Genomic DNA, 144,179 nt, shown 5'->3' on the forward strand with positions numbered 1-144,179 from the left:
GCATAGCTTGGTTGAGAAAATACATTTGTTAGCTGAGAGGGGGGAAAAAGTCTTTAAAAGTTATTATTATTATTATTATTAGAAAAGTAAGATTGTCCCTCTTACTATGAGGGTTTTCTATTCACACAGACCAATATTTACCGTCATATTTGTATACTATATGCTACTTTACTATCAGCTCTAACTGCAGTACTCACAGTCACCTCTAGGCAGTGCCAAAGACGAAACAATTCAACATAAATGTTACAACTATCTTATCGTGATTAGCATTGGAATTCTATAACACTGTCAAACAGGTAGAGAACTCTTTCAGTACTCATCTTTAACTGGGATCCCTCCTTTTCAGAAAATTAGAAACACTTGTTAATACTATTAACCCCACAACAGCCTCAAAAATGACTGCAAATTTGAATCAAAATATCTGACAATATAAACAAAGACCTAACAAGGTAGGATTTATTTTAGGGCTGTTGAAATGATAGCATTAGATGGTACTGTACAGGTGTACCTAATAAACTGACAGGGAAAGTGTATTACGCAATTTGCATCTATACCATACAATGTTAGTTTGTACTGCATCAAACATTTTAGCCTCTGAGCTGAAGCTGAAAAGACATTCTGCATTTCATTTCCACAAGTTCTTCTCCAAAAAGAATGTCTTTTTTTACTGCAATACTGAAAAAGAGTAAGAAAACAGTCGAGCAGTCTTCCACCATTTCAGGTTCCTCATCAAAACACAAGGAACTTTGTCCTTCGTTCCTGAAAATAACATTTGGCTCTGTCTGTTCTGGAAGGGCTCAGCATAAAAACCACAAGAGCCACATGGTAGTCTTGATGAATTTTAATTACATCAAATGGATTCATGTAAAAAGTGGAAAAGGAGGAAAAACACTGGGTTTCATCACCACCACCATCATCATGTTCAACACAGCAACAGAACTCTGCATGTACTGGGTAGGTCACAGGTCACCTATACCGAGGGCTTGTCAGGAAGTAGAAACACGATACTGAGAAAGTCTGAAGTGGACTGGAGGTGTGCTTCTACCGTTATCTCACTCTTCAGAGCAGGATGGGAAGCAACAAATGAGATGTCAATGATATAGGATTTAAGCTACTATGATCAGTGTGTAGGGTTTGTTTCTGAGTGTGTGTGTGTGTGTGTGTGTGTGCGTGTGTGTGGCATTAGCCATGGCCGCCAACTATAGGTGACCTGGAACACTCCCTTAATTAGTGTCTCTCTCAGATCACACGACCTTCACTCATGATTGGCAGGCAACAGAGGCCAATCACGCGGCCGTCATGGCTTCATGTCCAAGTCCATTTGGAAAATCCCCACTGAACGCCGTCCTCCTCTCTGATTGGACAAAAGAAGTGGGCTGATTGGCTGATTGATTGCTCCATGCAGATTGAGATTTCTTCAGTCCAAAAAGCAGGTCGACTAGGAAATGTTTGTTGATGACATGCATTGAAAATGTTTTTGTACGAGGCGTGACTGAATGTCGTCTTTGCTTGTCCATGCTGCCCATTCACAGAAAAAAAAAAAAAAAAAAAGACTTCTTATGATCATGGCGTTGGGCAGGAAGAAGAAGGTCCGGCTGAGTGTGAAGTTGCACAGAAGATCCAAAATGGAGTCATCGGTCTGTTTTTTGTTTTTTTGCCCTTATGGCTGATGTGTGAACGTTGGCACTATATCTTAGTCCGTAGAGACCAGTGCACATCTAGCAGTCTGTCACACTGAAGGACACGTGGCAGTGCAATCTGCCACAGCTTTAGTCTTTATAGAAAACAAAAACTGTCACAGCAACATCTTCTAGTATTTTTCTGTTTTCCTTGATTCAAGGAAGAAAAAACAAAACAGAGAAGGAAGCCACTTTTCTCTACTGAAGTGTCCTGGGGTTTAAAAAAAAAAAAAAAAAAAAAAAAAAAGAGGGGGAAGAAAGAAGGAAACTGGGATATACAATCTTTTCTCACTGTAGACGGTCTCAGCAGATGAACTCTACTAGGCTTCAGACACACAGCTCCAAGGCCACCTTTCTCTCTGATTCCCAGGCAAGCAAAGAGGAGTGGAAAGAGTAGAAAGAGAAAAAAATAGACAGATTAGAAAGTAAAGAAGAAAAGTTGAAAGAAACAAAAAAAAGAACACAACACAGAAGGAAATTGAAGATTTAAAGTCAGAAATTGTATCAGTGGACAGTGATATAGCAGAGGAGACGGAGGGAAGCAGCCTGGATCTACATGCATCGTCAAGGGAACAACAATGGGGAAGGATTTCAGCGCTACACCGAAGCCATGCAGCAACAACAAGCAGCCTGACAACAGCAAAGGGCCATTTCTTTTTCACGAGGGGGGGGGAACACTCATCAGTCACTTTCACCAACAACACGAGGAGCATCATGGAGGAGGGATACGGTGAGGTACTGGAGTCACACAACTCCTCTTGTTCGGGGGGGGGAGATTCAGGGACACAAACAGGCAAGGGTTCATCCACTGAGAGCAACATGGCTCAACATCCCATATGCCATGCAGACCAGAGTCCCATCAGGCTCTGTGAACAGGCGTTTGGCACCGCGGGGACGGGACAGTGACGGGGACGGGGGCGGGGGGCAGGACTGGGCCTACAGAAGCAGGGGAAGCAAGTGCATGGCAGGATGGACGACATCTGTTACACCATGTTTGAGGTTCCCATGGAGACAAGACCGAACCCCCCCCCCTCCCACCCCGACCCCAAACCCTATTCCTCCCGCTCGAGCAGCACTCACTCACCACGCGCTCGCAGCATGGTAGCAGACGGACGAGGGGGGGGGGGAGGGGGCGGGGCTTAGCAGCTTTGCTGCGGCTCCCCGCTCCTGCTTTTAGACTTTCTGCCCTCCACATCTGTAGGACAAAGGCAATGTTTATGTTACATCTGTAGACAGTGACAGGAAATCTACCTTATACCTGCATATAGACATATAAATACATTAAAGCAACTTCAAACCAGAAGGTACAGAGAACAAAAGCAGAAATAAATAAGGATGGAGAGGCAGACAGTTCTACTAGCATTGGCACATAAAGCAGTGCTCGTCTTCGATTATAACTTAATGATTACGACAATCAGTACAAGATCTCAATATGTGGTGCGTCAGAATGAGTAAACAAAAGTGTCCAGATACCAAAAGTAATGATGTGAGCTTCATTCACAAAACAATCTGACCGCTGAAAACTATTCTTACTGTTCTGACTTCCTGTTTTAATAACTCCATAAAGGGCTGACTAAAACTAAAATATTATCATCACCCAGGTTACCTTCACTACCAACTTCCACTTAACCAACTATGTCATCCCTCAGATTATTTTAGGAATGAAGCTTCATCATTTTGTCACCAGCCCGAGATGTCGGTTAAGACCCACCGGAGCAAAAACCTGCAGAGCAAAGGCTCCGCATCATTAATAATATTAAATAAAACAAAATACAGAAAAGGTGTCCAATGTACAGAAACAAACCATACACACCAAAAAGAATATAAACATGACAACCATTTTGATCACAGCAATCAAAATGAGCGTTACGGGTCGGAAAGAACAAAGCCATGCAATTTAGTGGATGATGCAACGAGTTAGAAAGCAGTGATAAAAAAAACAAAAAAACACTCAAGTCACCCATAAACCATCAAGACATCATCATGAACAGAAAGTGGAAAGTGAATCTATTATCTGACACATTGAAAAATCTTAGTTTGGATTTGTAATGAAGACTTTGCAGCTATGAGATCTGTCCCACAATGCTTTGCTCTCTATCAGAGACAAATGTTTCTGACATTAAAATGTTTTGTTATTTGTTTTAATGGACCCTTGTGACAAGTTCGCTGAATCTCCATTATTTCTACTCACTGTTAACATAACATTCAAGCTATAAACAGAAATGCTCAGCCTCAACTGTGATAGAATGACCCCTAAACGGCAGATAATAGTGTAGTGTTAGAGACAGATCTGATCAGGAAACAGTTATATGGCTGTTGGATGAAAGAACATTCATCAAAGTCCCACCTCAGAGAAAAACAGGGCAGAAAACAAGAGGTGACGAAAAAAATTATAAAATATATCAATTCACCAATCGGCACCATGGCAAACAGAAAAGACCAAAACAAAAACACCACATAGAGATAGTGCTCCAATAAATACATGCATTTTCCCCTCTTTACATCGAGTTTTGTAGAAAGATCAGCAAACCACAACCTCCCCGTCATTCACACACACCCGTACTCGTACCACAGGGACTGTTTGTCCTCTGGGCTCAGTGACTCGTCAGGATTATTCACACAGCTTGGATCAACGCTCTCGTTATTCTCTTTAAGGCTGGCTGGGCTGGACTGCATCTGGCCATTTGATTGGCCGTGAGCAGCCTGGTTTTGGGTGGAAATAGTGTTGGGGATAGGAGGAGGGTTTGTTTTATTTGTAACAGGAGGCCCACTGATGTTGCTGACAAGGGTGGGGTTTAGAGACAGGAAGGGGAGGTTTTTGCCCACCGACTCACTAAAGATGGAGTCCATGAACACCGACTCTACAGTGAAGGACGGGCCGAGGAAAGACTCGAGGGTGGAGAGGTCGGGGTCCTCCAAGCTATGGCAAGGTAAGCTGAGTGACTTGGGCAGAGGGGTGGCGGTGGTGAGGGGTCCCTTTAGGTTGGTGCTGTTGGGGTGGTACTCACTGGGTGTGGGCTGGGAGCGTACCCCAGCCTTGGGGGCAGCAGGAGGAGTAATGTCGACGGATACCGGCTGCCGGTTGTCCTTGGAGAGCAGGTCGTGGATGCTGGTGCGGCGCGTGGTGCCCTCGGCGGTGGAGATGACTCTGCTGGCCCGAGGCAGCGTGGAGGAGGCCAGGTCCAGGCGTCCGGACACAGACGTGGCTTTGCTCTGCGTCGAGAGGCTGGAGCGGACCGGGACGGAGCCTCTCACACGGGTGCTCTCCGCCTTACGGAGGGTGGGGCGACCCGGTTGTCCGGCGGCTCTCGGTGGGCGGTCGGAGGTGACCGGCGCTGCTTTCCCACTGGATGAGCGCAGTATGCCTCGGCTCTTTGTGGAAGGGAGTTCCTTCTGCACATGCTCAGAACAGGTGGAGAGGCGAGGAGAGTCGACAGTGAGGTTCTCCTGACTGCCAGACTGAGGAAGACAAATAAACAGCATCAAGATCAGCCCAGCATCGACACCATCTTTAAGTACAGAGCCCGTTTAGTTTAGCATGCTTTGTGGGTCAAACATTTTTGACATGTCATCACCAATCATATCTATACAACCAGTGTTTATGAATTAATTGTTTACAAAAGCACAACATTGTTTATCTAGTCTCATTTTGCTCTCAAAGTGGACCATAATGATGCATTTACCTTTAATAAGCACTTTAGCTTGCAGATTTTTTTTTTTTAAATGATGCATTTACCTTTAATAAGCACTTTAGCTTGCAGATTTTTTTTAAATGTCAGAGCAATAACATGTAGCCCTAGTGAAATACCATGCAATCCTTTCATGATATGGCATTTTTATCCTTTCTTTATGATTTATCAGCATGGTATTTAAAAAACGGTTATAGTCACAGTAATTTGTTAAAAACTAAAATTGCCAAACATTTTCAGGTTCTACAATTTAAGGAATGCTGTGCTTCTCTGTCAAATGAGGTAGAAAACCAAATATCTTTGGGCTTGGCCAGACAGAATGAGAAAGTTGAAGATGGAAAATAATAATGTGAATACATTATGGCAAAAATAATCAGCAGATTAATTGTAAACAAAATTTTACCATAAATTCCAGCTCTGAATTGATCCCTCATAGGACTGAATGAATCCATCATGGTTAGAACTGAGAACATATTTCACTTTTGTTTCCATAAAAGTTTGATCTACTTCATCTGGACGTATTTTAAACGAACAAAATCCTAACAGCAACATTCCAATATTCCACATCCGTTATAACCGAGTTAGAGGCCTCACCTCTGCAGGATCAATACCCTCATCCAGGAACTGCTGCAGGGAAAGCACCTCCTTGGCTGGGGATCCCATCTTCGTGACCTGGGGGCTGCCTGCGGCGGTGGGCGGGTCGAGCGACCTGCGCAGCTGCAGGGGGCTCTGGTGGGAGGAGCGCGAGGAGCTGGGCTGCTGGATGGGGCTGCTGCCGCTGCTGGACCAGACCTCCTGGTCCAAACTCAGGCTGAACTCTCCGCTGCTCTCACTGTGAGGCCGGCTGAGGCTGCCGTTCAACGTGCCTGTGGGAGGAACAGTGATTAGACAAAGGGAAAGTAACCTATAACCTTTATTATTCACTATCAGAAACTGCATCAGTATCACTCTTCTCCTACACTGCTTCTATTTTCACATCATGTAGTAATGATAGTAGTCATTTCAAAGCTAAATGTTAAATGTGTAACACTGTAATTAACTGATTGAAAATCAAATATATCCATGGTGCAGTAACCGTGCACCTGCCACCCATTTGGATATGCTAAATGAATAAAGACTAAATGTAGCTTCCAGCCAGGCTCTGGATAATCCTGATATATTGATTTTGAATAAGAGAATTCATTATTTTCCTATAGTGGAGAGAAAAAAGTAACCCTTCACTTTTAAAATCAGCTTAAAACCGACTCCACAGGAGGACACTTTGAAGAAGGTTTGAGTAAAAGGCATGCAGGAAAAAGATAAAGGGAGCAAAGGAGGAGGAGAATGGTTAGTTGAGAGGAGAAAAAAGGAGGAGTAAGGGAAGGAGGAGCATACCTTTGCCCTCCAGAGGAGAAGCGAGGTGGGAGTTATTGTTACTATTACTACTGATGGTCCTTTTGCTATGGAGACTGGTGGGTCTGCAGGCTGGGTAAGGGACAAGAGGGAACACAGACAAACACAGACAAACACACACACACACACACACACACACACACACACACACACACACACACACACACACACACACACACACACACACACACACACACAGTTAGAATATATATATATATACACTTACATGAATCCACACAAACATGCACTAACACAAAGAGTAACACGTAGGTGTACGCTGACAGTTTGACGGAACGTCTCCTGCTGGGGCAGCAGATGGCTCATGCCAGGCAGAGGGACAGGAAGGGTGGCTGAGTGCCAGGCTGCAGCACCAATATGTCCAGTCGGTAAACAAAGAAACTACTGACGGAGAGGACAGGGACGCCTGAATCCAAGGACCAACCCGCCTTAGTGGGAAATGGGAACGGATAGAGATAATACGGAATAACAGAGGACGAGAGTGGAAGATTAGTAATAAACAGAATAAATGGGTGTCTATGTGAAACTGAGGAGGAGGAATTGAGAAGGAAGAAAGGAAAGAAAAGAAGTGCTGACATTGTGACCTTGCTCTTCGCTGTGTTTGGTAGGGACGGTATCAGCTGGAAACCAAGCACCGTGAAATCACCATCGAACTGGTTTTCAGGACACGGCTGACACCAAATTAGCATTGTAAATGAACGACTGCATTACTGATCATTGTCCAGGCTCTTATCATGTCTAGGAAACCAGCCCGTTGTGGCCCAGAGTGGGATTCAGTGCCGAGACGTGGTCACTTACAACAGATGCTACAGGGCACTCTGCACATAACGCTCAGCTCAACAGCAGAAAGACACAGAGCACTGCTATACACCTGCAGGCCTGATAAAACACACACACACAAAAATCAATAGGAATGTGAAACTAGATGACTTTAAACCTCATAACATCTCCAGAAGATGACCTAACGGCTGATGCATTATAAGCAATGTCCGGTGTGTGAGTGAGCGTTTCCTGGAGCCATTAGAGGAGTACATATACCAGTATCCTTATATACAGTCTATGAGACGTACTGGGAAATGGGTCTGACAATAATAACCTGGAGTGCATTCTTGGAACTCATCAGCTAAGTAGAGTCCAGTCTAGACAATAATGCTTTGCCAATGTCCTGGAAATAAATGTCCTGTACACACAGTATTTTGATGCAAAGGGGTATTAAGGGTACAGTGTGATGGATAAGGTGGCATCTAGTGATGTGGTTTGAAGACTGCAACCCACTGAATACCCCTTTCATTTACACGTCTCTCTCCAAGACCTGGATAACCTGTCTGCAGAGTGCAAAACTGTGTAACGGGCATCGTTAATAACATTACTTCTGGAGCAGGGCGAAGTCAGACAGCAACAGGCGGTACCGCGGTTTTGCACTCTGCAGTTTCATACACACACGTGTTGCAGAACTACGGTGGCCTTCAGGTAATGTAAAAACCAGAAAGTCTCTCGCTAGTGCCAGTATTTGGTTTGTCCTTTCTAGGCTACTGTAGACACATGGCTGTCCAACACAGCTGAACCCGCTCCCTTTGTAGATATGAAGGGTTCATTCTAAGCCAACAAAAACACAACAATTCTTAGTTTTAGGTGATTATACACTAACTGAAAACAGAATTATGAATATTAAATTGCATTTCTTGCTGGTAGAAAGTCTGGCAAAGACATAGAGGCAGACTAAAGGTGTACAATGCATTGAAACTAATAAAACAAGCATTTTATGAGAGAATGAACTGATGGCAATGTGTGTAAGTAGTTTAACAACTGGGTCATCTTCATTAGAGCGGCACAGAACTGATGAATAGTTGCTTGGCGGCAGATTAACCGCCCTGGATAACGTCCTAAAGCCTGAATTAGAGTCAATCCTACTTTCAATTGAGGCTGATCTCTCTCTCTCTCTCTCTCTCTCTCTCTCCAATAAAATCGCTTTCCCAATCGAGGTGCAGGAAGGCAGCCCAAAGATTAGCAGTGGGACGGCTGATGACATGACCTGCTTTTTTTTGTGTATAGTCAGTCTTTTCTCAGTCCTTGTTTGCAATTACCCATCCTTTTTCTTCTCATATTTCAAATCTTACCTTGACTCTTGGGGTCATCGATGGTGCCAGCAACATCTTCACAGGAGGCTATATCTGTTGAGACACAGCAGAGTGATGCTACAGCTGCTTTTTTCCCCACTTGGATGTAACAACATTCATATGAATAGTCCAGTCTAATAATAAGGGAATAATAGGCATATAAAACATATCTGCTGATCCATTCTCATACCTGAAATGTGTACAGTAAACACCAAAAAAAGGAAAGTGTCAGTTTCATAATAGGCCTGTGTCTCCCTTCCCTCCCACAATTAAACCAGGATCCTGACCTTTGACCTGAAGCCGGTGCTTGGCCCTGCTACGCCCGGCAGAAGGCAGGGTGAGAGCGGCACAGTCGATGGCGTTGGTGGAAAAGGCGAGCTCCTTCATGCGCTGCCCGCTGCGGCCCCGGCTCCCCGCCATGCCGGCATCTCCGACCTCATCGCCGTCGAGGTTATCAATGCTGCTCGCCCACTGAGCTCCGGGGCCGCCCGCCACCGCCATGGTCTGCAGCAGGTCATTCATGGCTGAATGGACGAACGGAGGGATGGAAATTAGGCCATGACAGAAACATTAGCTATCCACCTCAAGTCAGGCTTGTCCTGCTTTTTGTATCCAAAAAGGTGTTAACTGAATGTGATAGAGACATTTGTGTCTCTTTAAAGATAATCAGTTGGGGCTATAAAATGTCTCAGGTTAAAGAAACGGTTTCATAAGAAGCACTCATTTGGATACAGGCTACTTTATGAGTAGCTTCCACTCCAAAAGTATATAGAAAGATCTATATAAAATACCAAAATTATTATATGGTTGTTTGAATATTGAGTGAAAAAAATATTTTGTAGAATACAATAAGATCAAGTCGAGCATTTTTGGAAATCAAGGCACGTGCAGGCATAAAGTATTAAAAAAATGATTACAAAAATATCACCCAAAGTGCATAAAGATGGCAGCTGCATTGTCATCCTTAAGATTATTTTTTTGAAAAGGTGATGCATCATCTTAGCAGGCCGCTGTCTTTATGCACTGTGTTTACGGAGCCGTATGCGACGGTGGAGAAGCATGAAGGCATGCAGAGTCAGAACGAGGCAAGTCCATGTCAGCAGAACAAGATCTGAAATGCAGCACACCGACGGAGGGAGAGATAGAGAGAGAGATACAGAGAGAGTAGAGGCTCCATTTCAAGTCCTCCATGGTGAGTGCGAGTTGAGGCGATCAGGCGGTTGGTGATTTATTTGTTTTTTCAAGTCATGCTGTAATCAAAGATGGAGGCAAACACACCACCGGCACATGAAAGGCAAACCCGCAGTCTCTTTCACCTGACCACACACACTGACATATACATAAAAAACACACACACAAACACACACATAGAGCCTTTCATACGGTTTACACATACAAAATGAAACAACAAAGCACATGACAAAGCTGCCCGATAGGTTGCCTGTAGCATAATGATTCCCACAGTGACCAAACTGAAAGATAAGGCTTTCAGTAGATGACACAACAAGAGACACATCTACAGAAAGAGGAAATTCTTACTGTCACATCAGTTTTTTTGCACTATTGCTTTTCTGAAGTTAGCCCTATTTTTTTTTCTGTCACCAATACATTCATTTTTCTTTTGTGCATCTTCGCTTTAAGACAAAGTAAGTAAAGTTTGGGTTTTCATTCATCTGCTAATAGTGAGAACAGAGTGACACTACACTGGTGAAAGCAGATACTCTACAGGAGGTGGAGGGGAGGTGGCAGACGCACGGCGGAGGAGGTGACGGAGGGGTGGGTGTTACTAGACAAAAATTAGAAAGGACAAGTCACTGAGGTCACAGGATGGAGCAGCATGGGGGAACAGTGACTATGTATCACATTTTAAACTTGAATCTTTGGTGGATCATTTGCAGATGTCTGTTAAATATATCAGATTACATCACCACTGTGTAAAACTCTGTCTTAAATATTAAAATATTAAAAGGAATGTTAATGACTGCAGGCCTGAGTAGGTTTAACAGCTGTGACTGAAACCTAAGACGACCATATTGTCACTGTCTCGCCCCATCACACTGCAGCCGCCATGAAATCAGTGACTGATCCTTCTCCTTTCTCCTAGTGTGGAGATGAGAGGGAGAGGAGGCGGAGGAAGGCTAGCGTGGCGGCTAACGGGAGGTCTTACACATGGAGCGCCGGTAGATGGCCTTGGCCTTGTCTTTGTCCTTGGATCTGTTCCTCATGAAAGGCAACCTTTTTATAGCTGTCGAGAGCGCAGCCAGAGACAGACGGACGGACAGCCAAGGGAGAGAGAGAGCGATAGAACAAGCCAAAGGGAGGTGGAGGAAAGAAAACAAAAGAAAAAAAAAGGAGGAGGGTAGAACAGAGGGATGTGGTTAATGTTTTTTACAAAAAGAGCCAGGGGAGAGATGCAGAGAGAGAGAGTTTAACCCCTGGACACTCAACTGGACAATAGACAAACAATGCAATAGACACAACCAATACAATATGACTTAACAATTGGGGTGGATCGTATTATAACAAAGCATATTTGATTTATCATTAACGTGATTTAATCCATACAATTACACCTCCTTCTTGGTATTTCATAGAACTACCGTTTATAAAATAAATCAGCAATGCTAGATAAATGTAGTGGACTTGAAATCAATTTCTCTATAAAAACAAATAGAGGTTTGTGTTTTACGAGCATTATTAATAAATTATAATTTATATTCCACTTCCAATATTTAAATGCTAGTATAAGAGCTTTTTGGATGGACTAAAATGCCTCCCACACACTTCTTTAAAGCCTGAATGAATACTTTAAAGGGCAGACTTCTGTACAGACACGTAATGCAAACAAACACTAAAATGTATACACATTATTCAAATACACAAACACACTTAGGCACATTGTATCTGAAAACGACTGCACACACAAGCACTCTCTCATGTTAATGGTCATGAGTGTTGTAATCTGCATTACCGCCTGCATTACAAACTGTACACAACAACACAACTGTCAACACATTACCACCTAGATGAAAACACAGTGGATGAGGAATATTAAATGGTGCAATCAGGAGAATGAAAAGGTCAGAGGGCAGCATCAGGGAGGACCTGAGTGTTTCCATAGACATAACTAAGTATATTATTGCATATCTGACTGTAATGTTGTTTGTACGTGTCTTAATGTTTTATTCAAATGCATTTAGTTGTAATTCATTTGACTACATGGTTACTAAAAGCCTATTTTTCTTTCTCTTAAAGAGTTTACAGCTTTCTACCAATTAGAATAAAAACTACTTCATATACTTAAACGTGTGTGTTAGAGTTGACTCACATATTCTAGATTTTTTTGTAAAGGCTTTAGCTTTTTGATTTTACACAACACATATATTTCCACTTTACACAAGTTTAAAGTTGAAAAAGTCAGCAAACTGACCTACTTAATTATTCGATGATGTAAACCTAGTAGCCCGTGAACAACCTTTATACTGTATTGCATATCTTCTACCAAATCCAGACAACCGGGATTTTGACATGCATTGACTGAAAGTCAGCCACAATGCATTGCACCTTTTAATAGCTTGGATGCTACGTTAGAGGTTGTTTCTTTGTTATTTACAGGTGAACTGCACAGATCATGAGGTTGACCTTGTGTAACTGCGAGCTAAAGAGCCTTAGACCTGTTGGGGAGAACTAAAGAGTGAACGAGAGCCGGGACTAAAAAAGTGTTTTTCCAATATTTGAACAACTTGAGAAGTGCTTGATTCTTGAAAACTAAATACTGTTTAAAGAGTACTCCATTGATTTAGCATTGCGCTCCACCTGTTCTACTTCCCTGCCAAACCTGGCCACTACATTACCCACAATGCAAATCAATTGCAGACAGGTTGAAGATTCAGGTTTGTTATATGAGAAGCCGCCAGTGTAGCCTCGAGCTGCTAGCCTCAAGCTGAAATGAGGAGCGTCTAAAGGGTTCAGTATGAACTCCCCATAACCGCATTTTCTTTCATTTTCAAACTTGAAGTCATCTGCCCGAAACAATGTTGACTCAAGTGACATATGTTGAGGCAATTCATCAGATTTTGCAGGTTTTTTCCACTTATGCAGCGGTACTCCCCAAGACCTGCAAACAGACCTTGATGTGTTAAATTGTTGGAGTTCCATTTTAAAATGTAGTGTCACTAAACAAGACAACTATTCTTAAGACTAAAATAAAGTGTTTCATGGTCATGTTACATCATTTACTAAGGTTACAGAAATCAAGCACGCCCACTGTTCAAACACAGGAAATGCATCCACTTCTCGAACCCCAGGTCAGAGATTGAGAGTCAACCTTGTGGTGCTGCACAGCTCAACCGTAACCTCTAGGACAGCCGAGTGAAACAGACAATGGACTCACGAAGACATGCCCTAAGAAACGTGACAGTCGGGTCACAAGCCCCGCCCACCCTCCCCATCCGCACCATACCATTGGTGGAACCCTGCACCTGGGCAGGGGGCTGCTGCCCTCTCCTCCCTTTGCAGAGAGAGATAGAGAAGCAAAGGAGCAGTTAGGGGAGGAAAGACCCATTCAACCACTCAACCATTACACAATCGTACAAATACACACACACACACACACCAAGTAGCAGTGTGTTTTGTGTCTTATTATAATGTGTCAGTGAAAGACTATTCAGCATTTATGAAACTAGCTGTCAATTTTTTTGCTCACTGTTTGTTTAGCATGTAAATTTGTGTATTAATATTATGGGAGTAATTGATGAGTGGTAGTATTACGGTGAATTGTTTGGTAGGGTAAGTACATGTTTCTGCAGGTTATTATCTCATGGTTCAAAGTGTAACTGCTCTGATATTGATTCTTGGGTCTATATCCTTGTGTATGTGTGTTTTTCTTTGTACTCACTGCTCCTCTTTTGTGTGAGCGTGTCATCCAGCGAGTTGGAGCCGGAGCCAATGGACGAGCTGTCCTGGCTGTCCTGGGGAAACATCAGGAAACCGTCGCCGGACTCTGAGCGAGAGGGGGTCAGCGTTAGAGAGCGCATCCTCTCTCTGCTCTTCGGCTTGATCAACTTCTTCATCTTCAAAGTGATCCAGTTGCCACGCCTACAAAAGAGAGACAAGGCAGTGAGTGAGACAGAGAGACCATCAGGAACACGAGGAGAAAAAGAAACTGGAATATACAAAGTCAATGTTTAATGACATGAAAAGAGTATGAAGGCTGGATTTTAATTGGTTCCATGTGTGTACTCAGCCTCTAAATCTTCACATGAATGTTTGCGGTATACAGCTGTTAAAAGCTCTGCAGACCATAAATATTTGATGCAGCTTTTCCTGAGGCTGCAGTGGGAGTGTTTTCTGCCATTCCCCCGCCTCAAAGATACGAGTCAAAATTCATGCATGAGCCATTTTTACATTGATATGTTACACTAGTCACGATCATGAAATTTACAAAACAGCGTATCAAATCTCTTGATGTTTTTTCTTGTTTTTTTTGTAACTGATGCAACTAGATGAAGCTGTTTTTCTACCTGCGTGGAGGTGAGGGGTCGTAGAACTTGTACTGGTCCATGATCTTCTCCTCCAGCTTCTCTTTCTGTCTCCTCAGCTCATTCAGCTTGTCTCTGATGGGAGGAAAACATTCGAGATGATCCAACAAGACAGAGAAATGCGAAAAAGCATACAAACCAATTATAAATGCAACCAATTTGTTTCGAATATCCCATAATCAAAAGTAAATAATTGCAGACAGGGACATGTTTGCTGTCTGTTTTAAGAGAAACTGATCGTCGGGGGTTTACATGTATTGTCTTTGCTCTACATGGTACAGGTCCTTGCTCTCCATGGTCTGCTCCAGCAGAGTGCGATTCTGTAACATCAGAGTCTGGATCTGGTCCAACAGGTGGCGATTCTCCTCCTCCAGGTTTCCTTTTAGCTGGCTCAACAACTAACACACATATAGATAGATATATTAAAGGGATGCTAAGACACATGGCTTAAGAACCAATATGATTCATCAAAAGGGGGTAAACCATCAGCAACACAGCTGGCTTAAGAAGTCGTCTCTACAAATATGACACATTAAAAGAGGTTAAACCGCCAAAAGACAGCTGGACTTCAAAGAAGCACACAAACGCGTAGCGGGAAATTACAGGGAAGAGATGATGAATGTGTGTCTCCTCACCTCACACTGATTGGTGAGCTTGGTGGAGGTGATGTCCAGCTGCTGGTACTGCTCCTTCAGTTTAGAGAACTCGGCCTCGAGCTTGGTCTGGTCCAGCTTGGCGCTGTTCAGCTGGCTCTTCACGCTCTTATGATCCAGCTGGAGATTCTCATTGTCCTTCACCAGCTGACGATAGGTATTATTCAGCCTGAGGAGAGAGCGGAAAATATAAGGTGTTATTTAAGAAAAATTTCAATTAAAAAATGTCACTTTGTTAACATGTTCTTCATACTCTTGTGTTTATGTGTAAAAATGATTGATACAGGCTGAACTAACCTATCATTATCTTCTTTGAGCAGTTTGTACTGGTCAGCTGTGGATTGGTGCGTTTGATTCTCCAGCGCCATTTTTTCCCTCTGCTCCTTCAGATTTTTCTCCAGATCCTCCAGGTCTCCCTTCCTCTGTAAGAGCTGCTTGTACCTGCACACATAAATTCCCACACACACACATTGAAATATTTTCAATCAGTTACATAACGAAAAATAGACAAATAAGAGAAGAAAGAATACAAAGCACATGTATTTTTATAATCCAAAGAGTTTCCTCTAGTTGCTCAGCCTGGTTGTTTTATGACTGTTTAATGTTGCCCTCATTACAATGTACAAAAGAAGGTCAAAGTAGTATAAAGTCATGAGTGTGACTTGAAAGGTTAAAGGACGTGAACAAGTGTCCATCCCGTGCTCCTAAACCCGGCCTCACCTGTCCTCCAGGTCCCTGTGCTGCTGCTCCAGGCTCTTGTGGGAGCTCTTCAGGCCCCCGTGCTTTCCGATCAGGGCTTCATACTCGGATGCCTGTCTCTCGTGGAGCGCCGCCAGCTTCTCGTGATCGCGGAGGAGCAGCTCGTAGGTGGACCTCAGCTCCTCCTTGTCCTTCAGAGCCCCCTCGCGCTCGCCCTCCACGCTGCTCTGCTGGCTCTGCAACTGGGCGTTCTGGGCCATGAGGGCCGCACTCTTCGAGCTAAGGGTGGAGTTCTCCACCTAAAAGGACAGGGCAAAGACAGAGATATTAGATTAAGATAAGGAGGTGCAGAGTGTTGGGATGAGGAAGGGGAGGAAACACAGGGATGGAGGTGAAAACAATAACGGAGCTAGAGGAAAAGAGGAAAGGAAGAAAAAAAAAATCACATCTAGGTTAATGGGAGAATTGGGGAGCGATAAAGGTGGAGTGGAGGAGGGAACATGAGAGCAGTTTAAAATACAGATTCTCCCACCAATATCTTGTCATCTGTTTATACTCAAAAGATCATTTTATTTTGATCTGTGAGGAGTACTGGGCTCTACAAATCAAACATCAGAGGACATAAATGTAATGTGAGTAGAGGTAGTTGCTGTTTTTGTCTACAGGGGGCACTGTGTCTCTGCTCAGTTTGTTTCTCCCCTTTGCTTTAAACTCCATCTATAGATCATCAGCAGGAAAACTGTTTCTTTTTCATGATTCCTTTGTGGTAACGGCGGTTTCCTGGTCTCAAATCCCTCTTCAATCATGACTAGCGTTTGTATTCACTCACACTCACACACACACACACACACACACACACACACACACACACACACACACACACATATATATTATGTCCAGGTGCTGACACACTTTTAAACAGACACAGCTTTTCACCGCCAGTACACACACACACCTGCTCTAACATACACATCAAGAGACACAGACCCACAGAGACAGCTAGACGCTACTGTATGGTCAGTTTAAATCCTGTCGCCCATAAGCAGTGTTTGAATTGCTGCCAAACAGGGAGCACAAGTCTAAATCCATACCAGGAGCTAAGCAGCCTAGCAAGGCAACTGCACAAACAGAGAGATGTTGAAAGAAGGATGAATAGCTTCTCTGTTGATTCCAATGAAATATATTGTTCTAAATATTTCAGATAATAAAATATACATCATATAATGACTACTATCTGTTTCTACTTGTAACAATCATGATCCTTGTATAATCATATATTTGTTATACATTTTATGTATTTATCATAATAATATCATTTGTACATGGAGTTGCGTCACAAAGGGCAACCGGTGTAAAACCCACGCCAAATCAAACATGCAGATCATAAAATCTGATTTCCATACTGGATCAGTCGACGCCCTGGTTACCAACCAGACAGACGCATATGATCCGCTGTTGAGATCCCCTAATGGGAGCAGCCGAAAGTAGAACAAATCACATGCACCAATATAAGTCTATGTTGTTAACATAAAGGGTATATTTTTTTGGGAAGTTCGTCCTCATCAGAATCAAGTGTTTTATGCAGTAAATGTTAAAAGCCTTTTGAGAACAGCTGGTTGTTTCCAAGGTCACAGCAATAAATTTAAACCTCAAATTTGAAGCCAACATAGACAAGAACTTCTTAAAGTGATCAGAGAAAATAGAAATGTGAAAACCTACAATACAATACAAAGATTGAAGGGACCTCGAGGTGACATTATTCTTTCAAAATACAAACACTTTAAGATGGTAAATCAGGTAATTTGTAGTGAAATAATTCATGCTAGTGAGTGATATCTTGATATAAAATCTTCACGTCCGTTATTAATTTCTGTATCAACTGAATGTTTCTACCAAAGATTGTAATCTATAGTGTCTTGTGAGTGTGAGGCAGATTATTTTAACAATAATACTAATTTGTTGCAGTCTGCTCACATTTGTGTATTTTAGTTAAATACAAATCTATATTAATTACATGTGTGAATTATGTGTTTTCCACATGTGTAGCATATTCCTCTGTCATAAAGCAGTCCTCCATTGCCTTATGGACACTACATTGTGTAGGATGTGACAGTGTGCAGGATGTGTGGGGGATTACCTGCAGCTTGGCGTTCTGCGTTTGTAGTGTCGTATTGTTCTCCTGTAAAGAAGCAGTCTGTCGCTGCACGGCCACAATCTGAGCCTGCAGGTTGGAGCTTTGAGTTTCCAGTTGTTTGAGCTGGCACCTCAGTGCAGCCTTCTCAGCCTGCAGCGTTGCATTCTGGGGAAAAATGGACACATAATATAAAGATATCGGATAAACAAGAGAAAAACCCACAACCCAAATACATGTGTTCACCATTTATTTTGAAAAAAATCACAAAAGCCATCCTGATATTGTGCTGACTTACATTCCTCTCCACCTCAATGAGTCTGTCTTTGACTTTCAGCAGTTCTCTGGTGGCTTCATGACTCTCTTTCTCCCATTTAATGACAGCCTGAGGGTCCTCTACCCCTCTAGGGGGCGAGCTCTGCACCATCCTCTCCTCCTCCTCCCTCTGACGCAGCGCCTCGTAGTTTTTCTTCACCTGGAGAGAGACATGAGTTTCAACACATAACTAGTGTTAGTTTTTTGTGCTCCCTCAGTACAACGAAACAAATCCCTCCAACATAAATATCATGTGAATCAAAGACAGCTGAAAAAATGAAATCCAGGCTCGACAGTAAATTACTAAATGATAAAAGGAGACTACGTTAGAAGAACATGACTTGAGTAATGGTGCAATACAGTAGCAGACAGGATCCATTATAGTTTCAAAGCTGAAACCCCGAGGTCATCTACAGAGGCCTTAACCTCTCCACTCAGACCTTTAGTTTTTTGATCTGATTTGTGTCAGGGAGTTCAAAACACATACGCCTCTTTAAAGGAAAGCAGACATCCTCCACTCCACTCCTTCTCTTTCAAAGACTCCTGCCGCCTCATGAATAGATAAACTGGCTGTAGAAGTGGAAGAGTGGATGAATAAATAATGCATCAACCTTGAGAAGCCCTCAGTGTTTTCAGTGTTTTCAGTGGAAAGATTTGGGCGTTTTGGCTTTGTGGGAGGAACATGTTTTCTTCTGTGGCCTCTGTACAGTGGTTGAGCTTCTGAATGCATCACATCCAACGTATTTCTAGTTTAAAAGTATGGATCTGTGTTTGTGTTACTGACCGTCTTGAGCTCCTGGCGTAGTTGCTGGTTGAGGTTGGAGGACTCCTGCAGTCTGGCCTCTAGGGCGGCGATCTTCTCCTCTTTAATCTCCAAAGATGATTTCAGAGACGACTCCAGTTGGGTTTCCAGGAGCTTAAACCTGAAAATAAATACCCAAGTCAGCTCTGTGTGTGTATATTTGTGTCTTCAGTCTAGAGAGTGATAACATATTTGTAATCCGTAACACAGATAATGCATTATCGTCATGGCCACAGCATAGCAAGGGTGTAGCAGGTGGGGCAGATATTGGCTCAGAGAACTCCCACAGGATGATTCTTCAATAGAGTCAGATTAAAGAAAACTTCAGAACCTGGTTTAAAATGGGCCACACTGCTGAATAATTCGGACTGTACTGGTCACTTTTAATCATTCTGATCACATGAGGAATTGACTAAGTTCTTATTTTAGTCCTGAGTTCTCCGTTCTAAGAGCCATCACAGAAAAGTGTGTGCCTTTGTGAAATGATACCTGTCGCTGGAGCCCTCGTCATGCAGCAGCCTTTCTTTGTTCAGTCCAATCTTCTCCAACTCATGGGTCAGTTTGTCCAGATCGTTATTCATCTGCTGAGTCCGCAGCTTCTCACTCACAAGCTCCTAAACACGAACAAAAACACACATTTATTCATCAATAATTAGTAATAAAGATGCATGATTTTAATGGAAGACACTTTTATTCGTCAGTCTCTAGGGTTATAAATAAATGACAATCAATTCCCATCAATATTTGTCCATGTTCTGTGTTTTCGAGGTGTGATCCGCTTCAGCATTAATAAGTAGAGTAATAGAAAAGATATTGTCTACTTCTTCAAGTGCCTTTTCATCTTTTAAATAAATATTGTTTGACACTTCTTGCATCAACAAAGGATTATTACAGATAAATCTGGAAGCATATGAAGCTCAGTCTCAAGACATACCTACTATTTGCAGACCTCTATTCTTACCTCTCTGAGTGTGTTGAGGGTCTTCTTATCGATGGTGCTCAGTTTGACCAGCTCCTTGTTCTCTCTCTCCAGGTCTTTGACTCTGGTGCAGGAGTCCCTGAAGAAGATCATCTCCTTGCCCATGGTCCGATTCTCCTTCTCCAAGGTGGAGATCCGCTGGTTGTTGTCGTCCAGCTTGGAGTCTCGGATCTCGGCCTGCTGCCTCAGCCGCTTGTTCTCCTTCTCCAGGTGTTTCTTGTCTTTCTCCAGCTGGGAGCTTTCCTGCTCCAGAATCTTGTTCTGTGGGTTAACAGGACGTAATGCAAAGCAGACGGATTAAACACCATTTGATGGAGTTTACCTTTAGTCTAAATGCCTTGTAAATACATGTTTGGCCAAAAGTGGACACAGATTAATTTAAAATTTTGACAAATAATCTGGGATAATCCAACTCTGCTGGGAAACGCACTGTAGTTTTATCAGAAGGAACTAAATGAGTGGCAGTGCTGCTCAAGCGCCAAATAACACATTTACATATTATTCATTTTAACATATAGTATTCTGTAGACTGCTGCATCAAAAAGACTCTCTTCTGTTGGCCTCAATTTTGGGCCAATCTGATTGACCTCATTCTGCCAGGCAGAATCAGTCCATCCCAAAACAAGTCACTGAAGCTGTTTCAGTAAAACACGTACAGCTACCCAACTTGTTGTTGTTCCTGTTCTGCTACAGAGAAGTGCGGTCCAAAAATAATGTCATTTTTGAACACTGACTCAAAATGGTGTTTGTGTTTTCCAGGCTACCATTTCCCACATTTTAGCATTTATTGCTACCTAATCTTTTGTTTTGTTTTGCCTACCTCCTGCTCCAGCTGCTCCAGGCGTTTACTGGAGATCTTGAGCTCCTCCAGGTTGCGTTGGAGGGTTTGATTCTCAGTCTCCACCTCTTGCAGCTCAACCTCCAACTGTTGAATCTTCTTGCTGCTGTTCTCTAACGCCTTCTGCAGCCGCTGGTTCTCCGTATCTAGGCCCTGGTAACTCATCTGGGAGAAGAAAAGCCAGATTAGGATATTAAAAGCATCCATGAACTAGTTGCGCTGCTCCCTGATGCCGTCATATGCCAGATCCCCTGCAACTTACCTGCAAAAATATTCATTAATGATAATAAAGGTGCCGTTACCTCTACAGCTGTTCTGCACAACCTTGTGTTAAGTCACAAGTTGTCTCTGTTAAGGACCAGTTAACGCATGCATAAGCACCACTGGTGCCGATTAAACACTGTAACTAGCAGTAGTCTGATTTTTAATTCTCAAAGAAAGCTTCTTGCCGTACATGGTTACATTTTAGCTGCGTCTACTGCTCTCCATTAACAGGAGTAGTTGCTTTATGAGTTTTACCTCTAATCTCTCTGTCTTTTTGGACGAGGCTTTGAGCAGTTCCAGGCTGCGCTTCAACTGGCTCCTCTCGCTCTCCAGCTCCCTGTTCTCGGCTTCCAGCTGAGCGGCCTTAGCGCCCGCTGAACGCAGACTCTCAGCCGAGCGCCGAAGTTCCAGGTTTTCATGCTCCAGCTGGGAGTTCTCCTTTTCCAGAGCCTCCAGCTGGAAGGCCATGTTCTTCAGAGTGTCCAGCTTCTTCTTCAGACGACGGCCTTCTGCTTCCAGATCCATGTTCTCCTTCTCCAAAGAAGACACCTACACATACAGAATGGATGATTAAAGATGAGGAGTTAAGTGTTTCTGTCTGACAACAACAAGTTAATCCTGATAGTGTTGGGTTATGGCAGCCCAAAACTCACTGCTTTATTTTATGTTTACTTTACTAGATTTGAAGCTGTTCTTTATGGCACAGCTTCAAATGTATTAAAAAAATAATACCTAAAAGTTTAGTATAAAGGCATTACATATTTTGTAATCTTGCATCCAACTCCAAATTGTTACTATGCAGTACATGAGTAACACATATAGTGAGGGAGACAGAGAGACAAAAGACAACATATGTCAAAAATTGGATCATAGTCTTGAAATCATCAAAAAACTAAAATACTTAAAATGTAGCCGCAAAGGCCGCTAATTCTTGCCAATTTTGGGGAAGCAACTCAACTCTTAACAGTGTTTAACTAAGATGCACAAGAGCCAAATACAATGATTCATTACTCATGTCACAGCTACATTAAATTAACTGATTTGGAGAGTAAGTAATCTAATTTGATAACATGGAACAAGGCTATTGAAGTTGAACCATGTGGGGAAACTTGCACTGACTGACTTACAAACATACATACACACTGTCGTCTCAAACTACAAAACAGGGAGAAATCTAAATGCACCAGACCTTTTCACAGGTGATTCCCAGACTGGCTACTTTCTTCTGCAGACTCTCGTTGTCCCTTTCCAGCTTCTGCATCAGAACCTCCAACTCTTCAGCTCGCTCACCTTTCTCCTTCACCACTTCAAGCTCCTTACCTACATTATAAAAAAAAAGAAGGAACAACCAAAATGTTAATGCTGTGAATTCAAAATGAAGAAAAAAAACAAGGATCTTGACATAGAAAAGGAAACTGTCTGCAATGAACCACAAAAGAGTTAAAAAGAATGTCTCTTACGTAGCTGCTTCCTTTCAAACTCAATCTTATTGAGTTTGGCGGTTGTTTCGCAGATGGACTCGTGGAGAACGCGGTTCTCTTTCTCCACATCCTTGACCCGGGCCTCAGCACCAACCTGGCAGCGCTGGCGCAGAGACGACACCGTCTGGCTCAGGTGCTTGTTCTCCTGCTCCAGACCCTTCAGCTGGAGAACAGACATAAGAGATGAATGAGAGCTTCACCACGTCATGTTTAAATTGATTGAAATGAGTGAAACATATTTTAGGCTTCACATATTTCAGAATATGTTTTGTGACTTTATTTGAAAGGAATTTAGCTGTAATGATGACTTAAGAAGTATCTGCTTTATAGAGAAGCACAAAACAGCTTATAAGTATTCTATGAATTATACAGTTAATTTGAATATTATGTGTTTTGGAACCACACTGCTTTAGTTACATCTTTTCATGTTTATAACTAACTGGATGAAATTGACCACAATAATATGCGAGTTCAGCTTTTAATGTTTTCTCTGCCTCATCAAAGGCAGATTTTACAAATTTAGACAGTTAAACTAATTAAAAGTTGTCAGATTTGGGTCCAACAGCTACAAAGTCCCTGCAGACACACAGCGAGCGACCGCATCTGGGCCACAGAGTACCAGAAAGCTGTGTAGTCAATAAAACATGGCGGTAGTTCCACTTAATAGTGATCGGAGCCAAATGCAAATCAATTGCACAAAGATTTCTCTCAGAAGAACTCTGTTAAGACTTAAGTAAATTACACAACTTAGTCATTTTCTTGGAGCTTCCTGGACCGAGGATCAATGATGGTTTTGTAGAGAGAGCAGCATCTATGACGCACAGCCTCAAAGCTCTGTTTGTCTGACTGTGTTGGTGCATCAGACCATATGCTTCTCAAGTATACAAACCGCATCATTAACTATATTCCAAAGCACATGAATACTTGATGTGATTACAGTCCCTCTCAGAAAAGTCTGTCTCTATAACATATAAGGTTAGGGGCACTAACTTGTTCTGCTATCTCGAACACATCCAAGCCTTATCAGTTGATAGTTATTCAACAAAAATGGGACATTCAGGAAAAATGTCATTCAAGTAATTATCAATAAGAAGATTTAATACACCTACACAGGTTTGTGAATCTTTCACAAACTAAAACGATTCTCGATTCAGTACATAGAGGTGATCATTTCAGGATCTACGCCAGTCTGCTGTGTGCAACAAAGGCAGTTTGGTAAATTAAAAGGTTAGGTGTGTATAAGATTGTTTTATTTATGATTTATATATGAAAAAGTAGTATAAACGATTAGCAATAATGTAAACGCACACAAAGGCAAAATTAAATATTTATTCATGCTAAACTTGGTAGGTACGTTGTTTATTTTACATGACGCAACATAGCGCTGGGCACAGTGTTACTCTTTCTGCAGCCCAGTTATTTGCCATCATTACGGTTGTTGATGAATTACTCCTCATTCAGTTAGACGATGTTTCATTTTCAATTAATGACAGAATGTTGTGTGAATCCTGTAATGCGGTGGATTTCTTTTTTCAATCAATTTTCATATTCTATGCAACATCTTAGTTCTTAATTAAAATCAATTTTTGAACGTTGTGAATCGATTCAGAATTGGATGAGATTTTCCCCCACCCCTGCATACTTTCTAGAAACAAAAGAATAAGTGACGTTTTTTGTTTTTTTTAAATGATGACCATCTGGTTTTGGGATATACGTCCCAAATTAAATCTGTGTTGTTGAGTGTGTGTGTCTACCTGTCTCTCAGAGTTTTCTCTGAGTGTTTCCAGAGTCTTCTCCAGTAAAGCCTTCTCCTTCATCAGGTCAGTACTGAGGGATTCAGCGCTGCGGAGCGCCTCTCTGTCTGCTGTCAGTTCACTCCCCAAATGCTCCAACTGTAAACAATGTTGAAGAAAATTTGAAGAAAACACACTATCTAGATTGGGTTTTAATGTTGTGGGTTGTGGGTTGTGTTTGTGACGGTTACTGATGGTGGCTCAGTAATGATTCCCCGTCACAAAGAAGCCGGTGCAATTATTAGTCCATGATAGAAATATATAATACATCCGCTCATTCTGTCACAGCTCTGCACAGCAGTTAATGCATGGACACACTCAGAGAGATAAGCATTAAATGAAACCATTTCTGTTGTTTACGTCGACCAGGAGCTGCATTCACATTTGAATGTGTTTTGGCTCTAGACCTCAAGTCACTCGGAAATAAATGTCCCACTCTGGATTTTCCCCTTTGTGAGAGAGAAACACAATTTCATGCTTTTTTATTCAGAGTGCACAGAGAGAGGCTTATGTTTCTGAAAATAGCTGAGACACTTCTCTTAGCGAGGGGCGTTTGGGTGTCAAGGACTTGAAAGAAAAGGCAAAGCAGGGCTGCCTGGATTTACAGCTTTGCTTTCATCCTCCTATCCACCCCTCTCTCTATACTCTCTCCTTCCTCCTCTTTCTATTTTCCTCTATCGCTGTGTGAAAAGGCCTAAAGCCAAGTGTTAGGGTGATGTATTATGGATGAGTGCTGGTCCAATATGCTAATCTTGGTAGTGACCGTAATGAGGGGCAAAAATGTAAACTGCATTTCCATCTGATGCCATAAAGTGAAAAACAGGAAATAACTTAGAACTTTCACCCTAACCCTTACACAACCACAGAAAAAAACACTTGAATACACAGTCCAGCTTACTTTCTGGTTCAGTCTCTGGTTTTCCTGGTTGACTTTTGTCAGTTTGGTCACAGTGTCCTGACTGGCTGCTCCTCTGAGCTCCTCCACGGTCTTCAGCAGGGTCTGGTTGTCTTTCTCCAGCTTCAACAGACGGCTGGAGGTCAGCTCATTCACCTCCTCACCCAGAGACTTCTGAGGGGCTGAGTCAATGACAACAAGAAAATGTGGATTATACATCAATGATTAAACAAATTCGGTTTAGATTTTTGGTGTTTGAAGTCAATACATCAGTCCATCAAATAATAAATAAATACAAGGCCCTTGGGACTGACTTCAGGGGTCTTAAAGCTTTTAAAGTGCCATTTTAACAAACACACAACACAAAGTCTTTATCCAGATCCCTGGCTGGTTAAACCTCTTAACAGCGTTTATAATCCAAACGCACAGATTATCCTCCAAGAGCTACTGAATATTAATTACAGGTCCTAATCAAGTGGAAAGAAAACCCAGTGGAGGCTGGCAAATGCAGAAGGGCCGTGGGGATGACGCCAGGGCCAAGAGCCAATGAGCAAAGCCTGGCCTGTTGGCCTTCTGAAGCCTTGAAGCTGGTGAAATCAGGTGACTGTCAGCTCCATAACACTTTCACTCAACATCACATTCTTTGCTTTCCTTTCCTTAACACTCCTCTTTGTTTAACTTTCAGTCAACATAATCTGGTTTTAAAAAGTAGTTGACTCCATCTTCTTCTTACCTTCCGTCAGTTCTGGTGTCTTGGATAGTTGCTCCAGTTCCCAGCCGAGGTGCAGGGACTCGTCCATGCTCTGTTTCTGGGCCATCTCAAGCACAAGGTTCTCCTCCATCAGCTCCTCCATACGTTTACGGTCCATGTCTCGCTCCTGGAGATAATAGAGAGATAGAAGGTGTGTTGGGGATAAACAAACGCTTAACACTTGCCTGCTGAAATGCCCATGTGCATTTTACTCAGATTTGAACCCCAGCTTGTCTAGCTCTAAGACTCATCACAGTTATCTATAAATCATCTCACCATCTCCAGGTCATGGATCTTGGATTTGATCTGCAGACTCTCTTTCTCCAGGAGGTGCAGTTTGTCGGAGCGGGTCCGGCTCGCATCCAGCTGCTCCTCCAACATGCTCTTAGTCTCCAACAGGACCTGGTTGTCCTCCTTCAACTCCTACAGAAACCACCACATTAATAGAGAATAAAGGTTAAACAACAAAACAAAAACGAACAACGAAAAATGTTTGTCCTCTTCAGAAAACATATGTTGTTACTTTTAATATCAGTATTATTATTATAATCAGATGTAACAGTAGTAATAGTAACATCATGAGCAAAAATGGAAATAAGTTTTACGTTTGTAAAAGATTGGCACCAAAGACATAAAGGGATGTCTTAAATAATGTATTTAGTTCAATATGCAAATATTCAGTTGATATTAAAATAGTGTAGATACTACAGTCTACAAATTGCAAATACCTAAATACCTAAATACCTAAACTACTATTGAAAAACACTTGCATCATGAGATCATGCAGCATTGACAGTCGTTGGGGCCTTGTATATGGGTCACATGTTGCTTGCAGGCCGTTCACAACATGACCAGTTTGAACTAAAATGATTGAGACTTGTGTTTGTTTCAAGCAATAACTAGTTCCTTAAATGTCAGTAACACAATGCCTGAGTTGTCCTTTGACAAACACATGACATCATGGCTTGAAGTAACGCTCAGGGTGTGCAGTCGTGTACCTCGACTCTGGCCTTGTAGAACTCGATGTCGTGGAGTCTCTCCTTGTATCGGCTCAGCTCGCTCTCCAGTTTGTCCACGCGGATCGCTTTCTCTCTGAGTGCGTCCAGCTCGTCACGGTAGGCCCTCGCCGATCGAGCGTCCGACACCAACTGGTAGCTCTGCAGGAGTTGACAGCCAAATATAGGAGCATGAATATGTGGATATGCCCATCTCATAATGAGGAATCACACGAACAAAGATGTGAACAGATACACAATCATGAATCTAAAGCTACAGTTGTTTTAACAAGGCAGTGGACTGTTATCTTTGTGTTATTTATTCACAGATAATCTACCACAGTCTTGTGTGTTACATAAACCGATAAAGAACAGAACAAACTCTACACACTATCAATTACCACCAGCACGCTTACACATACACGTCTTACATGCCCTGAACTCATCCACCTTGTTTACAGCATCTAGTTTGTCAGCCTGCCACCCACTTTCAAAATCAAAAGCCATGTGAGGCTGTTGCTAGACTAAAGATAGCTCTAATAGCCTTTAATGAGCTTTAATGGGGGGTGAAGTCATATGAATGTTTGTGTGAATGAAGGTGGATGTGTGTGAGGATCACTGTGATTAAGTTGCATTACCTCTTGCTGAAGCCTCTTCAGCTCCACTTCCATGTTCTCAAGCTCCTGCCTGGTGTCCAAAAGCTGCTCACTCTTTTCCTCTCTGAAAAAAGAGAGCGGGAGGAAGAGGAGTTAGACAAGGAGGAAATGGAAAAAAAAGGTTTGAGGATGTAACCTAGAAAGAGGAAGGATGGAAAGATTTTTTTGTCTTTGCTCCTGGGATAAAGATTAAACCATACACTGAGAATAAGGGGCCAAGTTTTTTTTGTGTGTATTTGTGCATGTCTGCGTACCAAATCAGAGCATTAACAAGGACAGTCCTTCAGGGCTGTTTCCATTTCACAGTTTGCAGCCTAATCGTTTAATGGTAGCAGCCTATTGACATAGTTACACACAAAAAAAAATACATTTCACATAATTTGCCAGAAAAGCTTCACTATCTTAACTTTACTTTTAAGTTGTTCATTTTCTGTATGTAGGCAGTTTGACATTAAATTGGGTTGTTTCCGGAAATAATTGCTATTAATAATGCAAGACTATAGAGTTTAAGCTTCATTTTCAACTGAGATACATTTTAGGACTGAAGAGTGAACTAAACACTCAATTAAAAATAAAAACAATCCGACTTGAGTCTGTATATTTCATAAGATGAGAGATCAATTTAATGTACTATTTTCATTCTAAATTTCATAAGATTAAGTATTGAGGCTTTTTAAATCAAAAACTAATTATAGCATTACAACATAGCTTACGCATAGCTTGCCCGTCAGGCATAATAGGCCTTTATTGAAAGACAAAAATATGCAATACACATCAATAAACCCAATAACCCATTCTCTTGTGTAAAAATAGACTATTGTATCCTGTGTGTTTGGACTGTGATGGTCATGACACAAAGTCTTTCCTGTGTCCTGCCTTGAATTCAACTACTAATAAACATCCACGCAGCATAACACACAATAACAAACAGTGAGGGGAAAGACAACAATAAAGAAACTGAAGAAAAGTCACCCAAATCACAAACACCTGTCAACTCTAGCATGGCAGATTAGCTCTGGGCTCACATTAAGGATGCAGCTGGCTCTGCTACTTATGTTAATAGTTTAACACATGCTGCATCTGCGCAAGCACAGACAAACACTTGTACGCACTGCTGTATTTGAAAAGCCAAAAAAACAAAGGTAACCTTTTCCAGGCAACTACATGTCTAACTGGTAGACTTCCTCACCCTAATCTCCATATTTCCATAACCCTACATCTTGGCTCTATTGATATATGACATATCACTGTCTTTCTTTAAACCTACAGAAAAGCATTTTAAATACTTTCAATTTTTGAAGTTCCAACAAAAAATGATGTTGTGGGCTATTGAATATCACCTCAGGAGCAAATACATTTGACCTGGAAGTGTCTCACTTTTTTCACACAAACCACACACACCCAAACACCCACGCTGTATATATAAACACAGCTTTTGTGATAAACATTACCAAACATTTCCTCTACAATATTTTTGAACAGTGTCTTAACTATAATATCTTGCCAAGGAACAGGGGGATGTACCTGTACACAGTAGAGAAAATAAAAAAAAAATGACCAAGCATTAAAAAAAGATTTTTTTTTTAAATTAGAAATCAACCCTGACATTCAATATTCAATTCTAATATAAACACATTATGTAGTCAATGAATTAGTCCTGTAGGAACATGGTAAGTTAAACAAGGATTACAACACAGCTGACTGGTTTAGAACACTACCTTTAGAGGAAAATGAATGGAAGCAGTAGGAAATACATTTTGGGCCTGGGAACACTCACGCTGAGGAATAGCATCTCTAAATATGACCCTAACTGTGCTTCATACTGTAGCTATAAACTGAGTGTGTCTGAGCTTGAACAGGAGGAGGGACAGCAGCCAGAAAGCAGCAGCTTTAACAGACATTTTAACAAACCGACCACTGTGAGAACACTGAACCATACATCCCCCCTGGCTCTAACCCGCTCTCCTTCTGACACACAAACACAAGCCTCAACAGTGGACACACACATCTCCATTTGTATGCAGAGAGACAACATTTGTGCATGTGCATGCACCCAGACACAATAAACAAACCCGTTCTCTGCCTGAGAGAGGAAACTGCATCATGTGACCAGACTGCATCAGCACAGACTGACTTTAAGCCATTTTTGTCCCTTGTCGGGCATATCGCAGCAACAAGAAAACAATACCATGGCAACCAGCAAACAAAATACCTCATTGGCTTGTCGGGTGATGTTCTACAGCCCTATTTAGGTCTACTGAAGAAATCATCATAATAAAAAGGTCAAGAATGTATAAGGGAGATGTCTACTGTGATGAATGTCAGACTTTTCCAGCACAACAACCCCTTTGGATGAGTTAAGGCTCAAGAGATGATGCTTTTTAGTGTTCATGTGACCAAGCAGCCATTGACCTGCCCTCCATTCTGAGTTACAACCAATTGTAGAGCCATAAAGTTTGTCAAATAGACATGAGATGACCGTGGGTTAAAGGCAAAAAAAAAAAAGATATCCTGCAAAATACAGGGGCAGAATGATACAGCATTGAAATATGATCAAAGGCCTTTGCCAAATCATTAGGATCGCTAGGAGATAAAATGAGCAAGATAACTTGTTTAAATACCCTTTCAACTTGCTAAAGTGATAAACATTCTTCTACCCTGGCAGTCAGATCCACTCAAGCATGCAAATTAATTCTCTTGAAGTAGGAACGACGCATTATCTGACATGACACAGTCATTGAATTCTAATCCACGATTAGTTTTAGTGGGGATTTAATCTTGAAAACAAAGGATAGATACAATACCTCAGGTTTCTGTCAAAGCATTCAATATCAAAACAGACCTGATGCCGGCAAGTCTGATGTTTGTGTAACATTTAAATACTTCCCCTTGTCAGAAGGTGTTGGTCCGTTTTGACCATTAAGCCTTTGTCTGGCAAGGGATTATAGCACTTTAGAAAGGAAGCTCTATTATTCATAGGCAGAATTTAAAAGGACTCAACAAGGTTTGTGAGTGTGTGCGTGTCTGTGTGTGTTGCAGTATGACATCATAGCAGCCTGGTCTTATGTGAGTAATGGAGATGTAAGGGAGGAAATGGTCTGCTGGTCTCCATGACTAGTCTCTCTGCATTGTCACAGTCTTAAAGCCTCATGTTTAAGGCTTGGAGGAAGTCATTAAAACTCCCAAAAACCACTAGGAGAATACACTCAGTGCATTCCCATCAGGAACGTGATGAAGAATCCCATTCTTCTAAAATTATAGCCTTTCCATGACCTAAAAGTTTTATAACTTCCTGCTTTGTCAGTATTGTATAATTAGAGGATGTAACCAGTCAGTTCTCCAAACTGAAAAAAAAACACCATCCAACGCAATAACTATGACGTCCCATATCATATTGAAACATATGAGAGGAAAATAAGCAAAAATGGGAACTACAGTAGCAAACAAGATTAGGGTAAATAGTTAGGGTCTAATTCTAGAAAATAACCATTTTGTATGTAGGTCTTGAGTTTGTCTCTTTCAAGTAAGGAGGTATTTAGTTTTTCTGTAATTTATCCCCTTTTCCGAATTTTTTGTGTTATATCTTTTCACTCACAGTTCCTGTCGAAGTCGTCTGATCTTGGCCTTGGCATCAGCCAACTCCACAGAGAGATGCTGTCGGCTTTCGGTCCTCCTCATACTGGGGGAGTCACCGGGAGACTGGGTCGGACAGGGAGCCAGTGGAGACAGCTGCACACAGTCTCTCTCCTGGGTTAACTCCACGATAGTCTGCATGGAAAGAGGGGGAAAAGAATGGACATAGTGAGATTTATAGATGTGTAGATGAGTACATGAGCCCATTAATAGAAGTAAGTTTAACTCCTGTAAACCAGACTCAATAAGAGAGTATACTACAAATAGTGTTAACACAGAAATATAGTTTTGAATTTGTATTTAGGGTAATTTAGCATCATTGCCATTTCCTGCAACAATTCAACTATTGGACTGGCATGGACTGCATGAGAGTTGATCCATGGATTCACCCAAAGCAGCCCCACAACCCTAAACTAGAACATAGGCACAAGGGCAAAAAGTGCACCCAAAGTCCCACACACAGCCTATTTTGATCTATTACCCCAGAAAGGAAATGGGATTTTAATTGACAGCGGCTGGACTACACAGTGATAATCTGGAGGCTATTAGAGCCCCCGACACACACACAAACACACACAAAGATCGGCTATCATCTGCACCCTATGGGTTGGAAACTCATTTAGTGACGCATATACTCGAAGTAAAAAGCACACGCACACACACACACCCACACACACACGCACACACACGCACGCACACACACACACACACACACACACTGCATCCACACGACAGTTAACAGTTTCAACCGTTCCTTCCTGAGGCTGCTCTTTTGTGGTAATCTTAAAAAAAAGGGAAAAGTTTCCACATAACCCCGATTTGAAATAGCCCATAATTTTCTTTAGCAAAGTTCTGTTCAAAGAACTGTAACAAACATCCAGAAAAACTGCACACAAACTCCCCCCCACACACGCATAGAATAAGAATATAAACAACACACAAACCCACTCTTTGTACCTGTTTATTGCTGGTGGGCTTATGTGGCTTTAGTGATAAAAGGAACTTCAACACTGCTTAATAAAGCTCTATGAGCATACCCACACACACTAAAACGTTATATATATACGTATGTTATTACCTCCAGCTGTGTGTCCCTGTCATCTACCAGCCGTTTGAGGTGGAAAGCCAGGTTTCTGGAGAGGCTGTCCAGGTCCTCAGGAGGCATTTCCCCACTTTCCAACCACTGCAGGTCCACTACGTTCTCCTGATTATGAGTCACCTAAAACCACAAACATCATATCATCAATAACATTCTGATTTAGTCCGTTGTTGTGGAGAAGTTGCATTCAGGACACTTTGTCAAAATTTTAAGTTTAAAAAATGAACTATTCCACTATGGGCACAATGTACATTAGAGGAGTGGAAACAAAGCTAAATGAAGACTAGGAGGTGAAATATCTTAATCTTTTCCATTTTTGTTTTCTATGGAGGAAAAATACCTCTTGGATGTGGGATGCTATGGCAGCTTTGGTGTCAAAGTCCAGAGTCTGGATACACTCAATGTACTCTTCCTTCTTCTCGCACTGTAAACAGAGGAAGGAGTGGGGAAGAAGAGAAGGAGAAAGACATTTGAAATGTTACAGTGTAAGGTGGGTTGGGGGTCAACTGGAGGTTAGTGGAGCTACATTACAGATACAGGCGAGACGCTTTTCTGATAAACACGTTTCCAGGAAGTTGTTTTGAGGAAAGAAATCTAGTTTTCAAACGTGACTTATATTACGTTAAGATCATTTTCCCTTTCTTGTTGGCAAAGGGTTAGATGAGAACAAAAGTAAGCACTAGAGATATAAGCTCTTGTTCACTGTGTGCTAATTTAAAAGTAGACAGAATATTAAGTCAGAATTACACGCATGAATGCAACTATAGTGTCTTTTTGCTAAAACAATAGAGCTGGTGAAAGGTCAATGCCCCTTTTTGAAATACGAGAGCTGAATGGGGCTTTGTCTCAAGACAGGAAATACATTTTTTTTACAAAGCATTAGCTTTTCAAAAGAGTTAGAGTCAAATCATTTTATCACCCAGTTAAGTGGACTAAACTGGGCTCTTACCTGGACTGCGCAGCCTAGTAGCAGCAGCAACATTTTTTTCATCTCCTCCAGACCTTGTTCTAAAGAAAGAAAAACAAAGATAAAGAGCATTATGACTACAGCCAAACCACTTAAAGTATGTCTGCATGAGCGCCAAACAACAACAAACCAACATTTCTGTCTCGTTTCTATTTGGTCTTGTCTGACATTCTGTTCGATCAGCTTTTGCGGTTTTAAAAAGGAGCAGGCCTCCAACACACAGAGGTTAGTGAATACATTCTACTAATAGATGTTTGATTGATAGAGGTCGAAACCTTTGCCTACAGCACTTCCTGGCAAAATGTGAGATCTGGCGATTGATGGAGGGTGTTAACAGACATGTTTATATTTGTAAAAGCCTTTCTTTACAATGTTGTCTTACAAAGTGCTTCATTTTTTTTTTCAATTAGAGCTATAAAGTTATCTAGGTCATAGCAGGTGTTTCTTAGACAGATGGGGTCTTACTCATCTGCCTACTTTGGCACATGTTCAAATGTATTTTCTTATAAAAAATAAATAAAAAAATCAAGATATAGTTTGGAAAATTGGTCCATATATCCCACATTTACTAGGACACACCAATTAACTAAAGTCTTAGTTTGTTTCAATTTCCCTCCCTAATAAAACCCTTCTCTAGTAACAGTGCCACAATGTTTTCCACAGTGTGTTGCACTGACAGGATGATCTTCCAGTCCTCTTCCACATGTCAGGACATATTGTCAGAAACGGTTGAAACCCACAAACAGCTGCTCAACAGGCCTGAGCTCATCTGAGGGATTTGCTCCTGAACAACCAGGTGGTGTGTGTGTGTGTGTTACACTGACTGAGTGCTGTTGTATATAAATGTAAGTGTGTGTGTGTGTGTGTGTGTGTGTGTGTGTGTGTGTGTGTGTGTGTGTGTGTGTGTGTGTGTGTGTGTGTGTGTGTGTGTGTGTGTGTGTGTGTGTGTGTGTGTGTGTGTGTGTGTGTGTGTGATAAGCCAGCTCATCATGTGGCCCAATGGGTAGTGAGTGCACTGGTTTAATAACAATAAATCCAGATTAGTGACAGCATGTTTTTTTGTGTAGGATGGCCTGTTTGCCTCTCTGTTTAATGGGCCAATCATCAGCTAAATGGCAGACATACAGGAAGACAATGTTGATCTATGACTTCACAATATGTGGGACTTTCCAAATGATTTGACTGAAAATCAAATAAGATGAATACAGAGACTGAGATTGTTTGTGTAAAGCACCAATTTAGAGAGCGGCAAACAGACAACCCAGCAGTTCCTTTGGGAGAGCTCAGTATGCCAAAACAGAGAATCTATCCATCCATTTGACAGAATCCTCCTGACTAACAAATCAATCTCCCTTCTCTCAATCTACTTGAATCAATAGAGACAGACAAGGCAATGTGTTACTGAGCAATCGAGACCTTCATGTGGTCATGATGTGGCAGAATAAATGGTCATCTTTTAAATGTGAAACCAATATTATCCTCATGACAATTAATCCCTGATCATAGGCCCAAACTAGGAGTTTAAAGGACAAACCCACACTGATAAGAGAAAGAAACCTGCTGCGCTGCACTCTAGTCTGAAACTTTGTACTTTTGGCCATGGCCCAAATCGGTGATGTCACGGCAGGTTATTTTGCATTACAGCCGACTAAAACTGAAGCTTTGCAGCGGCCTTTTCCCTCTGTATGCAATTTCACTGTTGATTTACCTATTAAGACTGGAAAATGTTTGGATGTGTCCATCGGGATATGGAAATTCAGCTGTAATTACATTTGTTCTGTACTGAGGCCAAGGAAACACGGTGGATTTTGTTTTTCTATGTCTAGGGGGAACTTTCCAGCTTTGGGTAGGACATTACAGCTAAAGAAAACATGTTCTAGTCTGGTTGAGTGCTATATAGCATTGTGTACAGGTAATGGCGTCAGTATACTCCAAGAGAAGAGCTTGCCAGATGGTCGAACAACATCTGAAACCACCTCTCCTCACGCCTTTTGGACGTCAGGGTTGTGTCTGGCAATCTGAAACTTTATACATGTTTACAATCATACATCACTTTTGTTATTCTTTACACATCTACCTCTGTCATCTTTTGTGTGTACAACCAAGTGCAACACTATGCATGGCTGAATCTAAAACCATTAACCCCAATTCTAAAAAGTGATCACGTCTCATTCCTCTCTATGGCAGCAGGTTTTTCACCCTACCTTTGACGTCTGACCAGGAAAAAGTGTTTGTTGTTGTTCCAAACAGCCAAACTCAAACTAGTTATTTCGTAGCATACCTGCGCCTTCTGCTGCAGACATAACCGATTTGATTAAATAACTGCAGCTGCAGAGGACTGATTGTACCAAGTAGCACTCAGACATAAATGACACGGCATTATGGGTGTTAACTGGGACACTGATGGAAAAGCTCAAATGAAGACTCAAGTTTCTTGCTATCAATCCACTTCGGAAAAACCTCATTTTCCATTCCTGCTATTATGATGGTGTGCTATCAGCCGACAGGATGTCACCGTTTTATGCTTAGTCAGTACAAGAAAACTCTTAATCAGCACCTGCATTCAGGATGTGAGAAGAAATATTGAAGAGAATAAGAGCAAATTTGAACTTAATTCTCAAAGCTGCAGGGCTTAACGGTGCACTATTAGAGCTATAGGAACCTATTCTAGTCGGGGGAATGGATTTAGCTCAGCAAATCTACTGAGGCAACATAGGAAAGATAAGGACCATCATAGGATAAATAATTTATACAGCTAGAGAGGGGGAACAAGAGGGAGAAATGGTAAGTGGTAGAGATGAAAGGAAAAGAGACAAAAGAGGGGAAAGAACCACAGAGCACAAGAAACAAACACAACAGAGAGATATCGAAATAGAGACAGTGAGAGAGAGAAAGAGAGAGCAGGAGGAAGGATGAGGCAGGGTTGAAAATAGAAAACAGAAATCTCCCTCCAGCAGCAGCAGCAAGGAGGAGCTACCATCACTCTGCTAGCCTCCTCTTTTCTCCTTCCCTCTCTCCCTCCCTTCTTCCATCCATTAATTCTCTGCAACACACATCCACCCATCCTTCCTTCCTTCCTTCCTTCCTTCCTTTAACATTGTTACAAATCATCTGTACCTCCCGAGTGTTTGCATTCACTCATCGAGGCTTCTCTTTTTCACCTCCTCTCCTTCCTCCCTGCTTTATCCTCCGAGCAGGAGACATGAGGTCAGACGGACAGTGACTAACCTTTCTTCCTGCACCGCCATTGTTAATCTGGCGTGTGAGGATGTGAGTGATTAAGAGTGAGAACAAAAGTGTGGCTGAGTGCATGTGCGATCAACGGCTACAACCCTCTCTTCTGCCATGATGAATAGAGTCATTCAGGACCCCGATGACTCGCATGTCAGTGGTGAAACTGGTAAAAGCAATCTGATATTGGTTTGACAGCATGCCAGAGTATATTCAGCCCATCTCACTGGAGCAGAAGATGGAGCTGGCTGGACCTCATTTTCACATTATTTCAGGGGCATATGTGTTTTATAAGACAAGATAGAGTGTGACATAAGCAACCATGTCTGAACAACCTGGTCTGCTTTTACACAAGAAGCGTTGACCCAGCTTAAAATAATCATAAAAGAAAAATCATAAGATACAAAAAAAACATACTGGTCAAATGAGCTTTTTCTTCTGTTTTTCTTCATTCTCATAGCTTTCTCAGTCCTACACACACAAAAACAAATCAGTCTATTCTATTCTTTCCTTTGGAGACAGTAAACACCACAACACTGTGGAAACAGACTGCGTAAACACACCAAATATTCGCCTACACACATGGAACACTGTCTAGTACAGAAAAAACAGTCAGGCCCGTTATTTTTGCTGGAAAAGCTACTCATTTGCACACACACACAACTGTCAGGCCACTCGGTTAATGCTTTCTGTCAGCTGTCAACAGTTGTCTTTGCTGTTGTTGCTACTGTTCTGCTCATTGAGAGGAGCTTTCAGCTAAAACCATGTTTTGCTCCATCGACATGTTTGGCCATATTTATGCTCAAAGTAGTGGAAAGAGGATATTATGTTTATGTCGTCAGTTACTGTTGCAGACTGACTTTATGAAATAATGATAACATAGATGACTTTAGTGGAACGGGTACCAGCATCAGACATTTTGGGGTGACGGAGTAAGAACACTGATAGTCCCAAATATATTTTGAGGGGAAACAATTTAGTGTTCAGAAGATCAGACCAGATCGCTGCTGAAAATGCATAGGCTTCAACAAAGAAGGCACTGTGTGTGTGTGTTAGTGTGTCTGTGCGTGCGTGCATACTCACTAAACTCTGCTTGCATGCACAAGGGAGCGTGTGTCTGTGCATCTCGCTGTGCGTGTATATACAAGGCAGACCAAGGTAAACCAGAGCCTGGGGGGTACCACAGTTCATTCCCACTGTTCACAGTTTTGAACACACCCCTCCCCCACCCACCAACTTACACACACACACACACACACACACACACACACACACACACACACACACACACACACACACACACACACACACACACACACACACACACACACACACACACACACACACACACACACACACACACACACACACACACACACACACACACACACACACACACACGTCCCCTGCCCCCTAATGAGAGCATAATAAAAGCCACATGGCCAAATGACTTTCAGCTGGCAGAGGCTGAGCCAGAGCGTCAGACTCCACAGCCAGCGCTGGTCTTACTGACTGACTGACTGACTGATTATCTGACAAGCTAGAGGGTAAAGGGCAGAAGAAACCCCGAGGAATGCAGTCTAATGCTTTCTGTCTGCTCTGGTCCACTTGCTCGGAGCTGCCCTCCGCTCTCATCTGAGTTATGTCGTCTTGAGCATTCACTTAATATTCGCTTCAGTCATTTGTAAGGCTGCTGTGTGAGGCTGCAGATCGGGTTGTTCAAGCTGTTGGACATATAGTAGCTGTTCAGAAATGTACTGCTGTGAAATTCAAACAGTTGACATTATTTTAGGAGTTCTGTTCATGAAAGGATCGTACTTGGCTTCACGATGCTAATGGTTTTACGTTTAATAACCTGTTGAAAAAATACTTCGGAAAACTTGTTTTTTAGCAGGGCATTGGTAGATGTTTTACCTCTAAAGGTAATAAACAACAAAGTTATCCATGCATGAAACAGAAGCGCAGTCAAACACGACGAACACACACCTACGTGTGTGTACTCACTGTGGCCTCTTATTGTTAGTTTATTTACCCTTCATGCTTGTGGGGGCGTATGAAAATTAAAGAGGCAACTGTGACCATGGAAAAAGTGATGAAAAGCCCCAAAATAGAAGCAAAGGCTGTGGTGAAAGTGTGACAAAAGCAGCTGAAGGAGGACAGGGATTAAGAAGCCATTTCATCTGCATAAAAAACAGGTATGGATATCCTTCAACACGCCTTGGCAGCTGAGCCTGGAAACAATTGACATCCCAGAGATGTAGACAAAAGGCTATGCAGCTTTGTGTGGACACACTTTTCCCCCCCAAAAAAACAAATCCGATGACCTTGTATTTTTTGGAGCTGAAGTTTTCCAGTGTGGCCACGTGCCTATAATTTATCTTCGCATCGAAGCATTTTTTTCCATCACATAGTTCTCCTTTTATCCAAGAAAATCCTTTTATTTCCACAGCCAGCAGACCATGATCTAAAATTATGGCCTGCTATTACTTATCTTATCCCTTACCTCAAAGGCTCCATCTGGGTCACGTTGGGATATCAAGTAGCATTTGGGGCTGCAGAGGTCAAGCTGCTCGAAAAATGTTTTCGCAAAATAAAAACACTTAACCCTGCACTACTGTTGCTTTAAAGCTGCTCAGACATATCAAATGTCTGGGTTCAGTTAGTCTAAGCTTCTGCTGCTAAACTGTTAATTAATTAATTTAGCCCTTCAGGTGATGGATGTGCACAGAGTAAGCCTACCTTCTGTTATCCCTCATCTTAGATCATCATTAACCACAACGTTTCAGGTTGTGGTTTACTTTTACTTGTTCTCATAAAAGACAGTGACGTAAACAAGCCCCGTCAACAGTGTTTTTATAGCCAGAAGTATAATTATGTTTCTGAGTCGTAGAAATTAACTTTGTAATACTGCTTTTTCCTTCTTATATCCTTAGATCAACCATGTCTCAGAGAAACACATGCAGTCAAGGTTAGAATCTATCATCAAATGCTCCAAATGTGCCTTTTTAAAAACAATACTTTATAAAAAATAATGCTAAAGTTACCACATAAAAGTCTGTTGGCTTAGAATGTGGGTCCCAAAGCATTTTAGCATTAAAAAAAACTTTAATTTGCCTTTGTTTTAAAAGACTAGTGTTAATGTGTCCTTGAAACCAACCCATTAATCTGTCCATTTCCCATCACCTCAACAATAAAATCAGCACTGTTCACTGTCTTCGGATGAGTCCCTTCTAATTTTGCCATCAAGTCCATCTTTTTAAATAGCGTGGGGTTATGAATGACGGCCAAATTGGCAGCTCATTATCGAGTTAATGGAGAAACAAAGAAAGAAAGTAGCTGGAAAATGAAATCTACAGCCAGAGAGAAAGTCACTTAAATCATCAAAGCAATGGATAATTAAAAGAAGTCTATTTTTGCATTCTAATAAGTCATCTGCAAAATCACATTTGTCCTCCTTGTGAACTATACACATGCTTGCTGCTCAAGTGATTCAACTACAGGAATGTAAAACCGGCACAACATTGGTCAGAGTCTTAGTCTGTATAATATTGTGGTTGTATTGTTAAGCACACTGACACTTACCAGACAGAGGGTTGCGGCCCAGTATCAGCACGTTTGGTAAAGGCATCATCACCAGCTGCTGGAGGGTCTCCTGTAACACAAAAAAATTAAAAGGAAGTCAGGAAGAGAGATCACCATTGAGCATTAAAAAAAATAATTACAGATATGAAAATAGAGAGACACTTTGCATGACCCAAAGCTAGCCCAAATAACTTCAATCGATCTAATTCTAATTGTTTTTAAGACATTTTAAGTATCAGATTATGTCAAAAGGAGTGTGCTTGAATTTTTAATTGACATATTGACCAAACACTTAAAGTATAGTTTATGTTTGACTGTTGAAATTATTGTAATTCCATTAGTGTTAGTCCAAATAAAAGCTCACGATGAAAAAACAATTAAAACAGCTTTCCACATGTGTCCTTGTAATCTAAGAGAACATAGGTTATTAGTGCACATCCCCATTTGAGACAAGTTTCGGCACTACATTAAGAATATACAACCCTAACATAATAATGATGATGATCCTCTGGGCTTTGACAGTGTGAAGGGCTGCAGCTATTTGACTGTAAAAACCTCTCAGATCAAACACAGTAATAGTGAGTGGCAATCCTGGAGTTTAAGGTGAAACAGTGTTACAATGTGGGCGACCTGTAGACTTCAAAAGACTCTCCTATAGTGGACAGAGTGATGGTGTCATGTGCACTAGTGTAGTGTGTGTGTGTGTGTGTGTGTGTGTGTGTGTGTGTGTGTGTGTGTGTGTGTGTGTGTGTGTGTGAGATGATGGAAGTGACAGTGTTATTTATGTGGGTTAAATTGCTGGTGCGGGTTTTGCTGCAGGGCCCCCTCTGTTCACATGTCAATCATGTAAACCAAAATGAAACTTTGAGCTGCAGTTTACAGCCCTCATGCAGACACGTGCACCAATGTGTACACACACACATACAGTCACACATATGGTAAGGGTTGGTTGGGTACTTAATGGGAATGTTTGGGTTTAAGTGAAGTAAATCATAAAATTATGGTCACTGCAATGGTGCACAAACAAGCTACTAGCAACAACAAATTACTGACATTCATGTCTTTACATATTTATATTGACTTATCTCTGTGATCTCTCATGATGCAAAGTGTATTGCAATTTGTTATGATGCTACATTAGAAAATCGTGGATGGAGCGGATCACTCATCAGCAGCCTGACAAAATAGTTTTGCAGTCCTGACCTTAGGAGCAGTACAAACAAAGTCCAAACCACAGTTCTGTTGAAAAGAAAGGCCGGTTTCTTTACGGACATGAAGGTCACCTAACAATAAATATTTCATGTCTGCTCTTTGCCATCAGGTGGAAAGAACTCATTAGAGCCGACAGTTTGACTATTCTATGCAGGTTTCTGCTGATGTCTTGACAAAGAGGCTTATATAAGTAAGGGTCATTGGCGAAACCCCCCCTCCCCCCTCCCGTCATAACCATCTGCCCTATACATATTGCATTACCTCAATGTTGAGGTAAAAGCTGGGCAGGAAAGCTGACATCATTTGGTGGTTTCTATTGGTTAAAAATAGAGCCAGAACTGTGATCATTTTGAGAATGATTGAAAGCAGCAACAAACTAAGCTGTATACCCAAAAAATCTTCCACACATTGAATCTACCTAAAAATGATCCTTTTAGTAGCAGAAATGTTGCAGGGATAGAAAAAAGGTAAACCACTGCTACTTGCCATGGCTAATGCCAAGTCAAAGACACCTTACTTAATAGGATATTATTTACTGTCATAGACTTCTACAAACAATATTTATATATTTTTTCTAATCTGGGGAAAGATGAAGAGCTGTTTTGAGATTGACCACCTCACCTTAAATTAATGAGTAGGTTTACGAGCCCCTAACATGATAAATACAACATATAGTCAATATTACCATATTCATGTTTTTACTGTTCAGCAATAAAGATGTGTAGAAGCAAAATAAATTTGAATAGTATAAATTGCAAACTCCTTGGCGTTGGTTTTAATAAAATTTTAAATTTGCAGCCTTTCTTCCAAGGTTTTTTTAACACCATGTCTCAGTTCCTCTTTTCTCACATAAAAATGTGTTCGTACATAATGTGCTTGTTGATTCTCGAACCTAAATGCGTCATCGGTTCTCCATGTCAAGGCAAATGTATTCAGTACAGTCGCAAACACAACTTCAGATTTAAATCCTCCTTATCAGAGCTTGCAGCGGAGCCGACTGACACCTGTGGTCGTCTGAACCTTTTGTCGGCTGTTTGATTTGACGCAGAGACAGAAAACCAATGGTTTATAGAGGAAGAGGTGAAGAATGGGGGGGCAGATTTCCACTATATCACTCACATCTGGTTTCAAGCAGATAGTAGCACAGAGTGACAAATAAAAAAAGGAACTGCTACAACATGTTATGTACAATACTGTACTTTGTAAGTGTTATGTGTGTATTTTTGCCCATCCCCTTGTTGATGACTGTGGGTAAGGTTTTCCAGTTAACTCATAAAATGTGTGTGGTAAAAAAGAACTCATACAGTACCACATTTTGATTTGAGAAAAAAGGTAAATGAATGTATTCTCACATGTAAAAAAACAAATTGTCTGCAGTTCAGTACATGCCCACTGAATGTATTCAAAAGAAGCTTTCATGACCTGAGGTGAAGATCAAAGTTTGGGTTGCACTGATCGTCAGTCACAGTTGTTAAATTAGGAGCGTGGTTGTCACGGTTTTCTGTCATGGTGATATCAGCACTGACCTCATTTGCCCCATCTGTCCATCTCTGTTTACCCCAGTGTATGGGGTCAAACAGGGTCGTTGACAAAAAAAAAAAAAGCCAGTTATTTCCAAACCAGTCAACAGAACATAAATGAGACTATTCCCTTTTCCAGATATGCGATTAATATCTTCTAGAGCGAATTACCGGTATGTTGGTCTTGTAAATAGACTCAGCCTGTTATCATCTGTTCTACCAGTAATGGAAAAAAACAATCAAATGTTTTATAAATGCATAGACAACGACAAATACAGTGAAACAGAAAAAATAATCCACCCTGATACTAATGATGAGTGATACTGTAGCGGACAGTTCCAGTCAGAAACGTCCAAACAGTCTTTCTGTCCGATGACTGAGACAGATTGACTCAACAAGCGTCAGACAGAATAATCAGCGGAGCTCAGACAGCCACAGTTGGTGTCTCACAGAGAAGCATTTGGTGTGCCTGAAAGCCAATCCACCATGAAGAACTCATGACAGCCGCTGTGGGCAGAATCTGCCAAGACACTAAAAATCTGCATCATCAATGGAAACCATGGAGCCTGGAGTCACCCTGATATCTTTATTTTGCCGAGTAGTTTCCTTCATCAGTTTTGGAGAGGAAGAGATGTGAAGATGACAACTAAGAGATTAAACAGTTTTTACATTTCTTGTTCTCCTGTAAACTGCAAATACTACTTTTAGCTTTGTAGAAAATGATGAGTCACCACAGAGAAGAAAGACACACACACACACACAGCTTTCTCTCCTTCTCCACAAGCACCTGTCTCACTTCTGACCACTGCCTCCCATCAACACATGCTCACACCTGCCCCCTTTAATGGCACCATGTGTTTGCTGTGCAAGCACGACATTTCAGGCCAGGGCTTCTTTTCTGTCAATCCTTTTCTCTTTAAAAGACCACCAAAATAGTCACTCTCACTTCATCACTACAGGTTCACACAGCTAGAAATTTGAAGAATTTATCTTTTACTGAACACAAGTGTCTTGAGTTTGCAATGGTATGATCTGTACTGTGCGGAGTCGTGAGCTTAAGGCACCACTTTGTCTATTCAGTTCCACTTGTCTTCCCTTTTCTTCCTTTCTCAAGGATCTATTGAACTGCTCTTACAGTCTGTAGTCCTCTGATCTGCCTGGGTGTTAGCTTAGAGCTTTCTGGAAAAAAAATAACAGCATCTGATGTTTTTTTTCCTCTCATTTTTAATCGGTATTCTATATCTGACTTTATAACAGTACAAAAGACAGATTGTAGCACTACAGGACTAATGCAGACTAGATGATTTATCGATTTCCAGAGTGCTAACACCACTGAGTCTTTCCTGCAGAGCAAAGCACCGTCTCTGCTTTAGCTCTCCCACCTAATGTGCAGATTAATGTGCAGCACAATGTCTATATGTTATGCTTTTATTGGTAACCTCTTTGTTTGGGCTAACAAAAGGCACGCAAGACCAGCCAACGTTATTTGTATGGTATTAATGAAATTGATTGATGGATGAACTGATGGACGCACTTCTAACACCTTAAGTATTTTATCAGTCAAATAGTGTATGTACATAAAGGGCTGTATTTTTGAAAGATGTGAGTTATAACATGCTATGAGGATTAGCTGCAGGCTAATAAAGCTAAACTACAGTAGACCAATATGCCTCTCGGATTAGCTTGCAAAAGGCTTAGCTCTCATACATAAAACATGATGGACACTGCAGGAGGGAGACCAGCCAGCACACTGATCATGTCACGGTGACGGGCTACACACACACACACACACACACACACACACACACACACACACACACACACACACACACACACACACACACACACACACACACACACACACACACACACACACACACACACACACACACACACACACACACACACACACACACACACTTTCAAATGTAAGAGCTTGACTGTAGCTGTGGCAGCAGAAACGTCCTTTGCTCAGTCACTATGTCACTCTCCAATATACACGCTATCTAATCATATCCAATACACACATAGGGGAATAGGGAAGAGTCAATCATTTAAATTTAAATAAAGCCATTATTCACATAGTGAGGAGGAGGGAGGGATGGTCGTGAATAAAAGAGAAATGGAGTGGGGAAGGGACGACTGAGAGAAGGAGAGAGATGCAGCTTTGATTCCAACACTTCTCACTCCAGGCACGCAAGGCTGAGCTGCCTCCTCTTCTCACCATCTTTCATTTCCTTTCCCCCCCCATCCCCCCTCCCCCTATCCCGACACTATATTGCTGTATTATTGATTCCAGCAGGATTCACAGCTCCTCTTCCATCCCACGGAGACATTTAGACAGACTGATAGAATGAGGCGTTGGTTAAAAGGAGAGAGCTTGTCCAACACAATGGGATTTGCTCGTTCAATATATTTGGTGCACAGAGAAGTGGTAGTGGGGCGCGTGCCTTTATGTTCATGTGAGCGGCTCCATCAAGTCTTCAAATTAGCTCTGCAGATCTGTTGAACTTATATGCTTTAACAAAAATATTGATCTGCCTCATCCTCACAGTGCTGCTCCGACATTTCCTCCTAAAAGGAAATCTCTGACATCCTCCATTAAAACATAGAAAGGGATTTACTGAAGAATATTTTTTAAAAGACCATTATGAGGCAGATATACTAAACCTTAAACGATTAGGAGGTCTGCATCCTGCTCTATTGTCTTAAGCTCTTGTCTGCTGATAATTGAGATAATATTCTGCTGATCCATCAGTTTGGTAGATGACGGAACACACACACACACACGCGCACTACATGGCAAAGGGGTGCTAAGACAGTAGTGTATGTGCTCTTACAGGCAGGTGTATACGTTTGTGTTAAAGTGGTGTCAGTGGAAAGGTTATGAGTCTGCTGCGTCACACAGGAGCCCTGTCTGTTTAACTAGCCCTCCCCAACAGACCCACACACACACACACACACACACACACACACACACACACACACACACACACACACACACACACACATACACACACCTCCCACCTACTCCTTCCCATCTATCCACCCAAGCACAAGTTCCGCTGCACGGCACAGATTTAAACAGGGGACTAATTGTACACACCACTCCCTCCTACTCCTTCCCATCTATCCACCCAAGCACAAGTTCCGCTGCCGGCACAGATTTAAACAGGGGACTAATTGTACTGCCACTCTGTGTGTGTGTGTGTGTGTGTGTGTGTGTGTGTGTGTGTGTGTGTGTGTGTGTGTGTGTGTGTGTGTGTGTGTGTGTGTGTGTGTGTGTGTGTGCGCATGTGTGTACAAATGATGCCTGAACCCTGAAAGCCTGAATCACACCCATTCTGCAGACATGGAGTGTTACCATAGAAACGAGGAGATGGGTTTATTCTCCCCATGCTAGGGAGTCTGACACACATGTACAAACGTTCACACGCACACACGCACACACACACACACACACACACACACACACACACACACACATAAGCCCTCTCCTGGGTAAGGCACTGCGGACTTCTCTCCTGCTGAAAAACTGCAGTGATTATGAACTTGAAAAGGTTATTACCACCAACAATAGGAAGGAGCTTGCTTCCTCTTCCTCTCACATCTAACAAACACACACACACACACACAGACACACACACAGACAATAAACACCTGATATCACTATACAGCCCCGTGAACTGAATCACTGCAATGAGAGCTGGTCCTGCTGTTCAGCACTATAATAGACCCATAAGAACACAAAGGGGGATTTGCGCAATGCAGTTCAGCATCCCTCCAGAAGCCTATTGGATAGATGACTAAAGGCTTTCTACTGATACTATTTATTTCATCTCTTATTCAGATTGAGGAAAACAAAAATGATCTTAATAGTGGTCGGAAGATGTTGTAATGTTTAAAAAATATGTTAAAAAATCAAAGATATGTTTCAAATGTTTTAAAATTATGATCAGAGATGTTTAAAATGTAAAATAATTAAGATAGCTTTCAAAACACAGGTATTTAGAACATTATTTTTTTTTTTGGAGGGGGCTCAGCTGAAAATTTTTCTTCACACTTTGAAAACCCCTGGGATAGATGACTAAAGGCTTTCTACTGATACTATTTATTTCATCTCTTATTCAGACTGAGGAAAACAAAAATGATCTTAATAGTGGTTGTCTACAGATGGGAGCTGGTCAAATAAGGTTTTAAATCAACAAGGGCGACTCATAATGCGTACAAAGCTAGACTACTTTGGATTGGATAATGTTTAATTACCTTGTGGAACACTAACAGATCAAACAATGTTTTTCTTTTTTCTTTACTTTAATGATCATTTAAAAAATAAATCGTCTATGATGCCCTGCAGAAAGACAAAAGAGCTCTTAACTTAAAAAAAAAGAAGAATAATGGGGGATTAAGAATGACCCTGTGAAAGTTATTCTATAAATCATCACATAGCTCCTGGTTATGTGCAAATTTAATAAATAAAGAGGTGAAATAAAGCTAATGTGCTTGTGAACTACTAATTAATTAGACGTGACCTGACAACAGTTGCTCTTGGCTCAACAGTGAACTCCAGAGAAAAGGGCAGCAGTCGGGGTCTACTGTCGGCCAGATGGACAGATCATCTCTTACACGAGGAGGAGGAGAGAACGAGCCATTAGAACCCCGTTTCTTTTGTTCTCCGCTGTTATCTATCAGCCAGAGTGCTTTTTACAACGGACCCCTGAGGCCCAACGAGGGTAGATCCTGCTGCTCGTCTCAAAGGTGGAGGCAGGTGGGCTGAGGGGGAGCCCGACCCCTCCACCTCCACCCCATCAGCCCAGGCCTCTGCTTCACACTGGAGAAGTCCACAACCATGCAATTCTATAAAAATTTAAGTCCATGCAATTATTGCTCTCTCTACGATTGTTTCTGCTAATTGTTCCATCAACTCTGATCGACTGTTTTCAATTAAGTTGTTACGCAATAGCTTTGTTGGACTCAACTTGCAGAGCGGCTGTGATAATAGTTTTTTTGCAAAGACGATTTAAAGTAAATGTGTTTACTTGATACAACCTGGATGTTACAATAAAACGTGACCAATTTAAAATGGGCTTCTTTTTATCCACATGTTGTATCATAAAAGGTGGGACTAATGAAAGAAAAGAGAAAACCTTCAAACTACTTTAAGTTTTTGCATTTTAAGACTGGATTTATTTTATTTATTGGATATTTATGCTCTAGTTCACTGATGGAGAAGAAGAACTCAGCTTCCAGCTTCCCCTTTATTGCACAAACTCTGCTAGTGCCTAAAAATAAGCCGCTTATATGCATATGGGAACCTAACCTACATCATAACTGCTGCAAATTCCCCTTCACATGTGCTCTAACTCACTAAGCACATGAACAGACACACAAAAGGAGCTGCTTGTAGAAATGTATGCAGACTGTGTTATGTTGGTAAGCCAATGTTCAGTTCCCAGTCAGGGCTGTGGTTATATGATGTGACTGGTGAGTGGTTCTGGGTGTGAACGGTAACACCGCTGAACATGTAGTCCTTTAAAGCTCAAAAACAGTGTACAAACACAGTCCGTGTACAAATATGTCTCAGAATAAGTGAGTGCTTGTCAATGGTAAGCAGCAAACAAGACAGCCGGCGGCAATAAATTACATTTGATTACAAGAATACTTCCCTTGATTAAAGTCAGAAAAGTAGATCGCAGGTCTCAACAGTATGCGTTGCCAGGCGGCCATTGGCAACCATTTTGAGAAATAGGTCAAACATATTTTTGCTTTACCACATTTGAACTTATAAACAACAACAAAACCCGCCCCCCAGTCTCTTCAGCTGTATGTGAGAGGGGATTCAGCTGACTCAGCCGAATCAAGACAGATTAGAGGTCATCTCTAAAAGTAGAGATGATGGACAAAGTGATGTTGATGTCACTTGACGGACCCACATTCCACAACTTTAATGCTGAAGGGCCAATGGAGTTGGGAGTCAGCATAAAGATCCAGAAAAAAATAATTTGGAAAAGGAGAGGACTGATGAACAAGCAATCCTTAACTTGCAAGGGACTGTGAATACCATGACAACAGCTGCACTAAAGGTCATTTTTAAACCAGGAATTAAGGGATGGACACGTTAACTTATAACACTAAGAATTTGTTTGGTTATTGTAATAAAGCTTCATTTCTTTTATGTTACAGTTTCATTATTAAGCTGATGTACAACCGCAAAGTATCTCAATTACCCAAAATACAAAATGTATGCAAAACATGTGTCTTGTTTCATCAACAAAAAGCTATGCCATTGTATATATGCATATCCAATTATATCAATGATAGGCATGTGAAAGCAGACCAATCTTTGATTTTAATAAATCCATTTGACTTGCTTTTCGCCAGGCTGGATGAAACTATACTGAACACTTGTAAGCTTGTTGAAAGCAGCTTGTGGTTTTGGTACCTACTCAATCGGATGAGAAACAAGTAATGAATTACAATTTTGCATCAGCGCTGCAAAATTAAGCTTATGGCTTGAAGATTGTCCTTATATAATATTTTTCTCATTTTGCTGCCAATCATAGTATTTGAAACTATTCAAAACCAAGCACTGGTAGGGTTTCAGGAACGGTACAAATATAAAAAGGATTACTTGAGTCATCTAATTCTAGTCCTAACTGAATCATACAACTCCACAGCCAGTGTGATTGTTTAAAAAACTAGTTAGCTAGCTGCTACGTCATCATCAACAGGATGTTCAGACTAGCTAGCATGTGAGTCTGCATGACAACACACATTAAGCCTGCAGCTACAAGCATATGCCCTAATAAACAGATTTGCCCGTGACTGATGCTGAAAGGAGCAGCAAGAAAAGAAGTCAATATGGAATTCCAGACAAAAATGTATTAACAAATATTTATATATCAGTTTGTTTTGACTGGGATCTAGTTGAAGGTATTAAAAATAACTGCTGGCTTGAGGCAAAAGCTGTCATAACAAGGATGACATTTTTTTTTCTCCTTTATAGATGAAGTCCAAACCAAACACAAGCATATAGTATGTTGCAGCAGTTTTTGTGTTTTTGTGTTTTTGTGTGTGTGTGTTTTGCATGTGTGTGTTTTTGTGTGTGTGTGTTTTGTGTGTGTGTGTTTTTGTGTGTGTGTGTGTGTGTGTGTGTGTGTGTGTGTGTGTGTGTGTGTGTGTGTGTGTGTACATTACAGTCATTTTGTGTGTGTGTGTGTGCATGTGAACGAGGGTAAGAGAGTGTACTTTGTGTGTCAGTGTTTCAGCTTCGCTCTGGCTCAGCAACAGAGCATCTTTGTGAGGCTTTAGGTCAAGAAGGGAAAAAAAACGAAAAACCAGGCATCAGTTGAGTACACTGAATTCTTCTTCATCTTAAGAAATGCTTGAATAAGGAGAATGAGAAATGAGAACCGTGATGATGAAAATTTCAAGTATTTTAGATAACAGGTCAGAAGAAAAAATAAATGTTTTAATGTCTCTTCTTTCAGCCTGGGGGCACCAATGGTCTCAACTTGGCCTACAAATGATCACTAATAATACATGTTAAGAGGGCCAGATAACATATCCTTAATAACCTTAATTTTCAGAGCCTCGCCAAAGAACCTCGCAAAGCCTTGGGGCCAGGCCTGCTCACCATGAATGGTGCCCTCTGTCACCCTTTAAACAGTCAAAACAGAGCTCCCAGCCTTAGGTTTAAGACACACCCCAAACCAAAGCAGTGGCAAACAGAAAAACAGAACTGCTCTTATTTCCAACAGTAACGTCTTTAGCTATTTTAAGGATGGGAGCAGAGAAAGATGTTGCTTTTAACTGTGCAATAGTGCTCAATAGACTGAATAAAACTAATCAACATTAAATTAGATTCAAGAGAGCTTAAAGTTTTGTATGAAACTAAAGAACCCACATTTTTGTCACTGTAAAAAAAGGTTTTACCACCCCATCAAATTGAATGAGTAGTTCTGACGTTGAATGGCACCAGATGCTCTCGGAGCCTGATTTTCATAAACCAGGATAATATTATTCACATAGCAAGCTTTGAGAGAAGCTAGTAAAAAGCACAAGGAATTCAGTTCATCTGGCTGAAGCGCCGTATTACACCCCGCTTAAGAATGCCAAACCAAGGCCACTAAATTAAAAAGGAGGCCCAGTACGTATTTGGACTGACCACCAGAAAAATGAAACCTTCAGTTGACTCTGCGGTACAGAAATGACCATGTATCCGGAAAAGTTAATATCCCACTCAGTAAACAGAAATGCAAGAATTTCTAGTATTAACATTTACCCTCACTTTACTACAATCATCATGACTGCTAATATGAAACATTTAAAAAAGCACAGTACTTTCATACCCACAAGTACACACACGCTTACAGCTGTTCAGCCTTAATCTGTTCGCCAGATTCTGAAATCAAAGTCTGAAAGCAGTCTAGACATTGACCTCCTCCTACACAATCTACTGTACAGGAACCAATACAGAGACTTTGATTGCAGACGCACACTCAAGCTCAGCCAAAGAGAGCTATGAAAAGAAAACCATTATTATTGAAATTCTTGTCTTGAATCAATTCACATTTAACAACCAGTGCACAAAGCCGATCTCAATGGGATTCCCATGTGGAATATGACACACACAAACTGCTAGGATGACATCTCGTGAGGAGGGGAAGGGGCTCGGAGGAGGAGTGGAAAGTCCCAGAAAACATCCTCAACTGTCTACCTTCAACGGTTCAGGAAGGTTAATGGATTAGTCATCTCCTGACACCAGAAGAGCCTTTGGGAGGACGAAAGAGGGGAAGACTTTATTGAATTGGAGCCCTTGCTGACCCGCCAGATGCTCTAAATGAAATATAGCGCTTTAATAAAAGAGACAACATATCTATGGACACCACTTCACGGTAGCATTCGGTTAGACATCGACTTCATGGGAGTGAATTCAGTCTCCTTTAATGCATTACCTTTAGGATTTTTTCCACTTGTGCTCCATGAAGAAAACATAAAGACCATTCCCTCTGTTGACATACAGTGATATCCTTACCTAGAGTGGTTTCTAACCGATTCTGAGAAAATCTAATTAAAAAGGGTCTCAAGTGAGATCAATTTATTGAATCACATGAAGCAACCAACCATACCAGGCTTCCACTCACTCATCTTCCAAAGTGCTGAGCAGTACAATAAATTGAGAACCTGCTAGGTCCATTAGCCGAGGACCTGAATGGTTCCGTCTGCGTCCATATGGCTCTGGAAACCGGAAACCAGTAACCGATAAAACAACCACAGGAAAAAGGAGACTACTGCAAACCATATATCAAGGACAATTTCCCCCCTCATTAACCCAATAAGGACCGGCTCCTTTTGATTCTAAAGCAGAAACTGTGTGTGAGTGGGTACAGTGTTTCATATAGGATTTTCTGAAAATGAGGTGGGTGGACCTAAGACCCTCAGACAATATTATTTATTATAAAACTAAATTCATTAATCTGCTGCACTTTGAGAGCAGTATTAGGATACTATTAAAAACTAGTACTCTTAAAAACTCTTGGTCTCCAACAGCGGTGGAATGTAACCAAGGACATTTTCTCAAGTAGCGTACAAGTGCCATTTTGAGGTACTTGTACATTACTTGAGTGTTTCCATTTTATGTAAACATAAACTTCCCCACATGAGTGCTGTTCTGCTACATACTCTGCTACATACTGTCTCTTGTTGACTGATCATTCTGTTTGACTCTCACACTTGCTCTCTTCCTTAGTGGTCTTGCATTTTTAAGCCGTCTCCTCTCTCTTTACTGTGATTAAATACACACCCTCCACCCTCTTGACGCTTTTAGTTGATTAGCACCTGCAATGATCGCAGCAGTAAATTAAGTACAACTTCAAGTCTCGTCACTGAAAGTCTACTACTTGTAAATCAAAGAGAGGGAGAGTAAAGGGGCTTGCATGAAATAACTGAGATAATTCAAGGAGCAAACACTCAAAGGGTCTCATGGCTTTTTATGTCCTCCAACCTCAAACTCTTTGGCATGAAGTACCAATATCCCCATGTAAACCAGCAACTAATTATTTTTCTAAGAGCCACAGTCTGGTTTTAGTCTAAATTTCTGTAAAAATATCAATTGAGTGGGTTGTTGAGACCCTGAAAGGCCATAAAAGGGGGCTGACAAACACACCAAGGATCTATAGGGATCAGCAGGGATCTGTAGAGAATATTTAACCTGTAGGTGGTCTCTGTGAAGTAGAGCCTGCAGACACAAGTGGCTGAACAATAGTGTGACCAGGAGGTCAACAGAGCGATGCAGCGACAAAAAGAGAAGATTAACAGCACACCATAGACGGACAAGTGTTTCCTTGTTGGCTTACAATCTTTTTCAAAGCTAAAACAACCCAGAATAGAATGGGTTTAATTCCAACAAAACAAATAGAGACTGCACTTCTTGCCCTGCATTTAGGTCTCCAAAACAGCACCAGTTTACTTACATATGCTAATTTGAGATATCGGTTCGATACTGACTCATAGTTTGATCGGGTGCTGTTGACAATGGGCCGATCTGGTATTGGGCACCATGATTTTAATAAAAAACAATTCAGCACATTTATATCTTTGTATTTGTTTGTTACATTTAGTTTTACAAAGTTAGGAAAACTATGTTTAATCAAGCCTGATGTTGCCTTACACATAAAATAAACAGCTGTATGTCTCACTGAGTGGAAGTGACTCAGAATTTATTTCTGGTATCGGATCAATACTCTGTATCTACAGTTACCCAATGCCTCGATATTGGTGACTGTATTGGGAATGAAAAAGTTGCATCAGGCTTACTTACTCCTTAACTAACCCATTTTTCAAAGAGAGAGAAAACTCACTTTGAATTGAACAATTTAGCCAAATGGACTCACCTTTAACCTGACCTTTAAAGCTGACTCACCTTTAAGTTTATGTTAAGTTCTGTACATTTTCAATACATTCTGAAATTTAAATGTAAAACTTAAAAAAGGATTAAAAAAACAAAACTAAAAGAAAAAAGCTTTTGCAATGTTTTTACAAAAGTGTACAATGTATACAATCTCTTCCCGTCATCTCATCATCCTCCGACTCTGCTGGTCACTACTTAGCTCCAGCTTCTACTGACCCAAATACTGACACTGACACCGATAATAACACTGCTGTCCATTTGAGGCGGCCTAGTGGAGCTTTTGCAGGCTTATAGCGTCAAAGTCTACACAATAGGCTGATTGTTTAAATAAGATGGTGAGTGTTTAACAGGATGTTAAGGACCAAGCCAAACTAGATCTATCGGAGCAATTATCCAAACAGTGACACTCTTCACTTGACATCTGGGGCTAAATTCAAGATGGAACTTCAGACATAGAAGCAGCAAGACCAATCTAAATGTAAAAAACAACAAGAAGTGTTTAGTCTTATTCAAGTACTATCAATTTACCAAAAAAATGTAATTATATGCAGCCAAAAGTAGGCCTCAAAATACACAGTTTCTCCATTTCATACTGAATAATACTTAATTATGAGATAAGTACAGTAAGTCTGCTCTTCACAGCCACAGCCCCCTGAGGATATGGGTCACAGTCCTGAGTCTGAAGTGTGGGAAAGCTGTGTCTCTGTCAGTGTGGCTGCCTGGACATAAACATTCCCAAACTCACTGCACTGTCGCAACAGCATGCTGGGTCACGCTCAATTCCCGATCATCATAAAACACAGACACTGTTGCTGCAATGTAATGAATCATGTTATGTCAAGGAGTTCATCTTTCATCCATCTTTAACCCCAACCCCCCCCTCACATCCTCTTTCTCTTTAAAGTCGCAATCATTTCCTTTTTGGTAAATGTAAAGATTAACTGTAGGGGAGAGAGTTAACCAACTGTGCTGAGCAGTAAACACAGACAGAACATGAGATAAGACTTCTCTACATGTGACTCGGTGCTTCTATCACCCTCACATCTCTCTGAATAAAGATTATCTGTCGGTCGTCTAGGCACTAAAGTAAAGCTTTGAGCTGCTTTTTGTAGTTTTAGTCTCTTTCGGGGACACCTTAGACAAGCTGAAGTTGATTTATCAGATAATCATCCGAGAGAGTATTTGCTGCACAAGATCATTTTTGTAATAGAAACAGAAAAGTAATTGAATTGACTGATATATCACAGTAAGCGGGAGAGGCAGATCAGTGGCTTCATGTGTTTCACATTCCTGGGGTCTCCATATATCTACCGGGCCCTCTCTGCCATCTGGATGAGGGGGTCACAATACCACATCATACGTTCTCAATCACACATACACGTGCAAATATAACTATGTTTATACTGCCAAGTTGAATGTGGCATGTGCGTGTGTGGAGACATTAATTTGTGTGTGTGTGTGTGTGCAAGTGAAAGCCGTGTTGTCTGATTATATTTTTTTTTTACTGTAACCCGAGGGGTAAAGACCCACTGTTTGAATGCAGACCACCCCGGATCAGGCATAAGGGAACATGGAAAACCAGGGTACGGTTTTGCTTGGAAGTGAGCATCAGACCAAGCCATGCATGACCGAGTTCATACAAGTTATTCATTGCGAGTCTGACCCGGAGATTCTGCAAAAAAACAGCTTGCAACCTTCACCCCAACATGAACACTGTTCATGCAGAAAGAGGAACAGGTGATATCGGACTTTGCAGCTTGTTCAGCAGAGAGAAATCTTACCTGATAGTAGTCTTTAATCTGCCTGATGAGAATAGAGAGGTTCTGGATGCGCAGTGTGGGGTCATTGTTCACCTTCTTGTTGGTCCTCTGCACCGTGGCCTTAGGATTTCTGCGGGAGAAAAAAAATGGCATTCAGATATTTAATCTCTGTTTGTAGCAAAGATAAATGTCAGTTGAAGATGTACAGAAACATTTAAAAGTGAGTGTTTCTATGCGTCACTGGGGTTTTGTTTGACACTATGTTGCTCTATGAAAAGTGTGTGTTTGGCTAAAATCATTAGCATCCCCGTGACAATGGACCCTTGTCCAAATAGGGTCATTGCCATAACCATGTTAGATATGGAGACCCCAATGTTTCAGACACTGTTGTTTCCAGCCATTAAATCAAATTCTTCGTTCGGTAAATCGAATTCAAACATCTCTATGCAGAATTTAAATGTTCAGGCTACATTGTCATAGCTTTGACATTCTACAATAGACCCTCAGTAGACTGTGCTTCAAACTACTGAGAAAGATTTCATTAGCACGGTAAAGGGGAGCATGCATTTCTGTAATTCTGACCATGATCTCCATTTCATCTGTCCGAAACAGAGAGAAGAAGTTATCTTATCAGTGCTTGGAGAATAAAAAGCCTGAGTGTCTATCTGACTGTGTTTTGCCCAAGGGACATTAAAAGGAGCATGCATGACGACTGATGTTATCACGGGTGTCAACATGTTTTAGTGAGCCTCAGACACATTCCACAAACTCACCTCCCCAGTCACTGTTATCTAACAATCCACACTAACATCTGCATATCTATGGAATCTAACTTCACCAAACATTCTCATTTCATCTCAAACCTTGTTAAACCACAGTTACTGGCATGTTAGTTGGTTTAACTAATTGATGCAGAGAGAAGAGTTTCCTGGTAATTTGTGAGTCCGTCTTTCTGTCTCTGTGGATGCTCAACATGCCATCTGCCAGTCACATGGTCAGTTCTAATCAGCAATCCATGCATTTATCGATCACTCTCCCACGTTTTGGCTTTAAACATTAACCCGTCAGGGCTTCTTAACTGCTACCTTTGACTGCATTAACAGTATTATTTAGTTAAAAGTGAAAACAGACTAATACTGTGCAAGACATGTGGCCTTAATGTGATAACTACTGATCCCCTGAGGGAAATTCCTGTTTCATAGACTACCATTTCCCAGAACAGAGGCGGTGACAAAGCAGCAACACAAGAGCTGATATGGTTTCACCAAGAAGCAGAGAGACACTTTGAAAGATAATTGCTGTCATACATTGCAGGCTTAAAAAAAAAAAAATCATTCATATTTAAATGGAATCCATAAACATCACTTGTACATCCATTTGAACAAATATGAAATACAAAAACAGTGCATGCATATGACCAGGGTTGGAAATTAGCACCAACAACCAGCCTGGTAAAAATATGTGTGTGGTTGCTCGTTAACTAATCATTAACTGTTAACCGAAAGGATCAGTGTCTCGCAATGCAGCGAATGCGGGAAAAAAGGCAACCGAGTCCCCCGTTCACCCAACCGTGAGAGTTAGCAGCCACAATGTTATGCGCATTGTTGTGGATACATGCAGCCACTTTCCCAGTGGGTCTCCATCTAATCAATTTGTTTAGCTGCAAGGTTGTCAGCTGTGTGTCTGCCTGGCATACTCTGTCAGGGTTTCAACCGGTTTACTGCAAGCCTGGCGTGACGTTAGGGTGTGTCTGGTCGAGAGAACAAACGTGCGTGACCATGAGTATGAAGTTAGCGGTGATGTAACAGCCGTGAATGTAGCAGTGCAGTGTGTGTACGGTTTGTAGGTGAATAAATGCTATCGAACTCATCAAGATTTCAAAAGCATCCTTCGTCTACCATGCATCAAGCCCATGAGGGAGAAGTAGTAAAATCTCACCCACCTCCCTTAAAATAACTACCCTGTAATTAATTCATAATACATATGCCTTGGGATTGTCTGGGAAAACAACACTCCATGTGTACTTGATATCTGTAGAGCCTTACACCACCAGTAATAAAGAGCAGCCCTGTTTTTCATGATTTGCACTTCAGACTTCAAAGCATTGATACCATGACCTATATACGAGGGTCAACATGCTCTGAGTAGGGGGGAGGAGAGGCTGCTCGTGAATGTATGCATGCATGCATGCAGCGTGTAGCACATGTGTAGTCATGCATATGTGTGCATGTCTGCATCTGTGCTCTAGCATTCCAGAATAGCATGCCTGTATGGGTGAATAAAGCTTAATCCTGAAAAAGCATAAAGAGGGTATATAAATCAAGATTTTTTTTATCGTCTCTCTCTTTCTGTTTGAGTGAAGAGGTCAAAAGGTGAAGGATTCTTTATCTTCCTCAAGGACACTCAGCTCGGTGGATGCTTGCAGTCACAGGGGACTTCAGGTTGACTGGCTCTTCCTAATCACTTTACCATGCTGCTGCTCTGTTTCTACTAAAACTGATTAAACATCCATGTATATTCTAAACCAAACCATTACAACCTGTCCTATAACTAGAAATATAAATATCCCAAGTTCCCGGCCATTATTTTAATAAAATTCACATGACAAAAAAATTGTGCTTTCAAGCATTAATGTGCTCTTTGGAATATGTATTTAATGCTTTAGTAGCTTAACTCTTAAATAATATAATAAGCCTATTTTGTGACACCAAGAAAAAGGGCAGAATGCCTTTCTCTTTCTCTGGCTGCAGTGTGGATGTGTTAATTAGTCTTTTGAACAGCCTCCACCCTGATATACACACACACACACCACCATGCTAATCAGAAGCACACAGGGTTCTTTTTAATACTGGTCTAAATGAACAGTCATGTGACCTCCCCCCCTCCACACACACTCAGCCGCTTTCGGGGTCCATAGTAGGGGGTCTATTTAACCCGTTAATTAAAAAGCACAGGAGGCTTTAATCCTGTCAGGGCGAGGAGGGCGATGTGGTGAATGAGATATGTGTGTGTGTGTGGCTGTGTGTGTGTGTTAGAGAATGAGATTGAAAAAGAGAAAAACAGCAAAGAAAGGCTTTCCCAGCCATACATTCCTTCACCATCAGAGTCAGCCAAGAACATGGCGGCCACAACAATATAACCGTGACTACCACACACAGCACATCCCTCGTTTTGTTGGCTCCGACGCCACCCATGCGCGCACGCGACAGGCCGACACCCCCCTGTGGATCAGCAGGCGAGTAAACACGGGACTTAGAACGGTAACCGAGGTCAGATATCCCCCTCATTACCTCCCACCCTGTCCCCGCTGATACGTTAAACCTATGTCTTTAAATAGACAAATAGATTAGGGTATGAACAGGTTGAAAGCTAACTGAACAGCCAGCAAGGCAGACACCTAGTGAGCAAGTCAGCCAGACGGCCAGTCAATAAGCCGGTCCGTCGGTGCTGTCGATGGGCGCTGCGGCCTTATGTAGAGCCTAGGGCCACTGCGCTTTCTCCTCTCATCTCCTGGCTTTGATTGGCCGGGTAGTTTAGAGAGTAGTGTTAACCTATATATGACAGGCTACATTACAGTCAGCATGGGCAGCCAGGCACAGACACACACACACAGCAACACACACACAAAGTAGGCTAAATGCACACACACACACAAAGAAAAAAAATGCAGGCTTCATTTGGCCACGTGTTGAGGATAGAGCTTATGAGCCCTACTGTCCAAACACAGCAGGGGAGTGTGTGTTTGTGACCGTGTGTGAGAGAGACACACCAAACCAAACCAAACACACACACACACACACACACACACACACACACACACACACACACACACACACACACACACACACACACACACACACACACACACACACACACACACACACACACACACACACACACACACACACACACACACACACACACACACACACACAAAGTAGCTACAGAAAGAGGAATCTGGGGGATGAGCAGCTATTAGCAACCATGCTAATGTTAGCAGTTCTCTTCAGGGAAATGATGTGGGTCTGTTTCTGTCACATCCAGATTAAAAATGTAAACTTCTATCAGACCAACATGAGTAGTCATCCACTCACAGCAGAGTAGAACATGAAGTCGAAAATGTCAAAATTACAATTTTTTAACCAGTGTGCCCTGATACCCCTCAGTCATGCTAAAATTAAACCATTTAAATGCCATGTAGAAGCACTATGAATTAGTTGTTAGTGAAGTTTCCTAGTAGCCAACAGGCCAATATGATATACGACGGGGAAAATGAATTAACATATTGAATGAATTTATAGGATTTGGGATCGACTTTCACATTAACAAATATTACCATGCCATTCCCCAAACACATCACTCCGTGACATGCACATGGCAGTAGGCTAATTCAAGAATAATGAGTGGTAAAACTAAATCTAATTATGAGTATTCCAAGTACAGCAAGATAACGCTGTTTAAATGTTTACATGCCAGTTCCAATTATTTAATTTTAAGCATTAATCTTGTTAAAAATCAAATCTTGTTATACCTGAGTGCTTGTTAACGCACTGACTGCCTTTCCATATGGAAGCTTGTAAGTACAGTTAGCACAAACAGGCAAGAAGCAGATCCAGAACTTTTACGAATGCAATTAATCTCAAACTAGTGAAGAATAAAGCAATGACCTTAGAACATCAGATGTTAAGATGGCTCCATACATGTACTTCCAAGGGAGGCGGTATTGCATATTAGCATACCACATAAAAAAATACTATATTTCTGAACAGAATGAACCATCAGTTTGTGATGGAATGATATTCAAAACATAAAACGTTAGAGCTGTAGCCAGGTTTGCCAATATTATACATTTTGCTTTGATGCAGAGTCAGACCTAATGCTCCAGATGACTGCATCCCATCTTCTCATCCCCCACCCTTTTCCCATGAGAGCAGTAATGTATAAACAGCCCAGTGAGGATCTGACCATTGGTATGTGGCTCTCATCATCCTACTTCCTTGTCTTGGCCTTTCATGGCGTCGTTTCTCTCCTGTCTTTGTCTTTCTGTTTCCACAGGGCCTCTACCCATTCCTCGGCTCTGCCGGTGTATCCATAGGGACTGCAGCTAAACTCTTTCTTGACAAACTGGATGTGAACTGATGCATTGCTTTTTGCTGGACTGCAGGCACTTAGACCATAAAACACTGAAATGCAATAAAATGTCTGAAATAATAGGTAAAATGGTTTGTATCATAATGGCTAACTAGGTAAAGCAAACAATTCCTATAGTGCGACAACATATTCACACTCACTTATCTGAGTTCCTTTTTTTTTTAACAGAACTGATTAATTCCACTGTGCTGTTAATTCTCAATGTTAAGCTGCTGTTAATGAAACTCAACACTTCCTGCAGATGCTTCACAGCAAAAAAGTCTTCATGGGAACAGAAGGGATTATGCCCCCTGAGCTACTGAAGCAGATGGAAGAAGTATTGAGTTTGCATTAACAGCAAACAGCAGAAACAGCAAAATTAACTAAATTGGACAAGTATGATTAAATATAAAGTTGGGGAAATGGAAAATTAAAATTAAACACCCGTCTCTAACAAGATCTCAGGTTAAATGGTAATATATGCTATTACCTGACATATGCTGAACATGGTGCAGCCAAGAAACCCCACCTAATCCTGAGAATGCATTGCTTTAAAATAAGATAATCCTTTATTAGTCCTGCAGCGGGGAAAATAAGAAATTTAAAATTAAATGTCGATCCCAGTAGAACCAGGCTGACTTTATTAGTAGGACTGAGAAACTTGTGTCCAAAATCCTATAATGGTCAATGTGGGGTTTCACATGTCCTTGGTTGTGGGATTTTTTGAGTGCCTCACATTAACACAGCCTTGTTAAAAAGTCTGTCCTCCCAAGGTCACAGCTGCCGTTTCCTGTCTCACTTGATATACATCCTCCTTCCAGACAGACACAGCGAAAGACGGCGTGACGCAAGCATGATGATGAGAGATGCCAGATGAATGTGTGATTCTACACTTTGACGAGGAGGGCTGTGGACCCCTCACAGTCCAGGTAGCAGCAGTGGGAGAATCGAACAGGCCGACACCCCAGCAGCAGCAGCTCTGCTTGCCTTTTATCTCTAGTCCAGCTGGAATCTCAAATATGTCTGCTGTAACGAGCAGTAGAGAAAGCAACAAAGGATTCAGCATGCTGCTCAAAGAAAACAGAGGAGGGAGAGGGAGGAGAGGATGAGAGAGGTGAGGCGTGGACGGAGAAGCAGACACAGATGAAGAAAAAGACTCCATCAGGAGGAGGGAAAGAGCAAAAGGTACAGTAGCAGTAGGTGTTGAGACATGATGAAAAAGAGGGAGGTGATTAGATGACAGAGGGAGGTGAGGCAAATAAGATGAGTGTCATGGCTTCCAGAATCCAAGGTAATGCCATCCAATGTCTCGCGTAATCCATCAGTCCAAAACCCAAAGATATCAGACAAAAATAAAAAAGACAACTCACTTGTTGGAACTGGAACCGGCACATTTCTGGTATTTTTGCTCAAAAATAGCTGCAGATTAATTTTCTTTTAATCAACTTTTCGATCGCTGCAGCTTTAAGTGTATCAGATCAATACAAGAGAGAAAGCAAAGCCAATAAGGTGTGGGAAAGTTATTTGTTCTAACCATTATATTCAATGTGGCATATTAAAGATCCTTCATGAATTTCATTCATTATGATCAATCATGTCTTATTCTTGATGATAGTGGGTCTAAAAGGGCAACATAAACAACAGTTTGTTCAAGGTAGAATAATGTATGCACTAAGGTAGGTTGAAGAAAAAGATAAATGTAATATTGTAAGAAAACAGCCTTTTATGTGGCCATTTCTAGATTCTGCCAGATGGTTGGTAACCTCAGAATATTCAGATAGAGCAACAAAGCCATAAACAGCAGAGCATGAACATAATGTAGCCTCCATATGTTAATACAACAATTACCAGAGAATCTAATGATGCATCTGATACAACAAAAGACCAACTGGGTCCAGGGCTTAAACCAACACTCGTCATTCAGTGGTGTCCTTCCACACCAAGACTCCTCTACAGAGCTCACTGGTCGAGTGTTTTGTGTGTGCATGACGTGTCGAAAAGCCAATTCTGTCATGAAAGGAAGTGATGACAAGCGTAGTGAGGACATCCTGTGTATATGAGCATATATAGGGGGTTTACTGTAACGTGGCCTTGAGAGAGAAAAGCTTTCAAATCTGTATTCAGTATAACTCGATTCATATTCACTGACTCATAGGTTTACTTATTTATGGTAGAGAACCACTAGAAAGCACCGTCATTGGCAGAAAAAATATGCAGATGAAAATACTGGGAGGTTGACATTACCTTACAATCTCATTCCCACAGATTAACAGACATGCACGGATCTGTCTGAATACTCGTGCCAAGAGAAATTAACCAGTACATGTGTAACAGCCTTCTTTTCATAATCCACTTTTACTCTCTCTATACTTCACACAAACTAGCAAACAATCAGTTTTCCGACTGATTTCAAGGGTCACACAACTTTGCAGTGCAAGTTAAGATTTTAAGAATATGACAAATGGTATGTCAAAATCAAGTAGGATGTAATACGGATTGACTGGGTTGTAACTTTAGAGTTTTTCCTTTTGGAATGCCAGGGTCATATGTACAGATTGTAAAACCCTCTGTGTCAAATGTGTGATATTGGGGTATGCAAATATGATTACATTTAATCCAATCTCCTTTTTTTATTCTGTAACCGTCTATCTCACTCGCATAACTCTGTCCCTACAGCGCCCGTAGAGGACAGACTGACCGGTCCACCAAATAGGTCAATGAGCCAGCATGGGTCCACAGGATTGGCAGGAATACAGAGACTGGACAGTTGTCACTCTGACAAAACTTTAATTGGCCCTCCTCTCCCTGAGCGGGAAAACTAATTGGTTTGACAGCACGGAGGAGGCAATCTAATTGGCTAGGTAATGTCAGTCACAAGAGGGCGGGGGGAGGCGGGGGGTGAAGCGGTGCCATCTGGGTGTCAGCAAACCGTTAGATAATCCCGGGGTCGCTCTTCTTCTTCTCTCTGTGCTCTCCCATGCTGTTTCCGATGACAACTGCTGCCAGCCTGTCTGCCATGTCTGCACTAAAGCCACGCAGAGACGTTCACACAGCACCGCTACAGTTTATGCTACAACAGCTGACATCACCGGGAAAAATGTGTAACGCTCGAGTTTCTCCAGCCAGAGGACGGTCAGTGCGAGTTTGTGAGAGAGAGACGAATACAAAAAGATTTTTTAAAGGAAGCATGTGTAACAATGTTTTGTGCACGCGTTATTGCACGCTGACTTTTGTGTTTATATCTTTGGAGGTTTGTCATCCATTCTGGAAAGTTTGTTTTTAAGAAGCAGAGAACATTTTAAAAATCAATGATAGTGCTGAACTCTAGTTGTTATTTTAAGTGTAAACAGTACTGACTGGAGGTAACCACAGCAGAGCCTTTTATAGCAGGAATTGATCAAACGTAAGCAGGGCGATGACAACCGACGTTCACTGCAAAAAAAGAATCTCAAGCTGTCAGGACAGAGAGGGTGAGAAAAAACAGAATGAGTAAGTGAGAGTGTGTTTGTAGGAGCCTGAGAAGTGGAATGAATACAATCCCCGTTAATCATCGGCCACAGTTCCTCTAAGAAGCTGGAAAACTTTCCTGCGGTTTAGCTACTTTTTTAATGAGAGTAACAGAGTAGGAGAGTGATGATGAGAGGGGAAAGAGGCATTTCTAAACACCCATGTAATTATTTCAGTCATCATACAGCAACAAATGTGAACAAATGTTGGATCATGAGGCCCGTTTCAAGTACATGTCTGTCTTTGAATGCTGAATTAAATCAAGCACAAATACCGATATCGTCAGATTTGTTGATGCATTAAAAAGGTTTAAACTTGAATTGAAATCCCTGTTCATTAAGAGCATTTTTACCAAGTCGCTGGTGCAGGATTTATATTTAATAGTAAATAACAATTCAGTCAATGAATATCTATGTAATTATTTTATTTCTTTAAGTTAGAAAAGCAATGTTTAAGTCAAGACTGATGTTGCCTAACATATAAAAGAAGAAAGATGCCAATCACTTCCACACAGTGAGGAATACCTACAGGTTATTAATGCAATCATGGTATTGGATCAGTACTCGGTATTGGCCGATACCCAAAGACCAGGTATCTTTATTGGGACTGAAAAAGTCAGATCGGTGCATCCCCAATATTACGTTTTCTTTTTTTTAAATAGAAAAAAGGCGCACGTCTTTGAGGATTGCCATTATCTTAAACTCTCTGCAATAGTGGTTTAGATGCATATTTTCGCTTATTATACAGTCTATTTCAGTTAGCTCAGTTTACTGGAGGTGACCACGTGGTGCTGGTAAAGTGGGAGAGGCAGACAAAAAGCAGTCTCACCAACACAACGTCTGACCAACACTGTAGGCCTTTTGTGTGGGAGGGCGGCTGGGCAAGATGACTACCAACAGCTGCCTCAGTCCAAAAGAAAATGCACAGAAGAAAAACACCACCAGATACACATACTCCCACACAGACACAGAAGCCCTACAGAAAAAAAAGCACACACACACACACACACACACACACACACACACACACACACACACAAACATAAACAGAGCTGGCAGTCACTGGCAATCCCCGACATCCTGTCAGGCGATCACTAAGCCAGTCACAGTTCATTTCAGATCAACGCTGGCTGTTCTGTACAGGAGCAGTAAGTTCCCGTCCAGCTCATTCCACTTATTTGCAGACAGAAAAATCCTACCGAGTTGCCTGTTGCCAAACATCTCTTAGCCCTGATATGTAGATCTGAGGAGCTGCCATGTGGCACGGCAAACTGCGGCTTAATCTGAGCTTTTTGCATGTCACCGTCTTGCTCGTTCTTTGCATATCTTTGCTGCCACGTTCAAGGTTTTCAACCATTTTGGTAAAATCACTTTCTGTCTCACTCACGCTTCCAGCCCATCCCCCTCATATCCTTCCGGTTTCCACTATAGAATTTCCCTATGGGAAAAAATGCTCGAAAAATACTGATGACTTGTTAATCGTTTTAAAGAGGCTGTGTGTGGAAGAGGGAAAGACGCCCTTGTCCAACTGAACCTGCAATGGCCTCCTTTAAACACCTTTCTGTTTCGAAGGATTCCTCTGAGAGTACAGACACAGCCTGGAGGAGGAGGAGGAGGAGGAAGAACAAGCATGGGAAAGCGAGGTGGAGGAGGTAGTTGAAAAAGCGAAGGAAGGCGGCTTAATGGAGTGATAGGGCCGAGCAGCAGGAGGTCGAGGACAGAGGACGAGGGCAGAGCAGGAGGAAGAGGACACCAAGCAGAGACAGGAAATGGCCAGTCGGAGTTAATCAGCTCCTCATGCAGCTACAGCTTGACCCTTCTGAAAACCTACACATGCACATGTAGAAATACAGAGACAAACAAGCGTCCCCTTTACAGAGACAATCCTGCCGTTTAAACCTTGGAATACGAGAGACACTAAAGCGAGCTGACACTAAGAAGTTGGCCTATGATACTGCAACACATAATCTCCTCTGAGGTGTAAATCAATCCCACTGGGAGCTGGCTTGGTTGAGCCGTCCTTTGACAGGCAAACAGGAGGAGTAAATGCTGACAGGGGAGTGTGCGGCATTAGCGGAAAATATGAAAAAAAAATTGCCCTGCAAGCGGGAAGTAGCAGCCCAAAGCCAGACAAAGGAATGGAAAGCTGTCGACTGCCAGGCTATACGTTAGGAGGTGACTGGAAAGACTCAGACAGACATCTAATGCCTCATCTCCTCCAGCACACACCCTCTTTCATCATAAGGAGATCTGCCAAATGATCTACTTCCCATTTACTTCAGTGTGTCTTTGCTGGCCTGCTACATTAATGAAGGATCCTGCAATCGCAGTGTAATCTGCATCCAGATTCTGCGCTGTGCTTTCAGTGTTTGTCTGCTTAAGGCTACTATTTCCAGTTTAATCTGCAGCACAGCAGGAAACGTGAGCTCTGCAGCTTCCAGGGGCAACGTGTCTCCCAGTCAGCTGCAGATGACAGTCTTCTGCGCCTGATAAAAACATGGCTACTGGAAGTTGTGGAGCTGATTGCCAGCCTCCTTGCACCACAGACGTTTGTGGGCAACAGACAAAGCTCCAAGGGATCCCGACAAGAACTGTCTGCAATGATTTGTTGACAGTGCGACCCATGATTGCCCTCGATACAAGGTCCCTTTGTGCGTAGCCTACATTCACTCCAGCAGACAATTTCAAGTGCTGGACAGAGGCTGGAGGTCTTTGAGAAATGCTTAATGTACTCATGTGGGGATGACCACACTAAAAGCCCCCAGGGTATCATTTGTTGTATCTCATCCATACACACACACACACACACACACACACACACACAGAACATGTCATTGAGCTTATACACTGCATACATATCTACTTATATAGCTAATAAAAGGGACTACTATTGCATGCTGGTTTTTGAGGTGTGTGCATCTATTAAGATGGTGCGTTTGAGGACCCAAGCACAGGTCTGCATGCTCTGATATGACCAATCCTAGTGCAGAGGGTGTTGGTCTGCAACATTTTTTTTTTTTAATATGAGTTAAATTACTTACATCTCAAGCATTATCTCGTTGAGGTAAATCCCATCCACTAATTCAATATATTCCGATAATTGGGTGCCATCGGTAAAAGTCGCCTGCCCGACTGTCTTCACCTGGAAGAAAAAGGGAAAAAAAGGGACAATGCATATAGGTGTGAAGGGAATCAATAAACAGGGGTGTTTAATTAGGGAGCTTAATACACATTTGAATGGTTAATCAGGGAGCTTACCCAGCAGACCAGAGGCGTGAGCATAAACTGCTCCAGCAAAGGGCTGAAAACCTCGCTTTCCATATTGATTTTTTTTTTTATTCCAGGGCAACCAGCGCAGTTTTAAAAAATGTGCGCTCCTGGGGAGAAATCTGCGTCTGTTTTGACTGCACTCATGTAGTTGATTTGATTAAATCGACGCTCATTTTGGCCTCTAAATCAAAACCGGTGGAGATATGCACGGAGGACTAGGGGTTGGAAAAAAAAAAAGAAATGAAAAAACACGTTAATCCACAATCTTCTCCACACGAACCAGCTGTTTCAGATGCCGACGGCTGGGCTTGAATGAAGCTGGATTACATGTTTTGTTTTCTTTAAACCAGTAGCTGATGATATTCCGTATTTTTTAAGCATGCACTAGATCTGTGAAGACAGTCTACATGAGACCTGAACCAGGTCTGGTGTTATGCTCCTCCATGATGAAATAAAAAAGGACATATCCAATGCAACCAAAAAAAACAAAAAAAGTCCAGATGTTTAAAGTCCTTTTTTTTTTTTACTCCTCAAATTGGCTATGAAGTAATTGATCACCGGGTTACTCCTGTCTGCCTCCGCTCATATGCAGCATACGAATGAAAGGAGGGAGGAGAGAGGATGACTGGAGGACACTTAGCACCGCCCCTCTCTCCTCTGCATCTCCCTCCGCCCCTTTTGCTCTATGAGGAAAACATAGGGCATTGATGAAAGTATCCCTTTTCATAAAGTGTTCATTAGTGCATTCTTTGAAAACAGTTAGTCGTCTAGTAAATTATTTGAATTTGATTTCAATTATTTTAATGAATGATGCAGAAATAAATGTAATGGGAATAAGGGTTGCAGGCAGCTCTATAGCGCTGCCATTTATTTGCATTTGCATGATAACAAAAAATCTGCTTGTTTTATTCCTGTGCAAGTAGAAAAATACTGGGGATCCAGGCTTTTGTCTTCATTTACAGCATACAGTTATAGGCTACGTTAAAGCAGCAAGCTAGTAGGCTACTGACACCTAGTGGGTAATGTACAAAGAGACTGCTGTGGATGTACAGTATAACCTGAGCTTTATTTGGAAATCCTTTTCCAGTCAAATACATAACTGACATAATGCACTTCCCTTTTGTGGGAAATGCATCATATGGCATTTTGCCAAAGAGAGGGACAGTCTCAACAGTGTATAATGCTGGATCAAATACTCAAGGACACAATCTATGATCATTAATGGAGTCATTTGGGACACATAGTGAAATTACACGATGCTGAAACGATTAGCCAATTAATGAATCAACAGAAAATCTATGGTTTCGACTATTTTCATAATTGCCCATTTGATAATTCCTCCAAAAATGCCAAACATGACTTATTTCCAGTTTCAGATCTGTGGAGTTTTCTGTTATATTTCATTGTAAATTGAATAATGATATATAATGATTATCAAAGCTCTGTCTGAACGCGCTATTGGGGACTTACAGTGATTATGCAGTTATTATACCAGCAACCAGTTATTTTAAACACACAGTATTTATATTAGCTGTATCAGCAGCAAGGTGAAAAATGTAATCATAAGTCTAGACCCACAGTCATTCCCTATACAGGTAGGAGACGCCTAATCAACAATTGATGAATGGCTCTGTCAGTGTGAAGAGGGGGCAGTAGCCGTGTGACCAAATAGCCAATTAAAACACAATCACTGATTTGGGAGCTGGGGACCTGGGTCACCTCTCAGGAACAAAATAGATTATTGTATGTTCTCCTAAAACTTAGAATAAGCACATTTCAGCAGCAGCTCTCCCTGATAAGCAGAGGCTCTCATTTGCATTTAGAGTAACGGTTGTTGTGGTTGGTTTACTTCAGCTTGAGGCTATACAGTATATGAGATCCTGACTAGACCTGTTGTCTCTTGTTTGCTGTATAACTTGTTTGACTGGAGCGTTGTAAGGTCAGGGAGTGCACGTTGGGAGGCTACATCATGATGTGCCACTCCTATTTCAATTCAATGAAGGCCAAAACAGCCTATCAAAATCTATCAAAATCTAGGTTTTGTTTTCTCAGTTTTGGCTGTCAGTGTCACAATAAAGTCTACATCTTCAGCTAGACATTACATATCAGGCTGCAGACAGCAAACATGCTCATTAGATATAGCATAAGGTGAAGAATGTCACATACGTTTGTGTCTGATTGTATCTTTATCTACAGTTAGAAGCTTGTTTGAGGAAAGATCTGACATGTTTGCATTGCAAAACTGCCATTTGGAGAATACTTACCTCAGTCCAAATGTGTGATCAGTCTACCTAGATACTTGTTTTTATAGAAATGCCCCAATATGACATCATTTGCATACTGAATACCAGCACTAACGCATTCATTATTTTTGTATTTAAACATATCTATTTTAAAGCCTATGAAAATGTAGTCTAAAATCTATGTAACAGCGGCCACTGTGGCCACACGTGGCAACTACAGGAGAATGATGCCAAAATCTAAATGCAGCGTAATAGCAGCACAAGAAGTGAGGGTTCATGAAGTCAGCAAACTGACTCAGTAAAGTGCTGCTTCAGCATAAAGATTAGCTAACATTAGTCATCTAAAAGCAAAACCGGGAGTGTATTGAATTGAGCAAGAGTGTGTTTTATTACTCGTGAATTAAACTTTCCATTTGTAGGATGAATAATGTATTGTTTCTTCTTCATACTCTCATATTAAGGGAGTGCACGTTGGGAGGCTACATCATGATGTGCCGCTCCTATTTCAATTCAATGAAGGCCAAAACAGCCTATCAAAATCTATCAAAATCTAGGTTTTGTTTTCTCAGTTTTGGCTGTCAGTGTCATCCCTATAACATTAAATAGTCATTTCTAAATGTGCAACACACAAAGTACAGTTTGGGGCTTTGTTATATTTTTTAAGCTTTCTAACCTTAGAAAACTCAGATAATCTGCTTCATCAGGACTGTGAGTGGGATTTTGTCTGGATTGGTTGAGAGATGCATAAATGTGACATCACAATTATGCATTGAGTCCTGTCCACTTTTAAACAGTAAGAAGAACATAGTTAACCTGGAAAAAACAGTAAATCTCTCATGTAAAATAACCAAAACTTGCCAAATTCAACAGAAAATGTTGCTCAGCATAAGAAGCTGATCGAGAATAAATGTTTCCAGGGCTTTAGTCCTTAATCATACCTCTGCCTATTTCTTCCACTGCTTCAATTTCCTTAGATATCAATAAAGTGTATCTTACCTAAATGATGGGGGAAACAAAATGGAAAATCTACTTCAGTCTACTCAAATCAAATTGTTTCAAATCATATTCAGCCCTTTTCTGTGGCAATCCACTCACGCCTCTACTAACCCTGTAACCCGAGCACACCATTAAACACCAACGCGCACAATGAAAACCTTTCATGGCTCGTGTATTGTGCATGCTTCTTACCAGAACACAATTATGCTCTGCTCAATTACTGTGGTGGATTAGGTGGATATTTTGTACAGCTCAGTGTGTTTATGATTGTGTGTTAGGATTCATTCAGTGTGGGATTCATTAACCTTGGATTGAACAGGGTGCTGCTCCCGCCTGCTTAATTAAAATCTATTATTCATGATTCTTTTAAGAACTTTTTTTTCACAAAGTGCCATCCGCCTTCACCTAATGACTCAGGGATTGTGGAGACCCACAGCAGCATTCCTCACATACACTCAGCTATGAAGGCATGCAAAACTGCATAGAGGAAACCCACCAACCGCCTCTTTTGGCTCAAACTCTACAGAACCGGTTTGCACATGGAAACACGTGGAGATATTTCCTCTTGGTATTAATCCAGCTCAGGAATATATGAGGTCCACAATCATGAAGCAGAGCTGATCTAAAATCCATAAGAAATAAAACATCATCTCTCTCTGAACAAACAGATCACATTGAAGCTCCTCTCTTAGAGTAAATTGTCTGTCTGTCTTCTTTACAAGGCGGCAGTTTCCTGTTAGTTATTTCACTGGAATTTACGAGTGACCACAAGCATTTTGATTTGGAGCTGTGCTGATCTCATGTGGTCTTGAATGCAGGGTGGGCTGACATCTTTCTTCAAGAAACAAATAAGTGGTTTTGACTCCCCCTAATAAGGTAATATGAATATTACAAGTACAATGTAGTTAAGTTGATGAGTCAAATCCAAACAGCATATTCGTAATTAAACCACACATTTGATGGATTTCCGTTGACCATATTAGAATTACATCGTCAAAACTATTGCAATACAAATATCAGGGTTCATCCTGTGGCGACAATGAGTATTAATACCAAATTTCATAGCATCTGGTCAGTATTTACTGAGTTTTCTTGTCATGCTGAACCAAAGATCGAGTTTGACACAATGTCCAGGGTCAAGTGGACTTTTTTTTAATTATGTTCAGCACACACATAAAAAATGCACCATCAGAAATATGGCAATAATAACATATTTTCATAGAAACAGCTGCACAAAAAACACACCTTTAACATGGACCATCAAACATTAATCCTGCCTTTAAAGATTGTCTAAATAATATAAATGTCTGACCTCAATATTCGCAACAGAGGTCATTCTGACCGTCCTCTCTGTCGCTGTTTGTCTCCATCCTGTAGTGCTGCTATGGGAAATCAATGCCTGTCTTTCTCCAGTTCAAATTATTAAGACCCCCTGTGGCAGAGTCAAAGCCTAAATCATTACAGGGCAATAAAGATATGTGTGTGTCCCAGCACCCTCTGCATCCTGTAAATTCTGATGCATCCTTTAAATCAGAGAGATAAGAGACATAGAGATATATACACCGTTATATCCCCATGATAGAAATGTAATTCTCTTTTCTCCCATCTCAAACACATAGCTGTTCTTTATCTGGATGATTTAACCCGTCATGAGCCTTAAGGTTCTCAAGATGAGACTTAATGACAGCTCTGGATTCGAGGTTTGAGACCAGAAACGTAATCAGCTCTTTGCAGTTGTGGCCTCGGGGCTTTTACTAACTCTATCTGCCCTCTAGACTGAGCGGCTTTTAAAATCAAAAACGCCGCAAGGAGCCAATATTTAGTAAAGCAGGGGTCAGAGTTCAAAGGAAGCAAATTCGAGTCACTCTGTATATTTCATGATGATTCATTGAAAGACAATAAAATGTCAGATACACATTGATTTGGTTTCAGGCATGTGCTGCTTTATTGATGCTGTAAAGCTTATTCTCCCTGCTGAAATCTTCTTTTTCATGTTTAAAATATATGAGTTGTGCATTGGATGACTGGATACCTTGGATACTTTGGTTTCTGCTAACTGCATCTTTTGACTGTTTAAAACCAGTGGATTTGGTTTTATCATAACTGTTGAACTTCTTTTATGCCATCAAACATGACCCACAAAGGTATTACTAAGACATTCAGTGAAATAAAGTTGATTGATAATGCATCAGCTTGTTGTTTATTGTGCATGTATCATACAGGCTTAGACATAAATCCACTAATCTATGAACCATCATTCTTTTCCAGACGTTGTGTCTACACACACACACACACACACACACACACACACACACACACACACACACACACACACACACACACACACACACACACACACACACACACACACACACACATTCAATGGGCGTTTTCTAATCTGCATCCAATCATTACACTGTTCCTGTAAGGTTAATTTATTATAGGAGCTTTATACTGACAAAGCTAAGGATTAGTGGTGACATAGTACCTGATGTTCCATAATGGGTAAATGTTAGTTTATGATAGTTCAGAGACAGTTATGGTAGAAAAATTCTGTTCTACTTTGTTCTGAGGGACTGGAACCTTATATGACATGGAACCTTGCCATGTGCAAAATGTAATTACCACGCTTGTGACAAAAGAAATCATGCGTTGCCAATTCAAATCGCTAGCTGTCTAAGCGGTGATTGCATCAAGATTATGCATGTCCATATCAGTGGATCCAATTACTGTCTTTTCAGTGACACCGGATAAATATAAATAAGTCTTTCCACAACAGGAAAGGATGAATGCAGGCAATTTTCAACATCACTGTTAATGGAAATTTGGAAACAAATGCTGAAAAGCCAGATCAGTGCTGTTGTCATCTCCTGAAACAACACAGCATGAAAATTGGAAAAGCTTGAGTCCTGAAGCAACCAAGGTAACACACAGAGAAAAACGAAATAGCTGATTTTCAGAAAATGACAACAAGGAACTAAAAAAACATGTATTCATTTTTTATAGCTTCATACATGGTCCATTACTTTGAAGACCAACTGCTGTGGGTCGAATTGGTTTGCAAATTTTTCCCAAAATGTTTTCGCTGACAATCACAAAACAAATAGATGATGGACTATTATTAACTTATTTAGTGTTCTTTTTATTTATTTTTTGGTTTGAATATCACTTCTCATCAATTACAACCATTGATCAATCACCCCTTTAGACAGCTTGGTCCAAATCATTTTTAAAGGTCAAAGATAGCTCTGTGAGATAATGATGGTTTAATTATTAATTGATGTACGGACAGTTCACAGATTGATTGCTGTGTTTGTCGATGCACATTTACATGAGAAGATTCTCTGAATGGTAAAGCTTCTCTAAGACAAAGCAAGCACAGCATCCTCCACTAAGCCGTTTATGAACCTTATAGTCTAACACGAAACACAGACTGGTCCATTACGCACTAATAGTCCATGGCTCTGCTTGGTAATAATGAGATCTCAATGTGTCCCGGAGCCATGGAAACAAGAAAATACTAGTTGAGACCTTGGTCATAATGGGAATGTGTGCCTGTGTTTTTTTAGTGGGTGTGAGCTTGTGTGAAATCCTGCAATTAACTGGAGTGTGTGCATGTCTTTGTACATGTGCGAAAGTAATCCAGAGTGTGTTAGAGATGCTGTTACCACTCATCTGTTGCCATAACAACTACAGCATCCCCACTGTTATTGAGTTGGCTCAGTGACTGACTGGAGGGCTGTCTGGATGGCTGTAACTTCTGGACAGGAAGTAAGGTCACTGATTTACTGACAGTCAAACACACTATTTGAAGCACATAGAGTCCATGTTTTTCTGAAACATTTGGACAGTTAGAGGAGCTTTTTGACAATGTGAATAACATACAGACACAAGTGGGGCAGTGGTTGATAAAATTAATGAAAATAGAGGCAGAAATCCTTGAAAATGAAACTCAAATGATCTAAATCTACATATCTATATTATATTATATAATGATGTATTCATTATGAATATAATCATGGTTGATCAGTGTGTTTTTAAATGTTCTTACAAGCTGCTGATCTTAATGAGGAAATCCTGACACCTAGCGGTCAGGATTACAAACAAAATAGTCCTATTTGAGGCTCACAAGTTGCTGCTACCTTCTCTTTTACACCATCTTCCAGAGATGTATACTTTATCTTAGATGGGTAATTGAGTTATATTGACTGTAAGTATATCAGTTACTGACATTTTTTTTTTTACATTTGAGAAATACAGCATGTGACAAAAAAAGATGTTTAAGAAATGACAGCCATAACACACTAACAGTTTTTGCATTTGTGACATTCTGAAATCACAGACTGCATAAATCGAAGCCAAAAAACGTCAACTTGAACGTTTAAAGGGGTCAAGAACAAACAAAAATACTGCCATAATATATGCCATAATATAATAATATACTGCTCTGTGAGGCTGCACTTAGGCATGTTTTTTTTTCTCTTCTTTAAGTTAAATGCCAACCTTAGCATACTAAAATGTTAACATTCTGATGCTAAGTAGGTATAATGTTTACCTTGTTCACCATCTCAGTTTAGCATGTAAGCATACTAACATTTGCAAAGTTTATAACTGAGGTAATAAATCAAGTGACAAGTAGGTTCATTTTCTATAGACTTCTCTACATTGGCCATTCTTTTTCACCTTCTGCTGGCCATTAGAAAAAATCCAAGATTGAGGCATTTTCATATTGTTTTCACTTTTCTTATCAAGAGCTCACTGCCTAGGTATTTATCATAAACCAAAGTATTGGACGAATACAAATTTTGACCTGATGTTAGCTAGACGAAAAGTGAAATAAAAAAATAGCTTGTACCAGAGCCTTATGCATTTATGAATTTAACTCAGAAATAATCATTTGTTTTATTGACATTTCAGATTTGTTTTAGGTGTGATATTAATGGCTTTATATTGTGACTTTGTTGTTGTAAACATTACTGTTGCTGCTCTAGAAACAATATTTAGTTATATCTAAATTATAAATAATATATATATATATATATATAATATAATATATATATATATAGTACCAGTCAAAAGTTTGGATAGAAATAAAGAAAAATAAAGAAAAACTTTTGAATGAGAAGGTGTGTACAAACTTTTGACTGGTACTGTATATATATATATATATATATATATATATATATATATACCTTCTCATTCAACTACTTTGAAGAATCTAAAATATAAAACATATTCTGGTTTGTTGAGCATTTATTTGTTTACCACATAATTCCTTATGTGTTCCTTCATAGTTTGGATGTCTTCAATATTAATCTACAATGTAGAAAAAAATAAAAATAAAGAAAAACCATTGAATGAGAAGGTGTGTCCAAACTTTTGACTGGTACTGTATATATATATACATATATATATATATATATATATATATATATATATATATATATAATAATGTCCACCTGTTCTGTGCAAAAATCGCAGTTCTGTCTGAAATGCTAAATACTTCCTTGAACTACCTGAAGTCAACGTGAATCACGTGAATCACGCATTTTTGAACTTCTGTTGACGCGACTCTGTCTTTACACGGCTCTGCATGTGACGTCACACACGCACCTCGTCCCATCCAATCAGGAGAAGCCTCTTTGTGACGTAGTTCCGTACATGTGACCGAACTGTCATGGAAGCCCCCATGCGAACATCTGCACTGTAAAGCCACTGACTGTCGTCCCGGTACCGTTTTCTCTGTTTTGTGCTGGTCTTTCTGGAGATATGAGGTATTTGCTCCAACTGGGTCGCTCGTTCACCCGCCTCCACCTGCGTTTATGTCACCAGAGTGTTTACAGCAACCACACCAACCCACGAGGACTGCTAGTGGACCTTGGGGAGAAGTAAGTTGACTTTCCAATCTTCCTTTCTATTCCAGTAGCTGACAATAATTATTTATTATTCATTTTTTCTTCTAGCTGATTGTTTCTGTACCCTCTGTCAATGTGTATTTGTTGCTTAAGGAAGAGAACAGAGCACTGGGATGTGTTAGTATCCAGAGCACAGGGTTACATAATGCCACCTTACTGCATCTAAATATGACATTGGTTTTCAGTGTGTACAGCATTTTGATGTGTTGTGTTCTTGTGTTGTTTTGTAGGAAACTTGAGATCTCTTCTGGGAGGTTTGCTAGATTTGCTGATGGATCTGCTGTAGTACAGGTACTGAAAGAAAATGTCAACATTAACATGAAACAGGTGCATGGATTGTGGCAGCACCTGGAAGCTGCAAGACATCCTTTGTGGTCCATATTCTTCATACTATGAATACATATCAATGTTGTGGTTTTACTATTTCTTCTACTGTCTAGTCTTTATATTTACACCATCAACTGTTGCTTTTCCCAAGGTTCCTCCTGGGTATCATAAGTTGTGTGTGCAGCTTGCAATGACCTGTGATTTGTGCCTTTTTTAAAAGTAAAATTGACTTGTTCTGACTCTGAAATATTTAACCAATGCAAAATATATCTGGTTAATAGGAAATCTTCCAAATGAAAACATGTTTTTATACACATCTGATGTAACTTTACCCAGTTTTGTCAATAATGTTTTTAGAGGTTTCATTTTTGGTGGTTGTGCATGTTACACATTCATAAGACCTGTGTGGAAATGGTTCATAGATTAACCCAGTAAGGAGCCGTGGGCAAAGAAATACTACTCACTCTTTGTTTGTGATAGTTTGGTTAAACACAAATGTATTTAGGAATATGCACCATGTGCATTTTGAGCATATAACACAGAACCCACACTGAGGCTGTTCTCAATTCAGTTGATATTGTGCTTTAGTGGTGTATAATACCAAACAAATCAGCAGTTAATCAAATGAACACAAACAAGCTAACACATGATATGGGGATATCAATGTAGTAGATCTTGTGTTAATTAAAAGTTTTTTCCACCCACTAAATCACATGTAGTTCTTCACTGCTGAAAATGTAGTGAAGAAGACTTCAGTGTGTTGTCGGGATAAACTGTCCAGTTCCAGATGTTTGGTTCTATATGTGATTTCTTTCAATATTTTTTTTGGTAACCTCTTTCTCTTTTTGAAGCTGGGAGATACCTCCGTGATGGTGACTGCTGTGAGCAAAACCAAACCTTCTCCGTCTCAGTTCATGCCTCTTGTGGTATGTCCTCTAACATTACAGTAACATTCCCACCATGTCTTTGCTTTCAGACTGTGATAATGTCGTTTTTTCTGCTTGTTCAGTAAAAACTTTTTCATAGAAGAATCATTAAGTAGTCACAAAGTGTTATCCAGCCTCTCTCCATCAGTTGCCTTTGACTTCGTTCACCAGAACTAGAAACTTGAAAGATGACTTGATGAGTCAGATGACATCATTTCAGAGCTGCATTAGGGTAAAAACATTTCTGAAAGAATGTCCACTCTGATTGACAGGTGGACTACAGACAGAAAGCAGCTGCTGCAGGTCGAATCCCCACAAACTATTTGAGGCGAGAGATGGGGACCACTGACAACGAGATCCTCACCAGCAGACTCATAGGTGAGTCTATTAGAATGTGTCTTTTTATATGTATTCCTTTAATGTCTGTGTGCTGATGTTGCTTTGAGTGCTTTAACGTAAGCGTATACATTATAGTTATACTTTACTCATGTTTCTGTTGCTCAGACAGGTGTATCAGACCGCTGTTCCCTTCTGGCTACTTTTACGACACTCAGGTCAGTTGAGTTTTAAGTTTTCACTCTAATGTGGTAATAGTTTCGCACTCTTTTGCTTTGTGAACAAAGATGATATTAATGTGTATCTGCCTTTTAACCCCTTTTGTATGTGTGTCCATGTGTGTGTACGTACCTCTCCTGAAGGTCCTTTGTAACCTGCTGGCAGTCGACGGTGTCAATGATCCAGATGTGCTGGCTATTAATGCAGGTAAATTAAATCTCAACCGTCCATGTTTTCCACAAAGCAATAGTGTTTGTGATCCTTAGCTTAAATAATATTTTCTTTTGTTAAAGCTTCTGCTGCTCTGGCGCTGTCGGACATCCCCTGGCATGGACCCATAGGTGAGGAACACACAACAGAACCTTTTCACATATTTAGATTTATTGACCTTTGATGCTGGTTTTCACTCGTCTCTTCAACTTCAGTTCCTGGGATACAGTTGTGCGTTATTTAAATCCAACTTTGAACTAAATGTGCGTTTGTTTTTGTTTAGGTGCTGTGCGTGTGGGCATGGTAGATGGAGAGATGATTATTAACCCCACTAGGAACGAGATGACGGCCAGCAGTCTTAACCTCATTGTGGCCGGAGCCCCCAGCAGTCAAGTGGGTAAGTTGACCAACACTGTAAAAGTCCCAGCAGAGGCTCTGATTTTTTATTTGTCATTTAGTATTAATGTGTTTGCATGAACATGTCATAATGCTAAAAACTAACAACTGCTTATGAATCTTTTCACAATAAAAGCCCTAAACATATACACCTCGTAACTGTTTAGGAGAGGGAGTTCAGATTCACTCAGAGCATTTTGCTAAAAGGAAACTCAATAAAATAGCTTACAGTAGCTTAGGCCATACATCAATTTACCTCTTTATTGACTGCTCTGAATCAATATGATCCCGGTAGTTGACAATTTATTGAACAAGTGTTGCAACCGTCGCAAATTCACACCACTGCAGGTATGAATATAGTTTCTGATGCAAGATATTTGCATATTTGTCAAAAAAGCCTTAAGAATGGGAAGAATGCATAACAAACCTAGTGATTATTATTACTACACCATAAATGAAAAGTTTTATTACAGGTTTATTACATTTTCTACTGTTTAAAAGGGAAATTCATTTCAAATTGAAGTTACTTTGCTTCATGAGGTAACAGAGAGTAATATATTTTTATTAATATAGTTTACTGAGGTGTAGATGTCATCACCACATATATGCAGCTCTGTGTCACAGGTTATTAAACATCCTTTCTTCTATCTATATATCTGTTGATCATACAACTCTTTTTTTGATGTGACTCTCTGTCTGCCAGTGATGATTGAGGCGTCGGCTGAGAACGTGCTGCAGCAGGACTTTTGCCATGCGGTGAAGGTGGGAGTCAAACACACGCAGCAGATCATACTGGCCATCCAGCAGCTGGTGCGGGAACAGAAGATCACCAAGCGAACCCCGGTCAAGATCTTCGCGGCCCCGACTGACATGGTGGAACATGTTCGGCAGTAAGACCAGCGATGAAACTCTATATATCATTTTAATAATAAAACAAAATAAAATTCAGGATTCTTTTTTTGTGAATGAAATTGTCTGAAGATGAAACAAAGGCTACTGCTGTGGACCTTGATGAAGCAGTATCTGAGCTTTATTGTCAAAAGTGTGAGACGGAAATGGGACTTTTGTTTTGTTAGATGTTGGTATTGACTTGTTTTTCCTTTTCTTCCTCACAGATCAGCTTCCAAGAAGATCTATGCTGTTTTCACTGATTACACTCACGATAAGGTGAAGTCTGACGTCCAGATGTTGTCTGTGTGTTTTAGTCAGTTTTCTGTTTCTTTAATTGATTTAAAGCAGCTAGCATCACTGATGTTTCTCTCCTCTGTGATATGACAGTGTTTATGTACCTTATATCTTGATTATCACCAGTAATAATCACATTATTATCTTGTTTTAGATTTCAAGAGATGAAGCTATCAACAAAGTCCGACTAGAAACTGAGGAGGACCTAAAAGGTAAATCATTTTCAAAGAATTTCTCACAAGCTGTTTCAAGCATTGTTGCAAACCCCTTAAAACAATATATTTACTTTAATTTCAACTCTGGTCTGTGTAGTTAAATTGTGTTGCTATCTGTGAGCTGAAAAATGTAAATGAATGTCCTCCATGTGTAGAACGATTCCCTCAGGCTGAGCCCTATGAAGTCATCGAATCCTTCAACACTGTGAGCAAAGAAGTCTTTCGCAGTTTAATTCTAAATGAGTACAAGAGGTAAGTCCTGACCACGGTGACATTCATGTATATTCTCACAACACATAATGTGCCTTTGTAACTGTTTTTGTTTTTTATTTGACGTGTTGTAGGTGTGATGGGAGGGAGCTGACTGCTTTAAGGAACATTTCCTGCGATGTGGACCTCTTTAAACCGCTGCATGGCTCCGCTCTGTTCCAGAGAGGACAAACACAGGTCGGTACAGAGCAAGTGAAACTGAATTTAAAAAGATACATTTTGTTGAAAGAAGATAAGGGACTGTTGTTTGTTTGTGTTTTCTGCAACAAAAAGATAAAATACTGGGTTTGATAATGAATGCAATAGCAGGAAATTACATTTTTACTTTGGAAAAGCCGCTCTAGTCTTTAAACAAAGAAAGCTCAGTCCTCTTCCTGTTTTTTAAATATAGGTGCTGAGCAGTGTCACGTTTGATTCCCTGGAATCCAGTATCAAAGCAGATATTATCACCACAGCTTTGAGGTAAGGTTATCACTCATAACACTGCACACATTCATACTGTTGACATGACCAGGACAGTTCAGATACTGTTGGCCCTTACTCCTTTTATTATCGGTCTATATCTGAATGTCATGGCACACAAATTACCCACTAAGACTTAATAACCCAATAGAAGTATAAAGTCTATAAAATACAATGTAACCCATGTCTTCCATTCATTTTCTTTCTGCAGTGGCATCAAATCCAAGAATTTCATGCTTCATTATGAGGTGAGTCAAATCCTGTTTTCATTTTAACTGTTTCTAAGATTGTTAGATGTATGATTCTAAATCTTTTAGTGAACTTAAAGTGGAGGTGAAATGAAAAATGCCCACTTCCCCGGTCATATTGTGCACCTATTTAACATATATGCAAATAAGAAATGTTAATATCAAAATTCAATCATGTTTTCTTCCTGTAAAACAAAATATGAAGTGTGCTTACTTTAGCTTGTCCTGCCCAATTTCAACCAGTAACATTATCACATCCATCTGTTAATCAGTCTGCAACTTAAGTGCTACACTCTTAAGCCTGCACACTTTAGCGGTCCAATCAAATGCAAAGGAAATTATTTAGCTCCCTCTTGTAACTGTAAACAGCTTAAAATATTCTGTTTCACTTGGGAAAATTGAAAAGTGCAGACGCTAAAGACGCTCTAACTTCAGTTTTTATTGGGACTTTAAATTCAACATTTCCTTTCATTTCAGTTCCCTCCGTATGCAACCAATGAGATTGGAAAGATGGGAGGTATCAACAGGAGAGAGCTTGGACATGGTTTGTGTTAAAGTTTCTTCTACTTGTATTCAGGATCTGTTAAACACTCATTCCCATCAAGAGTCCTCTGTACATAGACGTGTTTGTGTATGTATTTGTTCATGTTTGTGTTTTTGTGTATGTGTTTATGTATTTGTTCATGGTTGTGTATGTGTATATGTATTTTTTCATGTTTGTGTATTTGTTCATGTTCAGGGGCCCTGGCTGAGAAAGCTCTGAGACCAGTCATCCCTAAAGACTTCCCTTTCACTATCCGGGTCACCGCTGAGGTGCTTGAGTCAAACGGTGAGTGTGGTGACTCAGTTTCTGAAGAGTAAAAACACCACAGGAAATGTGTTCATTGTCTGGCAGGATGTCTCAGACAGGATCATGAGGTTACAACGTCTGAATGACTCTTCCTCCCCCTTTTCCTCCTCTTTATCTTCTCTCAGGATCTTCCTCAATGGCCTCCGCATGTGGAGGCAGCCTCGCTCTAATGGATGCAGGTACTGCATGAGATAAACCCTTTCACAGTTAATAATCTCTGTTGTAAAATTGTTCATGTTTATTATTTATTTTAATTAACTTTAATGCAGCAGCTACCAACACAACTCAATAACACAGACAATTAAATTTAGGATTTATATATTTAAAAAAAAAAAATCAAATTAAGATTGTATTAAAAGCCAATAATCATATAATATCTTAAATAATCACTACTGTTGCAAAATGCTATTTGTGCACTTAATATTACTATTCATGTCCAGTATCACTAGTTGTGCATTCCAACAATGCAGCTACATTCCATTTGACAAATTCTTAACACATCATAAAACTCGACAATTCAAAACATATTTAAATGTTTTAGTATAGACAGATTCGTATTGTGATCCTCCAAGTCAATTAAAGATGAAAAAATAGAATAGGGTCGATGGATTAGGTTCCGTTTCAGAGTTTTTATTCACATATAATAAAGTACTTTTTTTGTGATGATATGAAGCTAACATGTCTTGATCTGTCTCCCAGGTGTTCCCATCTCTTCTGCTGTGGCAGGTGTAGCAATTGGCCTCATCTCCAAGGCCAACCCAGAGAAACCTACTGAGATCGTAGACTACAGATTACTCACTGATATTCTGGTACATACGATGTGTGACCAACCATTGATAAGAGGAAGAAAGTGTTTAGTTAAGCAGTACAAATCCTTAAAAAGTTTGTCCCTACTAAATTATGTCGGAGATGGTAAATATGATCTTATTAATGTTTCTTAATCAGGGAATAGAGGATTACCTTGGAGACATGGACTTCAAATTGGCGGGAACAAACAAGGGCATCACTGCGTTACAGGTACTGCGTCTGATAACTCATAGCAAGTGTCTGAAAAAACTATTTGTCCCACTCTGTCACTGAAAACGAAATAAATTTACCTGAGTAGTTTACTTGGTTCATTATTAGTGCTGTGTAAATATAATTTGGTGCTGTATGAAATATTAAATAAGAGATCAGGGAAGATGTAGAGGTTTAATTTAAGATTTGCAGGTCTTAAATACATAATGTATATTATATTTGTTGTAACATACTAGGGGGTTACTTATCCAAATCGAGGGTCTAAGGACAGAGGTCGCCGTACACTGTACAGATTGTAAAGCTCCTTGTGGCAAATTTTGTTATTTGTAATATTGTGCTATTTATATAAAATTGACTTGACTTGTTGAGGTCTTAATTTTACTTTAACTTTTGTCTTTTGGTTCATATTTTACGCTCCTTTACACACGTTTATTTAACCTCCAGGCTGACGTGAAGATCCCAGGTTTGCCTCTGAAGGTGGTCATGGAGGCCATCCAACAGGCCACAGGTGAGCAGTGCAACTGAACATTTAACAAAAGGGAAAACGGATGACCATATTTTTGTTGTGGCTTGATGGTCTTTGTTTCAACATTATTATGTTCCAGTGGCAAAGAGGGAGATCTTGGGCATCATGAACAAATGTATAGCAAAACCCAGAGAGACGAGGAAAGAGAATGGACCGGTTGTTGGTAAGCTTTGTGTTTGAACATACATTGTGTTTGTGCACACTTGGGTTAGTAACTATGTGCAGGACTAGTTGAGATAAATTAGTAGGGATGAAAGCTGGATTTTTAGATACAATTCTCTTTGCTTGAGTGAGAGAACATAATTAAACATGAATACTGGGCTTCCACAGGAATGCTCACCCAACCTTTGGTATATGAAACTGATGAGAGTTGTATTCTGTCTTTAGAAAATGTCCGGGTGCCTATTTCCAGACGAGCACGCTTCGTTGGTCCGGGCGGTTATAATCTTCGCAGGCTACAAGCTCAAACAGGTAACAAGCTTTCTAAAATTCATATTTAAGTGAATCAGAAAACCAACTGGGATCGTGAGATCTTTGTGAGTGAAGTACAGACAATACAGACTCATTAAAAGAATGTTGAAACTGTAATTTTTTTTTGTTTGTTCTTGAGGTGTGACAATAAGTCAGGTGGACGAGGAGACTTTCTCTGTGTTCGCTCCGACACCAGGAGCCATGAGTGAAGCTCAGGACTTCATCAGTGAAATCTGCAAAGATGATGTGAGTTTTTTAAACATTGCTCATTGTAGAAAAACTTAAGTTAAACCACTAAGAAAACATTCTTACCACACCATATCACAGTGATATGAACATGAGGCTGTTTCAGTTTGATTGGTTATCAAAGACAAGTATTGAAAAATGTATTTTCATAGAAAGATGAGATATGGAAGTTCATAACGACAAAACCACTGAGAGTCCCGTACGGTGGCCTGCTGCTGACAAAAATATATGGTGTTCTTATAACAAAAACATTTTCCAAACTAAATGACTTTATTTGGCCTCATCATTGAACTAAGTATACACACAATCAATCAGTTATGAGATATTTATGTATGATGTCAGAACATTTCTTGCTTTAATGAGATATTTAGATTTTGTTTAATGAGAATATTTTGTGCTTTAACAAGATAAAGTGACGTTTTAACAAACAACAAACTGATGAATTTGGTTTCGTAGTTATAACAAGAATAAGAAACAATAATTTGATTCTATTGTTGCTTTCTCTAATTTATTGTTTCTCTAAAATCCATGGCTATAAATGTGTATGTGAATAAACATACATGTGTATTTGTTTTGTGTTGCAGCAAGAGCTGCAGCTGGAGTTCGGTGCTATCTACACTGCCACCATTATTGAGATAAGGTAAAGCAATAAATTGAGATATTTTTACTGTAAAACTGTATTTGATGCCAGCTATTAGCACAAAGTTCAAACATGTTATCTAGTAGAATTTTATTCATTATCAATGGATAAATCAAACATTTATCATCTAAAGCCTTTTTTCCTGCTCTGCTTCAGGGACATCGGTGTGATGGTGAAACTTTATCCCAACATGAGTGCTGTCCTGCTGCACAACTCACAACTGGACCACAAACGGGTCAGTGGATTTGTTGGCCTGCGTGTCCATGTTTCTGTGAGTGTTTGAGAATGAAATCATTACTTAAAGGTCTTTTTTTTTGTATTTCCCTCTTTTAGATCAAACATCCGAGTGCTTTGGGTTTAGAGGTGGGACAGCAGATACAGGTACGTGTCACTAACTACAGGCTGTGTTGTCAAAAGTAGCCTCCTGTCTTTACGTTCTGGGCTTATTGTCTCTGACTGGACTTGTGCTAACAGGTCAAGTACTTCGGACGGGACCCAACAGACGGCAGAATGAGACTTTCGCGGAAGGTGCTCCAGTCTCCTGCTGCAAGTGTTGTGAAGACGCTAAGCGAGAAACAGAGCATCTCCATGGGTTCAAGCAACGGCCAAACCACCAGCACCGATTTGTGACAGAACAACACAACGGGCTTGCCAACAAAGTGGATTTAAACTGAGTAGATTTCTCAACAAATTGTTTTTTGTTGAGAAATCAACCAAACAAAGAGCAACAGTGCTGTACACAAAGAGGTTTCACCGGCTGTAGTGGGAATGGATGGGATTAAACCGCATCACTCATCAAATACAGCTCCCTGCTGTCATCAGTGGATGTGCACCAACTGAAAAGAACACTGTGCAGGAGAAACATTTTAAAGTTTCATTTTGAAGGATAGGCATTTTACAGTGTCTTTTTTTCAGATCGGCCACCTCAGTTATCATTGACAGCATCAAGCAGTTAGAGTTTTTTTTTTTTTCAACAGTTCCTCCAATCGTCCAGCAGCTTTCACTGTGCAATGTATCAATGGTCTCCTTATTCACATGTGTGATGATGCTGCTCTTGTGGTTTGAGATTTCCATATTTGGCGTCCAGTATGCAAGTGTGTCCTCTAAGCTGCCAGGATCATGATATGGACAAAGAAAGCAAAGTGGGAGAACGGTGCGTACAGTTATTATTTTTTTTTTTTATATTCCCTTTACTAAGGGGTTGAATTTACAGTATATGTGAGTCATCTGCAAAAAGTACAATAACTGGTTGCTTTGTAGTGTTAATTCAACCATTTCTAGCAAAGTATAGCATGGACACATAAAGTACCAGACTTCTACGTATTCAACATTCAGATGCGAACAAAGAAAAACCCTTAAGTGCCACAAATCGCACTCACAGAGAGAAATGTCAATACAACCAATTAAAACGGTATAAAGCAAGTTTTAACATGGATTACAAGATATGATGGAGAAATACATGCACTATAATAAAAAAGGGATAAAACATCCACCCTGAAATATGCCTGGTTGTTTCGCTACTGTCACCACAAGTGAAAAGGCTGACTTTATACATTGAAACGACTGCTTGATATTTGGAGGGTTCAGCCGGTGGGCTAAATAATCTGATGTTTAAGGGTTTCACCTACGAGATGTACAACCCTGAGTCTTAGGGAATTGGTAAATACCCACGTCAAGAGCTGTAGTCCATGGTGACTTTATAATAGACTAATTAATTTGGCCCCTGGCAGAATTTGTAGTTAAATTTAAAAGTCTCAACCCTAAATTTGTGGCAGAAATATGCATCAAATTAAGTTGGAATCTCCACGGGGTAACAATTGTAATACAATTAACTAAGCTCTGTCAATTCATAAGCTCTTCTGTTAAGTAAATGTTGAGAACTGAAATCAGTTTTCTAATTAAAATAGAAAAACAGACACTATCAGTTGTATAAGTGATGTCCTGCTTTGGGTAAGGGAAGTACAGTACTTACTGCAGCATGTTTTTGTTTTCTGTTTTTTTTATATACGCCTGAGAAATCTTGGGATGCTCAATATCTGTACTAATAAACTGAGGTGATATTTAAATAATTTGTGTGTCTGTTTGGCTTACTGCTGGGGGAAAAAGTGGGGAAATTTACAGGATTACAGCAGCATAGGGTATAGTACAAACAAGAGACACAAGATCAAAAATAAGTATTATAAATAGCAAATAAGCAATAAAAACAGTTAAGAATCCACAATAACTGAAATATTATATATACAGACAGAATAACTATTATTGCACAGTGTATTTGTATTGCACAGGTTTTTAGTTTTTTGGTGTACACACACGGTAAAATAAGTATTGAACACGTCACCATTTTTCTCAGTAAATACATTTCTAAAGGTGCTATTGACATGAAATGTTCACCAGATGTCGGTAACAACCCAAGTAATCCATACATACAAAGAAAACCAAACAAATAAATTCAGAAATTAAGTTATGTGTAATAAAATGGAATGACACAGGGAAACGTGTTCAATACTTATTTTACCCGCTGTAATCACACACACACACACACACACACACACACACACACACACACACACACACACACACACACACACACACACACACACACACACTAGTGCACATGACACCATCACTCTGTCCACTATAGGAGAGTCTTTTGAAGTCTACAGGTCGCCCACATTGTAACACTGTTTCACCTTAAACTCCAGGATTGCCACTCACTATTACTGTGTTTGATCTGAGAGGTTTTTACAGTCAAATAGCTGCAGCCCTTCACACTGTCAAAGCCCAGAGGATCATCATCATTATTATGTTAGGGTTGTATATTCTTAATGTAGTGCCGAAACTTGTCTCAAATGGGGATGTGCACTAATAACCCATGTTCTCTTAGATTACAAGGACACATGTGGAAAGCTGTTTTAATTGTTTTTTCATCGTGAGCTTTTATAATGGAATTACAATAATTTCAACAGTCAAACATAAACTATACTTTAAGTGTTTGGTCAATATGTCAATTAAAAATTCAAGCACACTCCTTTTGACATAATCTGATACTTAAAACTTCTTAAAAACAATTAGAATTAGATCGATTGAAGTTATTTGGGCTAGCTTTGGGTCATGCAAAGTTATGACCCAAGATATTTACAATATAGATATTTACAATATTTACAATTATAATTACAGATATTTCATATCTGTAATCCTATTCGTATTAGTTTGTTGCACTTATTGTATTCCTATTAGTTTGTTTCTGCACTGTACTTTTGCTCTGGTTTATGCTTTAAGATGCTTGTTTAAGAAAGGAGATGCACTGATGACTTCTGGTGACTAGTGGTTCTCTTGAACACTTCCTGTAAGTCGCTTTGGATAAAAGCGTCTGCTGAATGTAATGTAATAATTGTAATAAAGAGGACTGTCTTTTATTTCATTTTATTTTTTGTCATTTTTATTTTACTATGTCTCTTGTGTGCACTATACCCTATGCTGCTGTAATCCTGCATGATGTCCATCTAAGGGAAAAAGTGAAAGCCCTACTTTCACAGCTACTGCTCCTGTGTGCACAAGGTTATTATCAAGAAGTACTACCCTGAGCCTTCCGCTTAGCACTTATTGTATTCCTATTAGTTTGTTGCACTTATTGTATTGCACTTATCGTATTAGTTTGTTGCACTTATTTATTGTATTCACTTATTGTAGTTTGTTTCTGCACTGTACTTTTGCTCTGGTTTATGCTCTTAGATGCTTGTTTAAGAAAGGAGATGCACTTATGACTTCTGGTGACTAGTGGTTCTCTTGAATACCTATGTTGAATACACTTATTGTAAGTCGCTTTGGATAAAAGCGTCTGCTAAATGACTGTAATGTAATGTACTACTCCTACTCCTACTACTTTTACTACTACTACTACTACTACTTTTACTACTACTACTACTTGTACTACTACTACTACTACTACTACTTGTACTACTACTACTACTACTACTTTACTACTACTACTACTACTACTACTTTTACTACTACCACTGCTATAAATAACATTATTTCAAACTTGTTGGTCACTAAAATGTTACATCAATTTATTATTATTTATTTATTAGTCGCTTTTATTTATTTATTTATTTTTTTATTTATTATTAATTAATGTAATAAAGTCACCTGCATGTAATTCCCATTCCGGCCTATAGGGGTCGCGCTTACACCTCCCGGCGCTGCCGCGTTCCCATTGGACGACGTCGCTCGGAGGGGAGGAGCCACCGCGGCGGTCAGCGCCTGATTGACGTCGAAGAAGAAAAAGAACACAAGATCGGATTACAAGATGGCGGTCTGTGGACGTTAAGCGAGAAGGCCGTCGGAGTTGTTGTGTTCTCTGTGAAATCTACTGTTTTGATTGTTAAAAAAAACAACAAACGACGGCCTCCCCAGTTGAGTCGTCTCACAAAGCGTGGTCGGGATGTGTTTATGAAAACAACCACGGACACGTTTCACCACCACGTGCGTGTTTTTATAACATGCGGGAGGGAACAAAGTTAACAGGTCGAGGCTAGCAAGACAGCGAGACGGTTAGCTCGTTAGCATAGCCTGCTAGCCTGCTAGCTCCGGGGTAGCGTCAGCCATGTCGGACACTCGGCGGCGGGTGAAGGTGTACACGCTGAACGAAGACCGGCAGTGGGACGACCGGGGCACTGGACACGTGTCCTCCACGTTTGTTGAACGCCTGAAGGGGATCTCGTTGTTGGTTCGGGCCGAATCCGACGGTGAGGTTCCACACGCTAAGCTAGCTAGTTAGCATGCTAGTTAGCCTTAGCATGCTAACTTCTGGTTCTCCTGGCAGGAAAAAAACAATTACACACACTTTTTTGGGGGGGGTTTATTTAATTAGGATTGTTATTTGTGTGCCATTGTTTTTTCCACACTTTTATTGAAACAATTATACATAGATAAAAGGGGGTAAATGAGGGGGTAGGTGGTGCTAAGCTAGCTCGTTTGTGCTCAGTAGCATGGAGATGGAGGGGGGGAGGAGGAGAAGGGGGGGTGTAAACTCCTAAATGTACAAACTTCTTATTCCCCATTATAGTGAGCTGTTAAGGGTCCAAGCACAGATCTTCACAGTCAATGGGAGAGGCAAACTTTGCTACAAAAGTTGTTAGTTTAGTATTTGTGCAGCATTGTTTCATTCACATTCTTTCATTCACATTACTGTACATTTGTATTCCTGTTCTATCTTTATGTTGTTGTGTCTGTGTAGTTGAGCTGCTGCAACACTCGAATTTCCCCCATGGGGATCAATAAAGGAATATAATAATAATAACATTGTCTACTCAGGGTTACATGCTTTCTCTGAATGCCAGGTTAATTGACCTTAACCTTCCTGTAGTTGGTTACCTCAGCATTGTTGGGGATCTCTGTTCTAAGCATTGGCACTCATTAAGAGGTGAGAAGTTACCCAAGTCTTTGTGTTTTTAGGATCTCTGCTATTGGAGTCGAAGATAAGCCCGAATACTGCATATCAGAAACAACAGGTAAGAATAGATGAGCTGATTGTGGATCAAAGATGAAATCATTTCAACGTACTGCCACACGGATGCAGAGCAGAAGCTGGTTATTCAGTATCTGGTCCCAGTGTAAACCTGGTCACAATACCAGTGAACTGGTTTTTCACCATTTTAACACTCGGCACCAAGAGATACAGTTGTAACACACATGCCACATAGAGAGATTACAGATCTGATTGAAGACAAAGTAACGTGATTCATCATCTTAAAGGACATCAAAGACCGGAAAGATGTTGGATGTGTACTGGTAATATGTGAGGTCTTGTTGTTTTTGAGGCGTGTTTTGATTGTGTGTGTGTATGTGATCGCATGCAACAGTGTTTGAGTGTGTGCTGTAAATATGATAAGCATTTCTTTGTACACGGTTTAATGTTTCTTTTTTCTTCTCCTACCAGGACACACTGATTGTCTGGTCGGAAGCAGATAATTATGACCTTGCCCTTAGTTTCCAGGAAAAGGCGGGCTGCGATGAGATTTGGGAGAAGATTTGCCAGGTAATGTAAATCCAGTTTTGTTTACTGGGGAATACACAAACAGCAGTGTTGTTGGTTTGCTGAGTTCTCTTGACATTACCACAAAGGGCAAGAGGCATTACATTGATACTTCTAGTTCAATTCTTCACTTCATCTATACCAACTATTTATTTCCCAGGTTCAAGGCAAGGACCCTGCCCTGGACATCACCCAGGACCCTATTGATGAGTCAGAAGAGGAGCGCTTCGAGGAGATTCCAGAGACAAGCCACCTGGTGGAGCTCCCTCCTTGTGAGCTAAGCCGACTGGAGGAGATCGCTGACCTGGTGACCTCTGTTCTCTCTTCGCCCATCCGGAGGGAAAAACTCGCCCTGGCCCTGATGAGTGAGGGCTACATCAAGAAACTCCTGGGTCTCTTCAGAGTGTGTGAGGACCTGGACAACAGGGAAGGTCTACATCACCTCTATGAGATTGTCCGTGGTGTCTTGTTCCTGAATAAAGCGGCCCTCTTTGAGGCGATGTTCTCTGATGACTGTATCATGGATGTGGTGGGCTGCCTCGAGTATGACCCGGCGCTGGTTCAGCCTAAACGGCACCGGGAATTCTTGACCAAGACAGCTAAGTTTAAGGAGGTGATCCCTATCACGGACTCTGAGCTGCGGCAAAAGATCCACCAAACCTACCGGGTGCAGTACATCCAGGACATCATCCTGCCCACGCCGTCTGTTTTTGAGGAGAACTTCCTGTCCACGCTCACCTCCTTCATCTTCTTCAACAAGGTGGAGATCGTCAGTATGTTGCAGGTAAGGATCCAAAAACCTTTTTTTTTTTTAATATCTATAATCAGTTGCCACTGACTGACTGAAATGAGTTTGACTGGTGTAAGTGAACCGGCCCTTCATGTGGTTCAAGACAATAGCAAAGCTCATGCTTAAATGACAAATGAATAATTTCCATTGATTAAAATAGATAAGATCGTGTGATATGGCCATGTAGTAGAGAAAAATATGTATTCATTTTTGTCCACAAGTGAAAGATGCGTCTGTGCATCGAGTTTTGTCTTTTGATGGTTGAACTATTAAAATATAAAATATTTAAAATATTTTTGAAAGGTGTAAAGATCTATTGCATTCCTTGTAAGTGGATTTCTATATATGACTCAGCTGTAAATTGAAAGCAATTTATGATATACAAACATTTTCATGATGCAAACAATACCTTACAGTCCATCCATTTCATATTTTTGTTTTCTGCATTCTATGGTTGTATTTTAGCGCTAATGAGGGGTGAAGTGACTGTCATTAGGGATCATGGGTTCCCACAATGTTTTGGAATAGCTTACTTTTAAAATGCTAAAGTTGAATGCAAAACGTTTTACGTCTCCCTCTGTTTATATTTGGATTTCAAGCCCTTTATTTCTTCAGTAGCTTGATTTCTTACCCCTTTTTGTTCATGTTCCACAGGAGGACGAGAAGTTCCTAACGGAGGTCTTTGCACAGCTCACAGATGAAGCCACAGAAGACAGTAAAAGAAGAGAGCTCGTAAGTCAAACAGTTGTTAAATCTCCAGGCCAGATGTTGTATTTCTATTTTATTATTTTTTGTTGGAAAGTAGTATTGTAATACTGGCATTTATCATTGTGGGAATGTGCTCAGTATGACTGTTCTTGATATATGGATTCATTATGGTGTCTGTAATGCCACTTCTTTTGCAAGAGTTAAATATTTACGGCATGGTGTTCCATAAAGTTTTTGATGTCAATTACCTCTTTGTCTATTGGCTACAACAGCTCTGGCAACATTATTCATTCAACAGTGCAGGCTCTCACTGAGAGTAAAATAGGAAATCATTTATTCTGTTGTTTTGAAAAGCTCTGCATCCTGGAATGGAGAAGATCACTGTGTTTGAGACTAAAAATGAATTCTGTCACTGCAAAAACAATGCTTGGGAAAAGTATTTTTGTCAATGACCTTGAACCGTTTGCTTTAAAAAATTTCTGATCAACCGTTTTTTCTTTCTTAATTTCAGGTGAACTTTGTCAAGGAATTCTGTGCTTTTTCTCAAACGTTGCAGCCACAAAACAGGGACGCTTTCTTCAAAACTCTGGCAAATCTAGGCATTTTACCTGCTCTTGAAATAGTCATGGTATGTTCTGGCCATAACATTAATTTGTAATTATTAAAAAACAGTTCCTACGTATACCACACTCCATGTTTGTTTAGTTTTCTGCCAATGAATGATCTAACCGGGGAACATTTATTGTTTAGAATTCTCTTTGTTCTGGTCTTCAACTCCTCTTTTCGTCCTGTTCAGGGAATGGATGACCTGCAGGTGAGGGCGGCAGCTACAGACATCTTCTCTTACCTGGTGGAATTCAGCCCCTCCATGGTCCGGGAGTTCGTCATGCAGGAGCCACAGCAGACAGACGACGTGAGCATCACTGTCAACAGTTTCATGTTAATGCGAAAAATGGAACATATTTAAATTACGTACTGTCCCAAAGTTGATTGATATTTGCAGAAATATTGTATACCGAGTGATCTACAAACATACCTATTTAGAGAATTTCCCTCATACATTTTTTATAGCTTTGTTCTGCATCAATTTTACATACAATTCATGTGTACAGTAAAAACAGTAAAAACTTGCACATGGAAAAAATGTGCACGTAAAGCCTTACAGGCCCTTTAGAGCAGTGTTCCTCCCAAGCACTTGGTTATTTAGGTTTACTCTGAATATCAAATGGTGTTTTTTAATCCTGTGTGATTGTGAGCACTTCAAAATGGCATAAAATGTATGAACAAGAGGCCTACAACTGGCAGAGAAAACACTATGCTCTGTCTGCATTTGATCTAGTAGTAAGATAAAGCCCTCTTTTGTTACGTTTTCACCTTTATACATAAAAGTGGAGTCTGTACAGTTCAGAGAATCCATAATCTTCGTTGAATTTCTTTTTTAATCGTCATACACCTCCAGACCGAAACAGCATCCTTTTAACTGTATCTTCTAATGTGTGTGTTTCTTTTGTTTACAGGATGTTCTGCTGATAAATGTTGTGATCAAGCAGATGATTTGTGACTCTGACCCAGAGTTAGGAGGTGCTGTCCAGCTGATGGGTCTGCTCAGGACGCTCATCGACCCTGAGAACATGCTGGCTTCCACAAATGTAAGCAGAACCAAGTTTTGATGGCCAGGGTCATATTTTACATTATATTTCCATAAATCCTGTTTTCCCCCAGACACACTGCGGCCATGCGGTAAATTGCTGTCTGTTTTGTCCAACATTAAAACAGCATTTTCTTGTTGTTTCCTTAACAGAAAACTGAAAAGACTGAATTTCTGAGTTTCTTCTACAAGTACTGCATGCATGTCCTGACTGCTCCTCTGCTGGCCAACACTGCACATGACAAAATCTGTAAAGGTGAGCTGGGGACAGAGGCCTCACATAAACCAGAGTGTTTCAGACTGTAAGATAAACAGAGAATTTTACTGATTATGCTGTGTCATGGCCTTTCAGATCTGCAGGAGGGATCAGCGAAGATCAACCCCGTCTGTCCAGGTGGGTGTTTTGTAACTCAACATGAACCGCCCAACCGTTAAAAAAACCCCATTTCATGTTAGGGTTGACTAACATTGTTTGTTTGGGAGCATAGTTGTAGTAACAGTACATTTTAATTCTGTTTTAGTCTCACATTACTTTCCTCTGAACCCACCAGAAAGGATTAAATAAATTGCCATGTACCTCTTCATGATGACTTTAAGGATGAAGTAGATGTGATTTTGTTTGAAAGTGCTTTCACAATGTAATTGTATAATATTGCAGGTTTGCACACTTGCTCTACATTGAATATTTGAAAAATGATCAGGCTTGTGTTTGGAAAATTGCTGCACTGACACGTAGAATCTACAGCTTAATGTGAATTTTGGAAATGTTGCGTTGCTCATTTGCTTTGTTGTTTTATCTTGTGTAGACAACTTCCAGACAGCTCAGCTGCTGGCACTGATCCTGGAGCTCCTGACCTTCTGTGTGGAGCACCACACCTATCACATCAAGACCTACATCATGAACAAAGACCTGCTCAGGAGAGTGCTGGTGCTCATGAACTCAAAACACACCTTCCTTGCTCTTTGTAAGTTCACACACCCCATTCTGCTGCTTTTTCTTTCCTTCTCTTAAAGCTCTGTCAGTTGTCCTACTGTATGGATGAACTAAGTTGTCTGTTTTTGTCCAAGGTGCCCTGCGTTTCATGCGCAGAATCATTGGTCTGAAGGACGAGTACTACAACCGCTACATCATCAAAGGGAACCTGTTTGAACCCGTCATTAATGCCCTGCTGGACAACGGCACCCGATACAACCTCCTCAACTCAGCCATCATAGAGCTCTTTGAGTTCATCAAAGTGGTGTGTGGACACTAATGTACTTTAACGTAAAGTGTTTAGTAGCATTGGGTGTGTGCACGTAGCACTGAAAGTGGATTGGTTGTGATTTTCCAGCGTTTTGTCTCTTTTCCAGGAGGACGTGAAGTCTCTCATAGCTCACATTGTGGATAACTTCTACAAAGCACTTGAATCCATTGAGTACGTCCAGACTTTCAAGGGTCTGAAAGGCCGGTACGAGCAGGAGAAAGACCGGCTGAGTCAGAGGCTCAACAGGTCAGGAGACCGTGATTGTCCTAGAGATTTTTATATATATTCCCATTTCTCACTTCTCCCCCATATTTGATCACCCTTTTCTGTAGATAACTGTACCTCATTAAGTGATTTTTTTTTTTTTTTTCTTGTAGATATCGCAGAGACGCACGGTCGTTGGACGAGGACGAGGAGTTGTGGTTCAACGATGACGACGACGATGACGATGGAGAGGCTGTGGAGAAGAGCCGAATGGAGGATGACTTCTCCGACAGCTACGGCAAGTACATGGAAGCCAAAAAAGGTAAGCTGCTCAGGTGTTGCGGCATGTACAGTTTTCCTCCAGATTGCCCAACATCCCTTTTTAAGTTTGATATTTACAATCTGCGCTACTGCAGGAGCTGCCAACGGAGCGAATGGTGCCAACAATAACGGGAAAGCTGCTGTAATCCCACCTGCCTCACCAGCCCTCACTCCAAACAACAGTTCAACCTCCTCCGTCAAAACAGTTGCTCTTCCCGCCACACCAGTGGTGAAGGTAAAGACAGTCTGATGATCAGTCATTTCAAAATAAAAAAAAAGATAACATTTTGCCTTGCTTGTGCCTACTATGTGGGCATTTTTAAATCTCTCCCCGTTTCTCCTAGACGGCTCTGGTTGGTTTGGTGGACTACCCTGACGACGAGGATGAAGAGGAAGAAGACGAGGAGGAAGAGGAGCAATCTCCAAGGAAGCGGCCCCGCCTGAGCTCTTAAGGCTAACTGTCCTCTGTTTGGTCGTAGTGGACGGACACTTGAGTCCCTCCCATCCTCCCTCCTCTGGTCGTCTCATTGGTCCTTGGCCTAACTGTGCCACCTGTCAGTCTCACTGAGGAGACGGGCAAAGACGAGCTCCCACCTCACCCAGCCCCCTCCTGATCTCTGCTGCTCTCTTCTCCCTCAGTGGAAGGAGATGGAGAGCGTCTCTGTTGGAGAGAAAGACAAATCAGTCTGTTCCTTCAGCCTGTTGATTTTACCTTTTTTTTTTTTTTTATAACGGCCTCTTCTAGAAGATCCCAAAACTCCCATTTCTTCCTCCTGAGGAGAAACTCATTGACTCTTTGCAAACCCGCCCCTCCTCTCTTTCATAACACTCCTGCTCTCCCAGGTCTGACCTCCTCCTCCTGAACAACTTTCTCCTCCTCAATCCCCACCATCCTACGTACCGACCAGAGGCGGCCTCGGTGGACGTAACGTTGCCAAGGCGGTTTCCCAACTCTGCTCTGTTGCTATAGCAACGGTAGCAAGGAAGCTGCGGTACTGCATCGACCCCCACAGGAACCCCTCACACGTCCTCATTTGAACTCTCCCTACTTTTCATCCTTCCTCGAACCCAAAACCAATGAGCTCCAGAGACCGGGGAAGCCAGAACACAACCAGCCAGTGTACGAACTGTTCAGCAGGCCAGTCAGGCTAGCAGGACTAGCCGTCATAGTTATAGAAAGCTTGACTGGCTGAAGCAGTGTGTGCCGCCCTGCCACAGAACTGCTCACTTTTGTCGGGGTTAGGGGGGGGTCTAGGCAATGTAGAAGAATTAAATGAAATGTTGAGACGAGGGGGGCGGGGGGGTGACATATGTACCAGGACGAAAACCCAGCTGTAATGAGGTTTAGATCCAGAGGAGCAGGACTCAAAACCTACAGAAGCCATGGAGTCATTTTGGCCAAGGCACACACACGACACACACACACACACACACACACACACACACACACACGGCGTCTCACACACAGGACTGCGTTAGTCAGAAAACCTGTATTTCATGACTTTGTTAAAAAGTACTGTACAGATGTTTTTTCTTTTCTTTCTTTTTAATCATTTTTTCCCCTGATCTGATTTTCAAAGGGGAGAGAGAGAGATGCCTACCTACCTGTGTATTTTTTGTTGTTGTTGCACAAAAGGTGGGGGTCACTGTTCACCCTTTCAGTCCAGTTCATTTGATTCAATGTACAAAATGCAGAGAAGTTGAAAATGCTGGTTTTAAAAAAGAGAAAAAAAAAATAACGTATTAAAACTGCAGTAAAGTCATTTTTTTTTTTGCAGCCAACATTTCGGAGGATGTCTGGAGTTTTGTATTTTAGTGGATTTAAGAATTTAGTGGCCTCATTACGATGCGCACACACAGCCTGGTTTTCGTTTCTAACTGGGGGACAAACCTGAGCGGTCGGTGTGCTTAGAGTAGATTTAGTGCTCACACTTGTTTTCTGAAGGTTCATGACTTGGCACCCTTCTCTCAGACAGATCTCAGGTTCAGAGTTCAATTTACGTCAGAAACAAACAAATAAAAGCTACCCACCATGTCTGAGCACTGTAACACTGCTAGCTGGTGAAACACCCGGGGGCTTTATGTGCCAGAGGGCTTTTATCCCAGTTTGAACACCAGTTGATCCAAGTTTGAAGGTCTGTGACATAAAAACAACTCTCCAGATCAAAAATAAGGAATTGAAGGAAAACCTTTTTTTTATTTTTTTTAAGTTTAATTCATATTCTATGATTGGATGAGCTGTTTTATCAGTTATGAAAAGATGATTTATCCCCAGAGTTGATGCAGTGCAGTTATGGAAGTAAAACTGTGTTGCTTAAGTCAAAAGTATTTCTGACCATCACACAGGTTTGACGATGTCGGATGAGACATGTCATTGTCGTATCTTCTCTCCTGGTCTCACCACAAGCACACTGAGAGGCAGGAGAGGAGAAGGGAATCAAACATTAGCTAGAAAATGCCAGATCACACAGACTTGTGTCTAGAACTTCTGCGTCACAAGCAGCAGGGTCGGAGCACATGTCAAATTATTATTGCCAATGATGTGCTTTTTCAGGAGTTTCAGCCGTACACCATCAGCGGATTGTCTTTCCCTCCTGTCTGTCAGCGTCAACCAACAATTTGACTCTTTCTGCTCCTCCCCCTCTTGATGAATTTGTACCAAGTGCATTTACTACCACTATCCATTCTTAACATTTGTATGACTTTATTTGATAAGTTTTGAAATTAAATGTGACCCTGACATTGAACTTGTAAATCTGGCTTTGTTTTAATAACTTAAATTTTACATTTTTTTTTTTTATTCCTTTGAGCCCAGATGGTCGTATTAAAACTCTCAAAACGCGACTTTTAAGCAATTTTCGATATTACTTAGTGGAATACAATTTGTACAAATTTGACAGCAAGTAATCAACAGTATTTACATGTTTTTGTACCAGGAAAGTGTTTCATGCAAAAATATTCTGTACTCGGAACAATGTTCCAAATAGAAACGAGAACACATGGTGATGAATCCCTCGTGGCTCTGCAGAACAACAAAGCACTATCCAGATTAAAACAGAAGACCCGTCTGAAACCAGGTACCTTAAAACATGGCTGTAGTTTTTTATATACACACAAAGTCTGGGGTTCCAGCTTGTTTCTATAAAATGTGATTTATTAAACAGCGTACATGAAATACTGCATTCCTCGTAGAAAGCGACACACTGTTCTCTTGGCCCCTTCACAATCACATGACTGTGTTCATCTTGACAACTCCCACACTGCTCTTTGACTAGGACGGGCTGCTAGTGTTTCACCAGCTTTACGTGTACCAGCTGACTCTACCCTCTGGGAAACGCTAACGACGAGACTGTACACTTGTGCTAGCTATCGTTACCGTCACCTGAACGCAACACTCTTCCACCAGCATTAATCCTTAACTCACTGATACCTTGAGTTACTTCTTTGACTGTTTTCTACAGAGAAACAAGAGGGGGTGTGTCCAACATCACTCCATCAGTCACTAGTCACTGGTTTATTAGTCTGTCGCGAGCACACAAATCAGTCATGAATCATGATTTTGAACCTTAACTGATCAGTGCAGTGTTGTATAATAAACACTGATACTGTCAATAGTGAAGCACTGCATTGTTAGATTTTTATCAAGTAGTGTACATGCTGTGAAAACAGTTTTCATTCCAATGTGGGATTTTTATTGAGGACACTATATATAGTCCATAAATTTTGCATTTAGAATTTGGAAGCAGATTAAATGTCATTAGATTAAATGTAGTGCAACCAGTGGCAAATTAGGAGTGCTTTAGAAACAGGTGTGTAGTGATAAAGTAAAGGAAAAGCCATCTGGGTTCTCCACTCGACTCTATTAACACTGGCAGCATATCGACTGACTGCTCTTTAGTGTTTTCTGCACTCTCTCAGTCAAACATGCTAGAATACTTGTGCCACATACTGGTACATACATCCAAGATATAAAAGTAGACGTGCCCTCTTCCCGTGTAGACTGCGACAAAAATAACTTTTGAAGAAGGAAGATCTCATAATGTTTGTGTTTCTTTGGAAAATAAACCCTGATCTGTGTTACGCTAAATAACTTATCTGGCTGAGGGAGGCGGCGTAAAGGAAGCCACGTGTGACTAAAGGAGTAAACAGATGGGGAATAAATCGGGATATTGCGGTTATTTCTTGATCACTTCCTCTTTCAGCTTGTCAGCCAGATGTTTTCTCTTCTGTAGCTTCTTCTTCTCCTCGGCAGATATCTCCTGCTAGAAGAATTGGACAGAAATGGATAACAATCACCACCAGTGGCCAAAAAAAGTGTTAAGGGAATAATAAAAGCTGTGGGATAATACAACCAAGCACACATGTATACATGATAAGCTAGAAAACTAAACAAAAGCAGATGGTATTGGAAATATGACAAGGCGACACATGTATTGTCAGTGTTATTTATAAAGCTTTAGAGATGTATATAGAATGTGTTGAATAATTAAAATGCTAGCCTTCAATTCAGAAACCCTAGCTTGTCAGTGGGAGTGATAATCCACAATGTAAATGAGACCTAATTCTCTTCACTTTGTGGAGTAAAAGAGCTCAGACTGCCCTCTGTTCCTTTTCTGTTCTCGGGGGATTGTGACAGAGCACGACAGAGACAGAGGCCGTTGATGGATCACCTTCTGTTTGGAGGAGTTAGCAGAGTGTTGTGCTGGAGGAAGAGGAGCAGGAGGAAGAGTAGGAGTAGTAGGAGGAGGAGGAGGAGTGGGGGTACAAGCCCCATTCCTCTGGGACTGCCCCACTGCCTCCTGACAAGCCAGATCAGGTCAGATACAGGCGGGAAAAGAAATGAAGAGCAACCAACCGACACATAACCCGACAGGATGATTTAGAGAAAAGAAAGAAAGAAAGATCATGAGGAAAAAAAAAAGAGGGTTAAAGAAAATCAGGTGAAATCAAGAATGTAGTTTTGGAATTGAAAGATAAAATGAAAAGTATGTAATAAATATGAAATCTTAATTATGAGGCCCTGGTCACAACTTGTTACCGTGATTACTGAGAGACGCAACTCACAGCCAGTGTAACCCTGAAATGATCTGTTGTAACTTCTCTAAATAACTCAACAATATGAGGATATAAATCGTTAATTACACAGAACATCATCAGCCGTGTTGTGTTAGCCGACATCTTTGTGAATGGGAGGTTAAAGGGAGATGCATGTAAGAGTCTGTACTTACCGGGACGGTGGCGGGCGTCTCCTCTGGTGGAGTCACCTGCTTGGGTTTCTGCTGCTCCTTTTTCAGAGCATGCAGCTTGTCTCGCTGTTGGCGCAGATATGCCGCCCTCTGCTGGAGCTGCTCCTGCTGAGACGCCGACAACTCCTGGAGGGAAGGGGAGATGGAGGTGAAGCAGGAGGAGAACCGGGACAACACAAACCTCATGAATGTTGCCCATTTAACTGTGTTCCAACTATTTTAAGTCGCTAAAAATGAGGGAATTTGGGATATTGGGGCATTAAGGAGCAAAAAAAAAATTACAAACATGTATGTTTATCAAAGTTATAAGTTAAATCATTCTAGTCACATTTTACATTGTGTGTTCTAGAAGCTCTGAGTTGTGTTGGATATGTTTCTTATGAACTGAAGTGATCTCTGCTGTTAAAACTCCCAGATTCCTGTATTCTCCAGATTAAAACTACTTTTATTTTGTGTTGATTTTGGCGCTCTCTGTAGACAAAAGCAGTTGTGTTTCCGAGCACTAGAGCCCCTTTAGGAAACCTTTTATTTTAGCACAGCAGGGTCTGACACTCTAGTCCATGCAAACCTGGTTTCTGTTCTGGTTCTCCCATGATGGAATTTGATATCCTACTGTATCCAACAACAACTTCACACAACTGTGCTAAATGAAACAGGTGGAAGGACGGACTCACAGTATATGGCTTGGAGAAGCCAGCCTCCCTGTGCGCCTCCTCCAGACACGCCTCCGCTGCAGTCTGGCTGCTGCCGCTCTGCTCCTTGGTACCAGGACGGAGGCTGACGGAGGCTTCACCAGACTTCACCGGACCTCTCACTGCTGGAAGGACTCTGGACTCCACACCATTACTGCCACAATCTGCACACACATGTTCAAAGCAGTTTAATAACTTGCAGCGTTCTCAGGTTTGTTGTGTGTTAAAAGAAATTATACCATAAAATAATATTAGTTAAACAATATTAGCATGTGGCTTATTTAATAGACAAACAATATAAACACAATCATTCTTCCAAATGTTCTTTTAAACATTAATAAAGTTTTGAAAACTATGATTTGGATATTATATTATTGGGAAGAGTTTGGAGCTCGTGTGTGATACCTGGTGTGGGTTTAGACGTGGAGCTGCGCTTAGCTGCACTCTTCGTAGCTCCTCCTCCTGGGGCAGACGTCTTGCTCTCTACTTTTGTGACAGATTTGCTGTTGACCTGCAGGAAGGGACCCACGGGCATTAAAGGGACAGTTCACCCCAAAATCAAAAATACATATATTTCCTCTTACCTGTAGTGCTGTTTATCAATCTAGATCGCTTTGGTATGAGTTGCAAAGTTTAGAGATGTCAGCCGTTAAGATGTCTGCCTTCTCTTGAGTATAATGGCAATATATGGTACTGTGCTTGAGATGCTCAAAGCACCAAAAAATACATACTCAACTGCATGTCCTTTTCCAGAAATCATGACCCAGTTACTCATGCTAATCCGAAGAGGTGAACAAAAAGAGGCAACTCACACCAAAACTATCTAGATGGATAAATAGCACTACAGGTAAAAGAAAATATATGTATCTTTGATTTGGGGATGAACTGTCCCTTTAACACATGCTGTACAGACGACACAAACACTGCATCAAATGCAGCCCACCACTGCGACATGCTAATGCAGCTACAACATATAGTCCTCAGATTGCAGACTTGCAAGCACTAGTGTGTGGTACAGAAATTTTCCAATTGACCTGATTCTCTTTCTCTTATTTTGCTAGTACCTCCCCAAACTGGTCAGGGAAGATCCCAACCGGTGAGTGACTCAGTATGTGCATTTAAAAGGCCTCTAAATATCTCAAGACAATGTTTCACATCAAATTGTTAATAGTGTGTAAAATGCAAGAAAGACTCCCTGCAGTCAGCAAATATTTTTAATCTGTTGAAACTACACAAGCGACCTCAGTTACAGGGTTTAAAACTAAAAAGCTTTTACACAACCTAACTACTACGCAGGCTCTGAAACAGAAAAATACTATCTGCCCTTAAGGATGCACTGATACATTTGAATATCATGCCAATACTTGTATACCATAGAGTACGTTTTGGTATCAGAGGAAAATCACTGCTTACCTGTCTGTTTACCCAATTCAAATATATTCAGTTTTACATGAACCTACCCTTTTCCCTCTGTGATGTGTCAGATACATTTGAAGTTGTATTAATGCATCCTTGGATTGGGGCAGTAAACTTTGGCGTATTTTATTATGAGGTCATTGATTAAAATGGTTCCGTTACCAGATTCAATTCAGTGGGAGTGTTTCCGTTCACTAGTGGGACGGGGTGACCGTTACTGTGGCTGCTGTCACCATTCCCCTCAGCGTCGGTCTTAGCATGGAATAAATAGCACATTGGAGACAGTGTCATGTCATAAAAGGGGAGATCGGGCTTTAAGGGGGAAAAAGATGTTTTGCAATAACCTTTAAGCACTGGTAGTATCAGTAGGGAGTTAGAGGTCCAACAAAGTTGAAACAGAGGTGCTGCTGGTACATACAGCTCCTGATGCCTTACCTTGGCAGGGTTGCTTTGTTGGCTGGGAGCAGTGGAGGTATTCTGGGCTTCACTGCTTTCTGCCATTGGCTTATCAGAGCAGCTGCTGGAGGCGGAGCCAACCTCTTCCTCCAAAAGCAGCCTCCTGGACATTTCCTCATCATACTCCTCTTTTGATTTTCTGAGAGCAAAGAAGCAGGAGAAAAAAAAAAGAAATATTACGATTGATCCAGGGCTGAATTTTTTCTCTATGCATAAATTAGCCTTAGCAGAAGTAATTGCTTTTGCAACGCTTGAACTGGTCCTGATACAGAGCATTCAATAGACCCTCTGGACCGTTTTAAGAGTATGTATAGCAGCCCAGGTGTGATAAGAGTGAAGGTAATCAGCTAAGCAGGTTTTATTGTACATTTAACCTTTGGCAGATGGACCAAATGGACTAAAAGCTAGAATAGGACAGCAACGTCATGTGATAACCACACTATGCCCTCGCTTGTTTACAGGCATCCCCAGGGTGCCACACATAGATCCCTTAATTTTATTCATCAAACAACTTAATTTGATTGATTTGAATTTAATTTGAATTCAATTTGAATTCTTCAAAGCGTTTACCAGTAGGTGTGCAGAGAGAGAGAGAGAGATGTCTTTCTAAAAGAGCAAGAAAAGGGTGGTCTATAAAGCTGTTTTATGAGAATGATAAGAAAATGAAACAAAGATTATGCAAGAAAAGAAAAGAAACAGCAGCATGATGAATACTCTCAGTTATGGCGGCTTCATGTCTTTTCACAAGTGCTCACACTTACTCAGCTAGAGCCAGATATTGCTAATGAAAAGATATTGCAGAATGTGCATCCAAAAAGAAATTGCTGAGATATTGATAGCACAGCAAAACATTTGGAATGTCAATCAAGGCCTAAAACTGTAACTGAACTGTCGTATTCAAATAGTAATGTAACCACTATGTAGTGAGCATCGGGAGACAAGTTCAAGTCAGTCCACCTGATGTGAGACTGCTGAACAGCTGTGCTGTGTTTCTATAAACCATGTTGTTTATTTTGCCAAATCCTGTAAACTTATAGTTGCATTAACAATTTCAGGGAATCCTTGTCTTGCAATACATTTGGACTTCCTTCATGGTGCATTCAATTGCCTTTGGTGAAGTCAGTTGCAGAAAGGCATTGTATTTGCAGTATACAGTACAATCAAAAGTTTGGACACACCTTCTCATTCAACTACTTTGAAGAATCTAAAATATAAAACATATTCTGGTTTGTTGAGCATTTGTTTGTTTACCACATAATTCCATATGTGTTCCTTCATAGTTTGGATGTCTTCAATATTAATCTACAATGTAGAAAAAAATAAAAATAAAAATAAAGAAAAACCATTGAATGAGAAGGTGTGTCCAAACTTTTGACTGGTACTGTAAATTGCTAGAAAACAAATCCCAGAAGGGAAACGTGAAAACGTTGCTAAGCAGCCAAGGTATCCTGGTAAGACAAAGGTGATAAAAATACCATTTCTCTCAGTTGCCTATTTAGTGTCAATCCCTCCAATCTAAATTAGCTGGACCCTAAGGAGCTTAACCCGGTCCAGTTTGACTCAGTGCGTTCTACTTGGCCAGGCTGCCACTAGTGAAATCCCATTAGAGAGCAGGGGGGCGGGAGCTTCTAGACACCTGGAGACATGAGGCACATAGAGAAAATGTGGAAATATCAAAAGAGTGTAATTTGGAAAAAGCTCAGATCTCATTACATGATGACTGAATTGATTAATTAGTAAAAACAATTTAATGTATACAGATCTATTAAACTTAACTGTAAGACATTTTAGAGAATAGGTTCATTTTGATATTTAAGCCTAAAAACATAAATAGAAATATTTTCTATTTTTAGTGCGGTAGGTTGCTGCATATGCAATGACATAATTATATTTGTGAGCTTCATAAAGGGTTGAGGATTGAAAGATCAAACAAGGCCTACATTTCACATAAACATTTCAATCTTACACTGCTGATAATTGTGCTGTTTGTCAGAAAAATGAGAGTAAAAAGCCACATGAGGATAAGATATTAACTCATCATTGCAAACCATAACATCACAAATTTCCCCGCTGCGGGACTAATAAAGGATTATCTTATCTTATCTTATCTTATCACAACTCCACAGTTCAGGGATCATAACATGACCTTGATTCTACCTTTGTATATATCGTATATGCACGCTCAACTTCAACTTGGCTGGAAATAATTTAAGACCTGTCAAAAAGGCTGTCCATCATCCAGGGCAGGATATCGTTCTGGTTTCAATGCAATGAAACGCCCAGCCACTGCAAATATTATGTCTAAGAAAACCATTAAAACATCTGAATGTGGGGACATGTGTGGGTGTGTGAGGGAGAGGAAGATAACAAGAGGTTGACACAGAGAGTAGGAGAAGAGAGAGAAAGAGGTGACATACTTGAGAACTTCCTGCAGGATTTTCATCTCTTGATCCTGCAACTCTGTCATCACGTCCACACCGTCAGTCAGACACTCTGGGAGGGCCCCTACACACAGAGAACGGTCGTATATATCAGCAGTGATTTCCTGTTTGTTTGTGAGCGTGTGTGTGTGTGTGTGTGTGTGTGTGTGTGTGTGTGTGTGTGTGTGTGTGTGTGTGTGTGTGTGTGTGTGTGTGTGTGTGTGTGTGTGTGTGTGTGTGTGTGTGTGTGTTGTAACCCAGCCTACCGTTCCTTTCTTTAATGACTCTGAGGGCTTGAAGCTGCAGCTCTATGTTCTTCTGAACCATCAGGGACCGAAATATCTGGAAGTCATCTGTAGCCAGAACTGTCTGGAACACCGACTGAACGACAAAAACAAAAAAACACTTATAAGATTATGAAGAGTCACCGTGCCCACAACATAATGATGAATGAATGGCATTACGAGAGAAGCACCTGTGACTGTGAAGAATAGGTCGGTATACACAGCTACGTATATAAACACAGTACATGCAAGTACTGATATACTCAACACAAAATAATAATCCAAAAAAAATGATGCCTTTTATTATATCTGTAAGTCAATTTATTCAAGTATTATATTCTTTTGGTAGTCCAGAAGGATAAAACCTTTTTGCACAGCTACACTTTTTTGTCAAGATTACCAAGGTGTAAAGATTATTTAACAGAAAAGCAGTTGAGGTATTGATTGAGACAGTCAGTGTTCCGATAAGGATATTCTTGCCCTGTTAGTCCCCTGTAGATCAGGACAGGATGTTCATTACGTCCAGCATGTTCACACAAGTCCCGACACAAATTTAAGCTATGTTTGCAAACAGAGTGCTATTTAAGCCTTATCTTTTACCCGTTTGTAATCAAACGTCTGGCCCCTATTTAGGCTACAGCCTGGCAAATCTGTCTGAGCAACCCTTAGAACAAGTTCAGTCTTCTTAGTCCAAGTGGGTCTAGCTTTTTCCATCTGGACAATTAATTAAGTTAAATTATGTTTTGTGGATTTTACCACCCAGGACACAAAGATGAAGCATGCAATCTCTCATATAAAATAGCCCCAAAAGCAAGTAAAATGCAACACTACACAAAATAAGGCCTTTGAACTACTGGTTGTATGACTGCATGATCCCGTTTGAAGTCTCTGCATGGGCAAACTGAAACAACCTCTGCGAGCTAAAAACTTCTGCTACTGTTAATCTTTGCTTGAGGAGAATTTGACCTGCTTTGCAGATCTTAACTATTTATCTCTGTGGTAATTAATGAGATCCATGTCTTCTGAGGACTGCCATTCAATCCAGATATGCATCTCTGCCAATCTGGCACAGCCACTTAACCCTTGTTGATCAGTGCAAAGGAAAATCTAACGATAGACTGTAAAATCTTAAACTGGAGCTAATATTATAGAGTTGACAGGCCCCATGGTAGTGCAACATTTGAATATATGTATGCCATGTCAGGTTTTCGGTACAGTTATGAAGAAAGGAGAGATTCCTGATGTACCAGGATACAGGAAAATTATTATAACTTTTGAAGAAAGCCTTCTGCTTGGAACCGACTGTCTTGAAAATAGCATATCTATGGTGGAGGTATGTTGTTTGGGTAACAGACTTCAGCCTGATAGAGTAATGGCACTTAAACACTAACAGATATACATTTGGGATAAATATATCACAAATAGGTCCTCAACCAAAGAAATTCTTAGGCTACGAACACTCATACGATTTCTGATTAGTTGATATAATCGGCAGATCTGTAAAACTGAGTTACTCCACAAACAATCACACAAGAGCCCCACTTTAAATATTGTGTTTACCGGAGACCTGCTCATAGGTTTCTTGGAAATAAGTCATTCAGTATGAAAAAAACCCATAAAAATAACTATTTGACGAAAGAAATCTTAGTTGAATATGACCTAAAGGACAGATTAGTCGACTAATGGATTGAGAAGGGGGGCAGACCTATTGACAAACTGCATACTTTTTGCTGATTCATCAAGAAAACCCACATCCGCCTTAAAGGAGGACATTTGCTCTGTTTGGCACCATCTACAAAGCAGCATAACCAGGGATATGTAAGCAAACCCCGTCCTTGATTCTCCCTTCAGGTTAACTGGCAGGCTGACAGTGGTGTACGGGGCAGGGAGCTTAAGGTACCTGCAATGTTTTGGACTTGGCAAAGGGAGAAGTGCATGCATCCAGAAACTGCTGCTCGTTGATGCCAACCTCCTGCATGTAATTCCCCAGCAGCTTTTCCACCTACAAAAAGCAAAGCAGCTTACAATCAGTCCAGTTTGATGAGTCAATATATACAGTACCAGTCAAAAGTTTGGACACACCTTCTCATTCAATGGTTTTTCTTTATTTTTATTTTTTTCTACATTGTAGATTAATATTGAAGACATCCAAACTATGAAGGAACACATATGGAATTATGTGGTAAACAAACAAATGCTCAACAAACCAGAATATGTTTTATATTTTAGATTCTTCAAAGTACTTGAATGAGAAGGTGTGTCCAAACTTTTGACTGATACTGTACAAAACCACTAATGAGTACTGTTTATAAGCCAGTTTGACACATCTGGAGCAAATGATATACTCACCAATGTCTTATACTGCTGGTGGATCTCTGTGTACGATAACTTATTTTCATCTTCGTCATCAAAAACTAAAAAAAGATAATTAAGATAAGATAAGATAATCATTTATTAGTCCCAGCAGCATAGAGGATTACATTACATTACATTACAGTCATTTAGCAGACGCTTTTATCCAAAGCGACTTACAGTAGTATATTACATATCAGTGCAAACAAGAGACATAGTAAAAAAAAAAAAGTATTATAAAAAAGCAAATGAGCAATAAAAACAGTAAAGAACCCACAATAACTGAAACATTATATATATACAGACAGAATAACTATAATTGCACAGTGTATATTACACAATAAAATAATAACATGTTAGTATTTTAACAGGAGACATTTTGCAACACATAGCAGTGGATGTTTTGCAGCTTAAATGACACATAAAGTGAATATGCATGAACCCTTCTGCAAACCTGCATGCAGAACTTGCACACAAAGCCTCAGTCACAGGTTAGCATTAGCTTTAGCTGCAGCAGTGCTTTTGATGCACAGGTGGGAGGTGAAGCCACGTGACATGTTGTTGTTGTTGTTGTTGTTGTTGTTGTTTTGTTTACCTGTGCACTTGTTCTCCATGAAGTCCGTGACAGGATCGACCCACTCGGGACTCCCCAGGTAGCCAACGATGCTCTCCACGACCCATTCGCTGTCATCCTCAGCCATGTTGGCCGCTGCTGGGTAACAACAACACCCCCCTTCCTCCCTTCTTCCTCCCTCCTCCTCTTCCTCCCTCCGCTCGACCGGACGGGACGGGGAAGAAAAGCGCGTTCATGAGTGCGCGGCCCCTAAGAACGGTACACGCCTAATCGGTTGTCACGGTAACCGTTGCGTCACATCCGTTACGTCACATCCGACGCTGTCTCTCAGTTTCACTGCATTTTCTTTAAAGCATCTTTTATTTTATTTCAGCTGTCAATGCTAATAATAATAATAATAATAATAAACAAAAATAAATAAATAAATAATAATAAATTGATGTAACATTTTAGTGACCAGCAAGTTTGAAATAATGTTATTTATAGCAGTGGTAGTAGTAAAAGTAGTAGTAGTAGTAGTAGTAGTAGTAAAAGTAGTAGTAGTAGTAGTAGTAGTAGTAAAAGTAGTAGTAGTAGTAGTAGTAGTAGTAGTAGTAGTAGTAGTAGTAGTAGTAGTAGTAAAAGTAGTAGTAGTAGTAGTAGTAGTAGTAGTAGTAGTAGTAGTAGTAGTAGTAGTAGTAGTAGTAGTTGTAGTAAAAGTAGTAGTAGTAGTAGTAGTAGTAAAAGTAGTAGTAGTAGTAGTAGTAGTAGTAGTAGTAGTAGTAAAAGTAGTAGTAGTAGTAGTAGTAAAAGTAGTAGTAGTAGTAGTAAAAGTAGTAGTAGTAGTACAAGTAGTAGTAGTAGTAAAAGTAGTAGTAGTAGTAGTAAAAGTAGTAGTAGTAGTACAAGTAGTAGTAGTAGTAGTAGTAGTAGTAGTAGAAGTAGTAGTAGTAGTTGTAGTAAAAGTAGTAGTAGTAGTAATAGTAGTAGTAGTAATAGTAGTAGTATTAGTAAAAGTAGTAGTAGTAGTAATAGTAGTAGTAGTAGTAGTAAAAGTAGTAGAAGTAGTAGTAAAAGTAGTAGTAGTAGGAGTAGTAGTACATTACATTACAGTCATTTAGCAGACGCTTTTATACTTACAATAAGTGTATTCAACATAGGTATTCAAGAGAACTACTAGTCACCAGAAGTCATAAGTGCATCTCCTTTCTTAAACAAGCATCTAAGAGCATAAACCAGAGCAAAAGTACAGTGCAGAAAAAAAACTATTGCGAATACAATAAGTGCAACAAACTAATACGAATACAATAAGTGCAACAAACTAATATGAATACAATAAGTGCAGCAAACTAATACGAGTAGTAGTAGTAGTTGTAGTAGTAGTAATAGTACAAGTAGAAGGAGGCTATAAGTAGGCTAAGTTACATTTGGCATTCTTACCAAAATAAATAAAATACTAAAAATTCAATACATTTCAGCTGTAAAATGTTCCCTCTCTGTGTATGTTAAGTAAAGCATTTAAAATGTCTGTGCTACTTCAACCTTACAGAGATTTGGGTTCTCTAGTGTGGTGAATCCAGAAGTACTACCCTGAGCCTTCCGCTTAGCACTTATTGTATTTGTATTAGTTTGTTGCACTTATTGTATTCCTATTAGTTTGTTGCACTTATTGTATTCCTATTAGTTTGTTTCTGCACTGTACTTTTGCTCTGGTTTATGCTCTTAGATGCTTGTTTAAGAAAGGAGATGCACTTATGACTTCTGGTGACTAGTAGTTCTCTTGAATACCTATGTTGAATACACTTATTGTAAGTCGCTTTGGATAAAAGCGTCTGCTAAATGACTGTAATGTAATGTAATGTAATGAATCAGGTGAATATTATAAGTATCTTTTCTGTCTACAATCTGTATGTTCCAGTTGCAACCTGAATACTTATGTGCTTAGCAGGACGCCTGTCCGTTCAAGCTATGAAGGGCCTGAAAAAACAGTCACAGTGATGTACTAAGGATTTAATTCTTAGGTAAACCACCCTGCTTTAATTAACACCTTTTGTGTTAAGGAATCACAAATCACTTATACTTAAACACAAACACACCCACACACACAGACACAAAACAGCAAAGAGTACTTATTTTTTTTTTTATTAAGAGTAAAAACATAGCACTCATATAATTCAATAGTGTGTATTAACAAGAGTATTCAATGAATATACATTCCTTCTGTATTTTTTAAAGGTATATAAGCTTTCGTTATTATCTCTAAAAAGGCTCATAGCTACTGTGCGCAGTTCATAAAGGCAGGGCATGCAAGCAGCAGTCATGCCGAAACAATTCAATAGAATAAAGGTAGGCGACATTAAAAAGTTTTACAGCGAGCATTTAAATTGAATAGTGCTTAAGTCTGTTAAACTTTGAGCTACATCAGACCTGTCTACCCTTCAGACTTCAAGAAAACACAGAATCTTTCACAGACTATTCAGTGAAAATTGCCTAATCCTCTTTAATCTAACTGGAGAAACGGATACATTCCTATAATATTTGCTTGGATTTTATAATTTGCATGTTGCAGATTGTAAACTGTTGCTGATTAAAAGTGTAGTCCTGGTCCCTGTTGAATGGAAAACAGTCACTGTTTTTAATTATCAAAATAGTTTAAAAACAAAATAAAGAAGTAATACACACAAAGACTTGGGTACAGGCTGCCTGCCCACCCTGTGAAACAATCATAGACAATAACAGCAGCGTAAAGTACTGAGTCTGACTCCAGATCAGCTGTCAGATATCAAGCAATACAGTGTGTTGACGTAGTGTCTTGAAAGGGAATATGTGGACTTCGTTATTAAGATAATTGTTGTACTCATTCTAAATGGAGAAGCTGTTCCAGAAATGAAACAGGTGATTGTGTTTGCTGAAGTGATATGTAAGAGTTATAAGATTTTGGAGAGAAAGGAGGATGTCAGAGCACACATATAGCAGCATGGGAAAGTTGATTTTTGTTTTATGCATGTTAAAATGAATTATTATGTTATGTTTATTACATTTATTATTGATTTATACTTTAATGCTATATATATTAAGTTGTTGTACTATTCTGAGTACAATATGGGTTATCCTTTGAAGAATGATCTTCTAATCACCTTATATCAAAAAATAGTAGCTGTCAACATCATTTTAGTTCAAACGTAAGCGTGAAAACAACTTGCATTTGAAGAGTTGGTTGCCTCATATTGCAGTGAATAAGTGAGAAGAAATGTTCTTACTCAAAACATCCTCTAGATGGCAGAGTGTATCCTTCATGGTCAGATTACAAGTGTAAAGTGGTCTGTTTTGTATCATGTTCTACTGGCATCAGTGGTCAGCTCCATGGTTCCTGTTTATACATGTAGGGAACATCTTGTGACGCACTGTGGGACTAAAGTGACTCTGTGTGGTGGATTACATTTTAACCGGTGGCACAAATACTGTATGCAGAATACAGGTGATATCCACCAGAAATATGTGAAATAAGGTTCTTGTGGCAGCTAAACCTTCTGTGCATTCTGACTTCAGTTTTCCAGCAGAACTAAAACATGCAATTGTTCTGCTAAATGCATTCAGAGGAAACACTCATTACACCCGTGCTCCTTTCCTATTAAAGCACCCTGCTTATTGTCCATTTAGACATCACTATGTAGCTCTCTCTACACGTTTTCCTGTTTTATCAATTAATGGCTTTGGAAGTTAAAACATTTTCCTATATTACAAACTCACAAGCATTATTGCAAAACGTTTCGCTCACAAAAAAACAACGTGTAAAGGTCTTAAACTGACATGCAATCATTCAAAAATGCAAATGAAAGTCGAAACAAGCTTTTTCAGTAAAAAGTAAATTAGTTGTTCTACACTAACAACCATGTATTTCTATCTCTACCTCCTCACGGTAAAGGTAATATATATTCAGTCACAGGTATGACATTACAGGCAACAATGTCCTTGAGGTTAAATTGCACCAACTACAAATGTCAAGCTCTGTTAAAAATTCATTGTATTGATTTGGCTGACAGCAGAGACCCTCAGGTCCCTTCTAGTATTTGTCCAATAAGTCACAAGAGTGCGATCTAAAGGAATACTATAGATATCTATTCAGTTCATCTCATTTTCTTAGGGGTTGTGTATTAGAACTGGAATTATTATCTATAAAGGGCCCTTCCAGATCAATAGTCCTTCTTCCTCCAGAGAAATATGCCTTGAGTTTTTCAATGAGGGCGACTGATTGTAAACTCCAAGCCATGGTACATTTGGTGTCATTTAATGAACGCAGTAGAATAGGTGCGTCATCTAATTCAATAATGACCTCCATAAAACACATGGTGCTGTGGAGAGATACATGACGCCATCATGTCCTGGATTATGTCACCGCTGTCTGTATCATTTTTAGTGCGGCTGGTATTGAGATTCAAACACGGTGGACATGATTTAATCAATCCTTTTAGAGCCCAAGCTCCTCAACTGTGGGTCACCACGCAAAATGAGTTATGGGATTGTTTCCATTACAGGACTAATGGCAATGCCTTTCAATTTAAGTATGTTCTTGTGGGCCGAAATGAAATTGCATTATGACTCCTCAGTGCAAAGATAAAAAACAAACAAATATTGTTCTGTTAAGTCATTTGACATTATAATTAATGAACAGTTTATATAACTGATAGTTTTAGGTTGATTTGGTCTGAAGTTATTGTTGGTAATAAAATTGTTTGCAGTTTTAAGTAATTATCTGAATGCACAATCAATTTCTCAGAATACTGCTGGAGATACACATACTACTTACATTAGGCCAAAGTATTCACTACCAATGTGAGTACAGTAAGGCTGTGTAGGAATACTTTGGAGTGGATCCTTAATGCTAAATGTAGCTACATAACTACACATCCTCACTGCTTCTCCATCTCTTTATAGACATACAGACATCTCTCCTCCTTTTAGAAGGTGATAAAAGATGGCTGCCACACAACAGCTAAAGTGACATATATAATTAATTGTTTCCTTTTCTTGAGAGATCTCGAAAAGGAGCGAAAAATGATTAAATAAGTAGTAAGGTTGTAAGTTATAATTAAAGTGTATTGATCAGTGTTTCTTCCAAACCAAAATGTTTCTTTCATTCTTAAAAAAGAATCTTCAGTGAACACGATCAAGTCCTTCAAACCAGATATTAGTTAAATCTTCAGAGTTTTTGTTTTTCTTCAAAAATGGCAACAATAAAATGCTACAAAGACCCGGTGTGTTAAGTCCAGTTTTCATCATCATGTCTCGTGGTCACAGGGACCCGTTGATGATCTCTCTGCTGCCGCTGCTCTCGGCCGGCTGACTGGGTGGATCCATTGGATTGTCATGGTGATTACCTTTGATTTGTACCTGTCTGTTCTCAAGGTGACTCATTTTGACACGTCCCCTCTCTTGGTAACTTGCTATACTTGGCACCAGTCCACTTCCCTTGCCTTGGTGACCAATTTTGCTTAATCTGTCGTCATGGAGCTTAGTTTTAACTGGCGTCTGTCCAGCATCTTTGTGACTGTGTCTCATTGGTGCTGGTCCGTTATCATGCTGGCCCGCTCTGATAGGCACTGGTCCATTGTCTAGGTGGCCAGTTTTGAGTGGCAGGTTGCTCTGGTGCTTGTTGCAGACGGGGATCTTATTGGCTTGTAGTGAAAGGGTGTAACGTGAAAACCAGTCCCTCTCGAATGTAGCCTTTAGCTGCTCCACCACCGTAGAGTTCCTCTCCTCGAAGCCCTCTGGCTGACTGATCACCAGGCCTGCTCCTGCATTAAATGTAAACTCATTCCCCACCCAGTCCAGGTTACCTGTCAGGTCACAGAGGAAGAAGCAAAGAAGTTACCACACCACTTAAAAAAACATGCTATGATGAGCGAATAACTTTTTGGTTTGTCAGTGGATATATATATTGAATCAAAGACCATTCTCTTTTTTAAAGCGCTGTGTTTTCAACTTCTAGAAAACATACATTTTGAAATCGCTGACCCTTTTGAGAAATACTTTGCTTTCTTTCTGAGAGTTAGACGTTGAGAAGATGATGATAAGATTAATAACACTTTCATGTCTGTATGTTAAAGCAAAGAGCTGGAGCCAGGAGGTGATTAGCTAAGCTAAGCATTAAGACTGGAATCAAGGGGAAACAGCTAGCCTGGCTCTTTCCAAACTTCAAAAATAAGAATATCAGTAACAGCAAAGCTTCCTATAATTAATTACAGTGTGAATCTCTAGGCACACTAATGTTAAAGCAATTTGTATTTGAGATCTGCATGAGGTGAGCAGAGACATGTAGGACACAGCCATAAAGTCTGGTCCATGAGCTCACCTAAATAAATGGCTCTGTCCGTCACCATAAACCTGTTGTGGTTTATTCCCTGGAGACTGCCGTCCCTCTGCTCTCTGGGGTTGAAGAACTTCTAAACACACTCACACACACACACACACACACACACACACACACACACACACACACACACACACACACACACACACACACACACACACACACACACACACACACACACACACACAGACACACACAGACAGTGGTGAATCGTGCATTGATAAAGCATGTCTGCACATTTAAAAATAGTGCGCAGTGGCCTTGTACTTACAGCTTCCAGTGAGCAGTTGTCCTGCTCCATGCACAGACTCCTCAGGGACCAGAGGAAGTTGACAGTAAGTGGATGAGTCTTTTCCCAGCAACTTATCAGCAGCCGGACCCGGACCTTCCTCAGGATCAGAGCCTCCCGGATAAGACTGTCGATACGGGACCAGTACCTTGGCATGGATACAAACACACAGACAAGTATGGGCGCACAGAGTTTGATCACTTGAACCAAAGCATCCAAGCTTTTGATAAAAAAGTATAAAAAATAAAAAAAAAACATATCCAAAGAAATTTTGAAGGAAAACAAGTCAGAAAGTGACACAGTGGCTCTAACCTGTGAGCGTTGTGGTTGAAGAGGGGCAGGTAATCGATGATGGAGATATATATGAAATGGCGGGCCTCCTGGATGACCCTGGAAATGGCTTCAAGATCACTACTACGATGTTTGGGGAGAAAAACATCTGGGGAGGTCTGTCAGAGGAAAGGCAGTTAGTGTCAGATGTTTATTACCACAGTGATTACCTCATTTTCTGCACTGTTATCATCACAGCAACCAACTCATCATCTAAATTGTTCACCAAAATGACCATTAAGATTTGATTGCCTTTGTTTTATGAGCGTGACTCTGTGCATGTCTTGAACCTTTCTTTAATATCTTGCTTTCAGTCACATGTGAATATTTAACTGTGTGTTGCTTTGTGTAATGATATTTGTCCTCATCTGCTGCAGGTTGGATGACATCACCATCACTCATCAGCAGGAAGAACTTGACACTGAAAGACACAGTGTCCTGCAGAGAAACTCTGTATGAAAATGTTCCTAAATGTCACCTCCACTGGAGATAGTTTCTACACTTCAGTGTGTTGCATTTTAAAAAGTTAGGGTCCCTTGCTCAATTTGAAGACCTTGCAAATTTCCCCGCTGCGGGACTAATAAAGGATTATCTTATCTTATCTTACCCATGTTACACCAACAAAGGTATTTTCACTTGTTCAGCCTGATTAGACCTATTTTCAGGACAGTGTGGGTGTGTACACAATGTGCTTGATTTACATCTCCCTCAATCTCCTGCTGCATCTGTTAAGGTGAGATATATAGTATCTTTACTGTCCTGATTGGTGACATCCCATAAAACCATGGGCTGAGGTCTAAGCAATCAGAGTAACTCAAAACACCTGTGTGGGTGTGCAGGGCTTTTAGTATTTTGGGCTTTGTGAAATCGCACACCTTTTACTTCATCCCTGTTTACTATATATATATTTGATGCTGATATTCGAGACAACTTGGAGGTCTTAAATTTCACGGCTGACCGTGACAACTTGATGTTTCTTTTGGCAAGTGTACACTTTCTGGCATTTTTAACATTTTACCTGATAACTTCTGTGCAGAGAAAATAATTCCAAAATTGTTGACTGTAACCAGCTTCCTACTAACACGCTGACATTTACATGCATAACAGGTTTTACTATAAGACCAAATGCATTATCCTTATTAAATACAGGCATATATATTTATGTTGCCATTTAGTTGATGGTTTACCATTTACAATGTGCACTTTAAGTTCACAAGCAGGAAGTCCCACTTTGAGTGGTGTTCAGTTGTCATTTTTCTAGTAGGAGGTCGGAAATGTCCTAGTTCCGAGTTATCTGGAACGCAGTATAGATATAGAAAGCTTTGTGTGTCTTAACTCATACACAAAAGAGCTTTTCATGGGAGACATTTTGACATGTGCACAGGTGGAACAAAGTTCCTTAACGATGGCTCAGTTCCATTAGGTGTCCCAGCCGTCATTAATGTTAACAGTTACACCTGCAGCGCCTTTAGATGTCATAACTGAATCTCACTATCTGCTCTAACATCCTGTTTCAAAGAAGAAGACATTGAATTATGTGAGCCACCGATTAGCCTACATAATATCCTTTTGAATGTAGGTAATGGAAGGAAATTCAATGTAATTATCTGATATGGAAACGTTGTGGTTGACTTGAGCTGTTAAAGTGAAACTTAAGACCACGAAGGCTAACCTTTTGTTGCAGAGTGAAGAAGGAAAGTCATTCACAGATGTCTCATGTTGTAAATGATTACTTTACTGTAAGCATCACTTAAAATAAATGTTTAGTTTTTTGGAATCTTACTTTTTTATACAAGCCTTCCCTTTACTTTATCAATTTTTTATTTTTGTTTATTTATTTAACATCTATTGGCATAGCAACCTTATCCACGATGTATTAATCAGGTAAAAAAACAGGTTTTCCCTGAGCTAATGAACAATACCAACTCCTTTTATAACTGTAACTCACAGAGACGTAGGCCTGAGCCTTTGTGCTGTTGAGAGTGAGCTCCAGCGGTGCGTCCCTGCTAAAGAGGGCAAAGACTCGCTTGGACCAGAAGGAGGGGATGAAGTCTCTGTACTGGAGCCCCCAGTAGAGGCTGAACACTTTGTGGAGGTCCAGAGCCAGACAGCTGCAGTCGTACACCAACACACCCAGCTCCTTCCTCTGGAGAACAAACACAACCTCTGTTAGATCACGTTTACGTCAGAATCTTTTGTAATTATCATGAACATTAACATAATTTATTTCGAGATCAGCAAAGATGCTGTCCGTCATCTCCATCAACAACAGATTTTTTTTCTTTTCAAGTAATCCTAATTTATTTTTACTCCCTCAGCACATTTAAAAAATCAATTCCCCCCCCCAAGTCTCCTCCCATTACAGGACTTCAATCATCTTCTTCCACTTCAGCAGGGTTTGAGAGGACACTACAGTGTTTCTTCTCTTTGTTCTAAATTTTCTGTCTTTGCTCTATGCTGCATTTTCATTTCAAAAGAGTCACTTTTTCATTTCAGTTTCTAAATTTCCTTCTCTTTCACTCCTTGCATTCGTTTGTCTCCAGGCAGAGTTTACATGAGCAAAGTATTCCTAAATAAAGCTTAGATCCCACATACTATGGTCTTACCTGAAACAACCTAATGTATCTGCCTAAAAAAACACACCAATGCCCTCTGTTTCTCTAGGTGTCTAAAGATAGATAATGCTGGTCAACAAATGAGTCTGAACTGTGCTAGAATCTCAGCTTTGAAGAAGAAGATGAAAGAACAGGACACTTTTTATTTCCACCTTGCATGCTCCTACTAAACTAAACCCCACACCCATTCACTCCCCCATTCCTAACACTTTTTGAGAAGACGACACTGACTTATGCACAAATATAATCTTTCATAAGGTGTACACATGTAAGTTTGCATGTATAGTATGTATCAGTAAGTAAATCAAATGTATCCTTTAACATATCAACAAAAATCTAAATACACAATCAAAAAATGCAACCTTTAGGCACCTGTAAACATCCATCTAAAATAATTGTTTAAATTAAAGGACTTACATGTGTTTAATAGATATATTAAATATATATTTGCCAAATTAATAAACAGGCAATTATGACATTATTGTAAATTATTTCAGATGATGCCGTTTTCAAGAGGGACACTCATATGCATGAGAGGTCTGGGAACTTCAAATAAAACGCCGTACTGTTGAGTCTGAGCCAGTAGGACATCATCAAAGCACTTTACATCAGGGGATGACAACAAAATGACAACAGAGGGTGTAATTTGAGAAGTTACAGGACTGTGATGTAGCAATTTATCAAATGTCTCTGAGTATGCATATGTTAAAGTATGAGTATGTGTGTGCTGGTGGATCTTAAATACTGTGGCAAGGGATCTCCAGTCCATGCTGGCGCTGCCGATGTAGAAATGTTTCCGGTCGACCACCCAGAAGGAGGACTGGAGGTTGCCGTTGGTCAGCGCTGTCGTGTTCAGATAGTGGATTTCAGCATCTAGAATTAGAGAGAATTAGAAAGAAACAGAAACAGAGATCCAGTTAAAGACAAAGAGAGACTGAAACAGAGGAAGTCACATGTGAGACAATGAGAAGGATAAAGGCTGATCTAGCCACAGACAAGACAAATGAAGGGAAAGATGGAAAGAGACTGAGGGATTGACAGAGCTGAACAGAACAAATAGGGAGAGGAAGCAGTCATGTTTGAACACAGACACACAGAATGTATAATACAGTGAGAGGAGGGAGCTGACTGTGTTTGGCGAGCATCCTGAGCTCAGTCGAGTCGATCATCCCGCTGGAGATCTTCAGCTGGATTCCTTTAGCATGCAGTCCTTGGAGCCTGGACAGCAGAGCCCTGCCCTGAGGGACACACATCAGAAAACATCTGCTGTCACATGAAATTCATGCTGTGTGTTCAGACAAGGTTCCTTTGTATTATTTACCATAGATTGTCTTTAATATGGAGACACCGTGAGCAGTCGTTTATGTGCTATTTCTGTGCTACTTTTCCCAGCAACTGTGATGTCTAATAATGGTTATAATATTAATTTCCTCTGTGACTTTGGAGGGAGTTTTCCAAAGCTTATGTAATTATATCATCAGGGTTACTTTAGCATGGGCTCGGTGGTTCAAATTTCTATCAGACAGCTTGTAAAAAAAACAGGGATGTGGAGAAACCATGGGGGTTTACCAAGCCAAGAGTTCTAATGAAATCCGCTATCAAGTTGCACTAAATGTGAAATGTAGGATCCAGTGTTTCTTAGACTTTAACCATATGTCTACCTCAGTCTGAATATCTCTATATATTAGGGATGCCAAGGGTTAACCCCTGAGAACATTTTTGAACAGTTACTTATGCTGGATTTTCAGGTCTATATATCAATTTTATAAAACAATGTTAACCATCTGAGCTGTTCAGAAAGGACAAACTGCGGCAAGATCCTTGGCGCCGATCCTGGTGTGTGTGTGTCTGTGTGTGTGTCTGTGTGTCCAGCTCTTATTTTATATGGTCCAGCTGTGTCGCTGGGCAGTAAGTCCCCCAATTTTATGTAATGCAGTACTAAGTCACTACTGCATCTTTAAAGTGTACAATAAAATCTAACCCGTGTTCAGCTGTTATTGTCCTGTTTGTTTTTAAAGAAGTCTGAAGAACTACACCATTTAATGTCTCCGCAGGTAGCAGCCAACCCAGACAGTGACTCAAGATGCTCATTGTCTTACACGGCACAGTTCAGGGACACGTTTGAATATCTCGAATTCCCCACATTTTTATGATTTGAGGTGATATCGCTGATGTTTCCTTTTTTAAACATTTGAATGTGACAGCTAAAAGTTAACGCCAGCTAAACTTTTGACTTGAGTTATCACACTGTTAATAATTCTGATGATTTTTATGTCCATTAACTCGACAGATGTTCACACTAATTGGACACAAACAGATATAAAGAGACGTGCGGTGCACAGGCCTGCTACTGATACCTCCACCTCCACGTCTTGTGACTTTACTGTTACAGTATATTTAATTTTTCGGTCTAACCTCCCTCCAGATGAATTATTCTTTTGGCAGCTTTTTTGCAGAGAGCTGGAGGCTGAAGGGCTATTAGATCCCCTCTGCCCTGAGGCCTTGGAAAGGAGCTGTTACTGTCCAATCAACAGCCTGAGGTTTTCATTAGTCCTGAAAAGCTCTATTCTATGAAACAGATTTGTGTGTGTGTGTTTGTGTGTGTGTGTGTGTGTGTGTGTGTGTGTGTGTGTGTGTGTGTGTGTGTGTGTGTGTGTGTGTGTGTGTGTGTGTGTGTGTGTGTGTGTGTGTGTGTGTGTGTGTGTGTGTGTGCACAGCCTTGCCAGCCCTCCAGGCAACTGTCAATAACACACATCCAGTTCAAACCCAAAATGAATATCTCATTTCTAGCACCCTGAAAAAAAGTCAGTCCAGACTAGTATTTTACCAGTAAGTGATTCTACAGGGACAGCTATTGATTTTCTGCTCTGATGTTCATTCATGTCTGTTCACTTACAGTATACCATGCTGCCATTTGGTCTACTTCAGTGTCTAATTTGGCTGAGGCAGAACATATATGATAAATATGAGATCAGGCAGCTGTGTAAACTGCTTAATGCAAATCACATCAACTGTTCTTGCATGTATTATCATCAGTGGTGGAAAGTTGCTAAAGACATCCACTCAACTACAATTTTCAGACCCCTGCACTTTACTTGCATATTTCCATTGTTTACATATCTACTCCACTACAGTTCAGAGGAAGTTATTGTATTTTTGACTCCACTTCACTTATTTGACACCTGTAGTTGCTGTTGATTATTCAGATTAAACTTTTATGAGAATAGGAGATTCTCTCAAAGGTACAGTGCATTCCAATACCCATACTACCCCTCTACTTAATATGCAAGAAACAATTATTATATTATTGTTTGTTCCAATACATAGTATGTCAAATGCAGTATCTGCACAATGGAAAAATGAGCAAAGCCTCAAAGTTTAAGGTGCAATATTATGATGAGGTAGTATGTCACATTTGAATGCATCATATATGCAACATTAAGTACTTTATAGGGGCAGCTACAGTAGAAGTAAAAAAAAGTATGTGATTTGTAATGCAGCTGTGGTGTTCAAGTCATGGGTGGAGATACTCAGATAGTGAGCAGTTTATTCTAATGAACCTGCATGTGACACAGTAAGGAAAGATACATCTGCATTACTTGTTGAATCACATATTTTCTGATCTAAGCAGCCCACAAAAAAATACTGATTAGGTTGTAATATTTTATAGTTTTTGGTTGAAGGCACTCCAGATGCCCAAACGTGTGTCCACAAGCACTGAAAAAGAGATTTTTTCTTTTAGTTTAAGGATCCAAGTACATCTTTTTATCACTGATTATTATGTAGAAGAGGCAAAGACATGAAGAAGAGACAGGGAAAAGGTAAAACAGACACAAAATCTAAATAAATCCCACAGCTTCTGCAGAGCTGAGTCTCTGTAGGCTTGCTCTGGTTTTACCTGTCTGGCAGCAGGCTGGAAGCTGGATTCATAATCGGAGGAGTTGAGGAGCCACAGTGGGGAAACTATCTCCACGACCCGGATAGCTCGGTCCAGTAAGTTGTACAGCCCCACTAAGAGAGGTAGATTTGATGTGCCATCGTCTAGGAAGGAGATGTCTTCTGGAATATTCTCCACAAGCATTGCTCTGTGGAAAAAAACAAGTAAAAAAAACAAGTAAATTAGGAACATAAGAAAAAGGACCTTCATTATATAAAATTGCAAAAGAGCATCATTAGGCTGAGAGGCATAGAGACCTGCTAATGGAAAAATGCTGAGGAAATGAATGGGAGGTTTGTGTTCTTTCACAAAGCAATTATCTGTTTGCATTAGTAGCAGAATTATTATGAGCTTGGGTGCCACAAATATGAGGTTATATTCCTTCCGTCCTGCTACTGACAAATTAGCTACCAGGACCCTTCCTCTGGATCGTTAGCTTAATGAGAGTTATTACGATTCCTTGACCACACATGCCCTTTGATGATTCCACCAAGCATCATTAAATATTGTACAGGTTGCGTCTGGCAGGGGCTGTGAATAATTAAAGTTTGATGGGCATGAGTTGTCAGCAATGCAGATTCAATTACACCTAGTCAGGGATAAGGGACTCATTTTTGCTGTAATATTGCTTGTTCATCATTTACACTAGCTATCACACAGTGCATTAATGTAATAATCAGCACTCTGATGTAGTATGATATACTACAGCAAGCATAATGAATTCATATACGGAGGTAATATCACTCTGTATGACGGAATCAGTGGATTTCATCCAGAATAAACATATATCCTTGGGATTGCCTCTTTAAGCTTCAGTGCAGTCAGGTATTTTTATTGATCATAAAACTGTCCCATCAAATTGAAAAGGATATTTATTTGAAAAAAATGAGGTTGTTTTGCATTATAATGTTTTGTATATATGACTGTGAATATCCTTGCACTTTCTGCCAAGGTGTAATGTCAATTTATCTGGCCAACCATGACTCTGAGCTCAAATAATGCATCTCCAGTTACCATTTTACTTCTCCAAAATGCCTGAAAGCGACAGAGGCATTAGCGCTGGAGTCAACAGACTGAATTAGCCGTGGCAGCTTTAGATCTGCAGCCACACAGAACCAGCCTATTACCAAGCTCCAATGCTCCCCACATGCTCTATGTGTCTGGCTTAGATATCGATTTCTGCCAACAAGATTTTACAAGAGAAATAAAAATGGGCAGAGGGGTGTTCACTGAGACGAACCCAGATACAAATTCTGCACCTCAATGGTTGATTAAGTTTCTGGATAAAATGCTTTCCAAGAAACTCCGAACTACTTCTGCACAAGACTTACTAAATTCCTAGTAAGGTGATGCATTTTATAAGAAATGTTATATTAAATATACTTAGTTTGGTGGTTCCTTAAGGGCATGGAGTTAAAAGGTGCCTATAGTGAGAAATCTATCTCAATAAACATGAGTTTATTATTATAATCTGTGTTATTAATTTTGCTGGTCGGTCACATGAATGTGCTGCAAACCTGATATATCCGACGTGGTAAAAGAAAAAACTGATTTATTTCATCTCTAAATTATGATGCATCAGAATACTTACTAGTCTACATAAAAACTTCAATATGAAAACAATTAATACTGGACTGTGTGTTCCTGTTTCCTCGTCCACAACTTAAAAACAATACACTGTTAAAGTACACTGAAAGGTGAGCTGTAATCTGGGACAATTTCCAAATTGATAAAATCTTTGATACACTTAACATATTATAACAGTTGCCTCCAGAAGACAACGTAACACTATCATTCATTTTAAGTCATATTCATGGCCAAAATTCACTAAATGCTCCACTATGTTCACCAGCAAGTTGCTAACTGTGTGCAGTGGGTTTATCAGACTTTTCTCTGAAAACTGTTGCCTGCTGCTGCAGGACCAAAGCTGATAAGAGCAGTGAGTGTGAACTAAAACAGTAAAGTTGCACACCAAAAACAATAAGTTGAAAGACACAAATGATGCATGAAGAGAAGCTGCTGAGACAGCTGAGTGCTAATTCTCTTGGGTTCCTCACTACGAGTGACCCGTTTCTCATTACACAGTCATTTGATCCATTATAAGTATGACACTATTGCATTAGCTTTTGTAGTGGAGGATGTTTTTGTTGTAATTGTGTATTGATTAGCCAACTAATAAAACATTATGTTTAGTGGTTGTTGCAGCAAGATGGCAACGACCAAAGAACAAGATGGCAATGGCCAAAAATGACAACCTCAAGGCTTTAAACAGGAAGTCCACAAACAAATGAGATTCTTCAGGGTGACTGAGTCCACTTTGTATCTACAGTCTATGATTGGAATGTAGTGGGTATAGCCTTTATCATGTTATGTTAAAGTATACTTTATGTTTTCCTCTTTTTGAATAATAATTTTATTGTATTAAAGATTTAGTTTGTTTTTCTACTGTTTTAAAAACAGTAGATTCTGTGCTTGTGGACTCCCTAGCGAGGACTCTGTAATACCAAACAGATCTTAGCACCCGGACCAGTCAGAGCACATGGTCAGCTGAACTGTGACAGCTCAGTGTCTATCAAGTGCCTCACTCAAGGGCACACTGGCGGAGCATGTGCTGCAGGTGATAATGTACTTGCATCCCATTGAGGGGCCTGTTGCCAGCTCACAGCTTGAAAATGTATTCCTGGCCAAAGTTATGCTACGTCAGGTTTTGAAAAGTAGCCAAAGGTCAAACTGTAGGACTCACACCCTCTGTGATCATAACATGCTGATTTCTCCTCATTGAAATGACAGTCAACATGTTAGAGTTTTGGAGAATCTTGAGTAAAAGTTGGCTCATGTGTTGCTGAGGTTGGATATTCTTGCAAACTGGAGAGAGTGAGTAAAATGAAAAGAGGAGTGCAACAAGGCACAAACAAACCAACGCATCGGGCTGTGATGAAATTATAGAGAAGATTAACGTTCACATCACACAGTCCGCTTTGTTCTGAAGACAGCAGAAACTAGCACAGCCACAGTAAACACCTCACAATGAGGGGGAAAAAACAACGTTGGACAGAAAACGGATGGAAGAGAAATGGAGAGGTAATCTTATTTTGAAAGAAATCCTCTCAGTCCACTGTAATGACCGGGAGATATGATGAATGGTGCTTCTGAGTCGTTTAACCAGGCAGACAGGCTTTGGTATTAAAAACGGAGAAAGCAGTGAGGTAGTTGTCTCTGCCTGCAAGTGCTTCATCGATTTATGCGGTCTGTGATGCCCACTGCCCTTCTCCTCCATTATAACCCATCTGCACGCTCATGGGTGTGATTCATCTGCAGAAGCCGATACCTAAGTGGTGTAACTTCACGATGTGTGTGTGTGTGTGTGTGTGTGTGTGTGTGTGTGTGTGTGTGTGTGTGTGTGTGTGTGTGTGTGTGTGTGTGTGTGTGTGTGTGTGTGTGTGTGTGTGTGCATACATGAGACAGCAAGACAGAGAGAGAGAGTGTGTGTGTCTGAATGTAAAATTCATCACTCTCTGAATGATAAAAGATTCACATCTTCACAGTGTGGTAGGTGGGTCAACCCAGTTGGATCAAAAATGATAAACTCTCCTTTCTGATGTTTTATTCCAAAAAGCAGAACATAATAACATTTCTCACACCACAACAGAGCTGTCAGGGCTGAGTTTACATGTTGAACAAACGCATCATATAAAACTATACTGCATATAAAAATGCCAATAACACATGTAAATGCTCGGGATATTGTGTTCCTGCTGTACTAAGTGACAGCATGAGCCGTGCCAGTATCAGTCCGTGACATCTGATATAAATCATCCTCCCTCTCATGAGCTGCCCTGAGCTCTGGGTATACAGCAGCCAGGACATTAATATGGATATCACAGGCGCTGCTGCTGCATGCTGCTCATTTTAAAGGTGGCTAAATGCCACGTCCAGTGTTTCAGCGGTTACAACCAGAACCCCTGTTGTCCTAGCACGCACACCTTATATGCAAATTACAATCCATTACCTGAAACTTGAGCCACTTAATGAAATGCTTCTTTAGCCGTGATCCTCCCATGATGTGTTTTATGTCTATGTCTATGTCTATGACGACCGCTTTTCTTGGGTGTTCCTTCATATTTTGAGAAACGGCCAATAGTTTGCACCCACTTATCAGAGCTCACTACTACCTAAGTCATTTGTTAGTTTCAAAGGTTTATCCCAATTAACATAATTACTAGCTTGAAACTAGCTGATAGTAACTAAGTAGTCAGGAGGACTTTACAAAGTAATTTTTATTTACAATCGTGCTGCCCATCCTGCTAAGAAACATATTCTAACAAAAACATTTTGAGTGACTTTTAAGTAGCACAGTTATATGTATGTAATGTAGTTAAATATTTATAATACTTGTTTTTGATCTTGTTTTTTACTATGTCTCTTGTTTGCACTATACTCTATGCTGCTGTAATCCTGTACATATCCCCGCTGCAGGACTAATAAAGGATTATCTTACCTTATCTTATCTTATCATATGAACCTATTAAATTCCATCATGCAACGCGCAATATATTAAAACGATCAATATGTTAACATTCAACGTACAGTCATGCTGCCTGTCGCTGTCGCTCAAATTTAAAATATACTTTCGATGTTGAATCCTGGAGCAGCCGACTGTCACAATTTTTGGCTGCAGTAAGTCTGGCCCCCCCAAGTTGTTATTGCCCTAACTGTAAATCAATACTAACCTGCTTATCAGCCGTCGGACGCCAGGCAATTCCTAATGTACATCAGGGATACATCAGATGAGAGAGTTTAAACTGCTACCACTTTGCTCCAACAACTGAGCAACACCCACTGATGTTAAGAGGTATAATTTTTACTGCAGTCACAGCTGAAGTTGTTCGTCCTCAGAGAGAATAATATAAATCAAATGAATTATGTGATTGATTGTACTGCCAAACAAAGACATAAAGTGATCTTCTTCCTCTATCTTCATCTTTAAATATATTTTTCTAAAGCAGATGCACAGCAGCAGCCACTCATCCCCCGTCTCCTGTCCCCGAGATGCAAGCGTTAGCATTGTTCATTATGCAGAAAAAAATAGATTAAAGGGAAATTTACATAACAAAACAGCTGTGTGTGACAAACAACATCACAAACGCAAAAATCTGCTGAGTCATTATTTGAGCTGCTAAAAGGCTCAAAGAGATCATTTTCAAGGCGTGAATATGACTGAAAAGGGCTTTAGAAGCATTCCTTTGATGAATTACAAGCACCTTTAGGAATTTAAGTGAGCATCAGCAAGCCTCAGTGCACTCCATTATAAATCTGTCACTTTTCCTATTTTGTACTGGAACTCGTTTTGAGGAAAATATTTTATGAAATCATTAATAATGGGACACTTGGACACACGTTATAGCTCTTTCCAATGATGCATGTCGCAGTAAAAGATCATTATTTTAGCTTATGGGATATAAGACAGTGAACCGTTGGAAAAATGGCAGCAGTTTGAGTCTTGAGCTGCAGATAACAGCTGATGAATCTGTTCATCTTTTACTCATTCCAACCCTAAATGTACCCTGATATCCTCTTCTTTTTCTTCTTCTCCCTTCACTCAGCAGCCCTCCCTCCGCCTCGTATTTATCCCCCCCGAGTTCTCTGAAAGGTTTTTAAATGGCAAATTTGGGGAAAAAGGAGGGAGAAACTAGATGGACACGGACAGAACAAAAGAGGCAGAGAGAGGGAAGTAATTGGAGGCTGAATGGTAAATTGGGAGAGTCTAATGGAGGGGAACCAGTGAAGGAAGTAGAGAGCAGGGATTGCTGTATCAGAGAAAATGACTGCTGACAACCAGTTTCACTCTGGACCACCAAGACATACTGCAGTGGCTTTTTTTTTCTTCTTGGGATCCATATTCTTAAAACATAAATAGGAGGAAAATTGCTTAAGTCTGATATAAAGTTACTTTCAGAAGAGCCTGGTCATCATTTCAGCACAACGAGGAAGGCTTCAGGATGAGGCAGCACAGGTTTGTTTTCTATTGTGTGCATTTACTATTTTTTTTAAAGTTTTTTTTTTTTTGGTGCCAGCGGGTTAGACCTGCTGGATTGCAACAGGGCGCCGACTGGGATTGATTTATGGTTTGAAACTGGAGCCAAAAAAACAATCTGAGTTTCTAGCATTGGAAGCTGTTGGAATGAGTTTACATCTTGAAGGCCAAGGCAAGCCAAGTGGGTTAAAGGAAATGTGGGTTTAATTTCTAGAAGCTACTGGCACCGATGGCATAAGCAAGAGTACCTGTATCATGTCAACCATGGTTTAAAAAGGTTTATATATTACAATGCAATAGTTTTACTGCTTTGCGACTACTACACCTGCGCAAATAAGACAAAAAGAAACCCTGTCCATCTCAAAGCACCAACAAAAAAAGAAAAATGCACTTCCAATGAGCCTTATCGCAAAAATCCTTATACCAGTCCAATTCACAAAGATCAGCGCACATAGCCGTGTCAGTGAGTTTATTAGCGTCTTCAGAGAGTTGGTGGTAACTGAAGCGCATTCATAAGGGCCAACTCTCCCAGTCTTCCCAGAAGCAGTGATTGTAGCCAGGTGAACGCATCTACATACTCGGCTTAAACATTTGTATTATTGGATGCAGTGACAGGATGCAATGACAGTTGTGTCATGAAAAGTAAAGTAAAAAATAAGGTTATTATAGGAAACTAATCAACATTTTTCGTTTTCACTGTAATATCACTAGTTTTTTTGAATCGTGATGCAATTCAATACAATTCTATCTGCTATCCGTGGTCACGATCCATACTTTGTGAATTCATCTGTCAGTCGTTTCTCACTTAAGGGTTGTCATTCTAGAAAACAGACATTTTTGATCATTTGGAATCAGCATAAAAACAAACTGACTGTTATTTATAAATTGGAAAGCCTGACGTGACTTTCATATCGTACTGATGAAACACAACTGGATGTAGCCTAATGACAAAAAGACAGCACAGAGTTTCTCAAGAAAAACGAAATATGCAGGGTCATCTGGAATTTTTTTACCTGGCTCAACTTTTGACCCAACACAAAGTCCCTGAATCAACGCATCCAACCAGTGCATCCTCCTGCAGTGTTTCAACACGGGGCTGACAAAGCCCACTAAGGCCATAAGTTGTGACGAGGCTTCACAAGCCGCAAACGTAGAACCACTGAAAATGAACCGTGTTTTGTGGTTCTGCAGTTCTCACCTGCAGTTCCTGCTACAGTTCTCCTCTGTGATCCCGTCTTCATCTTCGCCCCAAATGTCCACTGCCGAGAAAATCAGCGCCACCAGTACGGCGAAGCAGCACACCAAGGCAAAGATCACAATGCACTTCTGCTGAGACTGCAAAAGAGAGAGAGATAGAGAGAGATAGAGAGAGAGAGAGGGAGAACAACATTGATTTGCAAGGTGTGTTTCCTACTTTTCATCCCTAATGTAAAAACAAGGCCAAAGTGCCCCAACCTTGGCTCCCATTAGGCGGCTCTGGCACAACTCCTGATTTAATGCACAGCTCAGCAGGTCATAACATGATATAGAGGGGAATTTAACACAAACATGTAAGGTCTGCTTATGACCTTGCAAGTTCAGGCTTTCATATAAAGAGCATGAAGCAGGAATGAGGAGAGGAAAGTAAAGAGGGAAGGAAGAGAGTAGAGAGCAAGGAGGGAGATGGCGAATAAGAAAACAAAGCGATCAATACAGAAAAAAAACCCATTAGCATTACATATTTGGATAAGTTCAAATGCTCCCACGTGGTTGAGAAGGAAGTAATGGTCAGCATGTTTTATAAGGGGAATGAGGATGTGTAGATAAATGAAAATATTTAAAATATGAGCATCAGAAGCACCAGGATATGAAGTATTACCAGTTTTAATTATCTGGTAAACTGTGTTATGGTTATTTACCTTTTTCATGAAGCTATTGTTTCTGGTTAATTTGACACATTTTCACTTCTGTGGTGGTGATGAGACCGCTCTGTTAGCAGGATCTCATCTTCTGTATTAAACAAACTGAGAATAGAACAGATGGTTTTTCATCAACCCTGTCTCCTAGAAATTACGTTTTAGTACTAATAATTTGTTTTGCTTAATAAGTTTTGAAGGCAATGTAATTGCTGGCAGCAATTATGTTCGCTGGCAATGTTTGTCCATTCAAAAAGCTCTATATTCTATATTTGTCTACCTCACAAAAGGGGAGGGACAATTTGTAAAGAGTCATGTCTTCAAATCAGTGTTGACCTATTGATTGTTTAACCAAGACCATCATCTTTTCTAACCTCAAACCAAATGCTTTGAGCCTAACCATAAAAGCATTAATAATGTTGCAGTTGATGATCAGATTGAGGGGAAAACCACAGAAACAGGTTGTCAATAAGCACTTTCGCACACATGTTCTGTATGAATCATTTCTGGCTTTGCAAATGCATTTCATTCACGTTCTTCACTTCTGTGTGACAGGGTTTGTTTTAAATGCGGACTGTAAATTTTGACTTGTCATAACAGCAAAGACACAGCTGCAGCTCATAACATTAATGTGGCAAGAGAAAAGTCTTTTGTCATTAACTTATCATTATGAAGTAAATGTTGATTGCACGATGTAAAGACAATAGAATAATGACATGATCTGTCTTTAGATTGGTTCATGATAATACTTGCATCACTATGTAATTGTGTCTACCACCAGGATAGTATTGAGTTTAGGTTATTTACAGTTACTATCCCCAGTAGCATAAATGTTGGATGGAGGAACAACCAAAGTTACTGTGAAAATCCAAATTAAGTGTGTCCTGTGTTGTTGATGGGCTCTGAGGAAAACAGAAGGCGATCCGGTTGTCTTGACTACAACAATGTCAACAATAATATCACTTGGAAATGCTACTTTAATCATGGCTCTTCTACTTTAATTATTTGCCCCACAAAGTCATGTCAGTGAGACAGCATATGTTAATGCTTGGGCCCTGAATAAGTGGAAAAAAAGTCATTAATCTTGTAAATTAATGCACCTGCGTTTGTCCTTCCATGACGTGTGAAGAATTGAGATCTTTGTATTGATTACTACCTGATACTGTTGTCATTATTACACTAGTGTAAATATATAAGCTTTCACATTGTTTAGGTTACAACACAACCTCTTGTTCCTATTTTAAGAAAGTCAAATGTGTATTATTATCTATCATTATCATATAAACATTATATTACATTTACATTTATATCAACCCTGTACTGAAAGTCAGCAACACAGTGCAGTAGGTGTATCGATTGCAGCCTCACTCATGCTTTCAATATGTACAATGGATTTGTACAATAGATCAACTGTTTGTGAAACAATACCAAATGTATCCTGATCCCTTTGAAACCTGCCAGAAGAGCCAAGACTAATTATCCTTGAGCACAGCGGATCATTAGCACAGTCAGCCAGACTCAACTCATAATCCTCAGAGACAAATCTCATATCACACCCCATCGACCTCTGAGGCAAAGCCCCGGTTATTTTATTGTGTTATTGTAGCTCAAGACATTCATGACCAGTGGTTTCAATGTGGGAATTAATTAATCTACCAGCCAGTCAATGGAGACTCCCCAGTGGACCAAAGAGACACAGGCAGGAACATTTAGCTTCACACTCTCATCCTCACAACCATCTGCCTGAGTCTGACATGGGAATAGTGTTTTCTATTTCTTGGTGTTTATTAAACCTGATTCCTATTTGCAGATCAACCAACTTGTTCTCTCTCAATCCTCTGCGTCTCACTCTAGTTGCAAAAGGCCGACAACAGCATGAAGGTTAAAAACTTGACCTCCTGACCACAAAGCAACCGGTTCAATTCCACAGACCTGATTGGAAAAATGAAGGTGAAGGAAGAAAAAAAGGATACTTCATCTCTACTTATCATCAGAAGAGCCACAGGCTTGCTCAGCAATCACTCCCAGGCTAAATGGAGGTTAAATCAAATCTGTCACTCATCTGCTGGAACTTATAAAGGACGTAAAAGCTATAACAGATGAAGGTCTACCTGCAGGATAGAATCGCGCGCTGCATGCTTCTAAGATTTAAGTATTTGTCTACCAGCTGCTGCATTCACATGTGATCAGATCTGTATGTGCATCATGGCAGGTATGTATAAAGAAGTCAGACTCAAAGTGTCAAAAGGATGATGTTACCTGACACTAGAGCACAGGTAAGGATCAATACACCTCCAGTTACAGGAAGTAGTGTGCCTCACAGTAACTGTTAAGGAATACAAAGACTCTGTATAGTCATGGAAAGGAAGAAAGTATAGGCTACTACAGTAGCTTACCACTATTTTGGTGAATTGAGGTGGTGGCAGATATCTCAGAGAAATACATCTCAAAACCAGGACACATGACAGCTAAACCATCTGCATGGCTTGATCCCACTAGGGGTACATATATTTTTTGTAATTTGGGTGAACAAACCCTTTAAAGGTGCATAAACTGAGATTCTGAGCATTTTGATTGCTTTTCAAAGGCTCTTAACATGGCTACACCTGAGACGGTGGGTCATAGCTAATGACGCTAACAGCTGCTGCTATGATAGTGCTCTCAATGTTGTATATTGCTCCTTTAACAATGCATTTCTTGGAGAGCTGATGGTCAAATTCTCTCCTTCCCATATTGCTTCCTCACTGTAAACTGAGCACTGAAGCATCCATTTAGTATCATCATTTAAGCAAAACTCATTTTCTAAGCTAATATATACAAACTTCTGTGTTCTTTTTTGTGTCGGTGCCTTTGAGAGCCATTTTGGCTATTTACAGTTACAGTTAATTACAGCAGCATATTGCTATATAATTCCAGTCTTCTATCCGAAGCAAAAGGCAGCCTTGAGAGAGTTGCAAAAAAACGAGTCATAAATAACAGGATTTAGTGAGTGTGCTAGACTGCTGTTTTAAAAAGCTCCCAAGGGTCCATCTAAAAATGGCTGTGCAAGGTGGATGGCACGGTGCCACAAAAAACAAACACAGTCACTGTTACTGTCTCACACGCAGACGGAAGTGAAAGCCAGGCCAGAGAGGGTGGATGTTTATATCCTTAGATTAGAGGCAGAACTTTTAAACAGAGGCCTTCACTCTGCCAAACCTCCGAGTCTGCCCTTTGCTTTCTGTTGCATTAGTGGCATATCCGACTCATCGACAAGTGAGATTTAAAACAATCTGCTGTAGGCTACATGGTTTGAGTCTCAATTTTTCTTTTGCCCCGTTTTGTTGTGCTGCCATGTCAGCCGAAGCAAAGCAGAAGGAAACTAAAATTGACCCATATGGTTTTGGAAACACATTCAAGGAGATCTTGAGTGCACCTACAGAGACGCAAATTAACTTTCTTCACAGTGCAGCATGAGAAAAGTGTCAGCCGCCCAATTATCCTCTTATGAGCGTTTCCTCTTTGCCAAGACATGGCGAGAACGAGGAGCCATGCTGCTCGGAGGAAAAAAAGAGGTTTGCATCACACCAGCAAACAATGAGCAACATATCCTGGTTTAATTTGTCTTATGAGCACTCGGGGTGCTGCAGCTGTTGTGTGGACGCTAGATGTAGGGTAGAGCACAAGATCGCCTGTTGACAGGATGAGTTTTTTGGCTGGCGTTTGAAGAAACAGTTGCTTTTAGGGCGGCCGTTTCCATCCATGCACAAGAGAAGAGAAGAGAGAGAAAAAGAAAGGAAAGGGAAAGAGGAAGAAAAAGAGGATGAGAAAAGGATTTTGTCGCTAAATTTGACGGAGATTTTAACGTGACACTAAAAAACAAACTTGTTCACAGGAGATTAAATAACTAAGTATCTTCATCATGTTTTTCACCACATTGTCAGACTCTGAAGTTGAGTTTTCTCATTTTCTAATTTGTGTGTTTGTTCACTGCTGTTCACCAAAGACTTTAGATATAACGTCTCTCTTACTGTATATGTTGTAGTGAGACCGGAAAACATAAAAACAACCAACCCCTGTATACAGATCAATTGTCTCAGTACTCTCTGGACTCTTGAGATGTTGAGTGTATATTGGTAAACCTCTTGGTGCTGCTACCTGTTCAATCATCTCTCCATCACCACTCCTCCTTCTCTGCTGCAGTCATCCAGGGTTTAATCATATTTGTGACGAGCACAGGGCTCTGTTTTGGGTTCATTCTGCAAGGCAAGGCAGTTTTTTTCCCTCACCTTGTTGATAGTGTGGAAACAGTTCATGAATAGTTAATGAACTGTTGATGAGTTTTGTGGTGTGAAGGTGATAAATGTGTTGCAAATACAGAGACTTGACGTCTAGCTGTGAAAGTGACGGACACTCAGGTGCAGGTTCTTCTACATCTTACAAAAAGATGAACAAATAAAAACAATCTGATTATGATTGTTAACAGAAAATGTTGTCCTATTGGTTAAAACAATTCAAATGTATCCGTTTAATTAATACCCATTAATGTCTTTAAATTACTGTTGATGAGGTGACGACTAGCATTTCAAGATATATGGCTAAGTGTGTGTGTTTTCAGTGAGTGCAGCAGCTATACACTGTATGTACCTGAGCCTTAAGGGACTAAATAGGACCAATCAGAGCGAGGCTCCGATTCTCCGTTCTTATTGGCTGTGGGACTGTCCGGTCATATAAACGTTCGGTGGGAGGAGGCAGGAGCGTGGCAGGGAGAGGCCAGGGAGGAAATCTCCTGGATAATCCTGTGGATAGTGAGCCAAACATAAATGATGTGATGTGCCGGTAAGATATTTCTAGCGCAACTACAACCGTCTTTTCATGCAGGAAACCTTTCATCTGTGTCACAGTTCTTCCTCCATACTGTCAGTAGCTCCATACTCCCTGTCACTCTGTCTCACTCACCTAATTGGCTCACTCTGTTCACCTGCCTGTCACTCTCTCTCAGTTCACTCCGGCCACTCCCAGTTCCACTTCCAGCTCACAGCCCAGCCCCCTCTCTCTCTCTCACCACACTCTCCCTCACTCACCTAATCAGCCTCATGCAGTGCACCTGTCTGCCACACCCACCTCATCAGCACCATCCCTCATCCCGTTGCCGACCCTGCCTGCCTGTCTGGACTTCCCTGCCTTGCCTGTGCCCCGGTCAACGACTCAGCCTTCTGTCCCCTACCACCGGATTTCTACCTTGCCTTTACCTCGGTTAGCCACCTCAGCCTTCTGTCCCCGACCACGAGTTTAGCCTCCGCTTCCTCTGGTTTCCCTCTGCCTGATCCCCTGCCTGTTTCCCAATGTGAGTCTGACCCTGCCTGTCTGTCTGCTGTGTGTTCAGCTTTGAATAAAGCTCCAGAACTTTATCTGTTCTGCTTTTGGGTCCACACCCCATCCGTGACAATCTGTCCAAAGCATCAGCAGTAGATGTCAGATTTTGATGTCAGCTCATCAAGAGAACAATAGCTTCTTTGTAGGTTCTTTGTTTTGCACCGTTCAGTACTCACACTGGTAGATATTTATCTTTTAAAAGCATTTCTACGAACAGAACAAAAAAAACAGAACTCAATGCTATAAAGCTACAAGACTGTGCACCATGTCCTGCAATCATTTTGGTTTGACTCTGGCTCGAAACACTTGTGGATATAAAATAAAACCAAAAAGAAGGTAAAAGTACAAACAAACAAAAAGAAATGCAACATCTACGGGTAACCTGAATCACAAAATAAATGCCCGACAAAACACTGATCAACACAAATCAGTCTGCTCTATAGTTGTGTTAGACGAGGCCAAGACAAACAGCTTTGTGCTTGATGCAGAGGGTTTACTATCCGTCAGGCAAGCGCTGCATACATTACAGGTTATGATTGATAGTTCAGCGTTGGATTTGACCCGTTTATGGCACCAACACAACACGAGACAGATGTATCGTACCCAATCAGGCCATATTACATTCTCTCATTTACTCTGTAATATACAGTAAGACTGATGGCTGAGCATGTCCTTATAGAACATAGGCCTCATGACAGAAACTAGGTGTTATCTCAGTTAGGGATGACAGTTAGGATTTTAGGATGAAAGAAACATGTTTCCTAACTGCATTCAGGACTAACTTAGGGATTCCCCCATGTTAGGATGGCATAGACCCTGTACAAAAATAAAAATAACTGCCAATGTCTGTATGGCAATGACCACGAAGATGGGGAACAACATCAACATTAAAACATAATGATTGAAAAGCTACTCAAAACCTATGATGACGCTTTGATTTTCCCGGATCATTTATTACTATTTATCAACTGATAGATTATGTTTTATTTGATTAATGTCGTTTGTAGGCTTTGTAGAGACAAGGAGGCGTGGGGCTCTGCCAGTGGTTGTACAGATCACAAATGCACCTTGTTCTATTGCTAAGGTTGATTTATTATAGCTATTCCATCTTGAGTATCAGACCAGTACTTTCTAATAATTGATACAAGCATGACAGGACGAATCAATTTTACAGTTATAGTACGGACCTTTTAAGTTAAGATAAGATGGGAGGTCTGAATTAGGATAGGACACAGCCATGAGCATAGGAGCTGATTCTGTTATAGAAAACTTAAGTTAGGATAGGACAAGGAGGCCCCTGGAAATGAATCCAGGTTTCTCTATTTAGTTATTTTCTCATGACTCAATAGGAGACTATTTCTGTGCAACTGGCGTCTTATTTATTTAATTCATTGTGACACAGAGCAGCAATCCTGAACAGATGGTTTTAATAGATGTGCGTCTTCTGCAACTTGTTTAATGTTGTCTTCACTATCATTCATATTGTACGTTTACTTTATCGGTCTATTCTGCGCACAGAGTATGTATCTCATGTCCATCCTGGGAGAGGGCTCTCTCCTCTGTCGCTCCTTCTGAGGTGCTGGTGAAATTGACAAATTATTATTCTAATCATACACAATATTACACTACACTGACGTTAGAATTAAATAAAAAAGTAATTGTACTGAGGTGGTAAAGCGGGACTGCAGCTTAGAAAGCAACCGATTGTGTGCAGGCATTTAACATGCTGAAAATGTTAATATCACTTCTTATTATGCAGAACACCGTAGAGCTTACTGCTCTGTGCATTTATGGATTAAAACTGTAGAGTTTGTACTTTCAGGTGATGCATAAAGTTCACACTGCTGCTGATCTTGAACAGCTGTACACTGTCTCTTCCACACACAAAAAACACACTTTTATGGTTGTTAATATGAAGGTGTCATCATACTATGTAACATTTCTTCACAGTCTTTACAGCAGGGATCTGGAGATTGCAGAGGAAAGGATGATGAAACACACACTCACACACACACACTACACCTTCACGTCTCAAAGCTGCCTGGTGTAACTGCAGTCGAGGCTTCTGCACCAAGTTTTGCCATCAACTAATTTATCACAATCAAGCAACACTCACATGAAGTTAAATAAATGACTAAGCCAAGTTAATCTGAGCACAATAAGCATTACAGCAAAGTATATACATTTGAGGCTTTTTCAGCTTTGGCTGGCTATATTTTTACCCTAAAAATGATATAATTCCTAAAATTGAAATGTTGGTCTGGAATTGCAGTGTGAAAAAGCAAGGGATAGATCATTTATTATGCTCAATTATGATTGTCAGATGATCAGGAATTACGCTGCTGTACATTAAAACTTGCTTTATGCTTCTTTTATGTGTAAATGTCAGGACATGTTGAAGATGTAAAGGTGGACTGACTCTGAAAAAAAGGGTGACAGCAGTTTCCATTTAAACTTTATCTTCAGACTTCCACACCGGTCAAAGCAGAGTGTACGACATTTAAAGCTCTGAGCTCAAGGCCACTGCTACCACAACATCATTCACTACCACTGATTGGTTGTGTCTGGTCTGGACTCACTACATGTCACTACATCTTTTCCCACAGGGTTAAATGTGTAATAAATATAAAATAATCACCAAATGAATTACACAGTGTTTCCCTAATGTGGCTGCTTCTAGCATTTACATCTACACACTCACATGCAGGTAATCAGTAGCTATACTGTATGTGTGTATGTGTGTGTATATGTACTCTATTTATGTAGCTTTTGAATGCCAGCGGTGCAGAATGAGTGACAGAAAGAGAGCAATATCAGAAAGGGCCATGACATGCTGTCCACGTAAGTGCTGAGGAGGCAAGTTTCTTCGTGTGTGTGTCTAAAAGCTTGACGCAAAATGCTTCAAATGCATTTTTTTCCAATAAATTGTTTAGTTGGTCTCTCTCTCTCTCTCACCTGCCGTCTCTCTTCAGCTCTGTGTAATGAGTTGAGCCATATTTCATAAAGGCATACTCATTACACTGTGTTTACTGCCGGAGTCGGTGTTTTCTGTCTACTTCTGTCTCTTTTCAATGTATTCTCTGTATCCTTATCATCCCCATCATCACAAATAAAATGAGAGTATATGCTCAGAAAATGCTCCTGTTTAGTTTATTAAATTGGCAAGCCAAAATTAATGAAGAATATCTCAGCAACCACAAGGTCTATCATAAGAATGGTAACATTTGTGAGATTTTTGCAGATGTGTGAGCATCAGTATACATGTAAATGAAGATGGAACACAGAATAAATGAAAGATTTAATGACAAAACTGGCCACTTTCAGAGTGAATCTCCCTTTGGAATGATGCAGTTCCAGCCCAAAAACCTCCTGGCAAACCAAAGCACAACATCTGAGCATTACCTGTGCACAGACTGATGCTAATTAAGTGAAGCAGAGCAAAGTTGGAGAGGTTTTTTATTTCCCAGATCCCTTCAGTGATATTCTTTACCTGTCCACCAGATGACCTCAGATGCACGAGCCTGCCACTCCCACTTGTGCTACAATAACCTCATTCCTCTCATCTGAGCTTCCCCACCCATCTCCCCACCCGCACCTCATTTCCTGCTCATCCCTTCAGTACTTTTACCAGCCTCTGTTCCCCAGTCAGGGCCAGTTGCCATCAGCCTCATGCCTTTTTGTTTGTAGTGTCCGTAAGTCTGTTACCCGAAAACATGGCATCTCAAACTTGTTACCTGCTAGTTTTGACCCATCTCTAAACTTTAAATTTCCCATCTGCCACTATGGATGTGGTGGGTGTTTGGACTACCTTCCTGATTTTTACCCTTGCCTGCCTTGTGACTCTGTAAGTTTTTTCAACTTCTCCATAGAATCGCTGAACTGATCCTGTCTACCTGCTTTTGGATGCCTTTGGGTCATTTGCCTGTTGCCTAAAAATTATGTCAGCCACTGGTTAGCTTAGCTTAGCATGATGTCTGGAAACAACTAACCTACACTGTAAAACATTTTACTGTAAAATTACAGTAAATTACTGGCAGCAGTTTTGCCATTAAGATATTGTACAATTTACAGTATTTCTACTGTATCAAAAGAATACAGCAGCCTGCTGTATTCAAATCATACTGTGATAACGTATACCAATAGCTCTGTCCAAAGGTAACTCAATCGGCCTTCCAGCTACCTCTAAAGCTCACCAAGCTTTTATAGTTTTGTTTTTCATTTCCCAAAATGTCAAAATGTTTTATTTATACTTCATCCCCAAACAAATCAGAATCCACCACTGTTGAATGTTGAAGTCAAGGTGGAAGTGCATTCAGAAGCTGGTCCTCTAATGCAGACTCATCTCATCTCTACTTAAGGGACACACTTGCTTTGGCCTCAAGTATTCTCAAGTAAACCTTTTTGTGGCAAGATTTCAGGATGTTTTCATCCTAGCCAAAAGCTTCCTTTTTCTTTCCGTGCTACAGTTTGGTCAATGCATGAATACATGCTGTCATGACACAGAGCTGGATGATTGTGATGTTTGAAGGTGGCTGTGTAAACCAGGGTGGGTTAAAAAGAGACCCATCTTCATCAGGTGTCATAAAACCTTTCTACCGTCTGTGATCAGGGTGACACCGACATGTCACTCAGGCTGAGGGGAGAGGATTGTCCCGGAGGACTATAATCAAAGTTGAAATAAAAGGGACACTAAAATAAATTGCATCCGTCACTTTGATTAGCAGGCATTCGACATAAAAACAGCCTGACATGTATGGAAGGAATAGAGGTTCAAAATGATAATATTACATCGTCTTTCACATTCAAGAGCAATGTCACAGCTGATGTACGTTTGTTAACGGCAAACGATAAGGTGAACAGTGTTGCTGATTTTTGTCATAAATGTTTTGCACAGAATCTATAATGGGACTGTTATATTGACAAAATCAACTATAAACTCTGCTATACGATGAAGTCATTAGTTTTGGTCGCAAATATTATTGTTAATTTAAGTTAACGTGCAAAGCTGGGATGTGTGCATGTGCTGGAAGCTGTTGCCAATTATCCATTAGCATCAGAGCTTTGTGGGCTAATCCACATTGGAAAATGAAGCAAATTTTAGAGGCAGCCTGACTGAATACAGCTAAGGAGAAAAATTCCTTTGGTGCAATATTTTAGGCAAAACTGCACTTTCTCATGCATACCCTATGGACAATTTCAAAGACATTTCACCCTCCAGCATGACTGCTGCATGGTCATCGCCTCTCACCTGCCCTTTATAGCTCTGCATTATACAAAAGACAGTTTCTCTGTTTGATTTGTTGCAGGTTTTCTCTCTTCTGATGCCTTATCACAACGATTTGCTTATGAAGATTAGTCAGTGTCATTACAGGGTGACCTAAATTGTACTTTTCAATTTGAAATCCTAATAAATACCGTGGAGAAAGACAGAAGAGCAACAAAGTGTATGTCGTTCAGACTGAAATGACAGTGTGCTGTCACAGCTTGTCCCCGTTTTGAGCAGTTGCTTGCTCCCACCTGATGGAAAGTGACATGGAGTGCACCTCTCCAGAGACACTGTGTGCTCTTAGTTCATCCAACTGCCTGTCTGCTGGCGTCTCCCGAGTGAACGCAGGGCTCCAAGTGCCCCGCCAGCCGGATGAGCAGTCAAACAGATCTGCGCTTACTCAAGCACAAATCACAGCAGCTTTATAAAGAAGTGACTTCACGATAACAGAGGGCTATGATAATGAAGATTATCTGTCGCCCAGGTCATGAGGTTTCTAGTTTGATAAACGAAACTGGCCACGATGTGCAAAGTTCAACACAGTTTTGGCCTCTTTGATGAGTAAGAAATGTCTTCAAAACTACAAAGCAAATCCAGTCAACTTTGAATCACAGAGTAACCGGCTGGCAGAGGGCCCTTTTTCCATCTCTGGATAATTTTAAAAAGGACTGATCATCTGAGCTTGACGCCACTGGTCAAATAAAAATAAGAAATGGATGACCAGATTCTTGGCAATCGGCCTGTAATGGCTGGAGGCCCAGACCTACATGTCTTTGAAGATTTTCCACTATCAGTCTGTTTGACAGTTCTGTCATGTCGTGTGCATTTGTGGACCTGCCATTGGAACAGAAACTTTTAATAGAAACCTTTGTAGTCATAAATATGTCACTTGTGTATATATAACAATAACCCCAGGGTAATTCTATGCAATGCTATATCAAGAGTTACTGCTCTCACTTGTCTTTACTTTTTTCTTCCACTTAATAACTTAAATTGACTTTAAATAAACACTGTAATTGTAATTTGATGCTTTTTGTATCTGGGAAGCTCAGATGTAATTTAAAAAAAACATTGTGATGCACCCAAAGGTCCAGATGACCTTCTGCTTACATTGCATAAAAATGAATGATTGGATTTTGATCATGGACAAAAGCTTTTCTTTGGGATGTTTTCTATGGATGTTCTGATGGTCATGCTGATGGTGTTAATGTTCTTTCTCTATAAAGTCCTTTTAAGATTTACTCACGGTAAATGTGAACAAAAATAAAACATTATTCACTTTATCTGCCTCTACACAGCCATGTGTAATGAAAAGCTTTCTGCAAACAGAAACATGACCTAGCTAGATACAAACTTCTGTCGTTTTTCACTTTCAGTCTGAATCCGCACAACATCATTGGAGCAAATCAATAGAGCAGGAACACCATCCATCTTAAAGACAGGTACACACAGAACGGAGCGTACAACCTCGAATACAGAAGGAGAAGAGACAACATTTAGGATGTTTAGCTTTAATACCAACAGGGCTGCAAGAGCATTTCACAAACACCCACTTACCTGTAATGGCACAAACTATCACACATTTTGAAGTGTGTCATATATTAGATAATAGATTCTATGGGTTGAAACCTAATACAACAAAAATCCCAACATTTTCACAAATTCTTAGAGAAAGACATGCCATAACTGTTCTCTCTCCTAGTGTTCTTGTTTTCCAAGGTAGAAATCAGTATGAACGCAATCACATCTCAGCAGTGCCTCTCTTCTTTTATCCCTCTCCCTTTTACTGTTGTACAATCAGCCGCTGCTCTCGGCTCAGAGAGATGAACTCTGATACTGTGTATTCTCTATCCAGGGAAATTGTGGTGCTTTCATGCAGTCCTTGAAGGATGAATGTTTAAGGAGAGAGATCTGTTTTCCAGTGGGTACTACAAACAAATACCTTCTGTAAATTAAATGTGTTATGGCAAACCATAATTCTTGAACATGCATTTTATGAATGTGTAAGCAAACAACTGCTTTGTGTCCTCCTAAAGAATATAAGTCAAATAGTCACTTTCCTTTTAACTCTGTTTTGGTCTCCACCAACTCTGGAGGGAAATATCTGGCTCTTAGCTGCTTAATGCTGCAGTATGTTCATCAGGTGCTAAGTTTGTCGGTTTTCAGTTTGGTGCTGAGCAGATAGTGTTGGTTGCAGTGGGTTTTTAGAGTCAATGAAAACGATGCAATGAGAGTGGTGAGATTGAAACAACACAGTAAAGTTGTAAAGTTGGCCTGACAGCTAAACAATTAATTGAAACTAGCATTAAAGCTTATTAAAGACGAGTGGAGCTGCAGATTCATAAGATTAATCTCTTTCGGCTTATTGTCACATTGATTTTGTTAAGATGAGACACTTCAGGCAAAAACATTGTTTTCTCATGCACTGGTCAATTTTGAGATTTTAGTCTATTTTGCTTTCATAACATTCTTTCAGCCTAGGGGGGAAAGAAAACATCCAAAATACTAAT

The 144,179-nt window shown here is 40.4% G+C and overlaps 5 protein-coding genes across 10 annotated transcripts in view; 2 read left to right on the forward strand and 3 right to left on the reverse strand.

Moving 5' to 3' along the window:
- Positions 1 to 2,806: 2,806 nt before the first annotated feature.
- On the reverse strand, positions 2,807 to 67,570 carry ccdc88ab (coiled-coil domain containing 88Ab). 2 transcript variants are annotated; one of them, XM_054599713.1, is made up of 35 exons: positions 67,498 to 67,570; positions 67,281 to 67,381; positions 55,625 to 55,733; positions 40,200 to 40,269; positions 33,369 to 33,427; positions 32,760 to 32,843; positions 32,399 to 32,539; positions 31,283 to 31,455; positions 27,670 to 27,751; positions 27,035 to 27,193; positions 26,313 to 26,459; positions 26,019 to 26,163; positions 25,289 to 25,467; positions 24,352 to 24,489; positions 22,577 to 22,760; positions 22,306 to 22,436; positions 21,372 to 21,665; positions 20,835 to 21,017; positions 19,997 to 20,275; positions 19,525 to 19,649; positions 19,018 to 19,156; positions 18,217 to 18,393; positions 17,925 to 18,086; positions 15,809 to 16,086; positions 15,386 to 15,529; positions 15,071 to 15,257; positions 14,688 to 14,833; positions 14,418 to 14,510; positions 13,793 to 13,992; positions 11,063 to 11,140; positions 9,183 to 9,419; positions 8,896 to 8,949; positions 6,743 to 6,832; positions 5,963 to 6,234; positions 2,807 to 5,138 (listed from the first exon to the last, which is right to left on the reverse strand). In XM_054599713.1, exons 1-35 carry the CDS (start codon positions 67,558 to 67,560, stop codon positions 4,227 to 4,229), a joined length of 6,015 nt encoding a protein of 2,004 aa, XP_054455688.1. In that variant the 5' UTR covers positions 67,561 to 67,570; the 3' UTR covers positions 2,807 to 4,226. The 2 variants fall into 2 exon arrangements, with proteins under 2 accessions (XP_054455688.1, XP_054455689.1); XM_054599714.1 differs by lacking the exon at positions 11,063 to 11,140.
- An 8,846-nt stretch (positions 67,571 to 76,416) lies between these two features.
- On the forward strand, positions 76,417 to 87,256 carry LOC129092154 (polyribonucleotide nucleotidyltransferase 1, mitochondrial). Its single transcript, XM_054599974.1, has 28 exons — positions 76,417 to 76,636; positions 76,894 to 76,954; positions 77,842 to 77,916; positions 78,189 to 78,294; positions 78,421 to 78,470; positions 78,615 to 78,678; positions 78,765 to 78,812; positions 78,965 to 79,078; positions 79,781 to 79,967; positions 80,193 to 80,244; positions 80,417 to 80,474; positions 80,633 to 80,729; positions 80,822 to 80,924; positions 81,139 to 81,209; positions 81,421 to 81,457; positions 81,935 to 82,001; positions 82,197 to 82,286; positions 82,433 to 82,486; positions 83,007 to 83,116; positions 83,253 to 83,324; positions 83,769 to 83,832; positions 83,930 to 84,013; positions 84,238 to 84,321; positions 84,461 to 84,567; positions 85,152 to 85,207; positions 85,364 to 85,442; positions 85,541 to 85,588; positions 85,682 to 87,256. The coding sequence occupies exons 1-28, from the start codon at positions 76,518 to 76,520 to the stop codon at positions 85,835 to 85,837; spliced, it is 2,313 nt and encodes a 770-aa protein (XP_054455949.1). The 5' UTR covers positions 76,417 to 76,517; the 3' UTR covers positions 85,838 to 87,256.
- Positions 87,257 to 89,494: 2,238 nt separating this feature from the next.
- LOC129092139 (serine/threonine-protein phosphatase 4 regulatory subunit 3-like) lies at positions 89,495 to 98,906 on the forward strand. Its single transcript, XM_054599949.1, has 16 exons — positions 89,495 to 89,955; positions 90,665 to 90,720; positions 91,149 to 91,247; positions 91,405 to 92,028; positions 92,689 to 92,766; positions 93,254 to 93,370; positions 93,539 to 93,655; positions 94,260 to 94,391; positions 94,544 to 94,646; positions 94,743 to 94,784; positions 95,197 to 95,355; positions 95,459 to 95,628; positions 95,741 to 95,880; positions 96,012 to 96,160; positions 96,255 to 96,394; positions 96,504 to 98,906. Exons 1-16 carry the CDS (start codon positions 89,814 to 89,816, stop codon positions 96,609 to 96,611), a joined length of 2,376 nt encoding a protein of 791 aa, XP_054455924.1. The 5' UTR covers positions 89,495 to 89,813; the 3' UTR covers positions 96,612 to 98,906.
- A 98-nt stretch (positions 98,907 to 99,004) lies between these two features.
- cfap36 (cilia and flagella associated protein 36) lies at positions 99,005 to 109,801 on the reverse strand. 5 transcript variants are annotated; one of them, XM_054599951.1, is made up of 12 exons: positions 109,621 to 109,801; positions 109,023 to 109,087; positions 108,574 to 108,675; positions 106,656 to 106,770; positions 106,387 to 106,474; positions 103,949 to 104,108; positions 103,676 to 103,765; positions 102,503 to 102,608; positions 102,080 to 102,261; positions 101,388 to 101,531; positions 100,830 to 100,958; positions 99,005 to 100,418 (listed from the first exon to the last, which is right to left on the reverse strand). In XM_054599951.1, exons 1-12 carry the CDS (start codon positions 109,724 to 109,726, stop codon positions 100,335 to 100,337), a joined length of 1,371 nt encoding a protein of 456 aa, XP_054455926.1. In that variant the 5' UTR covers positions 109,727 to 109,801; the 3' UTR covers positions 99,005 to 100,334. The 5 variants fall into 5 exon arrangements, with proteins under 5 accessions (XP_054455926.1, XP_054455925.1, XP_054455927.1 ...); XM_054599950.1 differs by having other exon boundaries at positions 99,005 to 100,421; XM_054599952.1 differs by lacking the exon at positions 103,676 to 103,765 and having other exon boundaries at positions 99,005 to 100,421.
- A 5,012-nt stretch (positions 109,802 to 114,813) lies between these two features.
- The window catches only part of LOC129092596 (inactive phospholipase D5-like), a 52,895-nt gene continuing 23,529 nt past the window's right edge, over positions 114,814 to 144,179 (reverse strand). Inside the window, exons 2-10 of the mRNA XM_054600599.1 lie at positions 130,352 to 130,488; positions 123,081 to 123,267; positions 120,312 to 120,420; positions 119,928 to 120,055; positions 118,516 to 118,713; positions 116,550 to 116,686; positions 116,220 to 116,385; positions 115,931 to 116,021; positions 114,814 to 115,415 (exon numbers count right to left, since the gene is read on the reverse strand). Of these exons, the coding sequence (XP_054456574.1) occupies positions 114,871 to 115,415; positions 115,931 to 116,021; positions 116,220 to 116,385; positions 116,550 to 116,686; positions 118,516 to 118,713; positions 119,928 to 120,055; positions 120,312 to 120,420; positions 123,081 to 123,267; positions 130,352 to 130,488 (1,698 nt within the window). The 3' untranslated portion in view covers positions 114,814 to 114,870. The remainder of the gene's footprint in view (positions 115,416 to 115,930; positions 116,022 to 116,219; positions 116,386 to 116,549; positions 116,687 to 118,515; positions 118,714 to 119,927; positions 120,056 to 120,311; positions 120,421 to 123,080; positions 123,268 to 130,351; positions 130,489 to 144,179) is intronic.

Source organism: Anoplopoma fimbria, chromosome 6 (genome assembly GCF_027596085.1).
Source record: "Anoplopoma fimbria isolate UVic2021 breed Golden Eagle Sablefish chromosome 6, Afim_UVic_2022, whole genome shotgun sequence".
NCBI classification, from domain to species: domain Eukaryota; kingdom Metazoa; phylum Chordata; class Actinopteri; order Perciformes; family Anoplopomatidae; genus Anoplopoma; species Anoplopoma fimbria.

Excerpts from the sequence above, each read along its gene's own strand:
- ccdc88ab (XM_054599713.1), bottom strand. The coding sequence starts at position 67,560 with ATGGAAAGCGAGGTTTTCAGCCCTTTGCTGGAGCAGTTTATGCTCACG. Across the intron at positions 19,157-19,524 it reads GACGAGGGCTCCAGCGACAG|GTTTAAGCTCCTGGAAACCC; the intron begins GTATCATTTCAC and ends ATTTATTTTCAG. Across the intron at positions 9,420-11,062 it reads CATCTACCGGCGCTCCATGT|CCATGAATGACCTGCTGCAG; the intron begins GTAAGACCTCCC and ends TCGTCCATTCAG.
- LOC129092154 (XM_054599974.1), top strand. The coding sequence starts at position 76,518 with ATGAGGTATTTGCTCCAACTGGGTCGCTCGTTCACCCGCCTCCACCTG. Across the intron at positions 83,117-83,252 it reads GATTACTCACTGATATTCTG|GGAATAGAGGATTACCTTGG; the intron begins GTACATACGATG and ends TTTCTTAATCAG. Across the intron at positions 84,014-84,237 it reads AGAGAATGGACCGGTTGTTG|AAAATGTCCGGGTGCCTATT; the intron begins GTAAGCTTTGTG and ends TTCTGTCTTTAG.
- LOC129092139 (XM_054599949.1), top strand. The coding sequence starts at position 89,814 with ATGTCGGACACTCGGCGGCGGGTGAAGGTGTACACGCTGAACGAAGAC. Across the intron at positions 94,647-94,742 it reads ACATGACAAAATCTGTAAAG|ATCTGCAGGAGGGATCAGCG; the intron begins GTGAGCTGGGGA and ends ATGGCCTTTCAG. Across the intron at positions 95,629-95,740 it reads TCTTTGAGTTCATCAAAGTG|GAGGACGTGAAGTCTCTCAT; the intron begins GTGTGTGGACAC and ends TCTCTTTTCCAG.
- cfap36 (XM_054599950.1), bottom strand. The coding sequence starts at position 109,726 with ATGGCTGAGGATGACAGCGAATGGGTCGTGGAGAGCATCGTTGGCTAC. Across the intron at positions 106,475-106,655 it reads AGTCATTAAAGAAAGGAACG|GGGCCCTCCCAGAGTGTCTG; the intron begins GTAGGCTGGGTT and ends CTCTGTGTGTAG. Across the intron at positions 103,766-103,948 it reads AACAAAGCAACCCTGCCAAG|ACCGACGCTGAGGGGAATGG; the intron begins GTAAGGCATCAG and ends TTCCATGCTAAG.